The sequence below is a fragment of the Balaenoptera borealis genome (genome assembly GCF_965194805.1).
Source record: "Balaenoptera borealis genome assembly, chromosome: 2".
Lineage (NCBI taxonomy): Eukaryota > Metazoa > Chordata > Mammalia > Artiodactyla > Balaenopteridae > Balaenoptera > Balaenoptera borealis.
The window spans coordinates 139,740,155-139,884,333 of NC_138867.1; positions in this window are offsets into that span (position 1 = coordinate 139,740,155).

Genomic DNA, 144,179 nt, shown 5'->3' on the forward strand with positions numbered 1-144,179 from the left:
TGAGAAAGCAAAAGGCACATATCCTATCATATCACTTTTAAGAGTTACTTAAAAATTGATACCAATGAAGATATTTCCACAGAGAAAGGCAATCACAGATTCATTAAAAAACTTATGGTTCACCAAATAGAAAGGGATGAGGATTGGATACATTGCCACATTGGGGTTAAGAGAGATATACAAACCATGTGAAATATATAACCACCAAAGACGTACGGAAGACCAGGAGAAGACTACTCAACATTGTGTCATAACCTACATGGGAAAAGGATGCGAGGAAGAATAGATACATGTATATGTGTGAAAGAACCACATCTTGCACACCTAGAACAAAGAAACCATTGTAATCATATTTACTGGGATAAAAAATAAAAAGTAAACTACAAATATGAACAAGAAGTAATGAGACATAAACTTAAAGGGCTTTTCCCTGGCACATTCCATTCTAATTTACAACCTAGAACACCACTTCCATTAAGGCTCTGTTTCCCTAGTAACCAAATATGGTAAAGGGGAAATGCTGCCACCTTGTGGCCGTTTCCTGCAAGAACAGCTTTAAACTCACAGCTAATGGTCACTTCACATTCCCAAGGACTCAGGGCTGTAAAGGACACCTGCCCTAAAAAATTGTGCTGAAGGAGGGAATGGACAAAACAATTCAAAACAGGCAAATGTTTCAAGAAGAGAGTATGAAGAGTTAAGTTTTACTCACGCTCTTTTAAAAAAAAGAAAATGGATAAAAGCTCAACCTCAGGGAGTGTTAGACCCATGCAATCTAATCTACAAAAAGTTTCAACTTACACCAGTCGACTGACCTTGAGCAAAAAGTCTACAAACAATAAATGCTGAAGGGGTTTTAGGGAACTGTGTACCCTCTACCTGCTGGTGAGACGTAAAGGGGTAACAGCCAATAATGAGAACAGAAAGGAGCTGTGTTTAAAAGTAAAAATGGAGGTACCATTCAATCCAGCAGGCGCACCAATGGACCTCTCACTTGAGAAGACAAGAATCGAGAAGACACAGGCCGCAAAAGTTGCAGTGCAGCCTTATTCACAATAGCCAAGACAGTGAAGCAATCAAAATGTCCAACAACCGGTAAATGGATAAAGAAGAAGTGATCCATGTACACAATGGAATAATAGCCATGGAAAACAATGAACCACTGCTCTCTGAGGCACCACAAATGAGTCTGGAGATAATCACAAAACATGAGGTACGTCGGAAAGCAAAAGACCTGTATTCTATGATATCACTTATAGGCGTTATCTAATAACTGACACAAAGGAACATATTTCCACAGAGAAAGACACTCACAGACTTAGAAAACAAACTATGCTCATCTAAAAGGAAAGGTGGGGGGAATGGATAAATTAAGATTAGTGTTACTATACGTATACAAACACATATTATATACATATCTCAAAAAGACCAACCATAGAGCAAGGGAGGTCTGCGGAACCCTCAGTAACATTTTACATGGGAAGAGGATCTGTACTTGAATAGACATATATAATGTACAAACGAACCAGATGGTGTACACCTAGGACAAACAATATTCTAAGCTTTACACCAATTAAAAAAAATTTTAAAACCAAGAAGAAATAATGAGACATAAACTTATGGGGCTTTCTCCATGCACATTCCAATGTAATTTACAAACTAGGAACACGACTTCCAGAAAGGCTCTGCTGCCCTAGTACCCAGATATGGGAATGGAGATATGCTTCCTGCTTGAGGCCACTTCCTACAACAGCAGCTTTAAACCCATTGCTAAAGGTCACTAAATATTCACCAAACTTGCAGTTCGGTAAAAGACACCTGCTTTCTAAAAAAATTCTGGGGTGGAAAATCGACCACAAATTTCAAAAGAGGGCAACCTTCCAAGAACACAATTTCAAGAGTTCTATTGTACTCCCAGTTGTTTCCTTTTTTTTAACAGAAAAGAAAACGGTGGAGAAAAATGATGAGTTTTACGAATTTTCAAAGACATGCAAACCCAAATTACAAAAACCTATCAGCTCACAGCAGCCAGAAGGGCCATTAGCATAAATGCTGCAAACAATAAATGCTGAAGCGATTGTGGAGAAATGCGTACCCTCGATTCTAAGGGGGACGTGGTAAGAGCCACTAATGAAAACACAAAGAAGGTGCTTTGCAAAGGGAAACACGGTGCTACCAGTCAATCAATCGCACCCACTGCTGGGCCTATCACCTGAGAAAATGAGAATCGAAAAGTCACAGCCTGGCAATCCTGCACTCCAACAATATTTACCATAGCCAACACTTGGAAGCAATGAACATGTCCATCAACCGAGGAATGCACAAAGTAGAAGTGGTCCACGTACACAGTGGAAAATTACTCCAATAAAAAATAAAAATTAAATGTAAAAATCCAACAAAAGTAAGGAGACATCAGCTTGTGTGGGTTTGTCCGGGCACACTCCACTCTAATTTATAACCGAGAAACACCACAGGCCGCAAGGGCGTTTCCCTAGTTACCAGGGTGGGGGACATAGAAAGGCTGCCGCCCTCTGGCAGTTACCTGCAAAAGCAGCTTTAAAGCCTGTGCTAATGGTCACTTCATAGGAACAAGTACTGCAGAACTGTAAATGAAACAGGCCCTCAAAATGGCTTGAGGGAGGTAAAGGCCAAAACATTTCAAAATGTGACACATACTTAAAGAGAACACTTTGAAGAACTAAGGGGTAATCACAGCTTGAAAAATAGAAAAGGACATGCCTTAAAGCTCAATTTCAACAGATTATGTGGCACATTCGAATTCAACCACAGAGAGGTATCAGCTCACACTTGTCAGAATAACCATCAGCAAGAAAACTACAAACAATAAATGCTGAAGGTGTTGTGGAGAAATGCATCCCCTCAACATCAAAGGGGACGTAACTTGGAAAGGGCCACGAATGAGAACAGAATGGAGGTGCCTTAAAAAGGTAAACATTGAGCTACCATATGATCCAGCAGGCCCACTCCTCGACGTATAACCTAAGAAGAGAGAATTGGAAAGACACAGGCAGGCAAATCTGCATTGCACACCATTACAATAGCCAAGATATGGAAATAACCAAAAAGTCCAGCAACAGATGGATGGACAAAGAAGAACTCCTCCATGTACAGATGGAATATTCGCTAGTGAAAAAAATGAAACAATGCTATTTGAAGCACCATAGATGAGTCTAGACGTAATCACGCCACGTGTAGTAAGTGAGAAAGCAAAAGGCACATATCCTATCATATCACTTTTAAGAGTTACTTAAAAATTGATACCAATGAAGATATTTCCACAGAGAAAGGCAATCACAGATTCATTAAAAAACTTATGGTTCACCAAATAGAAAGGGATGAGGATTGGATACATTGCCACATTGGGGTTAACAGAGATATACAAACCATGTGAAATATATAACCACCAAAGACGTACGGAAGACCAGGAGAAGACTACTCAACATTGTGTCATAACCTACATGGGAAAAGGATGCGAGGAAGAATAGATACATGTATATGTGTGAAAGAACCACATCTTGCACACCTAGAACAAACAAACCATTGTAATCATATTTACTGGGATAAAAAATAAAAAGTAAACTACAAATATGAACAAGAAGTAATGAGACATAAACTTAAAGGGCTTTTCCCTGGCACATTCCATTCTAATTTACAACCTAGAACACCACTTCCATTAAGGCTCTGTTTCCCTAGTAACCAAATATGGTAAAGGGGAAATGCTGCCACCTTGTGGCCGTTTCCTGCAAGAACAGCTTTAAACTCACAGCTAATGGTCACTTCACATTCCCAAGGACTCAGGGCTGTAAAGGACACCTGCCCTAAAAAATTTTGCTGAAGGAGGGAATGGACAAAACAATTCAAAACAGGCAAATGTTTCAAGAAGAGAGTATGAAGAGTTAAGTTTTACTCACGCTCTTTTAAAAAAAAGGAAAATGGATAAAAGCTCAACCTCAGGGAGTGTTAGACCCATGCAATCTAATCTACAAAAAGTTTCAACTTACACCAGTCGACTGACCTTGAGCAAAAAGTCTACAAACAATAAATGCTGAAGGGGTTTTAGGGAACTGTGTACCCTCTACCTGCTGGTGAGACGTAAAGGGGTAACAGCCAATAATGAGAACAGAAAGGAGCTGTGTTTAAAAGTAAAAATGGAGGTACCATTCAATCCAGCAGGCGCACCAATGGACCTCTCACTTGAGAAGACAAGAATCGAGAAGACACAGGCCGCAAAAGTTGCAGTGCAGCCTTATTCACAATAGCCAAGACAGTGAAGCAATCCAAATGTCCAACAACCGGTAAATGGATAAAGAAGAAGTGGTCCATGTACACAATGGAATAATAGCCATGGAAAACAATGAACCACTGCTCTCTGAGGCACCACAAATGAGTCTGGAGATAATCACAAAACATGAGGTACGCCGGAAAGCAAAAGACCTGTATTCTATGATATCACTTATAGGCGTTATCTAATAACTGACACAAAGGAACATATTTCCACAGAGAAAGACACTCACAGACTTAGAAAACAAACTATGCTCATCTAAAAGGAAAGGTGGGGGGAATGTATAAATTAAGATTAGTGTTACTATACGTATACAAACACATATTATATACATATCTCAAAAAGACCAACCATAGAGGAAGGGAGGTCTGCGGAACCCTCAGTAACATTTTACATGGGAAGAGGATCTGTACTTGAATAGACATATATAATGTACAAACGAACCAGATGGTGTACACCTAGGACAAACAATATTCTAAGCTTTACACCAATTAAAAAAAATTTTAAAACCAAGAAGAAATAATGAGACATAAACTTATGGGGCTTTCTCCATGCACATTCCAATGTAATTTACAAACTAGGAACACGACTTCCAGAAAGGCTCTGCTGCCCTAGTACCCAGATATGGGAATGGAGATATGCTTCCTGCTTGAGGCCACTTCCTACAACAGCAGCTTTAAACCCATTGCTAAAGGTCACTAAATATTCACCAAACTTGCAGTTCGGTAAAAGACACCTGCTTTCTAAAAAAATTCTGGGGTGGAAAATCGATCACAAATTTCAAAAGAGGGCAACCTTCCAAGAACACAATTTCAAGAGTTCTATTGTACTCCCAGTTGTTTCCTTTTTTTTAACAGAAAAGAAAACGGTGGAGAAAAATGATGAGTTTTACGAATTTTCAAAGACATGCAAACCCAAATTACAAAAACCTATCAGCTCACAGCAGCCAGAAGGGCCATTAGCATAAATGCTGCAAACAATAAATGCTGAAGCGATTGTGGAGAAATGCGTACCCTCGATTCTAAGGGGGACGTGGTAAGAGCCACTAATGAAAACACAAAGAAGGTGCTTTGCAAAGGGAAACACGGTGCTACCAGTCAATCAATCGCACCCACTGCTGGGCCTATCACCTGAGAAAATGAGAATCGAAAAGTCACAGCCTGGCAATCCTGCACTCCAACAATATTTACCATAGCCAACACTTGGAAGCAATGAACATGTCCATCAACCGAGGAATGCACAAAGTAGAAGTGGTCCACGTACACAGTGGAAAATTACTCCAATAAAAAATAAAAATTAAATGTAAAAATCCAACAAAAGTAAGGAGACATCAGCTTGTGTGGGTTTGTCCGGGCACACTCCACTCTAATTTATAACCGAGAAACACCACAGGCCGCAAGGGCTTTTCCCTAGTTACCAGGGTGGGGGACATAGAAAGGCTGCCGCCCTCTGGCAGTTACCTGCAAAAGCAGCTTTAAAGCCTGTGCTAATGGTCACTTCATAGGAACAAGTACTGCAGAACTGTAAATGAAACAGGCCCTCAAAATGTCTTGAGGGAGGTAAAGGCCAAAACATTTCAAAATGTGACACATACTTAAAGAGAACACTTTGAAGAACTAAGGGGTAATCACAGCTTGAAAAATAGAAAAGGACATGCCTTAAAGCTCAATTTCAACAGATTATGTGGCACATTCGAATTCAACCACAGAGAGGTATCAGCTCACACTTGTCAGAATAACCATCAGCAAGAAAACTACAAACAATAAATGCTGAAGGTGTTGTGGAGAAATGCATACCCTCAACATCAAAGGGGACGTAACTTGGAAAGGGCCACGAATGAGAACAGAATGGAGGTGCCTTAAAAAGGTAAACATTGAGCTACCATATGATCCAGCAGGCCCACTCCTCGACGTATAACCTAAGAAGAGAGAATTGGAAAGACACAGGCAGGCAAATCTGCATTGCACACCATTACAATAGCCAAGATATGGAAGTAACCAAAAAGTCCAGCAACAGATGGATGGACAAAGAAGAACTCCTCCATGTACAGATGGAATATTCGCTAGTGAAAAAAATGAAACAATGCTATTTGAAGCACCATAGATGAGTCTAGACGTAATCACGCCACGTGTAGTAAGTGAGAAAGCAAAAGGCACATATCCTATCATATCACTTTTAAGAGTTACTTAAAAATTGATACCAATGAAGATATTTCCACAGAGAAAGGCAATCACAGATTCATTAAAAAACTTATGGTTCACCAAATAGAAAGGGATGAGGATTGGATACATTGCCACATTGGGGTTAACAGAGATATACAAACCATGTGAAATATATAACCACCAAAGACGTACGGAAGACCAGGAGAAGACTACTCAACATTGTGTCATAACCTACATGGGAAAAGGATGCGAGGAAGAATAGATACATGTATATGTGTGAAAGAACCACATCTTGCACACCTAGAACAAACAAACCATTGTAATCATATTTACTGGGATAAAAAATAAAAAGTAAACTACAAATATGAACAAGAAGTAATGAGACATAAACTTAAAGGGCTTTTCCCTGGCACATTCCATTCTAATTTACAACCTAGAACACCACTTCCATTAAGGCTCTGTTTCCCTAGTAACCAAATATGGTAAAGGGGAAATGCTGCCACCTTGTGGCCGTTTCCTGCAAGAACAGCTTTAAACTCACAGCTAATGGTCACTTCACATTCCCAAGGACTCAGGGCTGTAAAGGACACCTGCCCTAAAAAATTGTGCTGAAGGAGGGAATGGACAAAACAATTCAAAACAGGCAAATGTTTCAAGAAGAGAGTATGAAGAGTTAAGTTTTACTCACGCTCTTTTAAAAAAAAAGGAAAATGGATAAAAGCTCAACCTCAGGGAGTGTTAGACCCATGCAATCTAATCTACAAAAAGTTTCAACTTACACCAGTCGACTGACCTTGAGCAAAAAGTCTACAAACAATAAATGCTGAAGGGGTTTTAGGGAACTGTGTACCCTCTACCTGCTGGTGAGACGTAAAGGGGTAACAGCCAATAATGAGAACAGAAAGGAGCTGTGTTTAAAAGTAAAAATGGAGGTACCATTCAATCCAGCAGGCGCACCAATGGACCTCTCACTTGAGAAGACAAGAATCGAGAAGACACAGGCCGCAAAAGTTGCAGTGCAGCCTTATTCACAATAGCCAAGACAGTGAAGCAATCAAAATGTCCAACAACCGGTAAATGGATAAAGAAGAAGTGGTCCATGTACACAATGGAATAATAGCCATGGAAAACAATGAACCACTGCTCTCTGAGGCACCACAAATGAGTCTGGAGATAATCACAAAACATGAGGTAAGTCGGAAAGCAAAAGACCTGTATTCTATGATATCACTTATAGGCGTTATCTAATAACTGACACAAAGGAACATATTTCCACAGAGAAAGACACTCACAGACTTAGAAAACAAACTATGCTCATCTAAAAGGAAAGGTGGGGGGAATGGATAAATTAAGATTAGTGTTACTATACGTATACAAACACATATTATATACATATCTCAAAAAGACCAACCATAGAGCAAGGGAGGTCTGCGGAACCCTCAGTAACATTTTACATGGGAAGAGGATCTGTACTTGAATAGACATATATAATGTACAAACGAACCAGATGGTGTACACCTGGGACAAACAATATTCTAAGCTTTACACCAATTAAAAAAAATTTTAAAACCAAGAAGAAATAATGAGACATAAACTTATGGGGCTTTCTCCATGCACATTCCAATGTAATTTACAAACTAGGAACACGACTTCCAGAAAGGCTCTGCTGCCCTAGTACCCAGATATGGGAATGGAGATATGCTTCCTGCTTGAGGCCACTTCCTACAACAGCAGCTTTAAACCCATTGCTAAAGGTCACTAAATATTCACCAAACTTGCAGTTCGGTAAAAGACACCTGCTTTCTAAAAAAATTCTGGGGTGGAAAATCGACCACAAATTTCAAAAGAGGGCAACCTTCCAAGAACACAATTTCAAGAGTTCTATTGTACTCCCAGTTGTTGCCTTTTTTTTAACAGAAAAGAAAACGGTGGAGAAAAATGATGAGTTTTACGAATTTTCAAAGACATGCAAACCCAAATTACAAAAACCTATCAGCTCACAGCAGTCAGAAGGGCCATTAGCATAAATGCTGCAAACAATAAATGCTGAAGCGATTGTGGAGAAATGCGTACCCTCGATTCTAAGGGGGACGTGGTAAGAGCCACTAATGAAAACACAAAGAAGGTGCTTTGCAAAGGGAAACACGGTGCTACCAGTCAATCAATCACACCCACTGCTGGGCCTATCACCTGAGAAAATGAGAATCGAAAAGTCACAGCCTGGCAATCCTGCACTCCAACAATATTTACCATAGCCAACACTTGGAAGCAATGAACATGTCCATCAACCGAGGAATGCACAAAGTAGAAGTGGTCCACGTACACAGTGGAAAATTACTCCAATAAAAAATAAAAATTAAATGTAAAAATCCAACAAAAGTAAGGAGACATCAGCTTGTGTGGGTTTGTCCGGGCACACTCCACTCTAATTTATAACCGAGAAACACCACAGGCCGCAAGGGCTTTTCCCTAGTTACCAGGGTGGGGGACATAGAAAGGCTGCCGCCCTCTGGCAGTTACCTGCAAAAGCAGCTTTAAAGCCTGTGCTAATGGTCACTTCATAGGAACAAGTACTGCAGAACTGTAAATGAAACAGGCCCTCAAAATGGCTTGAGGGAGGTAAAGGCCAAAACATTTCAAAATGTGACACATACTTAAAGAGAACACTTTGAAGAACTAAGGGGTAATCACAGCTTGAAAAATAGAAAAGGACATGCCTTAAAGCTCAATTTCAACAGATTATGTGGCACATTCGAATTCAACCACAGAGAGGTATCAGCTCACACTTGTCAGAATAACCATCAGCAAGAAAACTACAAACAATAAATGCTGAAGGTGTTGTGGAGAAATGCATACCCTCAACATCAAAGGGGACGTAACTTGGAAAGGGCCACGAATGAGAACAGAATGGAGGTGCCTTAAAAAGGTAAACATTGAGCTACCATATGATCCAGCAGGCCCACTCCTCGACGTATAACCTAAGAAGAGAGAATTGGAAAGACACAGGCAGGCAAATCTGCATTGCACACCATTACAATAGCCAAGATATGGAAGTAACCAAAAAGTCCAGCAACAGATGGATGGACAAAGAAGAACTCCTCCATGTACAGATGGAATATTCGCTAGTGAAAAAAATGAAACAATGCTATTTGAAGCACCATAGATGAGTCTAGACGTAATCACGCCACGTGTAGTAAGTGAGAAAGCAAAAGGCACATATCCTATCATATCACTTTTAAGAGTTACTTAAAAATTGATACCAATGAAGATATTTCCACAGAGAAAGGCAATCACAGATTCATTAAAAAACTTATGGTTCACCAAATAGAAAGGGATGAGGATTGGATACATTGCCACATTGGGGTTAACAGAGATATACAAACCATGTGAAATATATAACCACCAAAGACGTACGGAAGACCAGGAGAAGCCTACTCAACATTGTGTCATAACCTACATGGGAAAAGGATGCGAGGAAGAATAGATACATTTATATGTGTGAAAGAACCACATCTTGCACACCTAGAACAAACAAACCATTGTAGTCATATTTACTGGGATAAAAAATAAAAAGTAAACTACAAATATGAACAAGAAGTAATGAGGCATAAACTTAAAGGGCTTTTCCCTGGCACATTCCATTCTAATTTACAACCTAGAACACCACTTCCATTAAGGCTCTGTTTCCCTAGTAACCAAATATGGTAAAGGGGAAATGCTGCCACCTTGTGGCCGTTTCCTGCAAGAACAGCTTTAAACTCACAGCTAATGGTCACTTCACATTTCCAAGGACTCAGGGTTGTAAAGGACACCTGCCCTAAAAAATTGTGCTGAAGGAGGGAATGGACAAAACAATTCAAAACAGGCAAATGTTTCAAGAAGAGAGTATGAAGAGTTAAGTTTTACTCACGCTCTTTTAAAAAAAAGGAAAATGGATAAAAGCTCAACCTCAGGGAGTGTTAGACCCATGCAATCTAATCTACAAAAAGTTTCAACTTACACCAGTCGACTGACCTTGAGCAAAAAGTCTACAAACAATAAATGCTGAAGGGGTTTTAGGGAACTGTGTACCCTCTACCTGCTGGTGAGACGTAAAGGGGTAACAGCCAATAATGAGAACAGAAAGGAGCTGTGTTTAAAAGTAAAAATGGAGGTACCATTCAATCCAGCAGGCGCACCAATGGACCTCTCACTTGAGAAGACAAGAATCGAGAAGACACAGGCCGCAAAAGTTGCAGTGCAGCCTTATTCACAATAGCCAAGACAGTGAAGCAATCAAAATGTCCAACAACCGGTAAATGGATAAAGAAGAAGTGGTCCATGTACACAATGGAATAATAGCCATGGAAAACAATGAACCACTGCTCTCTGAGGCACCACAAATGAGTCTGGAGATAATCACAAAACATGAGGTAAGTCGGAAAGCAAAAGACCTGTATTCTATGATATCACTTATAGGCGTTATCTAATAACTGACACAAAGGAACATATTTCCACAGAGAAAGACACTCACAGACTTAGAAAACAAACTATGCTCATCTAAAAGGAAAGGTGGGGGGAATGGATAAATTAAGATTAGTGTTACTATACGTATACAAACACATATTATATACATATCTCAAAAAGACCAACCATAGAGCAAGGGAGGTCTGCGGAACCCTCAGTAACATTTTACATGGGAAGAGGATCTCTACTTGAATAGACATATATAATGTACAAACGAACCAGATTGTGTACACCTAGGACAAACAATATTCTAAGCTTTACCCCAATTTAAAAAAAATTTAAAACCAAGAAGAAATAATGAGACATAAACTTATGGGGCTTTCTCCATGCACATTCCAATGTAATTTACAAACTAGGAACACGACTTCCAGAAAGGCTCTGCTGCCCTAGTACCCAGATATGGGAATGGAGATATGCTTCCTGCTTGAGGCCACTTCCTACAACAGCAGCTTTAAACCCATTGCTAAAGGTCACTAAATATTCACCAAACTTGCAGTTCGGTAAAAGACACCTGCTTTCTAAAAAAATTCTGGGGTGGAAAATCGACCACAAATTTCAAAAGAGGGCAACCTTCCAAAAACACAATTTCAAGAGTTCTATTGTACTCCCAGTTGTTTCCTTTTTTTTAACAGAAAAGAAAACGGTGGAGAAAAATGATGAGTTTTACGAATTTTCAAAGACATGCAAACCCAAATTACAAAAACCTATCAGCTCACAGCAGCCAGAAGGGCCATTAGCATAAATGCTGCAAACAATAAATGCTGAAGCGATTGTGGAGAAATGCGTACCCTCGATTCTAAGGGGGACGTGGTAAGAGCCACTAATGTAAACACAAAGAAGATGCTTTGCAAAGGGAAACACGGTGCTACCAGTCAATCAATCACACCCACTGCTGGGCCTATCACCTGAGAAAATGAGAATCGAAAAGTCACAGCCTGGCAATCCTGCACTCCAACAATATTTACCATAGCCAACACTTGGAAGCAATGAACATGTCCATCAACCGAGGAATGCACAAAGTAGAAGTGGTCCACGTACACAGTGGAAAATTACTCCAATAAAAAATAAAAATTAAATGTAAAAATCCAACAAAAGTAAGGAGACATCAGCTTGTGTGGGTTTGTCCGGGCACACTCCACTCTAATTTATAACCGAGAAACACCACAGGCCGCAAGGGCTTTTCCCTAGTTACCAGGGTGGGGGACATAGAAAGGCTGCCGCCCTCTGGCAGTTACCTGCAAAAGCAGCTTTAAAGCCTGTGCTAATGGTCACTTCATAGGAACAAGTACTGCAGAACTGTAAATGAAACAGGCCCTCAAAATGGCTTGAGGGAGGTAAAGGCCAAAACATTTCAAAATGTGACACATACTTAAAGAGAACACTTTGAAGAACTAAGGGGTAATCACAGCTTGAAAAATAGAAAAGGACATGCCTTAAAGCTCAATTTCAACAGATTATGTGGCACATTCGAATTCAACCACAGAGAGGTATCAGCTCACACTTGTCAGAATAACCATCAGCAAGAAAACTACAAACAATAAATGCTGAAGGTGTTGTGGAGAAATGCATACCCTCAACATCAAAGGGGACGTAACTTGGAAAGGGCCACGAATGAGAACAGAATGGAGGTGCCTTAAAAAGGTAAACATTGAGCTACCATATGATCCAGCAGGCCCACTCCTCGACGTATAACCTAAGAAGAGAGAATTGGAAAGACACAGGCAGGCAAATCTGCATTGCACACCATTACAATAGCCAAGATATGGAAGTAACCAAAAAGTCCAGCAACAGATGGATGGACAAAGAAGAACTCCTCCATGTACAGATGGAATATTCGCTAGTGAAAAAAATGAAACAATGCTATTTGAAGCACCATAGATGAGTCTAGACGTAATCACGCCACGTGTAGTAAGTGAGAAAGCAAAAGGCACATATCCTATCATATCACTTTTAAGAGTTACTTAAAAATTGATACCAATGAAGATATTTCCACAGAGAAAGGCAATCACAGATTCATTAAAAAACTTATGGTTCACCAAATAGAAAGGGATGAGGATTGGATACATTGCCACATTGGGGTTAACAGAGATATACAAACCATGTGAAATATATAACCACCAAAGACGTACGGAAGACCAGGAGAAGCCTACTCAACATTGTGTCATAACCTACATGGGAAAAGGATGCGAGGAAGAATAGATACATTTATATGTGTGAAAGAACCACATCTTGCACACCTAGAACAAACAAACCATTGTAGTCATATTTACTGGGATAAAAAATAAAAAGTAAACTACAAATATGAACAAGAAGTAATGAGGCATAAACTTAAAGGGCTTTTCCCTGGCACATTCCATTCTAATTTACAACCTAGAACACCACTTCCATTAAGGCTCTGTTTCCCTAGTAACCAAATATGGTAAAGGGGAAATGCTGCCACCTTGTGGCCGTTTCCTGCAAGAACAGCTTTAAACTCACAGCTAATGGTCACTTCACATTTCCAAGGACTCAGGGTTGTAAAGGACACCTGCCCTAAAAAATTGTGCTGAAGGAGGGAATGGACAAAACAATTCAAAACAGGCAAATGTTTCAAGAAGAGAGTATGAAGAGTTAAGTTTTACTCACGCTCTTTTAAAAAAAAAGGAAAATGGATAAAAGCTCAACCTCAGGGAGTGTTAGACCCATGCAATCTAATCTACAAAAAGTTTCAACTTACACCAGTCGACTGACCTTGAGCAAAAAGTCTACAAACAATAAATGCTGAAGGGGTTTTAGGGAACTGTGTACCCTCTACCTGCTGGTGAGACGTAAAGGGGTAACAGCCAATAATGAGAACAGAAAGGAGCTGTGTTTAAAAGTAAAAATGGAGGTACCATTCAATCCAGCAGGCGCACCAATGGACCTCTCACTTGAGAAGACAAGAATCGAGAAGACACAGGCCGCAAAAGTTGCAGTGCAGCCTTATTCACAATAGCCAAGACAGTGAAGCAATCAAAATGTCCAACAACCGGTAAATGGATAAAGAAGAAGTGGTCCATGTACACAATGGAATAATAGCCATGGAAAACAATGAACCACTGCTCTCTGAGGCACCACAAATGAGTCTGGAGATAATCACAAAACATGAGGTAAGTCGGAAAGCAAAAGACCTGTATTCTATGATATCACTTATAGGCGTTATCTAATAACTGACACAAAGGAACATATTTCCACAGAGAAAGACACTCACAGACTTAGAAAACAAACTATGCTCATCTAAAAGGAAAGGTGGGGGGAATGGATAAATTAAGATTAGTGTTACTATACGTATACAAACACATATTATATACATATCTCAAAAAGACCAACCATAGAGCAAGGGAGGTCTGCGGAACCCTCAGTAACATTTTACATGGGAAGAGGATCTCTACTTGAATAGACATATATAATGTACAAACGAACCAGATTGTGTACACCTAGGACAAACAATATTCTAAGCTTTACCCCAATTTAAAAAAAATTTAAAACCAAGAAGAAATAATGAGACATAAACTTATGGGGCTTTCTCCATGCACATTCCAATGTAATTTACAAACTAGGAACACGACTTCCAGAAAGGCTCTGCTGCCCTAGTACCCAGATATGGGAATGGAGATATGCTTCCTGCTTGAGGCCACTTCCTACAACAGCAGCTTTAAACCCATTGCTAAAGGTCACTAAATATTCACCAAACTTGCAGTTCGGTAAAAGACACCTGCTTTCTAAAAAAATTCTGGGGTGGAAAATCGACCACAAATTTCAAAAGAGGGCAACCTTCCAAAAACACAATTTCAAGAGTTCTATTGTACTCCCAGTTGTTTCCTTTTTTTTAACAGAAAAGAAAACGGTGGAGAAAAATGATGAGTTTTACGAATTTTCAAAGACATGCAAACCCAAATTACAAAAACCTATCAGCTCACAGCAGCCAGAAGGGCCATTAGCATAAATGCTGCAAACAATAAATGCTGAAGCGATTGTGGAGAAATGCGTACCCTCGATTCTAAGGGGGACGTGGTAAGAGCCACTAATGTAAACACAAAGAAGATGCTTTGCAAAGGGAAACACGGTGCTACCAGTCAATCAATCACACCCACTGCTGGGCCTATCACCTGAGAAAATGAGAATCGAAAAGTCACAGCCTGGCAATCCTGCACTCCAACAATATTTACCATAGCCAACACTTGGAAGCAATGAACATGTCCATCAACCGAGGAATGCACAAAGTAGAAGTGGTCCACGTACACAGTGGAAAATTACTCCAATAAAAAATAAAAATTAAATGTAAAAATCCAACAAAAGTAAGGAGACATCAGCTTGTGTGGGTTTGTCCGGGCACACTCCACTCTAATTTATAACCGAGAAACACCACAGGCCGCAAGGGCTTTTCCCTAGTTACCAGGGTGGGGGACATAGAAAGGCTGCCGCCCTCTGGCAGTTACCTGCAAAAGCAGCTTTAAAGCCTGTGCTAATGGTCACTTCATAGGAACAAGTACTGCAGAACTGTAAATGAAACAGGCCCTCAAAATGGCTTGAGGGAGGTAAAGGCCAAAACATTTCAAAATGTGACACATACTTAAAGAGAACACTTTGAAGAACTAAGGGGTAATCACAGCTTGAAAAATAGAAAAGGACATGCCTTAAAGCTCAATTTCAACAGATTATGTGGCACATTCGAATTCAACCACAGAGAGGTATCAGCTCACACTTGTCAGAATAACCATCAGCAAGAAAACTACAAACAATAAATGCTGAAGGTGTTGTGGAGAAATGCATACCCTCAACATCAAAGGGGACGTAACTTGGAAAGGGCCACGAATGAGAACAGAATGGAGGTGCCTTAAAAAGGTAAACATTGAGCTACCATATGATCCAGCAGGCCCACTCCTCGACGTATAACCTAAGAAGAGAGAATTGGAAAGACACAGGCAGGCAAATCTGCATTGCACACCATTACAATAGCCAAGATATGGAAGTAACCAAAAAGTCCAGCAACAGATGGATGGACAAAGAAGAACTCCTCCATGTACAGATGGAATATTCGCTAGTGAAAAAAATGAAACAATGCTATTTGAAGCACCATAGATGAGTCTAGACGTAATCACGCCACGTGTAGTAAGTGAGAAAGCAAAAGGCACATATCCTATCATATCACTTTTAAGAGTTACTTAAAAATTGATACCAATGAAGATATTTCCACAGAGAAAGGCAATCACAGATTCATTAAAAAACTTATGGTTCACCAAATAGAAAGGGATGAGGATTGGATACATTGCCACATTGGGGTTAACAGAGATATACAAACCATGTGAAATATATAACCACCAAAGACGTACGGAAGACCAGGAGAAGCCTACTCAACATTGTGTCATAACCTACATGGGAAAAGGATGCGAGGAAGAATAGATACATTTATATGTGTGAAAGAACCACATCTTGCACACCTAGAACAAACAAACCATTGTAGTCATATTTACTGGGATAAAAAATAAAAAGTAAACTACAAATATGAACAAGAAGTAATGAGGCATAAACTTAAAGGGCTTTTCCCTGGCACATTCCATTCTAATTTACAACCTAGAACACCACTTCCATTAAGGCTCTGTTTCCCTAGTAACCAAATATGGTAAAGGGGAAATGCTGCCACCTTGTGGCCGTTTCCTGCAAGAACAGCTTTAAACTCACAGCTAATGGTCACTTCACATTTCCAAGGACTCAGGGTTGTAAAGGACACCTGCCCTAAAAAATTGTGCTGAAGGAGGGAATGGACAAAACAATTCAAAACAGGCAAATGTTTCAAGAAGAGAGTATGAAGAGTTAAGTTTTACTCACGCTCTTTTAAAAAAAAAGGAAAATGGATAAAAGCTCAACCTCAGGGAGTGTTAGACCCATGCAATCTAATCTACAAAAAGTTTCAACTTACACCAGTCGACTGACCTTGAGCAAAAAGTCTACAAACAATAAATGCTGAAGGGGTTTTAGGGAACTGTGTACCCTCTACCTGCTGGTGAGACGTAAAGGGGTAACAGCCAATAATGAGAACAGAAAGGAGCTGTGTTTAAAAGTAAAAATGGAGGTACCATTCAATCCAGCAGGCGCACCAATGGACCTCTCACTTGAGAAGACAAGAATCGAGAAGACACAGGCCGCAAAAGTTGCAGTGCAGCCTTATTCACAATAGCCAAGACAGTGAAGCAATCAAAATGTCCAACAACCGGTAAATGGATAAAGAAGAAGTGGTCCATGTACACAATGGAATAATAGCCATGGAAAACAATGAACCACTGCTCTCTGAGGCACCACAAATGAGTCTGGAGATAATCACAAAACATGAGGTAAGTCGGAAAGCAAAAGACCTGTATTCTATGATATCACTTATAGGCGTTATCTAATAACTGACACAAAGGAACATATTTCCACAGAGAAAGACACTCACAGACTTAGAAAACAAACTATGCTCATCTAAAAGGAAAGGTGGGGGGAATGGATAAATTAAGATTAGTGTTACTATACGTATACAAACACATATTATATACATATCTCAAAAAGACCAACCATAGAGCAAGGGAGGTCTGCGGAACCCTCAGTAACATTTTACATGGGAAGAGGATCTCTACTTGAATAGACATATATAATGTACAAACGAACCAGATTGTGTACACCTAGGACAAACAATATTCTAAGCTTTACCCCAATTTAAAAAAAATTTAAAACCAAGAAGAAATAATGAGACATAAACTTATGGGGCTTTCTCCATGCACATTCCAATGTAATTTACAAACTAGGAACACGACTTCCAGAAAGGCTCTGCTGCCCTAGTACCCAGATATGGGAATGGAGATATGCTTCCTGCTTGAGGCCACTTCCTACAACAGCAGCTTTAAACCCATTGCTAAAGGTCACTAAATATTCACCAAACTTGCAGTTCGGTAAAAGACACCTGCTTTCTAAAAAAATTCTGGGGTGGAAAATCGACCACAAATTTCAAAAGAGGGCAACCTTCCAAAAACACAATTTCAAGAGTTCTATTGTACTCCCAGTTGTTTCCTTTTTTTTAACAGAAAAGAAAACGGTGGAGAAAAATGATGAGTTTTACGAATTTTCAAAGACATGCAAACCCAAATTACAAAAACCTATCAGCTCACAGCAGCCAGAAGGGCCATTAGCATAAATGCTGCAAACAATAAATGCTGAAGCGATTGTGGAGAAATGCGTACCCTCGATTCTAAGGGGGACGTGGTAAGAGCCACTAATGAAAACACAAAGAAGGTGCTTTGCAAAGGGAAACACGGTGCTACCAGTCAATCAATCACACCCACTGCTGGGCCTATCACCTGAGAAAATGAGAATCGAAAAGTCACAGCCTGGCAATCCTGCACTCCAACAATATTTACCATAGCCAACACTTGGAAGCAATGAACATGTCCATCAACCGAGGAATGCACAAAGTAGAAGTGGTCCATGTACACAGTGGAAAATTACTCCAATAAAAAATAAAAATTAAATGTAAAAATCCAACAAAAGTAAGGAGACATCAGCTTGTGTGGGTTTGTCCGGGCACACTCCACTCTAATTTATAACCGAGAAACACCACAGGCCGCAAGGGCTTTTCCCTAGTTACCAGGGTGGGGGACATAGAAAGGCTGCCGCCCTCTGGCAGTTACCTGCAAAAGCAGCTTTAAAGCCTGTGCTAATGGTCACTTCATAGGAACAAGTACTGCAGAACTGTAAATGAAACAGGCCCTCAAAATGTCTTGAGGGAGGTAAAGGCCAAAACATTTCAAAATGTGACACATACTTAAAGAGAACACTTTGAAGAACTAAGGGGGTAATCACAGCTTGAAAAATAGAAAAGGACATGCCTTAAAGCTCAATTTCAACAGATTATGTGGCACATTCGAATTCAACCACAGAGAGGTATCAGCTCACACTTGTCAGAATAACCATCAGCAAGAAAACTACAAACAATAAATGCTGAAGGTGTTGTGGAGAAATGCATACCCTCAACATCAAAGGGGACGTAACTTGGAAAGGGCCACGAATGAGAACAGAATGGAGGTGCCTTAAAAAGGTAAACATTGAGCTACCATATGATCCAGCAGGCCCACTCCTCGACGTATAACCTAAGAAGAGAGAATTGGAAAGACACAGGCAGGCAAATCTGCATTGCACACCATTACAATAGCCAAGATATGGAAGTAACCAAAAAGTCCAGCAACAGATGGATGGACAAAGAAGAACTCCTCCATGTACAGATGGAATATTCGCTAGTGAAAAAAATGAAACAATGCTATTTGAAGCACCATAGATGAGTCTAGACGTAATCACGCCACGTGTAGTAAGTGAGAAAGCAAAAGGCACATATCCTATCATATCACTTTTAAGAGTTACTTAAAAATTGATACCAATGAAGATATTTCCACAGAGAAAGGCAATCACAGATTCATTAAAAAACTTATGGTTCACCAAATAGAAAGGGATGAGGATTGGATACATTGCCACATTGGGGTTAACAGAGATATACAAACCATGTGAAATATATAACCACCAAAGACGTACGGAAGACCAGGAGAAGACTACTCAACATTGTGTCATAACCTACATGGGAAAAGGATGCGAGGAAGAATAGATACATGTATATGTGTGAAAGAACCACATCTTGCACACCTAGAACAAACAAACCATTGTAATCATATTTACTGGGATAAAAAATAAAAAGTAAACTACAAATATGAACAAGAAGTAATGAGACATAAACTTAAAGGGCTTTTCCCTGGCACATTCCATTCTAATTTACAACCTAGAACACCACTTCCATTAAGGCTCTGTTTCCCTAGTAACCAAATATGGTAAAGGGGAAATGCTGCCACCTTGTGGCCGTTTCCTGCAAGAACAGCTTTAAACTCACAGCTAATGGTCACTTCACATTCCCAAGGACTCAGGGCTGTAAAGGACACCTGCCCTAAAAAATTTTGCTGAAGGAGGGAATGGACAAAACAATTCAAAACAGGCAAATGTTTCAAGAAGAGAGTATGAAGAGTTAAGTTTTACTCACGCTCTTTTAAAAAAAAGGAAAATGGATAAAAGCTCAACCTCAGGGAGTGTTAGACCCATGCAATCTAATCTACAAAAAGTTTCAACTTACACCAGTCGACTGACCTTGAGCAAAAAGTCTACAAACAATAAATGCTGAAGGGGTTTTAGGGAACTGTGTACCCTCTACCTGCTGGTGAGACGTAAAGGGGTAACAGCCAATAATGAGAACAGAAAGGAGCTGTGTTTAAAAGTAAAAATGGAGGTACCATTCAATCCAGCAGGCGCACCAATGGACCTCTCACTTGAGAAGACAAGAATCGAGAAGACACAGGCCGCAAAAGTTGCAGTGCAGCCTTATTCACAATAGCCAAGACAGTGAAGCAATCAAAATGTCCAACAACCGGTAAATGGATAAAGAAGAAGTGGTCCATGTACACAATGGAATAATAGCCATGGAAAACAATGAACCACTGCTCTCTGAGGCACCACAAATGAGTCTGGAGATAATCACAAAACATGAGGTAAGTCGGAAAGCAAAAGACCTGTATTCTATGATATCACTTATAGGCGTTATCTAATAACTGACACAAAGGAACATATTTCCACAGAGAAAGACACTCACAGACTTAGAAAACAAACTATGCTCATCTAAAAGGAAAGGTGGGGGGAATGGATAAATTAAGATTAGTGTTACTATACGTATACAAACACATATTATATACATATCTCAAAAAGACCAACCATAGAGCAAGGGAGGTCTGCGGAACCCTCAGTAACATTTTACATGGGAAGAGGATCTGTACTTGAATAGACATATATAATGTACAAACGAACCAGATGGTGTACACCTAGGACAAACAATATTCTAAGCTTTACACCAATTAAAAAAAATTTTAAAACCAAGAAGAAATAATGAGACATAAACTTATGGGGCTTTCTCCATGCACATTCCAATGTAATTTACAAACTAGGAACACGACTTCCAGAAAGGCTCTGCTGCCCTAGTACCCAGATATGGGAATGGAGATATGCTTCCTGCTTGAGGCCACTTCCTACAACAGCAGCTTTAAACCCATTGCTAAAGGTCACTAAATATTCACCAAACTTGCAGTTCGGTAAAAGACACCTGCTTTCTAAAAAAATTCTGGGGTGGAAAATCGACCACAAATTTCAAAAGAGGGCAACCTTCCAAGAACACAATTTCAAGAGTTCTATTGTACTCCCAGTTGTTTCCTTTTTTTTAACAGAAAAGAAAACGGTGGAGAAAAATGATGAGTTTTACGAATTTTCAAAGACATGCAAACCCAAATTACAAAAACCTATCAGCTCACAGCAGCCAGAAGGGCCATTAGCATAAATGCTGCAAACAATAAATGCTGAAGCGATTGTGGAGAAATGCGTACCCTCGATTCTAAGGGGGACGTGGTAAGAGCCACTAATGAAAACACAAAGAAGGTGCTTTGCAAAGGGAAACACGGTGCTACCAGTCAATCAATCGCACCCACTGCTGGGCCTATCACCTGAGAAAATGAGAATCGAAAAGTCACAGCCTGGCAATCCTGCACTCCAACAATATTTACCATAGCCAACACTTGGAAGCAATGAACATGTCCATCAACCGAGGAATGCACAAAGTAGAAGTGGTCCACGTACACAGTGGAAAATTACTCCAATAAAAAATAAAAATTAAATGTAAAAATCCAACAAAAGTAAGGAGACATCAGCTTGTGTGGGTTTGTCCGGGCACACTCCACTCTAATTTATAACCGAGAAACACCACAGGCCGCAAGGGCGTTTCCCTAGTTACCAGGGTGGGGGACATAGAAAGGCTGCCGCCCTCTGGCAGTTACCTGCAAAAGCAGCTTTAAAGCCTGTGCTAATGGTCACTTCATAGGAACAAGTACTGCAGAACTGTAAATGAAACAGGCCCTCAAAATGGCTTGAGGGAGGTAAAGGCCAAAACATTTCAAAATGTGACACATACTTAAAGAGAACACTTTGAAGAACTAAGGGGTAATCACAGCTTGAAAAATAGAAAAGGACATGCCTTAAAGCTCAATTTCAACAGATTATGTGGCACATTCGAATTCAACCACAGAGAGGTATCAGCTCACACTTGTCAGAATAACCATCAGCAAGAAAACTACAAACAATAAATGCTGAAGGTGTTGTGGAGAAATGCATACCCTCAACATCAAAGGGGACGTAACTTGGAAAGGGCCACGAATGAGAACAGAATGGAGGTGCCTTAAAAAGGTAAACATTGAGCTACCATATGATCCAGCAGGCCCACTCCTCGACGTATAACCTAAGAAGAGAGAATTGGAAAGACACAGGCAGGCAAATCTTCATTGCACACCATTACAATAGCCAAGATATGGAAGTAACCAAAAAGTCCAGCAACAGATGGATGGACAAAGAAGAACTCCTCCATGTACAGATGGAATATTCGCTAGTGAAAAAAATGAAACAATGCTATTTGAAGCACCATAGATGAGTCTAGACGTAATCACGCCACGTGTAGTAAGTGAGAAAGCAAAAGGCACATATCCTATCATATCACTTTTAAGAGTTACTTAAAAATTGATACCAATGAAGATATTTCCACAGAGAAAGGCAATCACAGATTCATTAAAAAACTTATGGTTCACCAAATAGAAAGGGATGAGGATTGGATACATTGCCACATTGGGGTTAACAGAGATATACAAACCATGTGAAATATATAACCACCAAAGACGTACGGAAGACCAGGAGAAGACTACTCAACATTGTGTCATAACCTACATGGGAAAAGGATGCGAGGAAGAATAGATACATGTATATGTGTGAAAGAACCACATCTTGCACACCTAGAACAAACAAACCATTGTAATCATATTTACTGGGATAAAAAATAAAAAGTAAACTACAAATATGAACAAGAAGTAATGAGACATAAACTTAAAGGGCTTTTCCCTGGCACATTCCATTCTAATTTACAACCTAGAACACCACTTCCATTAAGGCTCTGTTTCCCTAGTAACCAAATATGGTAAAGGGGAAATGCTGCCACCTTGTGGCCGTTTCCTGCAAGAACAGCTTTAAACTCACAGCTAATGGTCACTTCACATTCCCAAGGACTCAGGGCTGTAAAGGACACCTGCCCTAAAAAATTTTGCTGAAGGAGGGAATGGACAAAACAATTCAAAACAGGCAAATGTTTCAAGAAGAGAGTATGAAGAGTTAAGTTTTACTCACGCTCTTTTAAAAAAAAGGAAAATGGATAAAAGCTCAACCTCAGGGAGTGTTAGACCCATGCAATCTAATCTACAAAAAGTTTCAACTTACACCAGTCGACTGACCTTGAGCAAAAAGTCTACAAACAATAAATGCTGAAGGGGTTTTAGGGAACTGTGTACCCTCTACCTGCTGGTGAGACGTAAAGGGGTAACAGCCAATAATGAGAACAGAAAGGAGCTGTGTTTAAAAGTAAAAATGGAGGTACCATTCAATCCAGCAGGCGCACCAATGGACCTCTCACTTGAGAAGACAAGAATCGAGAAGACACAGGCCGCAAAAGTTGCAGTGCAGCCTTATTCACAATAGCCAAGACAGTGAAGCAATCAAAATGTCCAACAACCGGTAAATGGATAAAGAAGAAGTGGTCCATGTACACAATGGAATAATAGCCATGGAAAACAATGAACCACTGCTCTCTGAGGCACCACAAATGAGTCTGGAGATAATCACAAAACATGAGGTAAGTCGGAAAGCAAAAGACCTGTATTCTATGATATCACTTATAGGCGTTATCTAATAACTGACACAAAGGAACATATTTCCACAGAGAAAGACACTCACAGACTTAGAAAACAAACTATGCTCATCTAAAAGGAAAGGTGGGGGGAATGGATAAATTAAGATTAGTGTTACTATACGTATACAAACACATATTATATACATATCTCAAAAAGACCAACCATAGAGCAAGGGAGGTCTGCGGAACCCTCAGTAACATTTTACATGGGAAGAGGATCTGTACTTGAATAGACATATATAATGTACAAACGAACCAGATGGTGTACACCTAGGACAAACAATATTCTAAGCTTTACACCAATTAAAAAAAATTTTAAAACCAAGAAGAAATAATGAGACATAAACTTATGGGGCTTTCTCCATGCACATTCCAATGTAATTTACAAACTAGGAACACGACTTCCAGAAAGGCTCTGCTGCCCTAGTACCCAGATATGGGAATGGAGATATGCTTCCTGCTTGAGGCCACTTCCTACAACAGCAGCTTTAAACCCATTGCTAAAGGTCACTAAATATTCACCAAACTTGCAGTTCGGTAAAAGACACCTGCTTTCTAAAAAAATTCTGGGGTGGAAAATCGACCACAAATTTCAAAAGAGGGCAACCTTCCAAGAACACAATTTCAAGAGTTCTATTGTACTCCCAGTTGTTTCCTTTTTTTTAACAGAAAAGAAAACGGTGGAGAAAAATGATGAGTTTTACGAATTTTCAAAGACATGCAAACCCAAATTACAAAAACCTATCAGCTCACAGCAGCCAGAAGGGCCATTAGCATAAATGCTGCAAACAATAAATGCTGAAGCGATTGTGGAGAAATGCGTACCCTCGATTCTAAGGGGGACGTGGTAAGAGCCACTAATGAAAACACAAAGAAGGTGCTTTGCAAAGGGAAACACGGTGCTACCAGTCAATCAATCGCACCCACTGCTGGGCCTATCACCTGAGAAAATGAGAATCGAAAAGTCACAGCCTGGCAATCCTGCACTCCAACAATATTTACCATAGCCAACACTTGGAAGCAATGAACATGTCCATCAACCGAGGAATGCACAAAGTAGAAGTGGTCCACGTACACAGTGGAAAATTACTCCAATAAAAAATAAAAATTAAATGTAAAAATCCAACAAAAGTAAGGAGACATCAGCTTGTGTGGGTTTGTCCGGGCACACTCCACTCTAATTTATAACCGAGAAACACCACAGGCCGCAAGGGCGTTTCCCTAGTTACCAGGGTGGGGGACATAGAAAGGCTGCCGCCCTCTGGCAGTTACCTGCAAAAGCAGCTTTAAAGCCTGTGCTAATGGTCACTTCATAGGAACAAGTACTGCAGAACTGTAAATGAAACAGGCCCTCAAAATGGCTTGAGGGAGGTAAAGGCCAAAACATTTCAAAATGTGACACATACTTAAAGAGAACACTTTGAAGAACTAAGGGGTAATCACAGCTTGAAAAATAGAAAAGGACATGCCTTAAAGCTCAATTTCAACAGATTATGTGGCACATTCGAATTCAACCACAGAGAGGTATCAGCTCACACTTGTCAGAATAACCATCAGCAAGAAAACTACAAACAATAAATGCTGAAGGTGTTGTGGAGAAATGCATACCCTCAACATCAAAGGGGACGTAACTTGGAAAGGGCCACGAATGAGAACAGAATGGAGGTGCCTTAAAAAGGTAAACATTGAGCTACCATATGATCCAGCAGGCCCACTCCTCGACGTATAACCTAAGAAGAGAGAATTGGAAAGACACAGGCAGGCAAATCTGCATTGCACACCATTACAATAGCCAAGATATGGAAGTAACCAAAAAGTCCAGCAACAGATGGATGGACAAAGAAGAACTCCTCCATGTACAGATGGAATATTCGCTAGTGAAAAAAATGAAACAATGCTATTTGAAGCACCATAGATGAGTCTAGACGTAATCACGCCACGTGTAGTAAGTGAGAAAGCAAAAGGCACATATCCTATCATATCACTTTTAAGAGTTACTTAAAAATTGATACCAATGAAGATATTTCCACAGAGAAAGGCAATCACAGATTCATTAAAAAACTTATGGTTCACCAAATAGAAAGGGATGAGGATTGGATACATTGCCACATTGGGGTTAACAGAGATATACAAACCATGTGAAATATATAACCACCAAAGACGTACGGAAGACCAGGAGAAGACTACTCAACATTGTGTCATAACCTACATGGGAAAAGGATGCGAGGAAGAATAGATACATGTATATGTGTGAAAGAACCACATCTTGCACACCTAGAACAAACAAACCATTGTAATCATATTTACTGGGATAAAAAATAAAAAGTAAACTACAAATATGAACAAGAAGTAATGAGACATAAACTTAAAGGGCTTTTCCCTGGCACATTCCATTCTAATTTACAACCTAGAACACCACTTCCATTAAGGCTCTGTTTCCCTAGTAACCAAATATGGTAAAGGGGAAATGCTGCCACCTTGTGGCCGTTTCCTGCAAGAACAGCTTTAAACTCACAGCTAATGGTCACTTCACATTCCCAAGGACTCAGGGCTGTAAAGGACACCTGCCCTAAAAAATTTTGCTGAAGGAGGGAATGGACAAAACAATTCAAAACAGGCAAATGTTTCAAGAAGAGAGTATGAAGAGTTAAGTTTTACTCACGCTCTTTTAAAAAAAAGGAAAATGGATAAAAGCTCAACCTCAGGGAGTGTTAGACCCATGCAATCTAATCTACAAAAAGTTTCAACTTACACCAGTCGACTGACCTTGAGCAAAAAGTCTACAAACAATAAATGCTGAAGGGGTTTTAGGGAACTGTGTACCCTCTACCTGCTGGTGAGACGTAAAGGGGTAACAGCCAATAATGAGAACAGAAAGGAGCTGTGTTTAAAAGTAAAAATGGAGGTACCATTCAATCCAGCAGGCGCACCAATGGACCTCTCACTTGAGAAGACAAGAATCGAGAAGACACAGGCCGCAAAAGTTGCAGTGCAGCCTTATTCACAATAGCCAAGACAGTGAAGCAATCAAAATGTCCAACAACCGGTAAATGGATAAAGAAGAAGTGGTCCATGTACACAATGGAATAATAGCCATGGAAAACAATGAACCACTGCTCTCTGAGGCACCACAAATGAGTCTGGAGATAATCACAAAACATGAGGTAAGTCGGAAAGCAAAAGACCTGTATTCTATGATATCACTTATAGGCGTTATCTAATAACTGACACAAAGGAACATATTTCCACAGAGAAAGACACTCACAGACTTAGAAAACAAACTATGCTCATCTAAAAGGAAAGGTGGGGGGAATGTATAAATTAAGATTAGTGTTACTATACGTATACAAACACATATTATATACATATCTCAAAAAGACCAACCATAGAGCAAGGGAGGTCTGCGGAACCCTCAGTAACATTTTACATGGGAAGAGGATCTGTACTTGAATAGACATATATAATGTACAAACGAACCAGATGGTGTACACCTAGGACAAACAATATTCTAAGCTTTACACCAATTAAAAAAAATTTTAAAACCAAGAAGAAATAATGAGACATAAACTTATGGGGCTTTCTCCATGCACATTCCAATGTAATTTACAAACTAGGAACACGACTTCCAGAAAGGCTCTGCTGCCCTAGTACCCAGATATGGGAATGGAGATATGCTTCCTGCTTGAGGCCACTTCCTACAACAGCAGCTTTAAACCCATTGCTAAAGGTCACTAAATATTCACCAAACTTGCAGTTCGGTAAAAGACACCTGCTTTCTAAAAAAATTCTGGGGTGGAAAATCGACCACAAATTTCAAAAGAGGGCAACCTTCCAAGAACACAATTTCAAGAGTTCTATTGTACTCCCAGTTGTTTCCTTTTTTTTAACAGAAAAGAAAACGGTGGAGAAAAATGATGAGTTTTACGAATTTTCAAAGACATGCAAACCCAAATTACAAAAACCTATCAGCTCACAGCAGCCAGAAGGGCCATTAGCATAAATGCTGCAAACAATAAATGCTGAAGCGATTGTGGAGAAATGCGTACCCTCGATTCTAAGGGGGACGTGGTAAGAGCCACTAATGAAAACACAAAGAAGGTGCTTTGCAAAGGGAAACACGGTGCTACCAGTCAATCAATCGCACCCACTGCTGGGCCTATCACCTGAGAAAATGAGAATCGAAAAGTCACAGCCTGGCAATCCTGCACTCCAACAATATTTACCATAGCCAACACTTGGAAGCAATGAACATGTCCATCAACCGAGGAATGCACAAAGTAGAAGTGGTCCACGTACACAGTGGAAAATTACTCCAATAAAAAATAAAAATTAAATGTAAAAATCCAACAAAAGTAAGGAGACATCAGCTTGTGTGGGTTTGTCCGGGCACACTCCACTCTAATTTATAACCGAGAAACACCACAGGCCGCAAGGGCGTTTCCCTAGTTACCAGGGTGGGGGACATAGAAAGGCTGCCGCCCTCTGGCAGTTACCTGCAAAAGCAGCTTTAAAGCCTGTGCTAATGGTCACTTCATAGGAACAAGTACTGCAGAACTGTAAATGAAACAGGCCCTCAAAATGGCTTGAGGGAGGTAAAGGCCAAAACATTTCAAAATGTGACACATACTTAAAGAGAACACTTTGAAGAACTAAGGGGTAATCACAGCTTGAAAAATAGAAAAGGACATGCCTTAAAGCTCAATTTCAACAGATTATGTGGCACATTCGAATTCAACCACAGAGAGGTATCAGCTCACACTTGTCAGAATAACCATCAGCAAGAAAACTACAAACAATAAATGCTGAAGGTGTTGTGGAGAAATGCATACCCTCAACATCAAAGGGGACGTAACTTGGAAAGGGCCACGAATGAGAACAGAATGGAGGTGCCTTAAAAAGGTAAACATTGAGCTACCATATGATCCAGCAGGCCCACTCCTCGACGTATAACCTAAGAAGAGAGAATTGGAAAGACACAGGCAGGCAAATCTGCATTGCACACCATTACAATAGCCAAGATATGGAAATAACCAAAAAGTCCAGCAACAGATGGATGGACAAAGAAGAACTCCTCCATGTACAGATGGAATATTCGCTAGTGAAAAAAATGAAACAATGCTATTTGAAGCACCATAGATGAGTCTAGACGTAATCACGCCACGTGTAGTAAGTGAGAAAGCAAAAGGCACATATCCTATCATATCACTTTTAAGAGTTACTTAAAAATTGATACCAATGAAGATATTTCCACAGAGAAAGGCAATCACAGATTCATTAAAAAACTTATGGTTCACCAAATAGAAAGGGATGAGGATTGGATACATTGCCACATTGGGGTTAACAGAGATATACAAACCATGTGAAATATATAACCACCAAAGACGTACGGAAGACCAGGAGAAGACTACTCAACATTGTGTCATAACCTACATGGGAAAAGGATGCGAGGAAGAATAGATACATGTATATGTGTGAAAGAACCACATCTTGCACACCTAGAACAAACAAACCATTGTAATCATATTTACTGGGATAAAAAATAAAAAGTAAACTACAAATATGAACAAGAAGTAATGAGACATAAACTTAAAGGGCTTTTCCCTGGCACATTCCATTCTAATTTACAACCTAGAACACCACTTCCATTAAGGCTCTGTTTCCCTAGTAACCAAATATGGTAAAGGGGAAATGCTGCCACCTTGTGGCCGTTTCCTGCAAGAACAGCTTTAAACTCACAGCTAATGGTCACTTAACATTTCCAAGGACTCAGGGCTGTAAAGGACACCTGCCCTAAAAAATTGTGCTGAAGGAGGGAATGGACAAAACAATTCAAAACAGGCAAATGTTTCAAGAAGAGAGTATGAAGAGTTAAGTTTTACTCACGCTCTTTTAAAAAAAAGGAAAATGGATAAAAGCTCAACCTCAGGGAGTGTTAGACCCATGCAATCTAATCTACAAAAAGTTTCAACTTACACCAGTCGACTGACCTTGAGCAAAAAGTCTACAAACAATAAATGCTGAAGGGGTTTTAAGGAACTGTGTACCCTCTACCTGCTGGTGAGACGTAAAGGGGTAACAGCCAATAATGAGAACAGAAAGGAGCTGTGTTTAAAAGTAAAAATGGAGGTACCATTCAATCCAGCAGGCGCACCAATGGACCTCTCACTTGAGAAGACAAGAATCGAGAAGACACAGGCCGCAAAAGTTGCAGTGCAGCCTTATTCACAATAGCCAAGACAGTGAAGCAATCAAAATGTCCAACAACCGGTAAATGGATAAAGAAGAAGTGGTCCATGTACACAATGGAATAATAGCCATGGAAAACAATGAACCACTGCTCTCTGAGGCACCACAAATGAGTCTGGAGATAATCACAAAACATGAGGTAAGTCGGAAAGCAAAAGACCTGTATTCTATGATATCACTTATAGGCGTTATCTAATAACTGACACAAAGGAACATATTTCCACAGAGAAAGACACTCACAGACTTAGAAAACAAACTATGCTCATCTAAAAGGAAAGGTGGGGGGAATGGATAAATTAAGATTAGTGTTACTATACGTATACAAACACATATTATATACATATCTCAAAAAGACCAACCATATAGCAAGGGAGGTCTGCGGAACCCTCAGTAACATTTTACATGGGAAGAGGATCTGTACTTGAATAGACATATATAATGTACAAACGAACCAGATGGTGTACACCTAGGACAAACAATATTCTAAGCTTTACACCAATTAAAAAAAATTTTAAAACCAAGAAGAAATAATGAGACATAAACTTATGGGGCTTTCTCCATGCACATTCCAATGTAATTTACAAACTAGGAACACGACTTCCAGAAAGGCTCTGCTGCCCTAGTACCCAGATATGGGAATGGAGATATGCTTCCTGCTTGAGGCCACTTCCTACAACAGCAGCTTTAAACCCATTGCTAAAGGTCACTAAATATTCACCAAACTTGCAGTTCGGTAAAAGACACCTGCTTTCTAAAAAAATTCTGGGGTGGAAAATCGACCACAAATTTCAAAAGAGGGCAACCTTCCAAGAACACAATTTCAAGAGTTCTATTGTACTCCCAGTTGTTTCCTTTTTTTTAACAGAAAAGAAAACGGTGGAGAAAAATGATGAGTTTTACGAATTTTCAAAGACATGCAAACCCAAATTACAAAAACCTATCAGCTCACAGCAGCCAGAAGGGCCATTAGCATAAATGCTGCAAACAATAAATGCTGAAGCGATTGTGGAGAAATGCGTACCCTCGATTCTAAGGGGGACGTGGTAAGAGCCACTAATGAAAACACAAAGAAGGTGCTTTGCAAAGGGAAACACGGTGCTACCAGTCAATCAATCGCACCCACTGCTGGGCCTATCACCTGAGAAAATGAGAATCGAAAAGTCACAGCCTGGCAATCCTGCACTCCAACAATATTTACCATAGCCAACACTTGGAAGCAATGAACATGTCCATCAACCGAGGAATGCACAAAGTAGAAGTGGTCCACGTACACAGTGGAAAATTACTCCAATAAAAAATAAAAATTAAATGTAAAAATCCAACAAAAGTAAGGAGACATCAGCTTGTGTGGGTTTGTCCGGGCACACTCCACTCTAATTTATAACCGAGAAACACCACAGGCCGCAAGGGCGTTTCCCTAGTTACCAGGGTGGGGGACATAGAAAGGCTGCCGCCCTCTGGCAGTTACCTGCAAAAGCAGCTTTAAAGCCTGTGCTAATGGTCACTTCATAGGAACAAGTACTGCAGAACTGTAAATGAAACAGGCCCTCAAAATGGCTTGAGGGAGGTAAAGGCCAAAACATTTCAAAATGTGACACATACTTAAAGAGAACACTTTGAAGAACTAAGGGGTAATCACAGCTTGAAAAATAGAAAAGGACATGCCTTAAAGCTCAATTTCAACAGATTATGTGGCACATTCGAATTCAACCACAGAGAGGTATCAGCTCACACTTGTCAGAATAACCATCAGCAAGAAAACTACAAACAATAAATGCTGAAGGTGTTGTGGAGAAATGCATACCCTCAACATCAAAGGGGACGTAACTTGGAAAGGGCCACGAATGAGAACAGAATGGAGGTGCCTTAAAAAGGTAAACATTGAGCTACCATATGATCCAGCAGGCCCACTCCTCGACGTATAACCTAAGAAGAGAGAATTGGAAAGACACAGGCAGGCAAATCTGCATTGCACACCATTACAATAGCCAAGATATGGAAATAACCAAAAAGTCCACCAACAGATGGATGGACAAAGAAGAACTCCTCCATGTACAGATGGAATATTCGCTAGTGAAAAAAATGAAACAATGCTATTTGAAGCACCATAGATGAGTCTAGACGTAATCACGCCACGTGTAGTAAGTGAGAAAGCAAAAGGCACATATCCTATCATATCACTTTTAAGAGTTACTTAAAAATTGATACCAATGAAGATATTTCCACAGAGAAAGGCAATCACAGATTCATTAAAAAACTTATGGTTCACCAAATAGAAAGGGATGAGGATTGGATACATTGCCACATTGGGGTTAACAGAGATATACAAACCATGTGAAATATATAACCACCAAAGACGTACGGAAGACCAGGAGAAGACTACTCAACATTGTGTCATAACCTACATGGGAAAAGGATGCGAGGAAGAATAGATACATGTATATGTGTGAAAGAACCACATCTTGCACACCTAGAACAAACAAACCATTGTAATCATATTTACTGGGATAAAAAATAAAAAGTAAACTACAAATATGAACAAGAAGTAATGAGACATAAACTTAAAGGGCTTTTCCCTGGCACATTCCATTCTAATTTACAACCTAGAACACCACTTCCATTAAGGCTCTGTTTCCCTAGTAACCAAATATGGTAAAGGGGAAATGCTGCCACCTTGTGGCCGTTTCCTGCAAGAACAGCTTTAAACTCACAGCTAATGGTCACTTAACATTTCCAAGGACTCAGGGCTGTAAAGGACACCTGCCCTAAAAAATTGTGCTGAAGGAGGGAATGGACAAAACAATTCAAAACAGGCAAATGTTTCAAGAAGAGAGTATGAAGAGTTAAGTTTTACTCACGCTCTTTTAAAAAAAAGGAAAATGGATAAAAGCTCAACCTCAGGGAGTGTTAGACCTATGCAATCTAATCTACAAAAAGTTTCAACTTACACCAGTCGACTGACCTTGAGCAAAAAGTCTACAAACAATAAATGCTGAAGGGGTTTTAAGGAACTGTGTACCCTCTACCTGCTGGTGAGACGTAAAGGGGTAACAGCCAATAATGAGAACAGAAAGGAGCTGTGTTTAAAAGTAAAAATGGAGGTACCATTCAATCCAGCAGGCGCACCAATGGACCTCTCACTTGAGAAGACAAGAATCGAGAAGACACAGGCCGCAAAAGTTGCAGTGCAGCCTTATTCACAATAGCCAAGACAGTGAAGCAATCAAAATGTCCAACAACCGGTAAATGGATAAAGAAGAAGTGGTCCATGTACACAATGGAATAATAGCCATGGAAAACAATGAACCACTGCTCTCTGAGGCACCACAAATGAGTCTGGAGATAATCACAAAACATGAGGTAAGTCGGAAAGCAAAAGACCTGTATTCTATGATATCACTTATAGGCGTTATCTAATAACTGACACAAAGGAACATATTTCCACAGAGAAAGACACTCACAGACTTAGAAAACAAACTATGCTCATCTAAAAGGAAAGGTGGGGGGAATGGATAAATTAAGATTAGTGTTACTATACGTATACAAACACATATTATATACATATCTCAAAAAGACCAACCATATAGCAAGGGAGGTCTGCGGAACCCTCAGTAACATTTTACATGGGAAGAGGATCTGTACTTGAATAGACATATATAATGTACAAACGAACCAGATGGTGTACACCTAGGACAAACAATATTCTAAGCTTTACACCAATTAAAAAAAATTTTAAAACCAAGAAGAAATAATGAGACATAAACTTATGGGGCTTTCTCCATGCACATTCCAATGTAATTTACAAACTAGGAACACGACTTCCAGAAAGGCTCTGCTGCCCTAGTACCCAGATATGGGAATGGAGATATGCTTCCTGCTTGAGGCCACTTCCTACAACAGCAGCTTTAAACCCATTGCTAAAGGTCACTAAATATTCACCAAACTTGCAGTTCGGTAAAAGACACCTGCTTTCTAAAAAAATTCTGGGGTGGAAAATCGACCACAAATTTCAAAAGAGGGCAACCTTCCAAGAACACAATTTCAAGAGTTCTATTGTACTCCCAGTTGTTTCCTTTTTTTTAACAGAAAAGAAAACGGTGGAGAAAAATGATGAGTTTTACGAATTTTCAAAGACATGCAAACCCAAATTACAAAAACCTATCAGCTCACAGCAGCCAGAAGGGCCATTAGCATAAATGCTGCAAACAATAAATGCTGAAGCGATTGTGGAGAAATGCGTACCCTCGATTCTAAGGGGGACGTGGTAAGAGCCACTAATGAAAACACAAAGAAGGTGCTTTGCAAAGGGAAACACGGTGCTACCAGTCAATCAATCGCACCCACTGCTGGGCCTATCACCTGAGAAAATGAGAATCGAAAAGTCACAGCCTGGCAATCCTGCACTCCAACAATATTTACCATAGCCAACACTTGGAAGCAATGAACATGTCCATCAACCGAGGAATGCACAAAGTAGAAGTGGTCCACGTACACAGTGGAAAATTACTCCAATAAAAAATAAAAATTAAATGTAAAAATCCAACAAAAGTAAGGAGACATCAGCTTGTGTGGGTTTGTCCGGGCACACTCCACTCTAATTTATAACCGAGAAACACCACAGGCCGCAAGGGCGTTTCCCTAGTTACCAGGGTGGGGGACATAGAAAGGCTGCCGCCCTCTGGCAGTTACCTGCAAAAGCAGCTTTAAAGCCTGTGCTAATGGTCACTTCATAGGAACAAGTACTGCAGAACTGTAAATGAAACAGGCCCTCAAAATGGCTTGAGGGAGGTAAAGGCCAAAACATTTCAAAATGTGACACATACTTAAAGAGAACACTTTGAAGAACTAAGGGGTAATCACAGCTTGAAAAATAGAAAAGGACATGCCTTAAAGCTCAATTTCAACAGATTATGTGGCACATTCGAATTCAACCACAGAGAGGTATCAGCTCACACTTGTCAGAATAACCATCAGCAAGAAAACTACAAACAATAAATGCTGAAGGTGTTGTGGAGAAATGCATACCCTCAACATCAAAGGGGACGTAACTTGGAAAGGGCCACGAATGAGAACAGAATGGAGGTGCCTTAAAAAGGTAAACATTGAGCTACCATATGATCCAGCAGGCCCACTCCTCGACGTATAACCTAAGAAGAGAGAATTGGAAAGACACAGGCAGGCAAATCTGCATTGCACACCATTACAATAGCCAAGATATGGAAGTAACCAAAAAGTCCAGCAACAGATGGATGGACAAAGAAGAACTCCTCCATGTACAGATGGAATATTCGCTAGTGAAAAAAATGGAACAATGCTATTTGAAGCACCATAGATGAGTCTAGACGTAATCACGCCACGTGTAGTAAGTGAGAAAGCAAAAGGCACATATCCTATCATATCACTTTTAAGAGTTACTTAAAAATTGATACCAATGAAGATATTTCCACAGAGAAAGGCAATCACAGATTCATTAAAAAACTTATGGTTCACCAAATAGAAAGGGATGAGGATTGGATACATTGCCACATTGGGGTTAACAGAGATATACAAACCATGTGAAATATATAACCACCAAAGACGTACGGAAGACCAGGAGAAGACTACTCAACATTGTGTCATAACCTACATGGGAAAAGGATGCGAGGAAGAATAGATACATGTATATGTGTGAAAGAACCACATCTTGCACACCTAGAACAAAGAAACCATTGTAATCATATTTACTGGGATAAAAAATAAAAAGTAAACTACAAATATGAACAAGAAGTAATGAGACATAAACTTAAAGGGCTTTTCCCTGGCACATTCCATTCTAATTTACAACCTAGAACACCACTTCCATTAAGGCTCTGTTTCCCTAGTAACCAAATATGGTAAAGGGGAAATGCTGCCACCTTGTGGCCGTTTCCTGCAAGAACAGCTTTAAACTCACAGCTAATGGTCACTTCACATTCCCAAGGACTCAGGGCTGTAAAGGACACCTGCCCTAAAAAATTGTGCTGAAGGAGGGAATGGACAAAACAATTCAAAACAGGCAAATGTTTCAAGAAGAGAGTATGAAGAGTTAAGTTTTACTCACGCTCTTTTAAAAAAAAGAAAATGGATAAAAGCTCAACCTCAGGGAGTGTTAGACCCATGCAATCTAATCTACAAAAAGTTTCAACTTACACCAGTCGACTGACCTTGAGCAAAAAGTCTACAAACAATAAATGCTGAAGGGGTTTTAGGGAACTGTGTACCCTCTACCTGCTGGTGAGACGTAAAGGGGTAACAGCCAATAATGAGAACAGAAAGGAGCTGTGTTTAAAAGTAAAAATGGAGGTACCATTCAATCCAGCAGGCGCACCAATGGACCTCTCACTTGAGAAGACAAGAATCGAGAAGACACAGGCCGCAAAAGTTGCAGTGCAGCCTTATTCACAATAGCCAAGACAGTGAAGCAATCAAAATGTCCAACAACCGGTAAATGGATAAAGAAGAAGTGATCCATGTACACAATGGAATAATAGCCATGGAAAACAATGAACCACTGCTCTCTGAGGCACCACAAATGAGTCTGGAGATAATCACAAAACATGAGGTACGTCGGAAAGCAAAAGACCTGTATTCTATGATATCACTTATAGGCGTTATCTAATAACTGACACAAAGGAACATATTTCCACAGAGAAAGACACTCACAGACTTAGAAAACAAACTATGCTCATCTAAAAGGAAAGGTGGGGGGAATGGATAAATTAAGATTAGTGTTACTATACGTATACAAACACATATTATATACATATCTCAAAAAGACCAACCATAGAGCAAGGGAGGTCTGCGGAACCCTCAGTAACATTTTACATGGGAAGAGGATCTGTACTTGAATAGACATATATAATGTACAAACGAACCAGATGGTGTACACCTAGGACAAACAATATTCTAAGCTTTACACCAATTAAAAAAAATTTTAAAACCAAGAAGAAATAATGAGACATAAACTTATGGGGCTTTCTCCATGCACATTCCAATGTAATTTACAAACTAGGAACACGACTTCCAGAAAGGCTCTGCTGCCCTAGTACCCAGATATGGGAATGGAGATATGCTTCCTGCTTGAGGCCACTTCCTACAACAGCAGCTTTAAACCCATTGCTAAAGGTCACTAAATATTCACCAAACTTGCAGTTCGGTAAAAGACACCTGCTTTCTAAAAAAATTCTGGGGTGGAAAATCGACCACAAATTTCAAAAGAGGGCAACCTTCCAAGAACACAATTTCAAGAGTTCTATTGTACTCCCAGTTGTTTCCTTTTTTTTAACAGAAAAGAAAACGGTGGAGAAAAATGATGAGTTTTACGAATTTTCAAAGACATGCAAACCCAAATTACAAAAACCTATCAGCTCACAGCAGCCAGAAGGGCCATTAGCATAAATGCTGCAAACAATAAATGCTGAAGCGATTGTGGAGAAATGCGTACCCTCGATTCTAAGGGGGACGTGGTAAGAGCCACTAATGAAAACACAAAGAAGGTGCTTTGCAAAGGGAAACACGGTGCTACCAGTCAATCAATCGCACCCACTGCTGGGCCTATCACCTGAGAAAATGAGAATCGAAAAGTCACAGCCTGGCAATCCTGCACTCCAACAATATTTACCATAGCCAACACTTGGAAGCAATGAACATGTCCATCAACCGAGGAATGCACAAAGTAGAAGTGGTCCACGTACACAGTGGAAAATTACTCCAATAAAAAATAAAAATTAAATGTAAAAATCCAACAAAAGTAAGGAGACATCAGCTTGTGTGGGTTTGTCCGGGCACACTCCACTCTAATTTATAACCGAGAAACACCACAGGCCGCAAGGGCGTTTCCCTAGTTACCAGGGTGGGGGACATAGAAAGGCTGCCGCCCTCTGGCAGTTACCTGCAAAAGCAGCTTTAAAGCCTGTGCTAATGGTCACTTCATAGGAACAAGTACTGCAGAACTGTAAATGAAACAGGCCCTCAAAATGGCTTGAGGGAGGTAAAGGCCAAAACATTTCAAAATGTGACACATACTTAAAGAGAACACTTTGAAGAACTAAGGGGTAATCACAGCTTGAAAAATAGAAAAGGACATGCCTTAAAGCTCAATTTCAACAGATTATGTGGCACATTCGAATTCAACCACAGAGAGGTATCAGCTCACACTTGTCAGAATAACCATCAGCAAGAAAACTACAAACAATAAATGCTGAAGGTGTTGTGGAGAAATGCATCCCCTCAACATCAAAGGGGACGTAACTTGGAAAGGGCCACGAATGAGAACAGAATGGAGGTGCCTTAAAAAGGTAAACATTGAGCTACCATATGATCCAGCAGGCCCACTCCTCGACGTATAACCTAAGAAGAGAGAATTGGAAAGACACAGGCAGGCAAATCTGCATTGCACACCATTACAATAGCCAAGATATGGAAGTAACCAAAAAGTCCAGCAACAGATGGATGGACAAAGAAGAACTCCTCCATGTACAGATGGAATATTCGCTAGTGAAAAAAATGAAACAATGCTATTTGAAGCACCATAGATGAGTCTAGACGTAATCACGCCACGTGTAGTAAGTGAGAAAGCAAAAGGCACATATCCTATCATATCACTTTTAAGAGTTACTTAAAAATTGATACCAATGAAGATATTTCCACAGAGAAAGGCAATCACAGATTCATTAAAAAACTTATGGTTCACCAAATAGAAAGGGATGAGGATTGGATACATTGCCACATTGGGGTTAACAGAGATATACAAACCATGTGAAATATATAACCACCAAAGACGTACGGAAGACCAGGAGAAGACTACTCAACATTGTGTCATAACCTACATGGGAAAAGGATGCGAGGAAGAATAGATACATGTATATGTGTGAAAGAACCACATCTTGCACACCTAGAACAAAGAAACCATTGTAATCATATTTACTGGGATAAAAAATAAAAAGTAAACTACAAATATGAACAAGAAGTAATGAGACATAAACTTAAAGGGCTTTTCCCTGGCACATTCCATTCTAATTTACAACCTAGAACACCACTTCCATTAAGGCTCTGTTTCCCTAGTAACCAAATATGGTAAAGGGGAAATGCTGCCACCTTGTGGCCGTTTCCTGCAAGAACAGCTTTAAACTCACAGCTAATGGTCACTTCACATTCCCAAGGACTCAGGGCTGTAAAGGACACCTGCCCTAAAAAATTTTGCTGAAGGAGGGAATGGACAAAACAATTCAAAACAGGCAAATGTTTCAAGAAGAGAGTATGAAGAGTTAAGTTTTACTCACGCTCTTTTAAAAAAAAGGAAAATGGATAAAAGCTCAACCTCAGGGAGTGTTAGACCCATGCAATCTAATCTACAAAAAGTTTCAACTTACACCAGTCGACTGACCTTGAGCAAAAAGTCTACAAACAATAAATGCTGAAGGGGTTTTAGGGAACTGTGTACCCTCTACCTGCTGGTGAGACGTAAAGGGGTAACAGCCAATAATGAGAACAGAAAGGAGCTGTGTTTAAAAGTAAAAATGGAGGTACCATTCAATCCAGCAGGCGCACCAATGGACCTCTCACTTGAGAAGACAACAATCGAGAAGACACAGGCCGCAAAAGTTGCAGTGCAGCCTTATTCACAATAGCCAAGACAGTGAAGCAATCAAAATGTCCAACAACCGGTAAATGGATAAAGAAGAAGTGGTCCATGTACACAATGGAATAATAGCCATGGAAAACAATGAACCACTGCTCTCTGAGGCACCACAAATGAGTCTGGAGATAATCACAAAACATGAGGTACGTCGGAAAGCAAAAGACCTGTATTCTATGATATCACTTATAGGCGTTATCTAATAACTGACACAAAGGAACATATTTCCACAGAGAAAGACACTCACAGACTTAGAAAACAAACTATGCTCATCTAAAAGGAAAGGTGGGGGGAATGTATAAATTAAGATTAGTGTTACTATACGTATACAAACACATATTATATACATATCTCAAAAAGACCAACCATAGAGCAAGGGAGGTCTGCGGAACCCTCAGTAACATTTTACATGGGAAGAGGATCTGTACTTGAATAGACATATATAATGTACAAACGAACCAGATGGTGTACACCTAGGACAAACAATATTCTAAGCTTTACCCCAATTAAAAAAAATTTTAAAACCAAGAAGAAATAATGAGACATAAACTTATGGGGCTTTCTCCATGCACATTCCAATGTAATTTACAAACTAGGAACACGACTTCCAGAAAGGCTCTGCTGCCCTAGTACCCAGATATGGGAATGGAGATATGCTTCCTGCTTGAGGCCACTTCCTACAACAGCAGCTTTAAACCCATTGCTAAAGGTCACTAAATATTCACCAAACTTGCAGTTCGGTAAAAGACACCTGCTTTCTAAAAAAATTCTGGGGTGGAAAATCGACCACAAATTTCAAAAGAGGGCAACCTTCCAAGAACACAATTTCAAGAGTTCTATTGTACTCCCAGTTGTTTCCTTTTTTTTAACAGAAAAGAAAACGGTGGAGAAAAATGATGAGTTTTACGAATTTTCAAAGACATGCAAACCCAAATTACAAAAACCTATCAGCTCACAGCAGCCAGAAGGGCCATTAGCATAAATGCTGCAAACAATAAATGCTGAAGCGATTGTGGAGAAATGCGTACCCTCGATTCTAAGGGGGACGTGGTAAGAGCCACTAACGAAAACACAAAGAAGGTGCTTTGCAAAGGGAAACACGGTGCTACCAGTCAATCAATCGCACCCACTGCTGGGCCTATCACCTGAGAAAATGAGAATCGAAAAGTCACAGCCTGGCAATCCTGCACTCCAACAATATTTACCATAGCCAACACTTGGAAGCAATGAACATGTCCATCAACCGAGGAATGCACAAAGTAGAAGTGGTCCACGTACACAGTGGAAAATTACTCCAATAAAAAATAAAAATTAAATGTAAAAATCCAACAAAAGTAAGGAGACATCAGCTTGTGTGGGTTTGTCCGGGCACACTCCACTCTAATTTATAACCGAGAAACACCACAGGCCGCAAGGGCGTTTCCCTAGTTACCAGGGTGGGGGACATAGAAAGGCTGCCGCCCTCTGGCAGTTACCTGCAAAAGCAGCTTTAAAGCCTGTGCTAATGGTCACTTCATAGGAACAAGTACTGCAGAACTGTAAATGAAACAGGCCCTCAAAATGGCTTGAGGGAGGTAAAGGCCAAAACATTTCAAAATGTGACACATACTTAAAGAGAACACTTTGAAGAACTAAGGGGTAATCACAGCTTGAAAAATAGAAAAGGACATGCCTTAAAGCTCAATTTCAACAGATTATGTGGCACATTCGAATTCAACCACAGAGAGGTATCAGCTCACACTTGTCAGAATAACCATCAGCAAGAAAACTACAAACAATAAATGCTGAAGGTGTTGTGGAGAAATGCATACCCTCAACATCAAAGGGGACGTAACTTGGAAAGGGCCACGAAAGAGAACAGAATGGAGGTGCCTTAAAAAGGTAAACATTGAGCTACCATATGATCCAGCAGGCCCACTCCTCGACGTATAACCTAAGAAGAGAGAATTGGAAAGACACAGGCAGGCAAATCTGCATTGCACACCATTACAATAGCCAAGATATGGAAGTAACCAAAAAGTCCAGCAACAGATGGATGGACAAAGAAGAACTCCTCCATGTACAGATGGAATATTCGCTAGTGAAAAAAATGAAACAATGCTATTTGAAGCACCATAGATGAGTCTAGACGTAATCACGCCACGTGTAGTAAGTGAGAAAGCAAAAGGCACATATCCTATCATATCACTTTTAAGAGTTACTTAAAAATTGATACCAATGAAGATATTTCCACAGAGAAAGGCAATCACAGATTCATTAAAAAACTTATGGTTCACCAAATAGAAAGGGATGAGGATTGGATACATTGCCACATTGGGGTTAACAGAGATATACAAACCATGTGAAATATATAACCACCAAAGACGTACGGAAGACCAGGAGAAGACTACTCAACATTGTGTCATAACCTACATGGGAAAAGGATGCGAGGAAGAATAGATACATGTATATGTGTGAAAGAACCACATCTTGCACACCTAGAACAAACAAACCATTGTAATCATATTTACTGGGATAAAAAATAAAAAGTAAACTACAAATATGAACAAGAAGTAATGAGACATAAACTTAAAGGGCTTTTCCCTGGCACATTCCATTCTAATTTACAACCTAGAACACCACTTCCATTAAGGCTCTGTTTCCCTAGTAACCAAATATGGTAAAGGGGAAATGCTGCCACCTTGTGGCCGTTTCCTGCAAGAACAGCTTTAAACTCACAGCTAATGGTCACTTCACATTCCCAAGGACTCAGGGCTGTAAAGGACACCTGCCCTAAAAAATTGTGCTGAAGGAGGGAATGGACAAAACAATTCAAAACAGGCAAATGTTTCAAGAAGAGAGTATGAAGAGTTAAGTTTTACTCACGCTCTTTTAAAAAAAAGGAAAATGGATAAAAGCTCAACCTCAGGGAGTGTTAGACCTATGCAATCTAATCTACAAAAAGTTTCAACTTACACCAGTCGACTGACCTTGAGCAAAAAGTCTACAAACAATAAATGCTGAAGGGGTTTTAGGGAACTGTGTACCCTCTACCTGCTGGTGAGACGTAAAGGGGTAACAGCCAATAATGAGAACAGAAAGGAGCTGTGTTTAAAAGTAAAAATGGAGGTACCATTCAATCCAGCAGGCGCACCAATGGACCTCTCACTTGAGAAGACAAGAATCGAGAAGACACAGGCCGCAAAAGTTGCAGTGCAGCCTTATTCACAATAGCCAAGACAGTGAAGCAATCAAAATGTCCAACAACCGGTAAATGGATAAAGAAGAAGTGGTCCATGTACACAATGGAATAATAGCCATGGAAAACAATGAACCACTGCTCTCTGAGGCACCACAAATGAGTCTGGAGATAATCACAAAACATGAGGTAAGTCGGAAAGCAAAAGACCTGTATTCTATGATATCACTTATAGGCGTTATCTAATAACTGACACAAAGGAACATATTTCCACAGAGAAAGACACTCACAGACTTAGAAAACAAACTATGCTCATCTAAAAGGAAAGGTGGGGGGAATGTATAAATTAAGATTAGTGTTACTATACGTATACAAACACATATTATATACATATCTCAAAAAGACCAACCATAGAGCAAGGGAGGTCTGCGGAACCCTCAGTAACATTTTACATGGGAAGAGGATCTGTACTTGAATAGACATATATAATGTACAAACGAACCAGATGGTGTACACCTAGGACAAACAATATTCTAAGCTTTACCCCAATTTAAAAAAAATTTAAAACCAAGAAGAAATAATGAGACATAAACTTATGGGGCTTTCTCCATGCACATTCCAATGTAATTTACAAACTAGGAACACGACTTCCAGAAAGGCTCTGCTGCCCTAGTACCCAGATATGGGAATGGAGATATGCTTCCTGCTTGAGGCCACTTCCTACAACAGCAGCTTTAAACCCATTGCTAAAGGTCACTAAATATTCACCAAACTTGCAGTTCGGTAAAAGACACCTGCTTTCTAAAAAAATTCTGGGGTGGAAAATCGACCACAAATTTCAAAAGAGGGCAACCTTCCAAGAACACAATTTCAAGAGTTCTATTGTACTCCCAGTTGTTTCCTTTTTTTTAACAGAAAAGAAAACGGTGGAGAAAAATGATGAGTTTTACGAATTTTCAAAGACATGCAAACCCAAATTACAAAAACCTATCAGCTCACAGCAGCCAGAAGGGCCATTAGCATAAATGCTGCAAACAATAAATGCTGAAGCGATTGTGGAGAAATGCGTACCCTCGATTCTAAGGGGGACGTGGTAAGAGCCACTAATGAAAACACAAAGAAGGTGCTTTGCAAAGGGAAACACGGTGCTACCAGTCAATCAATCACACCCACTGCTGGGCCTATCACCTGAGAAAATGAGAATCGAAAAGTCACAGCCTGGCAATCCTGCACTCCAACAATATTTACCATAGCCAACACTTGGAAGCAATGAACATGTCCATCAACCGAGGAATGCACAAAGTAGAAGTGGTCCACGTACACAGTGGAAAATTACTCCAATAAAAAATAAAAATTAAATGTAAAAATCCAACAAAAGTAAGGAGACATCAGCTTGTGTGGGTTTGTCCGGGCACACTCCACTCTAATTTATAACCGAGAAACACCACAGGCCGCAAGGGCTTTTCCCTAGTTACCAGGGTGGGGGACATAGAAAGGCTGCCGCCCTCTGGCAGTTACCTGCAAAAGCAGCTTTAAAGCCTGTGCTAATGGTCACTTCATAGGAACAAGTACTGCAGAACTGTAAATGAAACAGGCCCTCAAAATGTCTTGAGGGAGGTAAAGGCCAAAACATTTCAAAATGTGACACATACTTAAAGAGAACACTTTGAAGAACTAAGGGGTAATCACAGCTTGAAAAATAGAAAAGGACATGCCTTAAAGCTCAATTTCAACAGATTAAGTGGCACATTCGAATTCAACCACAGAGAGGTATCAGCTCACACTTGTCAGAATAACCATCAGCAAGAAAACTACAAACAATAAATGCTGAAGGTGTTGTGGAGAAATGCATACCCTCAACATCAAAGGGGACGTAACTTGGAAAGGGCCACGAATGAGAACAGAATGGAGGTGCCTTAAAAAGGTAAACATTGAGCTACCATATGATCCAGCAGGCCCACTCCTCGACGTATAACCTAAGAAGAGAGAATTGGAAAGACACAGGCAGGCAAATCTGCATTGCACACCATTACAATAGCCAAGATATGGAAGTAACCAAAAAGTCCACCAACAGATGGATGGACAAAGAAGAACTCCTCCATGTACAGATGGAATATTCGCTAGTGAAAAAAATGAAACAATGCTATTTGAAGCACCATAGATGAGTCTAGACGTAATCACACCACGTGTAGTAAGTGAGAAAGCAAAAGGCACATATCCTATCATATCACTTTTAAGAGTTACTTAAAAATTGATACCAATGAAGATATTTCCACAGAGAAAGGCAATCACAGATTCATTAAAAAACTTATGGTTCACCAAATAGAAAGGGATGAGGATTGGATACATTGCCACATTGGGGTTAACAGAGATATACAAACCATGTGAAATATATAACCACCAAAGACGTACGGAAGACCAGGAGAAGCCTACTCAACATTGTGTCATAACCTACATGGGAAAAGGATGCGAGGAAGAATAGATACATGTATATGTGTGAAAGAACCACATCTTGCACACCTAGAACAAACAAACCATTGTAATCATATTTACTGGGATAAAAAATAAAAAGTAAACTACAAATATGAACAAGAAGTAATGAGACATAAACTTAAAGGGCTTTTCCCTGGCACATTCCATTCTAATTTACAACCTAGAACACCACTTCCATTAAGGCTCTGTTTCCCTAGTAACCAAATATGGTAAAGGGGAAATGCTGCCACCTTGTGGCCGTTTCCTGCAAGAACAGCTTTAAACTCACAGCTAATGGTCACTTCACATTTCCAAGGACTCAGGGCTGTAAAGGACACCTGCCCTAAAAAATTGTGCTGAAGGAGGGAATGGACAAAACAATTCAAAACAGGCAAATGTTTCAAGAAGAGAGTATGAAGAGTTAAGTTTTACTCACGCTCTTTTAAAAAAAAGGAAAATGGATAAAAGCTCAACCTCAGGGAGTGTTAGACCCATGCAATCTAATCTACAAAAAGTTTCAACTTACACCAGTCGACTGACCTTGAGCAAAAAGTCTACAAACAATAAATGCTGAAGGGGTTTTAGGGAACTGTGTACCCTCTACCTGCTGGTGAGACGTAAAGGGGTAACAGCCAATAATGAGAACAGAAAGGAGCTGTGTTTAAAAGTAAAAATGGAGGTACCATTCAATCCAGCAGGCGCACCAATGGACCTCTCACTTGAGAAGACAAGAATCGAGAAGACACAGGCCGCAAAAGTTGCAGTGCAGCCTTATTCACAATAGCCAAGACAGTGAAGCAATCAAAATGTCCAACAACCGGTAAATGGATAAAGAAGAAGTGGTCCATGTACACAATGGAATAATAGCCATGGAAAACAATGAACCACTGCTCTCTGAGGCACCACAAATGAGTCTGGAGATAATCACAAAACATGAGGTAAGTCGGAAAGCAAAAGACCTGTATTCTATGATATCACTTATAGGCGTTATCTAATAACTGACACAAAGGAACATATTTCCACAGAGAAAGACACTCACAGACTTAGAAAACAAACTATGCTCATCTAAAAGGAAAGGTGGGGGGAATGGATAAATTAAGATTAGTGTTACTATACGTATACAAACACATATTATATACATATCTCAAAAAGACCAACCATATAGCAAGGGAGGTCTGCGGAACCCTCAGTAACATTTTACATGGGAAGAGGATCTGTACTTGAATAGACATATATAATGTACAAACGAACCAGATGGTGTACACCTAGGACAAACAATATTCTAAGCTTTACCCCAATTTAAAAAAATTTTAAAACCAAGAAGAAATAATGAGACATAAACTTATGGGGCTTTCTCCATGCACATTCCAATGTAATTTACAAACTAGGAACACGACTTCCAGAAAGGCTCTGCTGCCCTAGTACCCAGATATGGGAATGGAGATATGCTTCCTGCTTGAGGCCACTTCCTACAACAGCAGCTTTAAACCCATTGCTAAAGGTCACTAAATATTCACCAAACTTGCAGTTCGGTAAAAGACACCTGCTTTCTAAAAAAATTCTGGGGTGGAAAATCGACCACAAATTTCAAAAGAGGGCAACCTTCCAAGAACACAATTTCAAGAGTTCTATTGTACTCCCAGTTGTTTCCTTTTTTTTAACAGAAAAGAAAACGGTGGAGAAAAATGATGAGTTTTACGAATTTTCAAAGACATGCAAACCCAAATTACAAAAACCTATCAGCTCACAGCAGCCAGAAGGGCCATTAGCATAAATGCTGCAAACAATAAATGCTGAAGCGATTGTGGAGAAATGCGTACCCTCGATTCTAAGGGGGACGTGGTAAGAGCCACTAATGAAAACACAAAGAAGGTGCTTTGCAAAGGGAAACACGGTGCTACCAGTCAATCAATCACACCCACTGCTGGGCCTATCACCTGAGAAAATGAGAATCGAAAAGTCACAGCCTGGCAATCCTGCACTCCAACAATATTTACCATAGCCAACACTTGGAAGCAATGAACATGTCCATCAACCGAGGAATGCACAAAGTAGAAGTGGTCCACGTACACAGTGGAAAATTACTCCAATAAAAAATAAAAATTAAATGTAAAAATCCAACAAAAGTAAGGAGACATCAGCTTGTGTGGGTTTGTCCGGGCACACTCCACTCTAATTTATAACCGAGAAACACCACAGGCCGCAAGGGCGTTTCCCTAGTTACCAGGGTGGGGGACATAGAAAGGCTGCCGCCCTCTGGCAGTTACCTGCAAAAGCAGCTTTAAAGCCTGTGCTAATGGTCACTTCATAGGAACAAGTACTGCAGAACTGTAAATGAAACAGGCCCTCAAAATGGCTTGAGGGAGGTAAAGGCCAAAACATTTCAAAATGTGACACATACTTAAAGAGAACACTTTGAAGAACTAAGGGGTAATCACAGCTTGAAAAATAGAAAAGGACATGCCTTAAAGCTCAATTTCAACAGATTATGTGGCACATTCGAATTCAACCACAGAGAGGTATCAGCTCACACTTGTCAGAATAACCATCAGCAAGAAAACTACAAACAATAAATGCTGAAGGTGTTGTGGAGAAATGCATCCCCTCAACATCAAAGGGGACGTAACTTGGAAAGGGCCACGAATGAGAACAGAATGGAGGTGCCTTAAAAAGGTAAACATTGAGCTACCATATGATCCAGCAGGCCCACTCCTCGACGTATAACCTAAGAAGAGAGAATTGGAAAGACACAGGCAGGCAAATCTGCATTGCACACCATTACAATAGCCAAGATATGGAAATAACCAAAAAGTCCACCAACAGATGGATGGACAAAGAAGAACTCCTCCATGTACAGATGGAATATTCGCTAGTGAAAAAAATGAAACAATGCTATTTGAAGCACCATAGATGAGTCTAGACGTAATCACGCCACGTGTAGTAAGTGAGAAAGCAAAAGGCACATATCCTATCATATCACTTTTAAGAGTTACTTAAAAATTGATACCAATGAAGATATTTCCACAGAGAAAGGCAATCACAGATTCATTAAAAAACTTATGGTTCACCAAATAGAAAGGGATGAGGATTGGATACATTGCCACATTGGGGTTAACAGAGATATACAAACCATGTGAAATATATAACCACCAAAGACGTACGGAAGACCAGGAGAAGACTACTCAACATTGTGTCATAACCTACATGGGAAAAGGATGCGAGGAAGAATAGATACATGTATATGTGTGAAAGAACCACATCTTGCACACCTAGAACAAACAAACCATTGTAATCATATTTACTGGGATAAAAAATAAAAAGTAAACTACAAATATGAACAAGAAGTAATGAGACATAAACTTAAAGGGCTTTTCCCTGGCACATTCCATTCTAATTTACAACCTAGAACACCACTTCCATTAAGGCTCTGTTTCCCTAGTAACCAAATATGGTAAAGGGGAAATGCTGCCACCTTGTGGCCGTTTCCTGCAAGAACAGCTTTAAACTCACAGCTAATTGTCACTTCACATTCCCAAGGACTCAGGGCTGTAAAGGACACCTGCCCTAAAAAATTGTGCTGAAGGAGGGAATGGACAAAACAATTCAAAACAGGCAAATGTTTCAAGAAGAGAGTATGAAGAGTTAAGTTTTACTCACGCTCTTTTAAAAAAAAAGGAAAATGGATAAAAGCTCAACCTCAGGGAGTGTTAGACCCATGCAATCTAATCTACAAAAAGTTTCAACTTACACCAGTCGACTGACCTTGAGCAAAAAGTCTACAAACAATAAATGCTGAAGGGGTTTTAGGGAACTGTGTACCCTCTACCTGCTGGTGAGACGTAAAGGGGTAACAGCCAATAATGAGAACAGAAAGGAGCTGTGTTTAAAACTAAAAATGGAGGTACCATTCAATCCAGCAGGCGCACCAATGGACCTCTCACTTGAGAAGACAAGAATCGAGAAGACACAGGCCGCAAAAGTTGCAGTGCAGCCTTATTCACAATAGCCAAGACAGTGAAGCAATCAAAATGTCCAACAACCGGTAAATGGATAAAGAAGAAGTGGTCCATGTACACAATGGAATAATAGCCATGGAAAACAATGAACCACTGCTCTCTGAGGCACCACAAATGAGTCTGGAGATAATCACAAAACATGAGGTAAGTCGGAAAGCAAAAGACCTGTATTCTATGATATCACTTATAGGCGTTATCTAATAACTGACACAAAGGAACATATTTCCACAGAGAAAGACACTCACAGACTTAGAAAACAAACTATGCTCATCTAAAAGGAAAGGTGGGGGGAATGGATAAATTAAGATTAGTGTTACTATACGTATACAAACACATATTATATACATATCTCAAAAAGACCAACCATATAGCAAGGGAGGTCTGCGGAACCCTCAGTAACATTTTACATGGGAAGAGGATCTGTACTTGAATAGACATATATAATGTACAAACGAACCAGATGGTGTACACCTAGGACAAACAATATTCTAAGCTTTACCCCAATTAAAAAAAATTTTAAAACCAAGAAGAAATAATGAGACATAAACTTATGGGGCTTTCTCCATGCACATTCCAATGTAATTTACAAACTAGGAACACGACTTCCAGAAAGGCTCTGCTGCCCTAGTACCCAGATATGGGAATGGAGATATGCTTCCTGCTTGAGGCCACTTCCTACAACAGCAGCTTTAAACCCATTGCTAAAGGTCACTAAATATTCACCAAACTTGCAGTTCGGTAAAAGACACCTGCTTTCTAAAAAAATTCTGGGGTGGAAAATCGACCACAAATTTCAAAAGAGGGCAACCTTCCAAGAACACAATTTCAAGAGTTCTATTGTACTCCCAGTTGTTTCCTTTTTTTTAACAGAAAAGAAAACGGTGGAGAAAAATGATGAGTTTTACGAATTTTCAAAGACATGCAAACCCAAATTACAAAAACCTATCAGCTCACAGCAGCCAGAAGGGCCATTAGCATAAATGCTGCAAACAATAAATGCTGAAGCGATTGTGGAGAAATGCGTACCCTCGATTCTAAGGGGGACGTGGTAAGAGCCACTAATGAAAACACAAAGAAGGTGCTTTGCAAAGGGAAACACGGTGCTACCAGTCAATCAATCACACCCACTGCTGGGCCTATCACCTGAGAAAATGAGAATCGAAAAGTCACAGCCTGGCAATCCTGCACTCCAACAATATTTACCATAGCCAACACTTGGAAGCAATGAACATGTCCATCAACCGAGGAATGCACAAAGTAGAAGTGGTCCACGTACACAGTGGAAAATTACTCCAATAAAAAGTAAAAATTAAATGTAAAAATCCAACAAAAGTAAGGAGACATCAGCTTGTGTGGGTTTGTCCGGGCACACTCCACTCTAATTTATAACCGAGAAACACCACAGGCCGCAAGGGCTTTTCCCTAGTTACCAGGGTGGGGGACATAGAAAGGCTGCCGCCCTCTGGCAGTTACCTGCAAAAGCAGCTTTAAAGCCTGTGCTAATGGTCACTTCATAGGAACAAGTACTGCAGAACTGTAAATGAAACAGGCCCTCAAAATGGCTTGAGGGAGGTAAAGGCCAAAACATTTCAAAATGTGACACATACTTAAAGAGAACACTTTGAAGAACTAAGGGGTAATCACAGCTTGAAAAATAGAAAAGGACATGCCTTAAAGCTCAATTTCAACAGATTATGTGGCACATTCGAATTCAACCACAGAGAGGTATCAGCTCACACTTGTCAGAATAACCATCAGCAAGAAAACTACAAACAATAAATGCTGAAGGTGTTGTGGAGAAATGCATACCCTCAACATCAAAGGGGACGTAACTTGGAAAGGGCCACGAATGAGAACAGAATGGAGGTGCCTTAAAAAGGTAAACATTGAGCTACCATATGATCCAGCAGGCCCACTCCTCGACGTATAACCTAAGAAGAGAGAATTGGAAAGACACAGGCAGGCAAATCTGCATTGCACACCATTACAATAGCCAAGATATGGAAGTAACCAAAAAGTCCACCAACAGATGGATGGACAAAGAAGAACTCCTCCATGTACAGATGGAATATTCGCTAGTGAAAAAAATGAAACAATGCTATTTGAAGCACCATAGATGAGTCTAGACGTAATCACACCACGTGTAGTAAGTGAGAAAGCAAAAGGCACATATCCTATCATATCACTTTTAAGAGTTACTTAAAAATTGATACCAATGAAGATATTTCCACAGAGAAAGGCAATCACAGATTCATTAAAAAACTTATGGTTCACCAAATAGAAAGGGATGAGGATTGGATACATTGCCACATTGGGGTTAACAGAGATATACAAACCATGTGAAATATATAACCACCAAAGACGTACGGAAGACCAGGAGAAGCCTACTCAACATTGTGTCATAACCTACATGGGAAAAGGATGCGAGGAAGAATAGATACATGTATATGTGTGAAAGAACCACATCTTGCACACCTAGAACAAACAAACCATTGTAATCATATTTACTGGGATAAAAAATAAAAAGTAAACTACAAATATGAACAAGAAGTAATGAGACATAAACTTAAAGGGCTTTTCCCTGGCACATTCCATTCTAATTTACAACCTAGAACACCACTTCCATTAAGGCTCTGTTTCCCTAGTAACCAAATATGGTAAAGGGGAAATGCTGCCACCTTGTGGCCGTTTCCTGCAAGAACAGCTTTAAACTCACAGCTAATGGTCACTTCACATTTCCAAGGACTCAGGGCTGTAAAGGACACCTGCCCTAAAAAATTGTGCTGAAGGAGGGAATGGACAAAACAATTCAAAACAGGCAAATGTTTCAAGAAGAGAGTATGAAGAGTTAAGTTTTACTCACGCTCTTTTAAAAAAAAGGAAAATGGATAAAAGCTCAACCTCAGGGAGTGTTAGACCCATGCAATCTAATCTACAAAAAGTTTCAACTTACACCAGTCGACTGACCATGAGCAAAAAGTCTACAAACAATAAATGCTGAAGGGGTTTTAGGGAACTGTGTACCCTCTACCTGCTGGTGAGACGTAAAGGGGTAACAGCCAATAATGAGAACAGAAAGGAGCTGTGTTTAAAAGTAAAAATGGAGGTACCATTCAATCCAGCAGGCGCACCAATGGACCTCTCACTTGAGAAGACAAGAATCGAGAAGACACAGGCCGCAAAAGTTGCAGTGCAGCCTTATTCACAATAGCCAAGACAGTGAAGCAATCAAAATGTCCAACAACCGGTAAATGGATAAAGAAGAAGTGGTCCATGTACACAATGGAATAATAGCCATGGAAAACAATGAACCACTGCTCTCTGAGGCACCACAAATGAGTCTGGAGATAATCACAAAACATGAGGTACGTCGGAAAGCAAAAGACCTGTATTCTATGATATCACTTATAGGCGTTATCTAATAACTGACACAAAGGAACATATTTCCACAGAGAAAGACACTCACAGACTTAGAAAACAAACTATGCTCATCTAAAAGGAAAGGTGGGGGGAATGGATAAATTAAGATTAGTGTTACTATACGTATACAAACACATATTATATACATATCTCAAAAAGACCAACCATATAGCAAGGGAGGTCTGCGGAACCCTCAGTAACATTTTACATGGGAAGAGGATCTGTACTTGAATAGACATATATAATGTACAAACGAACCAGATGGTGTACACCTAGGACAAACAATATTCTAAGCTTTACCCCAATTTAAAAAAAATTTAAAACCAAGAAGAAATAATGAGACATAAACTTATGGGGCTTTCTCCATGCACATTCCAATGTAATTTACAAACTAGGAACACGACTTCCAGAAAGGCTCTGCTGCCCTAGTACCCAGATATGGGAATGGAGATATGCTTCCTGCTTGAGGCCACTTCCTACAACAGCAGCTTTAAACCCATTGCTAAAGGTCACTAAATATTCACCAAACTTGCAGTTTCGGTAAAAGACACCTGCTTTCTAAAAAAATTCTGGGGTGGAAAATCGACCACAAATTTCAAAAGAGGGCAACCTTCCAAGAACACAATTTCAAGAGTTCTATTGTACTCCCAGTTGTTTCCTTTTTTTTAACAGAAAAGAAAACGGTGGAGAAAAATGATGAGTTTTACGAATTTTCAAAGACATGCAAACCCAAATTACAAAAACCTATCAGCTCACAGCAGCCAGAAGGGCCATTAGCATAAATGCTGCAAACAATAAATGCTGAAGCGATTGTGGAGAAATGCGTACCCTCGATTCTAAGGGGGACGTGGTAAGAGCCACTAATGTAAACACAAAGAAGGTGCTTTGCAAAGGGAAACACGGTGCTACCAGTCAATCAATCACACCCACTGCTGGGCCTATCACCTGAGAAAATGAGAATCGAAAAGTCACAGCCTGGCAATCCTGCACTCCAACAATATTTACCATAGCCAACACTTGGAAGCAATGAACATGTCCATCAACCGAGGAATGCACAAAGTAGAAGTGGTCCACGTACACAGTGGAAAATTACTCCAATAAAAAATAAAAATTAAATGTAAAAATCCAACAAAAGTAAGGAGACATCAGCTTGTGTGGGTTTGTCCGGGCACACTCCACTCTAATTTATAACCGAGAAACACCACAGGCCGCAAGGGCGTTTCCCTAGTTACCAGGGTGGGGGACATAGAAAGGCTGCCGCCCTCTGGCAGTTACCTGCAAAAGCAGCTTTAAAGCCTGTGCTAATGGTCACTTCATAGGAACAAGTACTGCAGAACTGTAAATGAAACAGGCCCTCAAAATGTCTTGAGGGAGGTAAAGGCCAAAACATTTCAAAATGTGACACATACTTAAAGAGAACACTTTGAAGAACTAAGGGGTAATCACAGCTTGAAAAATAGAAAAGGACATGCCTTAAAGCTCAATTTCAACAGATTATGTGGCACATTCGAATTCAACCACAGAGAGGTATCAGCTCACACTTGTCAGAATAACCATCAGCAAGAAAACTACAAACAATAAATGCTGAAGGTGTTGTGGAGAAATGCATACCCTCAACATCAAAGGGGACGTAACTTGGAAAGGGCCACGAATGAGAACAGAATGGAGGTGCCTTAAAAAGGTAAACATTGAGCTACCATATGATCCAGCAGGCCCACTCCTCGACGTATAACCTAAGAAGAGAGAATTGGAAAGACACAGGCAGGCAAATCTGCATTGCACACCATTACAATAGCCAAGATATGGAAATAACCAAAAAGTCCACCAACAGATGGATGGACAAAGAAGAACTCCTCCATGTACAGATGGAATATTCGCTAGTGAAAAAAATGAAACAATGCTATTTGAAGCACCATAGATGAGTCTAGACGTAATCACGCCACGTGTAGTAAGTGAGAAAGCAAAAGGCACATATCCTATCATATCACTTTTAAGAGTTACTTAAAAATTGATACCAATGAAGATATTTCCACAGAGAAAGGCAATCACAGATTCATTAAAAAACTTATGGTTCACCAAATAGAAAGGGATGAGGATTGGATACATTGCCACATTGGGGTTAACAGAGATATACAAACCATGTGAAATATATAACCACCAAAGACGTACGGAAGACCAGGAGAAGCCTACTCAACATTGTGTCATAACCTACATGGGAAAAGGATGCGAGGAAGAATAGATACATGTATATGTGTGAAAGAACCACATCTTGCACACCTAGAACAAACAAACCATTGTAATCATATTTACTGGGATAAAAAAATTAAAAGTAAACTACAAATATGAACAAGAAGTAATGAGACATAAACTTAAAAGGGCTTTTCCCTGGCACATTCCATTCTAATTTACAACCTAGAACACCACTTCCATTAAGGCTCTGTTTCCCTAGTAACCAAATATGGTAAAGGGGAAATGCTGCCACCTTGTGGCCGTTTCCTGCAAGAACAGCTTTAAACTCACAGCTAATGGTCACTTCACATTCCCAAGGACTCAGGGCTGTAAAGGACACCTGCCCTAAAAAATTGTGCTGAAGGAGGGAATGGACAAAACAATTCAAAACAGGCAAATGTTTCAAGAAGCGAGTATGAAGAGTTAAGTTTTACTCACGCTCTTTTAAAAAAAAGGAAAATGGATAAAAGCTCAACCTCAGGGAGTGTTAGACCCATGCAATCTAATCTACAAAAAGTTTCAACTTACACCAGTCGACTGACCTTGAGCAAAAAGTCTACAAACAATAAATGCTGAAGGGGTTTTAGGGAACTGTGTACCCTCTACCTGCTGGTGAGACGTAAAGGGGTAACAGCCAATAATGAGAACAGAAAGGAGCTGTGTTTAAAAGTAAAAATGGAGGTACCATTCAATCCAGCAGGCGCACCAATGGACCTCTCACTTGAGAAGACAAGAATCGAGAAGACACAGGCCGCAAAAGTTGCAGTGCAGCCTTATTCACAATAGCCAAGACAGTGAAGCAATCAAAATGTCCAACAACCGGTAAATGGATAAAGAAGAAGTGGTCCATGTACACAATGGAATAATAGCCATGGAAAACAATGAACCACTGCTCTCTGAGGCACCACAAATGAGTCTGGAGATAATCACAAAACATGAGGTACGTCGGAAAGCAAAAGACCTGTATTCTATGATATCACTTATAGGCGTTATCTAATAACTGACACAAAGGAACATATTTCCACAGAGAAAGACACTCACAGACTTAGAAAACAAACTATGCTCATCTAAAAGGAAAGGTGGGGGGAATGGATAAATTAAGATTAGTGTTACTATACGTATACAAACACATATTATATACATATCTCAAAAAGACCAACCATATAGCAAGGGAGGTCTGCGGAACCCTCAGTAACATTTTACATGGGAAGAGGATCTGTACTTGAATAGACATATATAATGTACAAACGAACCAGATGGTGTACACCTAGGACAAACAATATTCTAAGCTTTACCCCAATTTAAAAAAAATTTAAAACCAAGAAGAAATAATGAGACATAAACTTATGGGGCTTTCTCCATGCACATTCCAATGTAATTTACAAACTAGGAACACGACTTCCAGAAAGGCTCTGCTGCCCTAGTACCCAGATATGGGAATGGAGATAAGCTTCCTGCTTGAGGCCACTTCCTACAACAGCAGCTTTAAACCCATTGCTAAAGGTCACTAAATATTCACCAAACTTGCAGTTCGGTAAAAGACACCTGCTTTCTAAAAAAATTCTGCGGTGGAAAATCGACCACAAATTTCAAAAGAGGGCAACCTTCCAAGAACACAATTTCAAGAGTTCTATTGTACTCCCAGTTGTTTCCTTTTTTTTAACAGAAAAGAAAACGGTGGAGAAAAATGATGAGTTTTACGAATTTTCAAAGACATGCAAACCCAAATTACAAAAACCTATCAGCTCACAGCAGCCAGAAGGGCCATTAGCATAAATGCTGCAAACAATAAATGCTGAAGCGATTGTGGAGAAATGCGTACCCTCGATTCTAAGGGGGACGTGGTAAGAGCCACTAATGAAAACACAAAGAAGGTGCTTTGCAAAGGGAAACACGGTGCTACCAGTCAATCAATCACACCCACTGCTGGGCCTATCACCTGAGAAAATGAGAATCGAAAAGTCACAGCCTGGCAATCCTGCACTCCAACAATATTTACCATAGCCAACACTTGGAAGCAATGAACATGTCCATCAACCGAGGAATGCACAAAGTAGAAGTGGTCCACGTACACAGTGGAAAATTACTCCAATAAAAAATAAAAATTAAATGTAAAAATCCAACAAAAGTAAGGAGACATCAGCTTGTGTGGGTTTGTCCGGGCACACTCCACTCTAATTTATAACCGAGAAACACCACAGGCCGCAAGGGCTTTTCCCTAGTTACCAGGGTGGGGGACATAGAAAGGCTGCCGCCCTCTGGCAGTTACCTGCAAAAGCAGCTTTAAAGCCTGTGCTAATGGTCACTTCATAGGAACAAGTACTGCAGAACTGTAAATGAAACAGGCCCTCAAAATGTCTTGAGGGAGGTAAAGGCCAAAACATTTCAAAATGTGACACATACTTAAAGAGAACACTTTGAAGAACTAAGGGGTAATCACAGCTTGAAAAATAGAAAAGGACATGCCTTAAAGCTCAATTTCAACAGATTATGTGGCACATTCGAATTCAACCACAGAGAGGTATCAGCTCACACTTGTCAGAATAACCATCAGCAAGAAAACTACAAACAATAAATGCTGAAGGTGTTGTGGAGAAATGCATACCCTCAACATCAAAGGGGACGTAACTTGGAAAGGGCCACGAATGAGAACAGAATGGAGGTGCCTTAAAAAGGTAAACATTGAGCTACCATATGATCCAGCAGGCCCACTCCTCGACGTATAACCTAAGAAGAGAGAATTGGAAAGACACAGGCAGGCAAATCTGCATTGCACACCATTACAATAGCCAAGATATGGAAGTAACCAAAAAGTCCAGCAACAGATGGATGGACAAAGAAGAACTCCTCCATGTACAGATGGAATATTCGCTAGTGAAAAAAATGAAACAATGCTATTTGCAGCACCATAGATGAGTCTAGACGTAATCACGCCACGTGTAGTAAGTGAGAAAGCAAAAGGCACATATCCTATCATATCACTTTTAAGAGTTACTTAAAAATTGATACCAATGAAGATATTTCCACAGAGAAAGGCAATCACAGATTCATTAAAAAACTTATGGTTCACCAAATAGAAAGGGATGAGGATTGGATACATTGCCACATTGGGGTTAACAGAGATATACAAACCATGTGAAATATATAACCACCAAAGACGTACGGAAGACCAGGAGAAGCCTACTCAACATTGTGTCATAACCTACATGGGAAAAGGATGCGAGGAAGAATAGATACATGTATATGTGTGAAAGAACCACATCTTGCACAAATAGAACAAACAAACCATTGTAATCATATTTACTGGGATAAAAAATAAAAAGTAAATTACAAATATGAACAAGAAGTAATGAGACATAAACTTAAAGGGCTTTTCCCTGGCACATTCCATTCTAATTTACAACCTAGAACACCACTTCCATTAAGGCTCTGTTTCCCTAGTAACCAAATATGGTAAAGGGGAAATGCTGCCACCTTGTGGCCGTTTCCTGCAAGAACAGCTTTAAACTCACAGCTAATGGTCACTTCACATTCCCAAGGACTCAGGGCTGTAAAGGACACCTGCCCTAAAAAATTGTGCTGAAGGAGGGAATGGACAAAACAATTCAAAACAGGCAAATGTTTCAAGAAGAGAGTATGAAGAGTTAAGTTTTACTCACGCTCTTTTAAAAAAAAGGAAAATGGATAAAAGCTCAACCTCAGGGAGTGTTAGACCCATGCAATCTAATCTACAAAAAGTTTCAACTTACACCAGTCGACTGACCATGAGCAAAAAGTCTACAAACAATAAATGCTGAAGGGGTTTTAGGGAACTGTGTACCCTCTACCTGCTGGTGAGACGTAAAGGGGTAACAGCCAATAATGAGAACAGAAAGGAGCTGTGTTTAAAAGTAAAAATGGAGGTACCATTCAATCCAGCAGGCGCACCAATGGACCTCTCACTTGAGAAGACAAGAATCGAGAAGACACAGGCCGCAAAAGTTGCAGTGCAGCCTTATTCACAATAGCCAAGACAGTGAAGCAATCAAAATGTCCAACAACCGGTAAATGGATAAAGAAGAAGTGGTCCATGTACACAATGGAATAATAGCCATGGAAAACAATGAACCACTGCTCTCTGAGGCACCACAAATGAGTCTGGAGATAATCACAAAACATGAGGTACGTCGGAAAGCAAAAGACCTGTATTCTATGATATCACTTATAGGCGTTATCTAATAACTGACACAAAGGAACATATTTCCACAGAGAAAGACACTCACAGACTTAGAAAACAAACTATGCTCATCTAAAAGGAAAGGTGGGGGGAATGGATAAATTAAGATTAGTGTTACTATACGTATACAAACACATATTATATACATATCTCAAAAAGACCAACCATATAGCAAGGGAGGTCTGCGGAACCCTCAGTAACATTTTACATGGGAAGAGGATCTGTACTTGAATAGACATATATAATGTACAAACGAACCAGATGGTGTACACCTAGGACAAACAATATTCTAAGCTTTACCCCAATTTAAAAAAAATTTAAAACCAAGAAGAAATAATGAGACATAAACTTATGGGGCTTTCTCCATGCACATTCCAATGTAATTTACAAACTAGGAACACGACTTCCAGAAAGGCTCTGCTGCCCTAGTACCCAGATATGGGAATGGAGATATGCTTCCTGCTTGAGGCCACTTCCTACAACAGCAGCTTTAAACCCATTGCTAAAGGTCACTAAATATTCACCAAACTTGCAGTTCGGTAAAAGACACCTGCTTTCTAAAAAAATTCTGGGGTGGAAAATCGACCACAAATTTCAAAAGAGGGCAACCTTCCAAGAACACAATTTCAAGAGTTCTATTGTACTCCCAGTTGTTTCCTTTTTTTTAACAGAAAAGAAAACGGTGGAGAAAAATGATGAGTTTTACGAATTTTCAAAGACATGCAAACCCAAATTACAAAAACCTATCAGCTCACAGCAGCCAGAAGGGCCATTAGCATAAATGCTGCAAACAATAAATGCTGAAGCGATTGTGGAGAAATGCGTACCCTCGATTCTAAGGGGGACGTGGTAAGAGCCACTAATGTAAACACAAAGAAGGTGCTTTGCAAAGGGAAACACGGTGCTACCAGTCAATCAATCACACCCACTGCTGGGCCTATCACCTGAGAAAATGAGAATCGAAAAGTCACAGCCTGGCAATCCTGCACTCCAACAATATTTACCATAGCCAACACTTGGAAGCAATGAACATGTCCATCAACCGAGGAATGCACAAAGTAGAAGTGGTCCACGTACACAGTGGAAAATTACTCCAATAAAAAATAAAAATTAAATGTAAAAATCCAACAAAAGTAAGGAGACATCAGCTTGTGTGGGTTTGTCCGGGCACACTCCACTCTAATTTATAACCGAGAAACACCACAGGCCGCAAGGGCGTTTCCCTAGTTACCAGGGTGGGGGACATAGAAAGGCTGCCGCCCTCTGGCAGTTACCTGCAAAAGCAGCTTTAAAGCCTGTGCTAATGGTCACTTCATAGGAACAAGTACTGCAGAACTGTAAATGAAACAGGCCCTCAAAATGTCTTGAGGGAGGTAAAGGCCAAAACATTTCAAAATGTGACACATACTTAAAGAGAACACTTTGAAGAACTAAGGGGTAATCACAGCTTGAAAAATAGAAAAGGACATGCCTTAAAGCTCAATTTCAACAGATTATGTGGCACATTCGAATTCAACCACAGAGAGGTATCAGCTCACACTTGTCAGAATAACCATCAGCAAGAAAACTACAAACAATAAATGCTGAAGGTGTTGTGGAGAAATGCATACCCTCAACATCAAAGGGGACGTAACTTGGAAAGGGCCACGAATGAGAACAGAATGGAGGTGCCTTAAAAAGGTAAACATTGAGCTACCATATGATCCAGCAGGCCCACTCCTCGACGTATAACCTAAGAAGAGAGAATTGGAAAGACACAGGCAGGCAAATCTGCATTGCACACCATTACAATAGCCAACATATGGAAGTAACCAAAAAGTCCAGCAACAGATGGATGGACAAAGAAGAACTCCTCCATGTACAGATGGAATATTCGCTAGTGAAAAAAATGAAACAATGCTATTTGCAGCACCATAGATGAGTCTAGACGTAATCACGCCACGTGTAGTAAGTGAGAAAGCAAAAGGCACATATCCTATCATATCACTTTTAAGAGTTACTTAAAAATTGATACCAATGAAGATATTTCCACAGAGAAAGGCAATCACAGATTCATTAAAAAACTTATGGTTCACCAAATAGAAAGGGATGAGGATTGGATACATTGCCACATTGGGGTTAACAGAGATATACAAACCATGTGAAATATATAACCACCAAAGACGTACGGAAGACCAGGAGAAGCCTACTCAACATTGTGTCATAACCTACATGGGAAAAGGATGCGAGGAAGAATAGATACATGTATATGTGTGAAAGAACCACATCTTGCACAAATAGAACAAACAAACCATTGTAATCATATTTACTGGGATAAAAAATAAAAAGTAAATTACAAATATGAACAAGAAGTAATGAGACATAAACTTAAAGGGCTTTTCCCTGGCACATTCCATTCTAATTTACAACCTAGAACACCACTTCCATTAAGGCTCTGTTTCCCTAGTAACCAAATATGGTAAAGGGGAAATGCTGCCACCTTGTGGCCGTTTCCTGCAAGAACAGCTTTAAACTCACAGCTAATGGTCACTTCACATTCCCAAGGACTCAGGGCTGTAAAGGACACCTGCCCTAAAAAATTGTGCTGAAGGAGGGAATGGACAAAACAATTCAAAACAGGCAAATGTTTCAAGAAGAGAGTATGAAGAGTTAAGTTTTACTCACGCTCTTTTAAAAAAAAGGAAAATGGATAAAAGCTCAACCTCAGGGAGTGTTAGACCCATGCAATCTAATCTACAAAAAGTTTCAACTTACACCAGTCGACTGACCATGAGCAAAAAGTCTACAAACAATAAATGCTGAAGGGGTTTTAGGGAACTGTGTACCCTCTACCTGCTGGTGAGACGTAAAGGGGTAACAGCCAATAATGAGAACAGAAAGGAGCTGTGTTTAAAAGTAAAAATGGAGGTACCATTCAATCCAGCAGGCGCACCAATGGACCTCTCACTTGAGAAGACAAGAATCGAGAAGACACAGGCCGCAAAAGTTGCAGTGCAGCCTTATTCACAATAGCCAAGACAGTGAAGCAATCAAAATGTCCAACAACCGGTAAATGGATAAAGAAGAAGTGGTCCATGTACACAATGGAATAATAGCCATGGAAAACAATGAACCACTGCTCTCTGAGGCACCACAAATGAGTCTGGAGATAATCACAAAACATGAGGTACGTCGGAAAGCAAAAGACCTGTATTCTATGATATCACTTATAGGCGTTATCTAATAACTGACACAAAGGAACATATTTCCACAGAGAAAGACACTCACAGACTTAGAAAACAAACTATGCTCATCTAAAAGGAAAGGTGGGGGGAATGGATAAATTAAGATTAGTGTTACTATACGTATACCAACACATATTATATACATATCTCAAAAAGACCAACCATATAGCAAGGGAGGTCTGCGGAACCCTCAGTAACATTTTACATGGGAAGAGGATCTGTACTTGAATAGACATATATAATGTACAAACGAACCAGATGGTGTACACCTAGGACAAACAATATTCTAAGCTTTACCCCAATTTAAAAAAAATTTAAAACCAAGAAGAAATAATGAGACATAAACTTATGGGGCTTTCTCCATGCACATTCCAATGTAATTTACAAACTAGGAACACGACTTCCAGAAAGGCTCTGCTGCCCTAGTACCCAGATATGGGAATGGAGATATGCTTCCTGCTTGAGGCCACTTCCTACAACAGCAGCTTTAAACCCATTGCTAAAGGTCACTAAATATTCACCAAACTTGCAGTTCGGTAAAAGACACCTGCTTTCTAAAAAAATTCTGGGGTGGAAAATCGACCACAAATTTCAAAAGAGGGCAACCTTCCAAGAACACAATTTCAAGAGTTCTATTGTACTCCCAGTTGTTTCCTTTTTTTTAACAGAAAAGAAAACGGTGGAGAAAAATGATGAGTTTTACGAATTTTCAAAGACATGCAAACCCAAATTACAAAAACCTATCAGCTCACAGCAGCCAGAAGGGCCATTAGCATAAATGCTGCAAACAATAAATGCTGAAGCGATTGTGGAGAAATGCGTACCCTCGATTCTAAGGGGGACGTGGTAAGAGCCACTAATGTAAACACAAAGAAGGTGCTTTGCAAAGGGAAACACGGTGCTACCAGTCAATCAATCACACCCACTGCTGGGCCTATCACCTGAGAAAATGAGAATCGAAAAGTCACAGCCTGGCAATCCTGCACTCCAACAATATTTACCATAGCCAACACTTGGAAGCAATGAACATGTCCATCAACCGAGGAATGCACAAAGTAGAAGTGGTCCACGTACACAGTGGAAAATTACTCCAATAAAAAATAAAAATTAAATGTAAAAATCCAACAAAAGTAAGGAGACATCAGCTTGTGTGGGTTTGTCCGGGCACACTCCACTCTAATTTATAACCGAGAAACACCACAGGCCGCAAGGGCGTTTCCCTAGTTACCAGGGTGGGGGACATAGAAAGGCTGCCGCCCTCTGGCAGTTACCTGCAAAAGCAGCTTTAAAGCCTGTGCTAATGGTCACTTCATAGGAACAAGTACTGCAGAACTGTAAATGAAACAGGCCCTCAAAATGTCTTGAGGGAGGTAAAGGCCAAAACATTTCAAAATGTGACACATACTTAAAGAGAACACTTTGAAGAACTAAGGGGTAATCACAGCTTGAAAAATAGAAAAGGACATGCCTTAAAGCTCAATTTCAACAGATTATGTGGCACATTCGAATTCAACCACAGAGAGGTATCAGCTCACACTTGTCAGAATAACCATCAGCAAGAAAACTACAAACAATAAATGCTGAAGGTGTTGTGGAGAAATGCATACCCTCAACATCAAAGGGGACGTAACTTGGAAAGGGCCACGAATGAGAACAGAATGGAGGTGCCTTAAAAAGGTAAACATTGAGCTACCATATGATCCAGCAGGCCCACTCCTCGACGTATAACCTAAGAAGAGAGAATTGGAAAGACACAGGCAGGCAAATCTGCATTGCACACCATTACAATAGCCAAGATATGGAAATAACCAAAAAGTCCACCAACAGATGGATGGACAAAGAAGAACTCCTCCATGTACAGATGGAATATTCGCTAGTGAAAAAAATGAAACAATGCTATTTGAAGCACCATAGATGAGTCTAGACGTAATCACGCCACGTGTAGTAAGTGAGAAAGCAAAAGGCACATATCCTATCATATCACTTTTAAGAGTTACTTAAAAATTGATACCAATGAAGATATTTCCACAGAGAAAGGCAATCACAGATTCATTAAAAAACTTATGGTTCACCAAATAGAAAGGGATGAGGATTGGATACATTGCCACATTGGGGTTAACAGAGATATACAAACCATGTGAAATATATAACCACCAAAGACGTACGGAAGACCAGGAGAAGCCTACTCAACATTGTGTCATAACCTACATGGGAAAAGGATGCGAGGAAGAATAGATACATGTATATGTGTGAAAGAACCACATCTTGCACAAATAGAACAAACAAACCATTGTAATCATATTTACTGGGATAAAAAATAAAAAGTAAACTACAAATATGAACAAGAAGTAATGAGACATAAACTTAAAGGGCTTTTCCCTGGCACATTCCATTCTAATTTACAACCTAGAACACCACTTCCATTAAGGCTCTGTTTCCCTAGTAACCAAATATGGTAAAGGGGAAATGCTGCCACCTTGTGGCCGTTTCCTGCAAGAACAGCTTTAAACTCACAGCTAATGGTCACTTCACATTCCCAAGGACTCAGGGCTGTAAAGGACACCTGCCCTAAAAAATTGTGCTGAAGGAGGGAATGGACAAAACAATTCAAAACAGGCAAATGTTTCAAGAAGAGAGTATGAAGAGTTAAGTTTTACTCACGCTCTTTTAAAAAAAAGGAAAATGGATAAAAGCTCAACCTCAGGGAGTGTTAGACCCATGCAATCTAATCTACAAAAAGTTTCAACTTACACCAGTCGACTGACCTTGAGCAAAAAGTCTACAAACAATAAATGCTGAAGGGGTTTTAGGGAACTGTGTACCCTCTACCTGCTGGTGAGACGTAAAGGGGTAACAGCCAATAATGAGAACAGAAAGGAGCTGTGTTTAAAAGTAAAAATGGAGGTACCATTCAATCCAGCAGGCGCACCAATGGACCTCTCACTTGAGAAGACAAGAATCGAGAAGACACAGGCCGCAAAAGTTGCAGTGCAGCCTTATTCACAATAGCCAAGACAGTGAAGCAATCAAAATGTCCAACAACCGGTAAATGGATAAAGAAGAAGTGGTCCATGTACACAATGGAATAATAGCCATGGAAAACAATGAACCACTGCTCTCTGAGGCACCACAAATGAGTCTGGAGATAATCACAAAACATGAGGTACGTCGGAAAGCAAAAGACCTGTATTCTATGATATCACTTATAGGCGTTATCTAATAACTGACACAAAGGAACATATTTCCACAGAGAAAGACACTCACAGACTTAGAAAACAAACTATGCTCATCTAAAAGGAAAGGTGGGGGGAATGGATAAATTAAGATTAGTGTTACTATACGTATACAAACACATATTATATACATATCTCAAAGAGACCAACCATATAGCAAGGGAGGTCTGCGGAACCCTCAGTAACATTTTACATGGGAAGAGGATCTGTACTTGAATAGACATATATAATGTACAAACGAACCAGATGGTGTACACCTAGGACAAACAATATTCTAAGCTTTACCCCAATTTAAAAAAAATTTAAAACCAAGAAGAAATAATGAGACATAAACTTATGGGGCTTTCTCCATGCACATTCCAATGTAATTTACAAACTAGGAACACGACTTCCAGAAAGGCTCTGCTGCCCTAGTACCCAGATATGGGAATGGAGATAAGCTTCCTGCTTGAGGCCACTTCCTACAACAGCAGCTTTAAACCCATTGCTAAAGGTCACTAAATATTCACCAAACTTGCAGTTCGGTAAAAGACACCTGCTTTCTAAACAAATTCTGGGGTGGAAAATCGACCAAAAATTTCAAAAGAGGGCAACCTTCCAAGAACACAATTTCAAGAGTTCTATTGTACTCCCAATTGTTTCCTTTTTTTTTAACAGAAAAGAAAACGGTGGAGAAAAATGATGAGTTTTACGAATTTTCAAAGACATGCAAACCCAAATTACAAAAACCTATCAGCTCACAGCAGCCAGAAGGGCCATTAGCATAAATGCTGCAAACAATAAATGCTGAAGCGATTGTGGAGAAATGCGTACCCTCGATTCTAAGGGGGACGTGGTAAGAGCCACTAATGAAAACACAAAGAAGGTGCTTTGCAAAGGGAAACACGGTGCTACCAGTCAATCAATCACACCCACTGCTGGGCCTATCACCTGAGAAAATGAGAATCGAAAAGTCACAGCCTGGCAATCCTGCACTCCAACAATATTTACCATAGCCAACACTTGGAAGCAATGAAAATGTCCATCAACCGATTAATGCACAAAGTAGAAGTGGTCCACGTACACAGTGGAAAATTACTCCAATAAAAAATAAAAATTAAATGTAAAAATCCAACAAAAGTAAGGAGACATCAGCTTGTGTGGGTTTGTCCGGGCACACTCCACTCTAATTTATAACCGAGAAACACCACAGGCCGCAAGGGCTTTTCCCTAGTTACCAGGGTGGGGGACATAGAAAGGCTGCCGCCCTCTGGCAGTTACCTGCAAAAGCAGCTTTAAAGCCTGTGCTAATGGTCACTTCATAGGAACAAGTACTGCAGAACTGTAAATGAAACAGGCCCTCAAAATGGCTTGAGGGAGGTAAAGGCCAAAACATTTCAAAATGTGACACATACTTAAAGAGAACACTTTGAAGAACTAAGGGGTAATCACAGCTTGAAAAATAGAAAAGGACATGCCTTAAAGCTCAATTTCAACAGATTATGTGGCACATTCGAATTCAACCACAGAGAGGTATCAGCTCACACTTGTCAGAATAACCATCAGCAAGAAAACTACAAACAATAAATGCTGAAGGTGTTGTGGAGAAATGCATACCCTCAACATCAAAGGGGACGTAACTTGGAAAGGGCCACGAATGAGAACAGAATGGAGGTGCCTTAAAAAGGTAAACATTGAGCTACCATATGATCCAGCAGGCCCACTCCTCGACGTATAACCTAAGAAGAGAGAATTGGAAAGACACAGGCAGGCAAATCTGCACTGCACACCATTACAATAGCCAACATATGGAAGTAACCAAAAAGTCCACCAACAGATGGATGGACAAAGAAGAACTCCTCCATGTACAGATGGAATATTCGCTAGTGAAAAAAATGAAACAATGCTATTTGCAGCACCATAGATGAGTCTAGACGTAATCACGCCACGTGTAGTAAGTGAGAAAGCAAAAGACACATATCCTATCATATCACTTTTAAGAGTTACTTAAAAATTGATACCAATGAAGATATTTCCACAGAGAAAGGCAATCACAGATTCATTAAAAAACTTATGGTTCACCAAATAGAAAGGGATGAGGATTGGATACATTGCCACATTGGGGTTAACAGAGATATACAAACCATGTGAAATATATAACCACCAAAGACGTACGGAAGACCAGGAGAAGACTACTCAACATTGTGTCATAACCTACATGGGAAAAGGATGCGAGGAAGAATAGATACATGTATATGTGTGAAAGAACCACATCTTGCACACCTAGAACAAACAAACCATTGTAATCATATTTACTGGGATAAAAAATAAAAAGTAAACTACAAATATGAACAAGAAGTAATGAGACATAAACTTAAAGGGCTTTTCCCTGGCACATTCCATTCTAATTTACAACCTACAACACCACTTCCATTAAGGCTCTGTTTCCCTAGTAACCAAATATGGTAAAGGGGAAATGCTGCCACCTTGTGGCCGTTTCCTGCAAGAACAGCTTTAAACTCACAGCTAATGGTCACTTCACATTCCCAAGGACTCAGGGCTGTAAAGGACACCTGCCCTAAAAAATTGTGCTGAAGGAGGGAATGGACAAAACAATTCAAAACAGGCAAATGTTTCAAGAAGCGAGTATGAAGAGTTAAGTTTTACTCACGCTCTTTTAAAAAAAAGGAAAATGGATAAAAGCTCAACCTCAGGGAGTGTTAGACCCATGCAATCTAATCTACAAAAAGTTTCAACTTACACCAGTCGACTGACCTTGAGCAAAAAGTCTACAAACAATAAATGCTGAAGGGGTTTTAGGGAACTGTGTACCCTCTACCTGCTGGTGAGACGTAAAGGGGTAACAGCCAATAATGAGAACAGAAAGGAGCTGTGTTTAAAAGTAAAAATGGAGGTACCATTCAATCCAGCAGGCGCACCAATGGACCTCTCACTTGAGAAGACAAGAATCGAGAAGACACAGGCCGCAAAAGTTGCAGTGCAGCCTTATTCACAATAGCCAAGACAGTGAAGCAATCAAAATGTCCAACAACCGGTAAATGGATAAAGAAGAAGTGGTCCATGTACACAATGGAATAATAGCCATGGAAAACAATGAACCACTGCTCTCTGAGGCACCACAAATGAGTCTGGAGATAATCACAAAACATGAGGTACGTCGGAAAGCAAAAGACCTGTATTCTATGATATCACTTATAGGCGTTATCTAATAACTGACACAAAGGAACATATTTCCACAGAGAAAGACACTCACAGACTTAGAAAACAAACTATGCTCATCTAAAAGGAAAGGTGGGGGGAATGGATAAATTAAGATTAGTGTTACTATACGTATACAAACACATATTATATACATATCTCAAAGAGACCAACCATATAGCAAGGGAGGTCTGCGGAACCCTCAGTAACATTTTACATGGGAAGAGGATCTGTACTTGAATAGACATATATAATGTACAAACGAACCAGATGGTGTACACCTAGGACAAACAATATTCTAAGCTTTACCCCAATTTAAAAAAAATTTAAAACCAAGAAGAAATAATGAGACATAAACTTATGGGGCTTTCTCCATGCACATTCCAATGTAATTTACAAACTAGGAACACGACTTCCAGAAAGGCTCTGCTGCCCTAGTACCCAGATATGGGAATGGAGATAAGCTTCCTGCTTGAGGCCACTTCCTACAACAGCAGCTTTAAACCCATTGCTAAAGGTCACTAAATATTCACCAAACTTGCAGTTCGGTAAAAGACACCTGCTTTCTAAACAAATTCTGGGGTGGAAAATCGACCAAAAATTTCAAAAGAGGGCAACCTTCCAAGAACACAATTTCAAGAGTTCTATTGTACTCCCAATTGTTTCCTTTTTTTTTAACAGAAAAGAAAACGGTGGAGAAAAATGATGAGTTTTACGAATTTTCAAAGACATGCAAACCCAAATTACAAAAACCTATCAGCTCACAGCAGCCAGAAGGGCCATTAGCATAAATGCTGCAAACAATAAATGCTGAAGCGATTGTGGAGAAATGCGTACCCTCGATTCTAAGGGGGACGTGGTAAGAGCCACTAATGAAAACACAAAGAAGGTGCTTTGCAAAGGGAAACACGGTGCTACCAGTCAATCAATCACACCCACTGCTGGGCCTATCACCTGAGAAAATGAGAATCGAAAAGTCACAGCCTGGCAATCCTGCACTCCAACAATATTTACCATAGCCAACACTTGGAAGCAATGAAAATGTCCATCAACCGATTAATGCACAAAGTAGAAGTGGTCCACGTACACAGTGGAAAATTACTCCAATAAAAAATAAAAATTAAATGTAAAAATCCAACAAAAGTAAGGAGACATCAGCTTGTGTGGGTTTGTCCGGGCACACTCCACTCTAATTTATAACCGAGAAACACCACAGGCCGCAAGGGCTTTTCCCTAGTTACCAGGGTGGGGGACATAGAAAGGCTGCCGCCCTCTGGCAGTTACCTGCAAAAGCAGCTTTAAAGCCTGTGCTAATGGTCACTTCATAGGAACAAGTACTGCAGAACTGTAAATGAAACAGGCCCTCAAAATGGCTTGAGGGAGGTAAAGGCCAAAACATTTCAAAATGTGACACATACTTAAAGAGAACACTTTGAAGAACTAAGGGGTAATCACAGCTTGAAAAATAGAAAAGGACATGCCTTAAAGCTCAATTTCAACAGATTATGTGGCACATTCGAATTCAACCACAGAGAGGTATCAGCTCACACTTGTCAGAATAACCATCAGCAAGAAAACTACAAACAATAAATGCTGAAGGTGTTGTGGAGAAATGCATACCCTCAACATCAAAGGGGACGTAACTTGGAAAGGGCCACGAATGAGAACAGAATGGAGGTGCCTTAAAAAGGTAAACATTGAGCTACCATATGATCCAGCAGGCCCACTCCTCGACGTATAACCTAAGAAGAGAGAATTGGAAAGACACAGGCAGGCAAATCTGCACTGCACACCATTACAATAGCCAACATATGGAAGTAACCAAAAAGTCCACCAACAGATGGATGGACAAAGAAGAACTCCTCCATGTACAGATGGAATATTCGCTAGTGAAAAAAATGAAACAATGCTATTTGCAGCACCATAGATGAGTCTAGACGTAATCACGCCACGTGTAGTAAGTGAGAAAGCAAAAGACACATATCCTATCATATCACTTTTAAGAGTTACTTAAAAATTGATACCAATGAAGATATTTCCACAGAGAAAGGCAATCACAGATTCATTAAAAAACTTATGGTTCACCAAATAGAAAGGGATGAGGATTGGATACATTGCCACATTGGGGTTAACAGAGATATACAAACCATGTGAAATATATAACCACCAAAGACGTACGGAAGACCAGGAGAAGACTACTCAACATTGTGTCATAACCTACATGGGAAAAGGATGCGAGGAAGAATAGATACATGTATATGTGTGAAAGAACCACATCTTGCACACCTAGAACAAACAAACCATTGTAATCATATTTACTGGGATAAAAAATAAAAAGTAAACTACAAATATGAACAAGAAGTAATGAGACATAAACTTAAAGGGCTTTTCCCTGGCACATTCCATTCTAATTTACAACCTACAACACCACTTCCATTAAGGCTCTGTTTCCCTAGTAACCAAATATGGTAAAGGGGAAATGCTGCCACCTTGTGGCCGTTTCCTGCAAGAACAGCTTTAAACTCACAGCTAATGGTCACTTCACATTCCCAAGGACTCAGGGCTGTAAAGGACACCTGCCCTAAAAAATTGTGCTGAAGGAGGGAATGGACAAAACAATTCAAAACAGGCAAATGTTTCAAGAAGAGAGTATGAAGAGTTAAGTTTTACTCACGCTCTTTTAAAAAAAAGGAAAATGGATAAAAGCTCAACCTCAGGGAGTGTTAGACCCATGCAATCTAATCTACAAAAAGTTTCAACTTACACCAGTCGACTGACCTTGAGCAAAAAGTCTACAAACAATAAATGCTGAAGGGGTTTTAGGGAACTGTGTACCCTCTACCTGCTGGTGAGACGTAAAGGGGTAACAGCCAATAATGAGAACAGAAAGGAGCTGTGTTTAAAAGTAAAAATGGAGGTACCATTCAATCCAGCAGGCGCACCAATGGACCTCTCACTTGAGAAGACAAGAATCGAGAAGACACAGGCCGCAAAAGTTGCAGTGCAGCCTTATTCACAATAGCCAAGACAGTGAAGCAATCAAAATGTCCAACAACCGGTAAATGGATAAAGAAGAAGTGGTCCATGTACACAATGGAATAATAGCCATGGAAAACAATGAACCACTGCTCTCTGAGGCACCACAAATGAGTCTGGAGATAATCACAAAACATGAGGTACGTCGGAAAGCAAAAGACCTGTATTCTATGATATCACTTATAGGCGTTATCTAATAACTGACACAAAGGAACATATTTCCACAGAGAAAGACACTCACAGACTTAGAAAACAAACTATGCTCATCTAAAAGGAAAGGTGGGGGGAATGGATAAATTAAGATTAGTGTTACTATACGTATACAAACACATATTATATACATATCTCAAAAAGACCAACCATATAGCAAGGGAGGTCTGCGGAACCCTCAGTAACATTTTACATGGGAAGAGGATCTGTACTTGAATAGACATATATAATGTACAAACGAACCAGATGGTGTACACCTAGGACAAACAATATTCTAAGCTTTACCCCAATTTAAAAAAAATTTAAAACCAAGAAGAAATAATGAGACATAAACTTATGGGGCTTTCTCCATGCACATTCCAATGTAATTTACAAACTAGGAACACGACTTCCAGAAAGGCTCTGCTGCCCTAGTACCCAGATATGGGAATGGAGATAAGCTTCCTGCTTGAGGCCACTTCCTACAACAGCAGCTTTAAACCCATTGCTAAAGGTCACTAAATATTCACCAAACTTGCAGTTCGGTAAAAGACACCTGCTTTCTAAACAAATTCTGGGGTGGAAAATCGACCAAAAATTTCAAAAGAGGGCAACCTTCCAAGAACACAATTTCAAGAGTTCTATTGTACTCCCAATTGTTTCCTTTTTTTTTAACAGAAAAGAAAACGGTGGAGAAAAATGATGAGTTTTACGAATTTTCAAAGACATGCAAACCCAAATTACAAAAACCTATCAGCTCACAGCAGCCAGAAGGGCCATTAGCATAAATGCTGCAAACAATAAATGCTGAAGCGATTGTGGAGAAATGCGTACCCTCGATTCTAAGGGGGACGTGGTAAGAGCCACTAATGAAAACACAAAGAAGGTGCTTTGCAAAGGGAAACACGGTGCTACCAGTCAATCAATCACACCCACTGCTGGGCCTATCACCTGAGAAAATGAGAATCGAAAAGTCACAGCCTGGCAATCCTGCACTCCAACAATATTTACCATAGCCAACACTTGGAAGCAATGAAAATGTCCATCAACCGATTAATGCACAAAGTAGAAGTGGTCCACGTACACAGTGGAAAATTACTCCAATAAAAAATAAAAATTAAATGTAAAAATCCAACAAAAGTAAGGAGACATCAGCTTGTGTGGGTTTGTCCGGGCACACTCCACTCTAATTTATAACCGAGAAACACCACAGGCCGCAAGGGCTTTTCCCTAGTTACCAGGGTGGGGGACATAGAAAGGCTGCCGCCCTCTGGCAGTTACCTGCAAAAGCAGCTTTAAAGCCTGTGCTAATGGTCACTTCATAGGAACAAGTACTGCAGAACTGTAAATGAAACAGGCCCTCAAAATGGCTTGAGGGAGGTAAAGGCCAAAACATTTCAAAATGTGACACATACTTAAAGAGAACACTTTGAAGAACTAAGGGGTAATCACAGCTTGAAAAATAGAAAAGGACATGCCTTAAAGCTCAATTTCAACAGATTATGTGGCACATTCGAATTCAACCACAGAGAGGTATCAGCTCACACTTGTCAGAATAACCATCAGCAAGAAAACTACAAACAATAAATGCTGAAGGTGTTGTGGAGAAATGCATACCCTCAACATCAAAGGGGACGTAACTTGGAAAGGGCCACGAATGAGAACAGAATGGAGGTGCCTTAAAAAGGTAAACATTGAGCTACCATATGATCCAGCAGGCCCACTCCTCGACGTATAACCTAAGAAGAGAGAATTGGAAAGACACAGGCAGGCAAATCTGCACTGCACACCATTACAATAGCCAACATATGGAAGTAACCAAAAAGTCCACCAACAGATGGATGGACAAAGAAGAACTCCTCCATGTACAGATGGAATATTCGCTAGTGAAAAAAATGAAACAATGCTATTTGCAGCACCATAGATGAGTCTAGACGTAATCACGCCACGTGTAGTAAGTGAGAAAGCAAAAGACACATATCCTATCATATCACTTTTAAGAGTTACTTAAAAATTGATACCAATGAAGATATTTCCACAGAGAAAGGCAATCACAGATTCATTAAAAAACTTATGGTTCACCAAATAGAAAGGGATGAGGATTGGATACATTGCCACATTGGGGTTAACAGAGATATACAAACCATGTGAAATATATAACCACCAAAGACGTACGGAAGACCAGGAGAAGACTACTCAACATTGTGTCATAACCTACATGGGAAAAGGATGCGAGGAAGAATAGATACATGTATATGTGTGAAAGAACCACATCTTGCACACCTAGAACAAACAAACCATTGTAATCATATTTACTGGGATAAAAAAATTAAAAGTAAACTACAAATATGAACAAGAAGTAATGAGACATAAACTTAAAAGGGCTTTTCCCTGGCACATTCCATTCTAATTTACAACCTAGAACACCACTTCCATTAAGGCTCTGTTTCCCTAGTAACCAAATATGGTAAAGGGGAAATGCTGCCACCTTGTGGCCGTTTCCTGCAAGAACAGCTTTAAACTCACAGCTAATGGTCACTTCACATTCCCAAGGACTCAGGGCTGTAAAGGACACCTGCCCTAAAAAATTGTGCTGAAGGAGGGAATGGACAAAACAATTCAAAACAGGCAAATGTTTCAAGAAGCGAGTATGAAGAGTTAAGTTTTACTCACGCTCTTTTAAAAAAAAGGAAAATGGATAAAAGCTCAACCTCAGGGAGTGTTAGACCCATGCAATCTAATCTACAAAAAGTTTCAACTTACACCAGTCGACTGACCTTGAGCAAAAAGTCTACAAACAATAAATGCTGAAGGGGTTTTAGGGAACTGTGTACCCTCTACCTGCTGGTGAGACGTAAAGGGGTAACAGCCAATAATGAGAACAGAAAGGAGCTGTGTTTAAAAGTAAAAATGGAGGTACCATTCAATCCAGCAGGCGCACCAATGGACCTCTCACTTGAGAAGACAAGAATCGAGAAGACACAGGCCGCAAAAGTTGCAGTGCAGCCTTATTCACAATAGCCAAGACAGTGAAGCAATCAAAATGTCCAACAACCGGTAAATGGATAAAGAAGAAGTGGTCCATGTACACAATGGAATAATAGCCATGGAAAACAATGAACCACTGCTCTCTGAGGCACCACAAATGAGTCTGGAGATAATCACAAAACATGAGGTACGTCGGAAAGCAAAAGACCTGTATTCTATGATATCACTTATAGGCGTTATCTAATAACTGACACAAAGGAACATATTTCCACAGAGAAAGACACTCACAGACTTAGAAAACAAACTATGCTCATCTAAAAGGAAAGGTGGGGGGAATGGATAAATTAAGATTAGTGTTACTATACGTATACAAACACATATTATATACATATCTCAAAAAGACCAACCATATAGCAAGGGAGGTCTGCGGAACCCTCAGTAACATTTTACATGGGAAGAGGATCTGTACTTGAATAGACATATATAATGTACAAACGAACCAGATTGTGTACACCTAGGACAAACAATATTCTAAGCTTTACCCCAATTTAAAAAAAATTTAAAACCAAGAAGAAATAATGAGACATAAACTTATGGGGCTTTCTCCATGCACATTCCAATGTAATTTACAAACTAGGAACACGACTTCCAGAAAGGCTCTGCTGCCCTAGTACCCAGATATGGGAATGGAGATAAGCTTCCTGCTTGAGGCCACTTCCTACAACAGCAGCTTTAAACCCATTGCTAAAGGTCACTAAATATTCACCAAACTTGCAGTTCGGTAAAAGACACCTGCTTTCTAAACAAATTCTGGGGTGGAAAATCGACCAAAAATTTCAAAAGAGGGCAACCTTCCAAGAACACAATTTCAAGAGTTCTATTGTACTCCCAATTGTTTCCTTTTTTTTTAACAGAAAAGAAAACGGTGGAGAAAAATGATGAGTTTTACGAATTTTCAAAGACATGCAAACCCAAATTACAAAAACCTATCAGCTCACAGCAGCCAGAAGGGCCATTAGCATAAATGCTGCAAACAATAAATGCTGAAGCGATTGTGGAGAAATGCGTACCCTCGATTCTAAGGGGGACGTGGTAAGAGCCACTAATGAAAACACAAAGAAGGTGCTTTGCAAAGGGAAACACGGTGCTACCAGTCAATCAATCACACCCACTGCTGGGCCTATCACCTGAGAAAATGAGAATCGAAAAGTCACAGCCTGGCAATCCTGCACTCCAACAATATTTACCATAGCCAACACTTGGAAGCAATGAAAATGTCCATCAACCGATTAATGCACAAAGTAGAAGTGGTCCACGTACACAGTGGAAAATTACTCCAATAAAAAATAAAAATTAAATGTAAAAATCCAACAAAAGTAAGGAGACATCAGCTTGTGTGGGTTTGTCCGGGCACACTCCACTCTAATTTATAACCGAGAAACACCACAGGCCGCAAGGGCTTTTCCCTAGTTACCAGGGTGGGGGACATAGAAAGGCTGCCGCCCTCTGGCAGTTACCTGCAAAAGCAGCTTTAAAGCCTGTGCTAATGGTCACTTCATAGGAACAAGTACTGCAGAACTGTAAATGAAACAGGCCCTCAAAATGGCTTGAGGGAGGTAAAGGCCAAAACATTTCAAAATGTGACACATACTTAAAGAGAACACTTTGAAGAACTAAGGGGTAATCACAGCTTGAAAAATAGAAAAGGACATGCCTTAAAGCTCAATTTCAACAGATTATGTGGCACATTCGAATTCAACCACAGAGAGGTATCAGCTCACACTTGTCAGAATAACCATCAGCAAGAAAACTACAAACAATAAATGCTGAAGGTGTTGTGGAGAAATGCATACCCTCAACATCAAAGGGGACGTAACTTGGAAAGGGCCACGAATGAGAACAGAATGGAGGTGCCTTAAAAAGGTAAACATTGAGCTACCATATGATCCAGCAGGCCCACTCCTCGACGTATAACCTAAGAAGAGAGAATTGGAAAGACACAGGCAGGCAAATCTGCATTGCACACCATTACAATAGCCAAGATATGGAAGTAACCAAAAAGTCCAGCAACAGATGGATGGACAAAGAAGAACTCCTCCATGTACAGATGGAATATTCGCTAGTGAAAAAAATGAAACAATGCTATTTGCAGCACCATAGATGAGTCTAGACGTAATCACGCCACGTGTAGTAAGTGAGAAAGCAAAAGACACATATCCTATCATATCACTTTTAAGAGTTACTTAAAAATTGATACCAATGAAGATATTTCCACAGAGAAAGGCAATCACAGATTCATTAAAAAACTTATGGTTCACCAAATAGAAAGGGATGAGGATTGGATACATTGCCACATTGGGGTTAACAGAGATATACAAACCATGTGAAATATATAACCACCAAAGACGTACGGAAGACCAGGAGAAGACTACTCAACATTGTGTCATAACCTACATGGGAAAAGGATGCGAGGAAGAATAGATACATGTATATGTGTGAAAGAACCACATCTTGCACACCTAGAACAAACAAACCATTGTAATCATATTTACTGGGATAAAAAATAAAAAGTAAACTACAAATATGAACAAGAAGTAATGAGACATAAACTTAAAGGGCTTTTCCCTGGCACATTCCATTCTAATTTACAACCTACAACACCACTTCCATTAAGGCTCTGTTTCCCTAGTAACCAAATATGGTAAAGGGGAAATGCTGCCACCTTGTGGCCGTTTCCTGCAAGAACAGCTTTAAACTCACAGCTAATGGTCACTTCACATTCCCAAGGACTCAGGGCTGTAAAGGACACCTGCCCTAAAAAATTGTGCTGAAGGAGGGAATGGACAAAACAATTCAAAACAGGCAAATGTTTCAAGAAGAGAGTATGAAGAGTTAAGTTTTACTCACGCTCTTTTAAAAAAAAGGAAAATGGATAAAAGCTCAACCTCAGGGAGTGTTAGACCCATGCAATCTAATCTACAAAAAGTTTCAACTTACACCAGTCGACTGACCTTGAGCAAAAAGTCTACAAACAATAAATGCTGAAGGGGTTTTAGGGAACTGTGTACCCTCTACCTGCTGGTGAGACGTAAAGGGGTAACAGCCAATAATGAGAACAGAAAGGAGCTGTGTTTAAAAGTAAAAATGGAGGTACCATTCAATCCAGCAGGCGCACCAATGGACCTCTCACTTGAGAAGACAAGAATCGAGAAGACACAGGCCGCAAAAGTTGCAGTGCAGCCTTATTCACAATAGCCAAGACAGTGAAGCAATCAAAATGTCCAACAACCGGTAAATGGATAAAGAAGAAGTGGTCCATGTACACAATGGAATAATAGCCATGGAAAACAATGAACCACTGCTCTCTGAGGCACCACAAATGAGTCTGGAGATAATCACAAAACATGAGGTACGTCGGAAAGCAAAAGACCTGTATTCTATGATATCACTTATAGGCGTTATCTAATAACTGACACAAAGGAACATATTTCCACAGAGAAAGACACTCACAGACTTAGAAAACAAACTATGCTCATCTAAAAGGAAAGGTGGGGGGAATGGATAAATTAAGATTAGTGTTACTATACGTATACAAACACATATTATATACATATCTCAAAAAGACCAACCATATAGCAAGGGAGGTCTGCGGAACCCTCAGTAACATTTTACATGGGAAGAGGATCTGTACTTGAATAGACATATATAATGTACAAACGAACCAGATTGTGTACACCTAGGACAAACAATATTCTAAGCTTTACCCCAATTTAAAAAAAATTTAAAACCAAGAAGAAATAATGAGACATAAACTTATGGGGCTTTCTCCATGCACATTCCAATGTAATTTACAAACTAGGAACACGACTTCCAGAAAGGCTCTGCTGCCCTAGTACCCAGATATGGGAATGGAGATAAGCTTCCTGCTTGAGGCCACTTCCTACAACAGCAGCTTTAAACCCATTGCTAAAGGTCACTAAATATTCACCAAACTTGCAGTTCGGTAAAAGACACCTGCTTTCTAAACAAATTCTGGGGTGGAAAATCGACCAAAAATTTCAAAAGAGGGCAACCTTCCAAGAACACAATTTCAAGAGTTCTATTGTACTCCCAATTGTTTCCTTTTTTTTTAACAGAAAAGAAAACGGTGGAGAAAAATGATGAGTTTTACGAATTTTCAAAGACATGCAAACCCAAATTACAAAAACCTATCAGCTCACAGCAGCCAGAAGGGCCATTAGCATAAATGCTGCAAACAATAAATGCTGAAGCGATTGTGGAGAAATGCGTACCCTCGATTCTAAGGGGGACGTGGTAAGAGCCACTAATGAAAACACAAAGAAGGTGCTTTGCAAAGGGAAACACGGTGCTACCAGTCAATCAATCACACCCACTGCTGGGCCTATCACCTGAGAAAATGAGAATCGAAAAGTCACAGCCTGGCAATCCTGCACTCCAACAATATTTACCATAGCCAACACTTGGAAGCAATGAAAATGTCCATCAACCGATTAATGCACAAAGTAGAAGTGGTCCACGTACACAGTGGAAAATTACTCCAATAAAAAATAAAAATTAAATGTAAAAATCCAACAAAAGTAAGGAGACATCAGCTTGTGTGGGTTTGTCCGGGCACACTCCACTCTAATTTATAACCGAGAAACACCACAGGCCGCAAGGGCTTTTCCCTAGTTACCAGGGTGGGGGACATAGAAAGGCTGCCGCCCTCTGGCAGTTACCTGCAAAAGCAGCTTTAAAGCCTGTGCTAATGGTCACTTCATAGGAACAAGTACTGCAGAACTGTAAATGAAACAGGCCCTCAAAATGGCTTGAGGGAGGTAAAGGCCAAAACATTTCAAAATGTGACACATACTTAAAGAGAACACTTTGAAGAACTAAGGGGTAATCACAGCTTGAAAAATAGAAAAGGACATGCCTTAAAGCTCAATTTCAACAGATTATGTGGCACATTCGAATTCAACCACAGAGAGGTATCAGCTCACACTTGTCAGAATAACCATCAGCAAGAAAACTACAAACAATAAATGCTGAAGGTGTTGTGGAGAAATGCATACCCTCAACATCAAAGGGGACGTAACTTGGAAAGGGCCACGAATGAGAACAGAATGGAGGTGCCTTAAAAAGGTAAACATTGAGCTACCATATGATCCAGCAGGCCCACTCCTCGACGTATAACCTAAGAAGAGAGAATTGGAAAGACACAGGCAGGCAAATCTGCACTGCACACCATTACAATAGCCAACATATGGAAGTAACCAAAAAGTCCACCAACAGATGGATGGACAAAGAAGAACTCCTCCATGTACAGATGGAATATTCGCTAGTGAAAAAAATGAAACAATGCTATTTGCAGCACCATAGATGAGTCTAGACGTAATCACGCCACGTGTAGTAAGTGAGAAAGCAAAAGACACATATCCTATCATATCACTTTTAAGAGTTACTTAAAAATTGATACCAATGAAGATATTTCCACAGAGAAAGGCAATCACAGATTCATTAAAAAACTTATGGTTCACCAAATAGAAAGGGATGAGGATTGGATACATTGCCACATTGGGGTTAACAGAGATATACAAACCATGTGAAATATATAACCACCAAAGACGTACGGAAGACCAGGAGAAGACTACTCAACATTGTGTCATAACCTACATGGGAAAAGGATGCGAGGAAGAATAGATACATGTATATGTGTGAAAGAACCACATCTTGCACACCTAGAACAAACAAACCATTGTAATCATATTTACTGGGATAAAAAAATTAAAAGTAAACTACAAATATGAACAAGAAGTAATGAGACATAAACTTAAAGGGCTTTTCCCTGGCACATTCCATTCTAATTTACAACCTACAACACCACTTCCATTAAGGCTCTGTTTCCCTAGTAACCAAATATGGTAAAGGGGAAATGCTGCCACCTTGTGGCCGTTTCCTGCAAGAACAGCTTTAAACTCACAGCTAATGGTCACTTCACATTCCCAAGGACTCAGGGCTGTAAAGGACACCTGCCCTAAAAAATTGTGCTGAAGGAGGGAATGGACAAAACAATTCAAAACAGTCAAATGTTTCAAGAAGCGAGTATGAAGAGTTAAGTTTTACTCACGCTCTTTTAAAAAAAAGGAAAATGGATAAAAGCTCAACCTCAGGGAGTGTTAGACCCATGCAATCTAATCTACAAAAAGTTTCAACTTACACCAGTCGACTGACCATGAGCAAAAAGTCTACAAACAATAAATGCTGAAGGGGTTTTAGGGAACTGTGTACCCTCTACCTGCTGGTGAGACGTAAAGGGGTAACAGCCAATAATGAGAACAGAAAGGAGCTGTGTTTAAAAGTAAAAATGGAGGTACCATTCAATCCAGCAGGCGCACCAATGGACCTCTCACTTGAGAAGACAAGAATCGAGAAGACACAGGCCGCAAAAGTTGCAGTGCAGCCTTATTCACAATAGCCAAGACAGTGAAGCAATCAAAATGTCCAACAACCGGTAAATGGATAAAGAAGAAGTGGTCCATGTACACAATGGAATAATAGCCATGGAAAACAATGAACCACTGCTCTCTGAGGCACCACAAATGAGTCTGGAGATAATCACAAAACATGAGGTACGTCGGAAAGCAAAAGACCTGTATTCTATGATATCACTTATAGGCGTTATCTAATAACTGACACAAAGGAACATATTTCCACAGAGAAAGACACTCACAGACTTAGAAAACAAACTATGCTCATCTAAAAGGAAAGGTGGGGGGAATGGATAAATTAAGATTAGTGTTACTATACGTATACAAACACATATTATATACATATCTCAAAAAGACCAACCATATAGCAAGGGAGGTCTGCGGAACCCTCAGTAACATTTTACATGGGAAGAGGATCTGTACTTGAATAGACATATATAATGTACAAACGAACCAGATTGTGTACACCTAGGACAAACAATATTCTAAGCTTTACCCCAATTTAAAAAAAATTTAAAACCAAGAAGAAATAATGAGACATAAACTTATGGGGCTTTCTCCATGCACATTCCAATGTAATTTACAAACTAGGAACACGACTTCCAGAAAGGCTCTGCTGCCCTAGTACCCAGATATGGGAATGGAGATAAGCTTCCTGCTTGAGGCCACTTCCTACAACAGCAGCTTTAAACCCATTGCTAAAGGTCACTAAATATTCACCAAACTTGCAGTTCGGTAAAAGACACCTGCTTTCTAAAAAAATTCTGGGGTGGAAAATCGACCAAAAATTTCAAAAGAGGGCAACCTTCCAAGAACACAATTTCAAGAGTTCTATTGTACTCCCAATTGTTTCCTTTTTTTTAACAGAAAAGAAAACGGTGGAGAAAAATGATGAGTTTTACGAATTTTCAAAGACATGCAAACCCAAATTACAAAAACCTATCAGCTCACAGCAGCCAGAAGGGCCATTAGCATAAATGCTGCAAACAATAAATGCTGAAGCGATTGTGGAGAAATGCGTACCCTCGATTCTAAGGGGGACGTGGTAAGAGCCACTAATGAAAACACAAAGAAGGTGCTTTGCAAAGGGAAACACGGTGCTACCAGTCAATCAATCACACCCACTGCTGGGCCTATCACCTGAGAAAATGAGAATCGAAAAGTCACAGCCTGGCAATCCTGCACTCCAACAATATTTACCATAGCCAACACTTGGAAGCAATGAAAATGTCCATCAACCGAGAATGCACAAAGTAGAAGTGGTCCACGTACACAGTGAAAAATTACTCCAATAAAAAGTAAAAATTAAATGTAAAAATCCAACAAAAGTAAGGAGACATCAGCTTGTGTGGGTTTGTCCAGGCACACTCCACTCTAATTTATAACCGAGAAACACCACAGGCCGCAAGGGCGTTTCCCTAGTTACCAGGGTGGGGGACATAGAAAGGCTGCCGCCCTCTGGCAGTTACCTGCAAAAGCAGCTTTAAAGCCTGTGCTAATGGTCACTTCATAGGAACAAGTACTGCAGAACTGTAAATGAAACAGGCCCTCAAAATGGCTTGAGGGAGGTAAAGGCCAAAACATTTCAAAATGTGACACATACTTAAAGAGAACACTTTGAAGAACTAAGGGGTAATCACAGCTTGAAAAATAGAAAAGGACATGCCTTAAAGCTCAATTTCAACAGATTATGTGGCACATTCGAATTCAACCACAGAGAGGTATCAGCTCACACTTGTCAGAATAACCATCAGCAAGAAAACTACAAACAATAAATGCTGAAGGTGTTGTGGAGAAATGCATACCCTCAACATCAAAGGGGACGTAACTTGGAAAGGGCCACGAATGAGAACAGAATGGAGGTGCCTTAAAAAGGTAAACATTGAGCTACCATATGATCCAGCAGGCCCACTCCTCGACGTATAACCTAAGAAGAGAGAATTGGAAAGACACAGGCAGGCAAATCTGCACTGCACACCATTACAATAGCCAACATATGGAAGTAACCAAAAAGTCCACCAACAGATGGATGGACAAAGAAGAACTCCTCCATGTACAGATGGAATATTCGCTAGTGAAAAAAATGAAACAATGCTATTTGCAGCACCATAGATGAGTCTAGACGTAATCACGCCACGTGTAGTAAGTGAGAAAGCAAAAGACACATATCCTATCATATCACTTTTAAGAGTTACTTAAAAATTGATACCAATGAAGATATTTCCACAGAGAAAGGCAATCACAGATTCATTAAAAAACTTATGGTTCACCAAATAGAAAGGGATGAGGATTGGATACATTGCCACATTGGGGTTAACAGAGATATACAAACCATGTGAAATATATAACCACCAAAGACGTATGGAAGACCAGGAGAAGACTACTCAACATTGTGTCATAACCTACATGGGAAAAGGATGCGAGGAAGAATAGATACATGTATATGTGTGAAAGAACCACATCTTGCACACCTAGAACAAACAAACCATTGTAATCATATTTACTGGGATAAAAAAATTAAAAGTAAACTACAAATATGAACAAGAAGTAATGAGACATAAACTTAAAGGGCTTTTCCCTGGCACATTCCATTCTAATTTACAACCTACAACACCACTTCCATTAAGGCTCTGTTTCCCTAGTAACCAAATATGGTAAAGGGGAAATGCTGCCACCTTGTGGCCGTTTCCTGCAAGAACAGCTTTAAACTCACAGCTAATGGTCACTTCACATTCCCAAGGACTCAGGGCTGTAAAGGACACCTGCCCTAAAAAATTGTGCTGAAGGAGGGAATGGACAAAACAATTCAAAACAGGCAAATGTTTCAAGAAGAGAGTAGGAAGAGTTAAGTTTTACTCACGCTCTTTTAAAAAAAAGGAAAATGGATAAAAGCTCAACCTCAGGGAGTGTTAGACCCATGCAATCTAATCTACAAAAAGTTTCAACTTACACCAGTCGACTGACCTTGAGCAAAAAGTCTACAAACAATAAATGCTGAAGGGGTTTTAGGGAACTGTGTACCCTCTACCTGCTGGTGAGACGTAAAGGGGTAACAGCCAATAATGAGAACAGAAAGGAGCTGTGTTTAAAAGTAAAAATGGAGGTACCATTCAATCCAGCAGGCGCACCAATGGACCTCTCACTTGAGAAGACAAGAATCGAGAAGACACAGGCCGCAAAAGTTGCAGTGCAGCCTTATTCACAATAGCCAAGACAGTGAAGCAATCAAAATGTCCAACAACCGGTAAATGGATAAAGAAGAAGTGGTCCATGTACACAATGGAATAATAGCCATGGAAAACAATGAACCACTGCTCTCTGAGGCACCACAAATGAGTCTGGAGATAATCACAAAACATGAGGTACGTCGGAAAGCAAAAGACCTGTATTCTATGATATCACTTATAGGCGTTATCTAATAACTGACACAAAGGAACATATTTCCACAGAGAAAGACACTCACAGACTTAGAAAACAAACTATGCTCATCTAAAAGGAAAGGTGGGGGGAATGGATAAATTAAGATTAGTGTTACTATACGTATACAAACACATATTATATACATATCTCAAAAAGACCAACCATATAGCAAGGGAGGTCTGCGGAACCCTCAGTAACATTTTACATGGGAAGAGGATCTGTACTTGAATAGACATATATAATGTACAAACGAACCAGATTGTGTACACCTAGGACAAACAATATTCTAAGCTTTACCCCAATTTAAAAAAAATTTAAAACCAAGAAGAAATAATGAGACATAAACTTATGGGGCTTTCTCCATGCACATTCCAATGTAATTTACAAACTAGGAACACGACTTCCAGAAAGGCTCTGCTGCCCTAGTACCCAGATATGGGAATGGAGATAAGCTTCCTGCTTGAGGCCACTTCCTACAACAGCAGCTTTAAACCCATTGCTAAAGGTCACTAAATATTCACCAAACTTGCAGTTCGGTAAAAGACACCTGCTTTCTAAACAAATTCTGGGGTGGAAAATCGACCAAAAATTTCAAAAGAGGGCAACCTTCCAAGAACACAATTTCAAGAGTTCTATTGTACTCCCAATTGTTTCCTTTTTTTTTAACAGAAAAGAAAACGGTGGAGAAAAATGATGAGTTTTACGAATTTTCAAAGACATGCAAACCCAAATTACAAAAACCTATCAGCTCACAGCAGCCAGAAGGGCCATTAGCATAAATGCTGCAAACAATAAATGCTGAAGCGATTGTGGAGAAATGCGTACCCTCGATTCTAAGGGGGACGTGGTAAGAGCCACTAATGAAAACACAAAGAAGGTGCTTTGCAAAGGGAAACACGGTGCTACCAGTCAATCAATCACACCCACTGCTGGGCCTATCACCTGAGAAAATGAGAATCGAAAAGTCACAGCCTGGCAATCCTGCACTCCAACAATATTTACCATAGCCAACACTTGGAAGCAATGAAAATGTCCATCAACCGATTAATGCACAAAGTAGAAGTGGTCCACGTACACAGTGGAAAATTACTCCAATAAAAAATAAAAATTAAATGTAAAAATCCAACAAAAGTAAGGAGACATCAGCTTGTGTGGGTTTGTCCGGGCACACTCCACTCTAATTTATAACCGAGAAACACCACAGGCCGCAAGGGCTTTTCCCTAGTTACCAGGGTGGGGGACATAGAAAGGCTGCCGCCCTCTGGCAGTTACCTGCAAAAGCAGCTTTAAAGCCTGTGCTAATGGTCACTTCATAGGAACAAGTACTGCAGAACTGTAAATGAAACAGGCCCTCAAAATGGCTTGAGGGAGGTAAAGGCCAAAACATTTCAAAATGTGACACATACTTAAAGAGAACACTTTGAAGAACTAAGGGGTAATCACAGCTTGAAAAATAGAAAAGGACATGCCTTAAAGCTCAATTTCAACAGATTATGTGGCACATTCGAATTCAACCACAGAGAGGTATCAGCTCACACTTGTCAGAATAACCATCAGCAAGAAAACTACAAACAATAAATGCTGAAGGTGTTGTGGAGAAATGCATACCCTCAACATCAAAGGGGACGTAACTTGGAAAGGGCCACGAATGAGAACAGAATGGAGGTGCCTTAAAAAGGTAAACATTGAGCTACCATATGATCCAGCAGGCCCACTCCTCGACGTATAACCTAAGAAGAGAGAATTGGAAAGACACAGGCAGGCAAATCTGCATTGCACACCATTACAATAGCCAAGATATGGAAGTAACCAAAAAGTCCAGCAACAGATGGATGGACAAAGAAGAACTCCTCCATGTACAGATGGAATATTCGCTAGTGAAAAAAATGAAACAATGCTATTTGCAGCACCATAGATGAGTCTAGACGTAATCACGCCACGTGTAGTAAGTGAGAAAGCAAAAGACACATATCCTATCATATCACTTTTAAGAGTTACTTAAAAATTGATACCAATGAAGATATTTCCACAGAGAAAGGCAATCACAGATTCATTAAAAAACTTATGGTTCACCAAATAGAAAGGGATGAGGATTGGATACATTGCCACATTGGGGTTAACAGAGATATACAAACCATGTGAAATATATAACCACCAAAGACGTACGGAAGACCAGGAGAAGACTACTCAACATTGTGTCATAACCTACATGGGAAAAGGATGCGAGGAAGAATAGATACATGTATATGTGTGAAAGAACCACATCTTGCACACCTAGAACAAACAAACCATTGTAATCATATTTACTGGGATAAAAAAATTAAAAGTAAACTACAAATATGAACAAGAAGTAATGAGACATAAACTTAAAGGGCTTTTCCCTGGCACATTCCATTCTAATTTACAACCTAGAACACCACTTCCATTAAGGCTCTGTTTCCCTAGTAACCAAATATGGTAAAGGGGAAATGCTGCCACCTTGTGGCCGTTTCCTGCAAGAACAGCTTTAAACTCACAGCTAATGGTCACTTCACATTCCCAAGGACTCAGGGCTGTAAAGGACACCTGCCCTAAAAAATTGTGCTGAAGGAGGGAATGGACAAAACAATTCAAAACAGGCAAATGTTTCAAGAAGAGAGTATGAAGAGTTAAGTTTTACTCACGCTCTTTTAAAAAAAAGGAAAATGGATAAAAGCTCAACCTCAGGGAGTGTTAGACCCATGCAATCTAATCTACAAAAAGTTTCAACTTACACCAGTCGACTGACCTTGAGCAAAAAGTCTACAAACAATAAATGCTGAAGGGGTTTTAGGGAACTGTGTACCCTCTACCTGCTGGTGAGACGTAAAGGGGTAACAGCCAATAATGAGAACAGAAAGGAGCTGTGTTTAAAAGTAAAAATGGAGGTACCATTCAATCCAGCAGGCGCACCAATGGACCTCTCACTTGAGAAGACAAGAATCGAGAAGACACAGGCCGCAAAAGTTGCAGTGCAGCCTTATTCACAATAGCCAAGACAGTGAAGCAATCAAAATGTCCAACAACCGGTAAATGGATAAAGAAGAAGTGGTCCATGTACACAATGGAATAATAGCCATGGAAAACAATGAACCACTGCTCTCTGAGGCACCACAAATGAGTCTGGAGATAATCACAAAACATGAGGTACGTCGGAAAGCAAAAGACCTGTATTCTATGATATCACTTATAGGCGTTATCTAATAACTGACACAAAGGAACATATTTCCACAGAGAAAGACACTCACAGACTTAGAAAACAAACTATGCTCATCTAAAAGGAAAGGTGGGGGGAATGGATAAATTAAGATTAGTGTTACTATACGTATACAAACACATATTATATACATATCTCAAAAAGACCAACCATATAGCAAGGGAGGTCTGCGGAACCCTCAGTAACATTTTACATGGGAAGAGGATCTGTACTTGAATAGACATATATAATGTACAAACGAACCAGATTGTGTACACCTAGGACAAACAATATTCTAAGCTTTACCCCAATTTAAAAAAAATTTAAAACCAAGAAGAAATAATGAGACATAAACTTATGGGGCTTTCTCCATGCACATTCCAATGTAATTTACAAACTAGGAACACGACTTCCAGAAAGGCTCTGCTGCCCTAGTACCCAGATATGGGAATGGAGATAAGCTTCCTGCTTGAGGCCACTTCCTACAACAGCAGCTTTAAACCCATTGCTAAAGGTCACTAAATATTCACCAAACTTGCAGTTCGGTAAAAGACACCTGCTTTCTAAAAAAATTCTGGGGTGGAAAATCGACCAAAAATTTCAAAAGAGGGCAACCTTCCAAGAACACAATTTCAAGAGTTCTATTGTACTCCCAATTGTTTCCTTTTTTTTAACAGAAAAGAAAACGGTGGAGAAAAATGATGAGTTTTACGAATTTTCAAAGACATGCAAACCCAAATTACAAAAACCTATCAGCTCACAGCAGCCAGAAGGGCCATTAGCATAAATGCTGCAAACAATAAATGCTGAAGCGATTGTGGAGAAATGCGTACCCTCGATTCTAAGGGGGACGTGGTAAGAGCCACTAATGAAAACACAAAGAAGGTGCTTTGCAAAGGGAAACACGGTGCTACCAGTCAATCAATCACACCCACTGCTGGGCCTATCACCTGAGAAAATGAGAATCGAAAAGTCACAGCCTGGCAATCCTGCACTCCAACAATATTTACCATAGCCAACACTTGGAAGCAATGAAAATGTCCATCAACCGAGAATGCACAAAGTAGAAGTGGTCCACGTACACAGTGAAAAATTACTCCAATAAAAAGTAAAAATTAAATGTAAAAATCCAACAAAAGTAAGGAGACATCAGCTTGTGTGGGTTTGTCCAGGCACACTCCACTCTAATTTATAACCGAGAAACACCACAGGCCGCAAGGGCGTTTCCCTAGTTACCAGGGTGGGGGACATAGAAAGGCTGCCGCCCTCTGGCAGTTACCTGCAAAAGCAGCTTTAAAGCCTGTGCTAATGGTCACTTCATAGGAACAAGTACTGCAGAACTGTAAATGAAACAGGCCCTCAAAATGTCTTGAGGGAGGTAAAGGCCAAAACATTTCAAAATGTGACACATACTTAAAGAGAACACTTTGAAGAACTAAGGGGTAATCACAGCTTGAAAAATAGAAAAGGACATGCCTTAAAGCTCAATTTCAACAGATTATGTGGCACATTCGAATTCAACCACAGAGAGGTATCAGCTCACACTTGTCAGAATAACCATCAGCAAGAAAACTACAAACAATAAATGCTGAAGGTGTTGTGGAGAAATGCATACCCTCAACATCAAAGGGGACGTAACTTGGAAAGGGCCACGAATGAGAACAGAATGGAGGTGCCTTAAAAAGGTAAACATTGAGCTACCATATGATCCAGCAGGCCCACTCCTCGACGTATAACCTAAGAAGAGAGAATTGGAAAGACACAGGCAGGCAAATCTGCACTGCACACCATTACAATAGCCAACATATGGAAGTAACCAAAAAGTCCACCAACAGATGGATGGACAAAGAAGAACTCCTCCATGTACAGATGGAATATTCGCTAGTGAAAAAAATGAAACAATGCTATTTGCAGCACCATAGATGAGTCTAGACGTAATCACGCCACGTGTAGTAAGTGAGAAAGCAAAAGGCACATATCCTATCATATCACTTTTAAGAGTTACTTAAAAATTGATACCAATGAAGATATTTCCACAGAGAAAGGCAATCACAGATTCATTAAAAAACTTATGGTTCACCAAATAGAAAGGGATGAGGATTGGATACATTGCCACATTGGGGTTAACAGAGATATACAAACCATGTGAAATATATAACCACCAAAGACGTACGGAAGACCAGGAGAAGACTACTCAACATTGTGTCATAACCTACATGGGAAAAGGATGCGAGGAAGAATAGATACATGTATATGTGTGAAAGAACCACATCTTGCACACCTAGAACAAACAAACCATTGTAATCATATTTACTGGGATAAAAAAATTAAAAGTAAACTACAAATATGAACAAGAAGTAATGAGACATAAACTTAAAAGGGCTTTTCCCTGGCACATTCCATTCTAATTTACAACCTACAACACCACTTCCATTAAGGCTCTGTTTCCCTAGTAACCAAATATGGTAAAGGGGAAATGCTGCCACCTTGTGGCCGTTTCCTGCAAGAACAGCTTTAAACTCACAGCTAATGGTCACTTCACATTCCCAAGGACTCAGGGCTGTAAAGGACACCTGCCCTAAAAAATTGTGCTGAAGGAGGGAATGGACAAAACAATTCAAAACAGGCAAATGTTTCAAGAAGAGAGTAGGAAGAGTTAAGTTTTACTCACGCTCTTTTAAAAAAAAGGAAAATGGATAAAAGCTCAACCTCAGGGAGTGTTAGACCCATGCAATCTAATCTACAAAAAGTTTCAACTTACACCAGTCGACTGACCTTGAGCAAAAAGTCTACAAACAATAAATGCTGAAGGGGTTTTAGGGAACTGTGTACCCTCTACCTGCTGGTGAGACGTAAAGGGGTAACAGCCAATAATGAGAACAGAAAGGAGCTGTGTTTAAAAGTAAAAATGGAGGTACCATTCAATCCAGCAGGCGCACCAATGGACCTCTCACTTGAGAAGACAAGAATCGAGAAGACACAGGCCGCAAAAGTTGCAGTGCAGCCTTATTCACAATAGCCAAGACAGTGAAGCAATCAAAATGTCCAACAACCGGTAAATGGATAAAGAAGAAGTGGTCCATGTACACAATGGAATAATAGCCATGGAAAACAATGAACCACTGCTCTCTGAGGCACCACAAATGAGTCTGGAGATAATCACAAAACATGAGGTACGTCGGAAAGCAAAAGACCTGTATTCTATGATATCACTTATAGGCGTTATCTAATAACTGACACAAAGGAACATATTTCCACAGAGAAAGACACTCACAGACTTAGAAAACAAACTATGCTCATCTAAAAGGAAAGGTGGGGGGAATGGATAAATTAAGATTAGTGTTACTATACGTATACAAACACATATTATATACATATCTCAAAAAGACCAACCATATAGCAAGGGAGGTCTGCGGAACCCTCAGTAACATTTTACATGGGAAGAGGATCTGTACTTGAATAGACATATATAATGTACAAACGAACCAGATTGTGTACACCTAGGACAAACAATATTCTAAGCTTTACCCCAATTTAAAAAAAATTTAAAACCAAGAAGAAATAATGAGACATAAACTTATGGGGCTTTCTCCATGCACATTCCAATGTAATTTACAAACTAGGAACACGACTTCCAGAAAGGCTCTGCTGCCCTAGTACCCAGATATGGGAATGGAGATAAGCTTCCTGCTTGAGGCCACTTCCTACAACAGCAGCTTTAAACCCATTGCTAAAGGTCACTAAATATTCACCAAACTTGCAGTTCGGTAAAAGACACCTGCTTTCTAAACAAATTCTGGGGTGGAAAATCGACCAAAAATTTCAAAAGAGGGCAACCTTCCAAGAACACAATTTCAAGAGTTCTATTGTACTCCCAATTGTTTCCTTTTTTTTTAACAGAAAAGAAAACGGTGGAGAAAAATGATGAGTTTTACGAATTTTCAAAGACATGCAAACCCAAATTACAAAAACCTATCAGCTCACAGCAGCCAGAAGGGCCATTAGCATAAATGCTGCAAACAATAAATGCTGAAGCGATTGTGGAGAAATGCGTACCCTCGATTCTAAGGGGGACGTGGTAAGAGCCACTAATGAAAACACAAAGAAGGTGCTTTGCAAAGGGAAACACGGTGCTACCAGTCAATCAATCACACCCACTGCTGGGCCTATCACCTGAGAAAATGAGAATCGAAAAGTCACAGCCTGGCAATCCTGCACTCCAACAATATTTACCATAGCCAACACTTGGAAGCAATGAAAATGTCCATCAACCGATTAATGCACAAAGTAGAAGTGGTCCACGTACACAGTGGAAAATTACTCCAATAAAAAATAAAAATTAAATGTAAAAATCCAACAAAAGTAAGGAGACATCAGCTTGTGTGGGTTTGTCCGGGCACACTCCACTCTAATTTATAACCGAGAAACACCACAGGCCGCAAGGGCTTTTCCCTAGTTACCAGGGTGGGGGACATAGAAAGGCTGCCGCCCTCTGGCAGTTACCTGCAAAAGCAGCTTTAAAGCCTGTGCTAATGGTCACTTCATAGGAACAAGTACTGCAGAACTGTAAATGAAACAGGCCCTCAAAATGGCTTGAGGGAGGTAAAGGCCAAAACATTTCAAAATGTGACACATACTTAAAGAGAACACTTTGAAGAACTAAGGGGTAATCACAGCTTGAAAAATAGAAAAGGACATGCCTTAAAGCTCAATTTCAACAGATTATGTGGCACATTCGAATTCAACCACAGAGAGGTATCAGCTCACACTTGTCAGAATAACCATCAGCAAGAAAACTACAAACAATAAATGCTGAAGGTGTTGTGGAGAAATGCATACCCTCAACATCAAAGGGGACGTAACTTGGAAAGGGCCACGAATGAGAACAGAATGGAGGTGCCTTAAAAAGGTAAACATTGAGCTACCATATGATCCAGCAGGCCCACTCCTCGACGTATAACCTAAGAAGAGAGAATTGGAAAGACACAGGCAGGCAAATCTGCATTGCACACCATTACAATAGCCAAGATATGGAAGTAACCAAAAAGTCCAGCAACAGATGGATGGACAAAGAAGAACTCCTCCATGTACAGATGGAATATTCGCTAGTGAAAAAAATGAAACAATGCTATTTGCAGCACCATAGATGAGTCTAGACGTAATCACGCCACGTGTAGTAAGTGAGAAAGCAAAAGACACATATCCTATCATATCACTTTTAAGAGTTACTTAAAAATTGATACCAATGAAGATATTTCCACAGAGAAAGGCAATCACAGATTCATTAAAAAACTTATGGTTCACCAAATAGAAAGGGATGAGGATTGGATACATTGCCACATTGGGGTTAACAGAGATATACAAACCATGTGAAATATATAACCACCAAAGACGTACGGAAGACCAGGAGAAGACTACTCAACATTGTGTCATAACCTACATGGGAAAAGGATGCGAGGAAGAATAGATACATGTATATGTGTGAAAGAACCACATCTTGCACACCTAGAACAAACAAACCATTGTAATCATATTTACTGGGATAAAAAATAAAAAGTAAACTACAAATATGAACAAGAAGTAATGAGACATAAACTTAAAGGGCTTTTCCCTGGCACATTCCATTCTAATTTACAACCTAGAACACCACTTCCATTAAGGCTCTGTTTCCCTAGTAACCAAATATGGTAAAGGGGAAATGCTGCCACCTTGTGGCCGTTTCCTGCAAGAACAGCTTTAAACTCACAGCTAATGGTCACTTCACATTCCCAAGGACTCAGGGCTGTAAAGGACACCTGCCCTAAAAAATTGTGCTGAAGGAGGGAATGGACAAAACAATTCAAAACAGGCAAATGTTTCAAGAAGAGAGTATGAAGAGTTAAGTTTTACTCACGCTCTTTTAAAAAAAAGGAAAATGGATAAAAGCTCAACCTCAGGGAGTGTTAGACCCATGCAATCTAATCTACAAAAAGTTTCAACTTACACCAGTCGACTGACCTTGAGCAAAAAGTCTACAAACAATAAATGCTGAAGGGGTTTTAGGGAACTGTGTACCCTCTACCTGCTGGTGAGACGTAAAGGGGTAACAGCCAATAATGAGAACAGAAAGGAGCTGTGTTTAAAAGTAAAAATGGAGGTACCATTCAATCCAGCAGGCGCACCAATGGACCTCTCACTTGAGAAGACAAGAATCGAGAAGACACAGGCCGCAAAAGTTGCAGTGCAGCCTTATTCACAATAGCCAAGACAGTGAAGCAATCAAAATGTCCAACAACCGGTAAATGGATAAAGAAGAAGTGGTCCATGTACACAATGGAATAATAGCCATGGAAAACAATGAACCACTGCTCTCTGAGGCACCACAAATGAGTCTGGAGATAATCACAAAACATGAGGTACGTCGGAAAGCAAAAGACCTGTATTCTATGATATCACTTATAGGCGTTATCTAATAACTGACACAAAGGAACATATTTCCACAGAGAAAGACACTCACAGACTTAGAAAACAAACTATGCTCATCTAAAAGGAAAGGTGGGGGGAATGGATAAATTAAGATTAGTGTTACTATACGTATACAAACACATATTATATACATATCTCAAAAAGACCAACCATATAGCAAGGGAGGTCTGCGGAACCCTCAGTAACATTTTACATGGGAAGAGGATCTGTACTTGAATAGACATATATAATGTACAAACGAACCAGATTGTGTACACCTAGGACAAACAATATTCTAAGCTTTACCCCAATTTAAAAAAAATTTAAAACCAAGAAGAAATAATGAGACATAAACTTATGGGGCTTTCTCCATGCACATTCCAATGTAATTTACAAACTAGGAACACGACTTCCAGAAAGGCTCTGCTGCCCTAGTACCCAGATATGGGAATGGAGATAAGCTTCCTGCTTGAGGCCACTTCCTACAACAGCAGCTTTAAACCCATTGCTAAAGGTCACTAAATATTCACCAAACTTGCAGTTCGGTAAAAGACACCTGCTTTCTAAACAAATTCTGGGGTGGAAAATCGACCAAAAATTTCAAAAGAGGGCAACCTTCCAAGAACACAATTTCAAGAGTTCTATTGTACTCCCAATTGTTTCCTTTTTTTTTAACAGAAAAGAAAACGGTGGAGAAAAATGATGAGTTTTACGAATTTTCAAAGACATGCAAACCCAAATTACAAAAACCTATCAGCTCACAGCAGCCAGAAGGGCCATTAGCATAAATGCTGCAAACAATAAATGCTGAAGCGATTGTGGAGAAATGCGTACCCTCGATTCTAAGGGGGACGTGGTAAGAGCCACTAATGAAAACACAAAGAAGGTGCTTTGCAAAGGGAAACACGGTGCTACCAGTCAATCAATCACACCCACTGCTGGGCCTATCACCTGAGAAAATGAGAATCGAAAAGTCACAGCCTGGCAATCCTGCACTCCAACAATATTTACCATAGCCAACACTTGGAAGCAATGAAAATGTCCATCAACCGATTAATGCACAAAGTAGAAGTGGTCCACGTACACAGTGGAAAATTACTCCAATAAAAAATAAAAATTAAATGTAAAAATCCAACAAAAGTAAGGAGACATCAGCTTGTGTGGGTTTGTCCGGGCACACTCCACTCTAATTTATAACCGAGAAACACCACAGGCCGCAAGGGCTTTTCCCTAGTTACCAGGGTGGGGGACATAGAAAGGCTGCCGCCCTCTGGCAGTTACCTGCAAAAGCAGCTTTAAAGCCTGTGCTAATGGTCACTTCATAGGAACAAGTACTGCAGAACTGTAAATGAAACAGGCCCTCAAAATGGCTTGAGGGAGGTAAAGGCCAAAACATTTCAAAATGTGACACATACTTAAAGAGAACACTTTGAAGAACTAAGGGGTAATCACAGCTTGAAAAATAGAAAAGGACATGCCTTAAAGCTCAATTTCAACAGATTATGTGGCACATTCGAATTCAACCACAGAGAGGTATCAGCTCACACTTGTCAGAATAACCATCAGCAAGAAAACTACAAACAATAAATGCTGAAGGTGTTGTGGAGAAATGCATACCCTCAACATCAAAGGGGACGTAACTTGGAAAGGGCCACGAATGAGAACAGAATGGAGGTGCCTTAAAAAGGTAAACATTGAGCTACCATATGATCCAGCAGGCCCACTCCTCGACGTATAACCTAAGAAGAGAGAATTGGAAAGACACAGGCAGGCAAATCTGCACTGCACACCATTACAATAGCCAACATATGGAAGTAACCAAAAAGTCCACCAACAGATGGATGGACAAAGAAGAACTCCTCCATGTACAGATGGAATATTCGCTAGTGAAAAAAATGAAACAATGCTATTTGCAGCACCATAGATGAGTCTAGACGTAATCACGCCACGTGTAGTAAGTGAGAAAGCAAAAGGCACATATCCTATCATATCACTTTTAAGAGTTACTTAAAAATTGATACCAATGAAGATATTTCCACAGAGAAAGGCAATCACAGATTCATTAAAAAACTTATGGTTCACCAAATAGAAAGGGATGAGGATTGGATACATTGCCACATTGGGGTTAACAGAGATATACAAACCATGTGAAATATATAACCACCAAAGACGTACGGAAGACCAGGAGAAGACTACTCAACATTGTGTCATAACCTACATGGGAAAAGGATGCGAGGAAGAATAGATACATGTATATGTGTGAAAGAACCACATCTTGCACACCTAGAACAAACAAACCATTGTAATCATATTTACTGGGATAAAAAAATTAAAAGTAAACTACAAATATGAACAAGAAGTAATGAGACATAAACTTAAAGGGCTTTTCCCTGGCACATTCCATTCTAATTTACAACCTAGAACACCACTTCCATTAAGGCTCTGTTTCCCTAGTAACCAAATATGGTAAAGGGGAAATGCTGCCACCTTGTGGCCGTTTCCTGCAAGAACAGCTTTAAACTCACAGCTAATGGTCACTTCACATTCCCAAGGACTCAGGGCTGTAAAGGACACCTGCCCTAAAAAATTGTGCTGAAGGAGGGAATGGACAAAACAATTCAAAACAGGCAAATGTTTCAAGAAGAGAGTATGAAGAGTTAAGTTTTACTCACGCTCTTTTAAAAAAAAGGAAAATGGATAAAAGCTCAACCTCAGGGAGTGTTAGACCCATGCAATCTAATCTACAAAAAGTTTCAACTTACACCAGTCGACTGACCTTGAGCAAAAAGTCTACAAACAATAAATGCTGAAGGGGTTTTAGGGAACTGTGTACCCTCTACCTGCTGGTGAGACGTAAAGGGGTAACAGCCAATAATGAGAACAGAAAGGAGCTGTGTTTAAAAGTAAAAATGGAGGTACCATTCAATCCAGCAGGCGCACCAATGGACCTCTCACTTGAGAAGACAAGAATCGAGAAGACACAGGCCGCAAAAGTTGCAGTGCAGCCTTATTCACAATAGCCAAGACAGTGAAGCAATCAAAATGTCCAACAACCGGTAAATGGATAAAGAAGAAGTGGTCCATGTACACAATGGAATAATAGCCATGGAAAACAATGAACCACTGCTCTCTGAGGCACCACAAATGAGTCTGGAGATAATCACAAAACATGAGGTACGTCGGAAAGCAAAAGACCTGTATTCTATGATATCACTTATAGGCGTTATCTAATAACTGACACAAAGGAACATATTTCCACAGAGAAAGACACTCACAGACTTAGAAAACAAACTATGCTCATCTAAAAGGAAAGGTGGGGGGAATGGATAAATTAAGATTAGTGTTACTATACGTATACAAACACATATTATATACATATCTCAAAAAGACCAACCATATAGCAAGGGAGGTCTGCGGAACCCTCAGTAACATTTTACATGGGAAGAGGATCTGTACTTGAATAGACATATATAATGTACAAACGAACCAGATTGTGTACACCTAGGACAAACAATATTCTAAGCTTTACCCCAATTTAAAAAAAATTTAAAACCAAGAAGAAATAATGAGACATAAACTTATGGGGCTTTCTCCATGCACATTCCAATGTAATTTACAAACTAGGAACACGACTTCCAGAAAGGCTCTGCTGCCCTAGTACCCAGATATGGGAATGGAGATAAGCTTCCTGCTTGAGGCCACTTCCTACAACAGCAGCTTTAAACCCATTGCTAAAGGTCACTAAATATTCACCAAACTTGCAGTTCGGTAAAAGACACCTGCTTTCTAAACAAATTCTGGGGTGGAAAATCGACCAAAAATTTCAAAAGAGGGCAACCTTCCAAGAACACAATTTCAAGAGTTCTATTGTACTCCCAATTGTTTCCTTTTTTTTAACAGAAAAGAAAACGGTGGAGAAAAATGATGAGTTTTACGAATTTTCAAAGACATGCAAACCCAAATTACAAAAACCTATCAGCTCACAGCAGCCAGAAGGGCCATTAGCATAAATGCTGCAAACAATAAATGCTGAAGCGATTGTGGAGAAATGCGTACCCTCGATTCTAAGGGGGACGTGGTAAGAGCCACTAATGAAAACACAAAGAAGGTGCTTTGCAAAGGGAAACACGGTGCTACCAGTCAATCAATCACACCCACTGCTGGGCCTATCACCTGAGAAAATGAGAATCGAAAAGTCACAGCCTGGCAATCCTGCACTCCAACAATATTTACCATAGCCAACACTTGGAAGCAATGAAAATGTCCATCAACCGAGAATGCACAAAGTAGAAGTGGTCCACGTACACAGTGAAAAATTACTCCAATAAAAAGTAAAAATTAAATGTAAAAATCCAACAAAAGTAAGGAGACATCAGCTTGTGTGGGTTTGTCCAGGCACACTCCACTCTAATTTATAACCGAGAAACACCACAGGCCGCAAGGGCGTTTCCCTAGTTACCAGGGTGGGGGACATAGAAAGGCTGCCGCCCTCTGGCAGTTACCTGCAAAAGCAGCTTTAAAGCCTGTGCTAATGGTCACTTCATAGGAACAAGTACTGCAGAACTGTAAATGAAACAGGCCCTCAAAATGGCTTGAGGGAGGTAAAGGCCAAAACATTTCAAAATGTGACACATACTTAAAGAGAACACTTTGAAGAACTAAGGGGTAATCACAGCTTGAAAAATAGAAAAGGACATGCCTTAAAGCTCAATTTCAACAGATTATGTGGCACATTCGAATTCAACCACAGAGAGGTATCAGCTCACACTTGTCAGAATAACCATCAGCAAGAAAACTACAAACAATAAATGCTGAAGGTGTTGTGGAGAAATGCATACCCTCAACATCAAAGGGGACGTAACTTGGAAAGGGCCACGAATGAGAACAGAATGGAGGTGCCTTAAAAAGGTAAACATTGAGCTACCATATGATCCAGCAGGCCCACTCCTCGACGTATAACCTAAGAAGAGAGAATTGGAAAGACACAGGCAGGCAAATCTGCATTGCACACCATTACAATAGCCAAGATATGGAAGTAACCAAAAAGTCCAGCAACAGATGGATGGACAAAGAAGAACTCCTCCATGTACAGATGGAATATTCGCTAGTGAAAAAAATGAAACAATGCTATTTGCAGCACCATAGATGAGTCTAGACGTAATCACGCCACGTGTAGTAAGTGAGAAAGCAAAAGACACATATCCTATCATATCACTTTTAAGAGTTACTTAAAAATTGATACCAATGAAGATATTTCCACAGAGAAAGGCAATCACAGATTCATTAAAAAACTTATGGTTCACCAAATAGAAAGGGATGAGGATTGGATACATTGCCACATTGGGGTTAACAGAGATATACAAACCATGTGAAATATATAACCACCAAAGACGTACGGAAGACCAGGAGAAGACTACTCAACATTGTGTCATAACCTACATGGGAAAAGGATGCGAGGAAGAATAGATACATGTATATGTGTGAAAGAACCACATCTTGCACACCTAGAACAAACAAACCATTGTAATCATATTTACTGGGATAAAAAAATTAAAAGTAAACTACAAATATGAACAAGAAGTAATGAGACATAAACTTAAAGGGCTTTTCCCTGGCACATTCCATTCTAATTTACAACCTAGAACACCACTTCCATTAAGGCTCTGTTTCCCTAGTAACCAAATATGGTAAAGGGGAAATGCTGCCACCTTGTGGCCGTTTCCTGCAAGAACAGCTTTAAACTCACAGCTAATGGTCACTTCACATTCCCAAGGACTCAGGGCTGTAAAGGACACCTGCCCTAAAAAATTGTGCTGAAGGAGGGAATGGACAAAACAATTCAAAACAGGCAAATGTTTCAAGAAGAGAGTATGAAGAGTTAAGTTTTACTCACGCTCTTTTAAAAAAAAGGAAAATGGATAAAAGCTCAACCTCAGGGAGTGTTAGACCCATGCAATCTAATCTACAAAAAGTTTCAACTTACACCAGTCGACTGACCTTGAGCAAAAAGTCTACAAACAATAAATGCTGAAGGGGTTTTAGGGAACTGTGTACCCTCTACCTGCTGGTGAGACGTAAAGGGGTAACAGCCAATAATGAGAACAGAAAGGAGCTGTGTTTAAAAGTAAAAATGGAGGTACCATTCAATCCAGCAGGCGCACCAATGGACCTCTCACTTGAGAAGACAAGAATCGAGAAGACACAGGCCGCAAAAGTTGCAGTGCAGCCTTATTCACAATAGCCAAGACAGTGAAGCAATCAAAATGTCCAACAACCGGTAAATGGATAAAGAAGAAGTGGTCCATGTACACAATGGAATAATAGCCATGGAAAACAATGAACCACTGCTCTCTGAGGCACCACAAATGAGTCTGGAGATAATCACAAAACATGAGGTACGTCGGAAAGCAAAAGACCTGTATTCTATGATATCACTTATAGGCGTTATCTAATAACTGACACAAAGGAACATATTTCCACAGAGAAAGACACTCACAGACTTAGAAAACAAACTATGCTCATCTAAAAGGAAAGGTGGGGGGAATGGATAAATTAAGATTAGTGTTACTATACGTATACAAACACATATTATATACATATCTCAAAAAGACCAACCATATAGCAAGGGAGGTCTGCGGAACCCTCAGTAACATTTTACATGGGAAGAGGATCTGTACTTGAATAGACATATATAATGTACAAACGAACCAGATTGTGTACACCTAGGACAAACAATATTCTAAGCTTTACCCCAATTTAAAAAAAATTTAAAACCAAGAAGAAATAATGAGACATAAACTTATGGGGCTTTCTCCATGCACATTCCAATGTAATTTACAAACTAGGAACACGACTTCCAGAAAGGCTCTGCTGCCCTAGTACCCAGATATGGGAATGGAGATAAGCTTCCTGCTTGAGGCCACTTCCTACAACAGCAGCTTTAAACCCATTGCTAAAGGTCACTAAATATTCACCAAACTTGCAGTTCGGTAAAAGACACCTGCTTTCTAAAAAAATTCTGGGGTGGAAAATCGACCAAAAATTTCAAAAGAGGGCAACCTTCCAAGAACACAATTTCAAGAGTTCTATTGTACTCCCAATTGTTTCCTTTTTTTTAACAGAAAAGAAAACGGTGGAGAAAAATGATGAGTTTTACGAATTTTCAAAGACATGCAAACCCAAATTACAAAAACCTATCAGCTCACAGCAGCCAGAAGGGCCATTAGCATAAATGCTGCAAACAATAAATGCTGAAGCGATTGTGGAGAAATGCGTACCCTCGATTCTAAGGGGGACGTGGTAAGAGCCACTAATGAAAACACAAAGAAGGTGCTTTGCAAAGGGAAACACGGTGCTACCAGTCAATCAATCACACCCACTGCTGGGCCTATCACCTGAGAAAATGAGAATCGAAAAGTCACAGCCTGGCAATCCTGCACTCCAACAATATTTACCATAGCCAACACTTGGAAGCAATGAAAATGTCCATCAACCGAGAATGCACAAAGTAGAAGTGGTCCACGTACACAGTGAAAAATTACTCCAATAAAAAGTAAAAATTAAATGTAAAAATCCAACAAAAGTAAGGAGACATCAGCTTGTGTGGGTTTGTCCAGGCACACTCCACTCTAATTTATAACCGAGAAACACCACAGGCCGCAAGGGCGTTTCCCTAGTTACCAGGGTGGGGGACATAGAAAGGCTGCCGCCCTCTGGCAGTTACCTGCAAAAGCAGCTTTAAAGCCTGTGCTAATGGTCACTTCATAGGAACAAGTACTGCAGAACTGTAAATGAAACAGGCCCTCAAAATGGCTTGAGGGAGGTAAAGGCCAAAACATTTCAAAATGTGACACATACTTAAAGAGAACACTTTGAAGAACTAAGGGGTAATCACAGCTTGAAAAATAGAAAAGGACATGCCTTAAAGCTCAATTTCAACAGATTATGTGGCACATTCGAATTCAACCACAGAGAGGTATCAGCTCACACTTGTCAGAATAACCATCAGCAAGAAAACTACAAACAATAAATGCTGAAGGTGTTGTGGAGAAATGCATACCCTCAACATCAAAGGGGACGTAACTTGGAAAGGGCCACGAATGAGAACAGAATGGAGGTGCCTTAAAAAGGTAAACATTGAGCTACCATATGATCCAGCAGGCCCACTCCTCGACGTATAACCTAAGAAGAGAGAATTGGAAAGACACAGGCAGGCAAATCTGCACTGCACACCATTACAATAGCCAACATATGGAAGTAACCAAAAAGTCCACCAACAGATGGATGGACAAAGAAGAACTCCTCCATGTACAGATGGAATATTCGCTAGTGAAAAAAATGAAACAATGCTATTTGCAGCACCATAGATGAGTCTAGACGTAATCACGCCACGTGTAGTAAGTGAGAAAGCAAAAGACACATATCCTATCATATCACTTTTAAGAGTTACTTAAAAATTGATACCAATGAAGATATTTCCACAGAGAAAGGCAATCACAGATTCATTAAAAAACTTATGGTTCACCAAATAGAAAGGGATGAGGATTGGATACATTGCCACATTGGGGTTAACAGAGATATACAAACCATGTGAAATATATAACCACCAAAGACGTACGGAAGACCAGGAGAAGACTACTCAACATTGTGTCATAACCTACATGGGAAAAGGATGCGAGGAAGAATAGATACATGTATATGTGTGAAAGAACCACATCTTGCACACCTAGAACAAACAAACCATTGTAATCATATTTACTGGGATAAAAAAATTAAAAGTAAACTACAAATATGAACAAGAAGTAATGAGACATAAACTTAAAAGGGCTTTTCCCTGGCACATTCCATTCTAATTTACAACCTACAACACCACTTCCATTAAGGCTCTGTTTCCCTAGTAACCAAATATGGTAAAGGGGAAATGCTGCCACCTTGTGGCCGTTTCCTGCAAGAACAGCTTTAAACTCACAGCTAATGGTCACTTCACATTCCCAAGGACTCAGGGCTGTAAAGGACACCTGCCCTAAAAAATTGTGCTGAAGGAGGGAATGGACAAAACAATTCAAAACAGGCAAATGTTTCAAGAAGAGAGTAGGAAGAGTTAAGTTTTACTCACGCTCTTTTAAAAAAAAGGAAAATGGATAAAAGCTCAACCTCAGGGAGTGTTAGACCCATGCAATCTAATCTACAAAAAGTTTCAACTTACACCAGTCGACTGACCTTGAGCAAAAAGTCTACAAACAATAAATGCTGAAGGGGTTTTAGGGAACTGTGTACCCTCTACCTGCTGGTGAGACGTAAAGGGGTAACAGCCAATAATGAGAACAGAAAGGAGCTGTGTTTAAAAGTAAAAATGGAGGTACCATTCAATCCAGCAGGCGCACCAATGGACCTCTCACTTGAGAAGACAAGAATCGAGAAGACACAGGCCGCAAAAGTTGCAGTGCAGCCTTATTCACAATAGCCAAGACAGTGAAGCAATCAAAATGTCCAACAACCGGTAAATGGATAAAGAAGAAGTGGTCCATGTACACAATGGAATAATAGCCATGGAAAACAATGAACCACTGCTCTCTGAGGCACCACAAATGAGTCTGGAGATAATCACAAAACATGAGGTACGTCGGAAAGCAAAAGACCTGTATTCTATGATATCACTTATAGGCGTTATCTAATAACTGACACAAAGGAACATATTTCCACAGAGAAAGACACTCACAGACTTAGAAAACAAACTATGCTCATCTAAAAGGAAAGGTGGGGGGAATGGATAAATTAAGATTAGTGTTACTATACGTATACAAACACATATTATATACATATCTCAAAAAGACCAACCATATAGCAAGGGAGGTCTGCGGAACCCTCAGTAACATTTTACATGGGAAGAGGATCTGTACTTGAATAGACATATATAATGTACAAACGAACCAGATTGTGTACACCTAGGACAAACAATATTCTAAGCTTTACCCCAATTTAAAAAAAATTTAAAACCAAGAAGAAATAATGAGACATAAACTTATGGGGCTTTCTCCATGCACATTCCAATGTAATTTACAAACTAGGAACACGACTTCCAGAAAGGCTCTGCTGCCCTAGTACCCAGATATGGGAATGGAGATAAGCTTCCTGCTTGAGGCCACTTCCTACAACAGCAGCTTTAAACCCATTGCTAAAGGTCACTAAATATTCACCAAACTTGCAGTTCGGTAAAAGACACCTGCTTTCTAAACAAATTCTGGGGTGGAAAATCGACCACAAATTTCAAAAGAGGGCAACCTTCCAAGAACACAATTTCAAGAGTTCTATTGTACTCCCAATTGTTTCCTTTTTTTTTAACAGAAAAGAAAACGGTGGAGAAAAATGATGAGTTTTACGAATTTTCAAAGACATGCAAACCCAAATTACAAAAACCTATCAGCTCACAGCAGCCAGAAGGGCCATTAGCATAAATGCTGCAAACAATAAATGCTGAAGCGATTGTGGAGAAATGCGTACCCTCGATTCTAAGGGGGACGTGGTAAGAGCCACTAATGAAAACACAAAGAAGGTGCTTTGCAAAGGGAAACACGGTGCTACCAGTCAATCAATCACACCCACTGCTGGGCCTATCACCTGAGAAAATGAGAATCGAAAAGTCACAGCCTGGCAATCCTGCACTCCAACAATATTTACCATAGCCAACACTTGGAAGCAATGAAAATGTCCATCAACCGATTAATGCACAAAGTAGAAGTGGTCCACGTACACAGTGGAAAATTACTCCAATAAAAAATAAAAATTAAATGTAAAAATCCAACAAAAGTAAGGAGACATCAGCTTGTGTGGGTTTGTCCGGGCACACTCCACTCTAATTTATAACCGAGAAACACCACAGGCCGCAAGGGCTTTTCCCTAGTTACCAGGGTGGGGGACATAGAAAGGCTGCCGCCCTCTGGCAGTTACCTGCAAAAGCAGCTTTAAAGCCTGTGCTAATGGTCACTTCATAGGAACAAGTACTGCAGAACTGTAAATGAAACAGGCCCTCAAAATGGCTTGAGGGAGGTAAAGGCCAAAACATTTCAAAATGTGACACATACTTAAAGAGAACACTTTGAAGAACTAAGGGGTAATCACAGCTTGAAAAATAGAAAAGGACATGCCTTAAAGCTCAATTTCAACAGATTATGTGGCACATTCGAATTCAACCACAGAGAGGTATCAGCTCACACTTGTCAGAATAACCATCAGCAAGAAAACTACAAACAATAAATGCTGAAGGTGTTGTGGAGAAATGCATACCCTCAACATCAAAGGGGACGTAACTTGGAAAGGGCCACGAATGAGAACAGAATGGAGGTGCCTTAAAAAGGTAAACATTGAGCTACCATATGATCCAGCAGGCCCACTCCTCGACGTATAACCTAAGAAGAGAGAATTGGAAAGACACAGGCAGGCAAATCTGCATTGCACACCATTACAATAGCCAAGATATGGAAGTAACCAAAAAGTCCAGCAACAGATGGATGGACAAAGAAGAACTCCTCCATGTACAGATGGAATATTCGCTAGTGAAAAAAATGAAACAATGCTATTTGCAGCACCATAGATGAGTCTAGACGTAATCACGCCACGTGTAGTAAGTGAGAAAGCAAAAGACACATATCCTATCATATCACTTTTAAGAGTTACTTAAAAATTGATACCAATGAAGATATTTCCACAGAGAAAGGCAATCACAGATTCATTAAAAAACTTATGGTTCACCAAATAGAAAGGGATGAGGATTGGATACATTGCCACATTGGGGTTAACAGAGATATACAAACCATGTGAAATATATAACCACCAAAGACGTACGGAAGACCAGGAGAAGACTACTCAACATTGTGTCATAACCTACATGGGAAAAGGATGCGAGGAAGAATAGATACATGTATATGTGTGAAAGAACCACATCTTGCACACCTAGAACAAACAAACCATTGTAATCATATTTACTGGGATAAAAAATAAAAAGTAAACTACAAATATGAACAAGAAGTAATGAGACATAAACTTAAAGGGCTTTTCCCTGGCACATTCCATTCTAATTTACAACCTACAACACCACTTCCATTAAGGCTCTGTTTCCCTAGTAACCAAATATGGTAAAGGGGAAATGCTGCCACCTTGTGGCCGTTTCCTGCAAGAACAGCTTTAAACTCACAGCTAATGGTCACTTCACATTCCCAAGGACTCAGGGCTGTAAAGGACACCTGCCCTAAAAAATTGTGCTGAAGGAGGGAATGGACAAAACAATTCAAAACAGGCAAATGTTTCAAGAAGAGAGTATGAAGAGTTAAGTTTTACTCACGCTCTTTTAAAAAAAAGGAAAATGGATAAAAGCTCAACCTCAGGGAGTGTTAGACCCATGCAATCTAATCTACAAAAAGTTTCAACTTACACCAGTCGACTGACCTTGAGCAAAAAGTCTACAAACAATAAATGCTGAAGGGGTTTTAGGGAACTGTGTACCCTCTACCTGCTGGTGAGACGTAAAGGGGTAACAGCCAATAATGAGAACAGAAAGGAGCTGTGTTTAAAAGTAAAAATGGAGGTACCATTCAATCCAGCAGGCGCACCAATGGACCTCTCACTTGAGAAGACAAGAATCGAGAAGACACAGGCCGCAAAAGTTGCAGTGCAGCCTTATTCACAATAGCCAAGACAGTGAAGCAATCAAAATGTCCAACAACCGGTAAATGGATAAAGAAGAAGTGGTCCATGTACACAATGGAATAATAGCCATGGAAAACAATGAACCACTGCTCTCTGAGGCACCACAAATGAGTCTGGAGATAATCACAAAACATGAGGTACGTCGGAAAGCAAAAGACCTGTATTCTATGATATCACTTATAGGCGTTATCTAATAACTGACACAAAGGAACATATTTCCACAGAGAAAGACACTCACAGACTTAGAAAACAAACTATGCTCATCTAAAAGGAAAGGTGGGGGGAATGGATAAATTAAGATTAGTGTTACTATACGTATACAAACACATATTATATACATATCTCAAAAAGACCAACCATATAGCAAGGGAGGTCTGCGGAACCCTCAGTAACATTTTACATGGGAAGAGGATCTGTACTTGAATAGACATATATAATGTACAAACGAACCAGATTGTGTACACCTAGGACAAACAATATTCTAAGCTTTACCCCAATTTAAAAAAAATTTAAAACCAAGAAGAAATAATGAGACATAAACTTATGGGGCTTTCTCCATGCACATTCCAATGTAATTTACAAACTAGGAACACGACTTCCAGAAAGGCTCTGCTGCCCTAGTACCCAGATATGGGAATGGAGATAAGCTTCCTGCTTGAGGCCACTTCCTACAACAGCAGCTTTAAACCCATTGCTAAAGGTCACTAAATATTCACCAAACTTGCAGTTCGGTAAAAGACACCTGCTTTCTAAACAAATTCTGGGGTGGAAAATCGACCAAAAATTTCAAAAGAGGGCAACCTTCCAAGAACACAATTTCAAGAGTTCTATTGTACTCCCAATTGTTTCCTTTTTTTTTAACAGAAAAGAAAACGGTGGAGAAAAATGATGAGTTTTACGAATTTTCAAAGACATGCAAACCCAAATTACAAAAACCTATCAGCTCACAGCAGCCAGAAGGGCCATTAGCATAAATGCTGCAAACAATAAATGCTGAAGCGATTGTGGAGAAATGCGTACCCTCGATTCTAAGGGGGACGTGGTAAGAGCCACTAATGAAAACACAAAGAAGGTGCTTTGCAAAGGGAAACACGGTGCTACCAGTCAATCAATCACACCCACTGCTGGGCCTATCACCTGAGAAAATGAGAATCGAAAAGTCACAGCCTGGCAATCCTGCACTCCAACAATATTTACCATAGCCAACACTTGGAAGCAATGAAAATGTCCATCAACCGATTAATGCACAAAGTAGAAGTGGTCCACGTACACAGTGGAAAATTACTCCAATAAAAAATAAAAATTAAATGTAAAAATCCAACAAAAGTAAGGAGACATCAGCTTGTGTGGGTTTGTCCGGGCACACTCCACTCTAATTTATAACCGAGAAACACCACAGGCCGCAAGGGCTTTTCCCTAGTTACCAGGGTGGGGGACATAGAAAGGCTGCCGCCCTCTGGCAGTTACCTGCAAAAGCAGCTTTAAAGCCTGTGCTAATGGTCACTTCATAGGAACAAGTACTGCAGAACTGTAAATGAAACAGGCCCTCAAAATGGCTTGAGGGAGGTAAAGGCCAAAACATTTCAAAATGTGACACATACTTAAAGAGAACACTTTGAAGAACTAAGGGGTAATCACAGCTTGAAAAATAGAAAAGGACATGCCTTAAAGCTCAATTTCAACAGATTATGTGGCACATTCGAATTCAACCACAGAGAGGTATCAGCTCACACTTGTCAGAATAACCATCAGCAAGAAAACTACAAACAATAAATGCTGAAGGTGTTGTGGAGAAATGCATACCCTCAACATCAAAGGGGACGTAACTTGGAAAGGGCCACGAATGAGAACAGAATGGAGGTGCCTTAAAAAGGTAAACATTGAGCTACCATATGATCCAGCAGGCCCACTCCTCGACGTATAACCTAAGAAGAGAGAATTGGAAAGACACAGGCAGGCAAATCTGCACTGCACACCATTACAATAGCCAACATATGGAAGTAACCAAAAAGTCCACCAACAGATGGATGGACAAAGAAGAACTCCTCCATGTACAGATGGAATATTCGCTAGTGAAAAAAATGAAACAATGCTATTTGCAGCACCATAGATGAGTCTAGACGTAATCACGCCACGTGTAGTAAGTGAGAAAGCAAAAGGCACATATCCTATCATATCACTTTTAAGAGTTACTTAAAAATTGATACCAATGAAGATATTTCCACAGAGAAAGGCAATCACAGATTCATTAAAAAACTTATGGTTCACCAAATAGAAAGGGATGAGGATTGGATACATTGCCACATTGGGGTTAACAGAGATATACAAACCATGTGAAATATATAACCACCAAAGACGTACGGAAGACCAGGAGAAGACTACTCAACATTGTGTCATAACCTACATGGGAAAAGGATGCGAGGAAGAATAGATACATGTATATGTGTGAAAGAACCACATCTTGCACACCTAGAACAAACAAACCATTGTAATCATATTTACTGGGATAAAAAAATTAAAAGTAAACTACAAATATGAACAAGAAGTAATGAGACATAAACTTAAAGGGCTTTTCCCTGGCACATTCCATTCTAATTTACAACCTAGAACACCACTTCCATTAAGGCTCTGTTTCCCTAGTAACCAAATATGGTAAAGGGGAAATGCTGCCACCTTGTGGCCGTTTCCTGCAAGAACAGCTTTAAACTCACAGCTAATGGTCACTTCACATTCCCAAGGACTCAGGGCTGTAAAGGACACCTGCCCTAAAAAATTGTGCTGAAGGAGGGAATGGACAAAACAATTCAAAACAGGCAAATGTTTCAAGAAGAGAGTATGAAGAGTTAAGTTTTACTCACGCTCTTTTAAAAAAAAGGAAAATGGATAAAAGCTCAACCTCAGGGAGTGTTAGACCCATGCAATCTAATCTACAAAAAGTTTCAACTTACACCAGTCGACTGACCTTGAGCAAAAAGTCTACAAACAATAAATGCTGAAGGGGTTTTAGGGAACTGTGTACCCTCTACCTGCTGGTGAGACGTAAAGGGGTAACAGCCAATAATGAGAACAGAAAGGAGCTGTGTTTAAAAGTAAAAATGGAGGTACCATTCAATCCAGCAGGCGCACCAATGGACCTCTCACTTGAGAAGACAAGAATCGAGAAGACACAGGCCGCAAAAGTTGCAGTGCAGCCTTATTCACAATAGCCAAGACAGTGAAGCAATCAAAATGTCCAACAACCGGTAAATGGATAAAGAAGAAGTGGTCCATGTACACAATGGAATAATAGCCATGGAAAACAATGAACCACTGCTCTCTGAGGCACCACAAATGAGTCTGGAGATAATCACAAAACATGAGGTACGTCGGAAAGCAAAAGACCTGTATTCTATGATATCACTTATAGGCGTTATCTAATAACTGACACAAAGGAACATATTTCCACAGAGAAAGACACTCACAGACTTAGAAAACAAACTATGCTCATCTAAAAGGAAAGGTGGGGGGAATGGATAAATTAAGATTAGTGTTACTATACGTATACAAACACATATTATATACATATCTCAAAAAGACCAACCATATAGCAAGGGAGGTCTGCGGAACCCTCAGTAACATTTTACATGGGAAGAGGATCTGTACTTGAATAGACATATATAATGTACAAACGAACCAGATTGTGTACACCTAGGACAAACAATATTCTAAGCTTTACCCCAATTTAAAAAAAATTTAAAACCAAGAAGAAATAATGAGACATAAACTTATGGGGCTTTCTCCATGCACATTCCAATGTAATTTACAAACTAGGAACACGACTTCCAGAAAGGCTCTGCTGCCCTAGTACCCAGATATGGGAATGGAGATAAGCTTCCTGCTTGAGGCCACTTCCTACAACAGCAGCTTTAAACCCATTGCTAAAGGTCACTAAATATTCACCAAACTTGCAGTTCGGTAAAAGACACCTGCTTTCTAAACAAATTCTGGGGTGGAAAATCGACCAAAAATTTCAAAAGAGGGCAACCTTCCAAGAACACAATTTCAAGAGTTCTATTGTACTCCCAATTGTTTCCTTTTTTTTAACAGAAAAGAAAACGGTGGAGAAAAATGATGAGTTTTACGAATTTTCAAAGACATGCAAACCCAAATTACAAAAACCTATCAGCTCACAGCAGCCAGAAGGGCCATTAGCATAAATGCTGCAAACAATAAATGCTGAAGCGATTGTGGAGAAATGCGTACCCTCGATTCTAAGGGGGACGTGGTAAGAGCCACTAATGAAAACACAAAGAAGGTGCTTTGCAAAGGGAAACACGGTGCTACCAGTCAATCAATCACACCCACTGCTGGGCCTATCACCTGAGAAAATGAGAATCGAAAAGTCACAGCCTGGCAATCCTGCACTCCAACAATATTTACCATAGCCAACACTTGGAAGCAATGAAAATGTCCATCAACCGAGAATGCACAAAGTAGAAGTGGTCCACGTACACAGTGAAAAATTACTCCAATAAAAAGTAAAAATTAAATGTAAAAATCCAACAAAAGTAAGGAGACATCAGCTTGTGTGGGTTTGTCCAGGCACACTCCACTCTAATTTATAACCGAGAAACACCACAGGCCGCAAGGGCGTTTCCCTAGTTACCAGGGTGGGGGACATAGAAAGGCTGCCGCCCTCTGGCAGTTACCTGCAAAAGCAGCTTTAAAGCCTGTGCTAATGGTCACTTCATAGGAACAAGTACTGCAGAACTGTAAATGAAACAGGCCCTCAAAATGTCTTGAGGGAGGTAAAGGCCAAAACATTTCAAAATGTGACACATACTTAAAGAGAACACTTTGAAGAACTAAGGGGTAATCACAGCTTGAAAAATAGAAAAGGACATGCCTTAAAGCTCAATTTCAACAGATTATGTGGCACATTCGAATTCAACCACAGAGAGGTATCAGCTCACACTTGTCAGAATAACCATCAGCAAGAAAACTACAAACAATAAATGCTGAAGGTGTTGTGGAGAAATGCATACCCTCAACATCAAAGGGGACGTAACTTGGAAAGGGCCACGAATGAGAACAGAATGGAGGTGCCTTAAAAAGGTAAACATTGAGCTACCATATGATCCAGCAGGCCCACTCCTCGACGTATAACCTAAGAAGAGAGAATTGGAAAGACACAGGCAGGCAAATCTGCACTGCACACCATTACAATAGCCAACATATGGAAGTAACCAAAAAGTCCACCAACAGATGGATGGACAAAGAAGAACTCCTCCATGTACAGATGGAATATTCGCTAGTGAAAAAAATGAAACAATGCTATTTGCAGCACCATAGATGAGTCTAGACGTAATCACGCCACGTGTAGTAAGTGAGAAAGCAAAAGACACATATCCTATCATATCACTTTTAAGAGTTACTTAAAAATTGATACCAATGAAGATATTTCCACAGAGAAAGGCAATCACAGATTCATTAAAAAACTTATGGTTCACCAAATAGAAAGGGATGAGGATTGGATACATTGCCACATTGGGGTTAACAGAGATATACAAACCATGTGAAATATATAACCACCAAAGACGTATGGAAGACCAGGAGAAGACTACTCAACATTGTGTCATAACCTACATGGGAAAAGGATGCGAGGAAGAATAGATACATGTATATGTGTGAAAGAACCACATCTTGCACACCTAGAACAAACAAACCATTGTAATCATATTTACTGGGATAAAAAAATTAAAAGTAAACTACAAATATGAACAAGAAGTAATGAGACATAAACTTAAAGGGCTTTTCCCTGGCACATTCCATTCTAATTTACAACCTACAACACCACTTCCATTAAGGCTCTGTTTCCCTAGTAACCAAATATGGTAAAGGGGAAATGCTGCCACCTTGTGGCCGTTTCCTGCAAGAACAGCTTTAAACTCACAGCTAATGGTCACTTCACATTCCCAAGGACTCAGGGCTGTAAAGGACACCTGCCCTAAAAAATTGTGCTGAAGGAGGGAATGGACAAAACAATTCAAAACAGGCAAATGTTTCAAGAAGCGAGTATGAAGAGTTAAGTTTTACTCACGCTCTTTTAAAAAAAAGGAAAATGGATAAAAGCTCAACCTCAGGGAGTGTTAGACCCATGCAATCTAATCTACAAAAAGTTTCAACTTACACCAGTCGACTGACCATGAGCAAAAAGTCTACAAACAATAAATGCTGAAGGGGTTTTAGGGAACTGTGTACCCTCTACCTGCTGGTGAGACGTAAAGGGGTAACAGCCAATAATGAGAACAGAAAGGAGCTGTGTTTAAAAGTAAAAATGGAGGTACCATTCAATCCAGCAGGCGCACCAATGGACCTCTCACTTGAGAAGACAAGAATCGAGAAGACACAGGCCGCAAAAGTTGCAGTGCAGCCTTATTCACAATAGCCAAGACAGTGAAGCAATCAAAATGTCCAACAACCGGTAAATGGATAAAGAAGAAGTGGTCCATGTACACAATGGAATAATAGCCATGGAAAACAATGAACCACTGCTCTCTGAGGCACCACAAATGAGTCTGGAGATAATCACAAAACATGAGGTACGTCGGAAAGCAAAAGACCTGTATTCTATGATATCACTTATAGGCGTTATCTAATAACTGACACAAAGGAACATATTTCCACAGAGAAAGACACTCACAGACTTAGAAAACAAACTATGCTCATCTAAAAGGAAAGGTGGGGGGAATGGATAAATTAAGATTAGTGTTACTATACGTATACAAACACATATTATATACATATCTCAAAAAGACCAACCATATAGCAAGGGAGGTCTGCGGAACCCTCAGTAACATTTTACATGGGAAGAGGATCTGTACTTGAATAGACATATATAATGTACAAACGAACCAGATTGTGTACACCTAGGACAAACAATATTCTAAGCTTTACCCCAATTTAAAAAAAATTTAAAACCAAGAAGAAATAATGAGACATAAACTTATGGGGCTTTCTCCATGCACATTCCAATGTAATTTACAAACTAGGAACACGACTTCCAGAAAGGCTCTGCTGCCCTAGTACCCAGATATGGGAATGGAGATAAGCTTCCTGCTTGAGGCCACTTCCTACAACAGCAGCTTTAAACCCATTGCTAAAGGTCACTAAATATTCACCAAACTTGCAGTTCGGTAAAAGACACCTGCTTTCTAAACAAATTCTGGGGTGGAAAATCGACCAAAAATTTCAAAAGAGGGCAACCTTCCAAGAACACAATTTCAAGAGTTCTATTGTACTCCCAATTGTTTCCTTTTTTTTAACAGAAAAGAAAACGGTGGAGAAAAATGATGAGTTTTACGAATTTTCAAAGACATGCAAACCCAAATTACAAAAACCTATCAGCTCACAGCAGCCAGAAGGGCCATTAGCATAAATGCTGCAAACAATAAATGCTGAAGCGATTGTGGAGAAATGCGTACCCTCGATTCTAAGGGGGACGTGGTAAGAGCCACTAATGAAAACACAAAGAAGGTGCTTTGCAAAGGGAAACACGGTGCTACCAGTCAATCAATCACACCCACTGCTGGGCCTATCACCTGAGAAAATGAGAATCGAAAAGTCACAGCCTGGCAATCCTGCACTCCAACAATATTTACCATAGCCAACACTTGGAAGCAATGAAAATGTCCATCAACCGATTAATGCACAAAGTAGAAGTGGTCCACGTACACAGTGGAAAATTACTCCAATAAAAAATAAAAATTAAATGTAAAAATCCAACAAAAGTAAGGAGACATCAGCTTGTGTGGGTTTGTCCGGGCACACTCCACTCTAATTTATAACCGAGAAACACCACAGGCCGCAAGGGCTTTTCCCTAGTTACCAGGGTGGGGGACATAGAAAGGCTGCCGCCCTCTGGCAGTTACCTGCAAAAGCAGCTTTAAAGCCTGTGCTAATGGTCACTTCATAGGAACAAGTACTGCAGAACTGTAAATGAAACAGGCCCTCAAAATGGCTTGAGGGAGGTAAAGGCCAAAACATTTCAAAATGTGACACATACTTAAAGAGAACACTTTGAAGAACTAAGGGGTAATCACAGCTTGAAAAATAGAAAAGGACATGCCTTAAAGCTCAATTTCAACAGATTATGTGGCACATTCGAATTCAACCACAGAGAGGTATCAGCTCACACTTGTCAGAATAACCATCAGCAAGAAAACTACAAACAATAAATGCTGAAGGTGTTGTGGAGAAATGCATACCCTCAACATCAAAGGGGACGTAACTTGGAAAGGGCCACGAATGAGAACAGAATGGAGGTGCCTTAAAAAGGTAAACATTGAGCTACCATATGATCCAGCAGGCCCACTCCTCGACGTATAACCTAAGAAGAGAGAATTGGAAAGACACAGGCAGGCAAATCTGCACTGCACACCATTACAATAGCCAACATATGGAAGTAACCAAAAAGTCCACCAACAGATGGATGGACAAAGAAGAACTCCTCCATGTACAGATGGAATATTCGCTAGTGAAAAAAATGAAACAATGCTATTTGCAGCACCATAGATGAGTCTAGACGTAATCACGCCACGTGTAGTAAGTGAGAAAGCAAAAGACACATATCCTATCATATCACTTTTAAGAGTTACTTAAAAATTGATACCAATGAAGATATTTCCACAGAGAAAGGCAATCACAGATTCATTAAAAAACTTATGGTTCACCAAATAGAAAGGGATGAGGATTGGATACATTGCCACATTGGGGTTAACAGAGATATACAAACCATGTGAAATATATAACCACCAAAGACGTACGGAAGACCAGGAGAAGACTACTCAACATTGTGTCATAACCTACATGGGAAAAGGATGCGAGGAAGAATAGATACATGTATATGTGTGAAAGAACCACATCTTGCACACCTAGAACAAACAAACCATTGTAATCATATTTACTGGGATAAAAAAATTAAAAGTAAACTACAAATATGAACAAGAAGTAATGAGACATAAACTTAAAGGGCTTTTCCCTGGCACATTCCATTCTAATTTACAACCTAGAACACCACTTCCATTAAGGCTCTGTTTCCCTAGTAACCAAATATGGTAAAGGGGAAATGCTGCCACCTTGTGGCCGTTTCCTGCAAGAACAGCTTTAAACTCACAGCTAATGGTCACTTCACATTCCCAAGGACTCAGGGCTGTAAAGGACACCTGCCCTAAAAAATTGTGCTGAAGGAGGGAATGGACAAAACAATTCAAAACAGGCAAATGTTTCAAGAAGAGAGTATGAAGAGTTAAGTTTTACTCACGCTCTTTTAAAAAAAAGGAAAATGGATAAAAGCTCAACCTCAGGGAGTGTTAGACCCATGCAATCTAATCTACAAAAAGTTTCAACTTACACCAGTCGACTGACCTTGAGCAAAAAGTCTACAAACAATAAATGCTGAAGGGGTTTTAGGGAACTGTGTACCCTCTACCTGCTGGTGAGACGTAAAGGGGTAACAGCCAATAATGAGAACAGAAAGGAGCTGTGTTTAAAAGTAAAAATGGAGGTACCATTCAATCCAGCAGGCGCACCAATGGACCTCTCACTTGAGAAGACAAGAATCGAGAAGACACAGGCCGCAAAAGTTGCAGTGCAGCCTTATTCACAATAGCCAAGACAGTGAAGCAATCAAAATGTCCAACAACCGGTAAATGGATAAAGAAGAAGTGGTCCATGTACACAATGGAATAATAGCCATGGAAAACAATGAACCACTGCTCTCTGAGGCACCACAAATGAGTCTGGAGATAATCACAAAACATGAGGTACGTCGGAAAGCAAAAGACCTGTATTCTATGATATCACTTATAGGCGTTATCTAATAACTGACACAAAGGAACATATTTCCACAGAGAAAGACACTCACAGACTTAGAAAACAAACTATGCTCATCTAAAAGGAAAGGTGGGGGGAATGGATAAATTAAGATTAGTGTTACTATACGTATACAAACACATATTATATACATATCTCAAAAAGACCAACCATATAGCAAGGGAGGTCTGCGGAACCCTCAGTAACATTTTACATGGGAAGAGGATCTGTACTTGAATAGACATATATAATGTACAAACGAACCAGATTGTGTACACCTAGGACAAACAATATTCTAAGCTTTACCCCAATTTAAAAAAAATTTAAAACCAAGAAGAAATAATGAGACATAAACTTATGGGGCTTTCTCCATGCACATTCCAATGTAATTTACAAACTAGGAACACGACTTCCAGAAAGGCTCTGCTGCCCTAGTACCCAGATATGGGAATGGAGATAAGCTTCCTGCTTGAGGCCACTTCCTACAACAGCAGCTTTAAACCCATTGCTAAAGGTCACTAAATATTCACCAAACTTGCAGTTCGGTAAAAGACACCTGCTTTCTAAACAAATTCTGGGGTGGAAAATCGACCAAAAATTTCAAAAGAGGGCAACCTTCCAAGAACACAATTTCAAGAGTTCTATTGTACTCCCAATTGTTTCCTTTTTTTTAACAGAAAAGAAAACGGTGGAGAAAAATGATGAGTTTTACGAATTTTCAAAGACATGCAAACCCAAATTACAAAAACCTATCAGCTCACAGCAGCCAGAAGGGCCATTAGCATAAATGCTGCAAACAATAAATGCTGAAGCGATTGTGGAGAAATGCGTACCCTCGATTCTAAGGGGGACGTGGTAAGAGCCACTAATGAAAACACAAAGAAGGTGCTTTGCAAAGGGAAACACGGTGCTACCAGTCAATCAATCACACCCACTGCTGGGCCTATCACCTGAGAAAATGAGAATCGAAAAGTCACAGCCTGGCAATCCTGCACTCCAACAATATTTACCATAGCCAACACTTGGAAGCAATGAAAATGTCCATCAACCGAGAATGCACAAAGTAGAAGTGGTCCACGTACACAGTGAAAAATTACTCCAATAAAAAGTAAAAATTAAATGTAAAAATCCAACAAAAGTAAGGAGACATCAGCTTGTGTGGGTTTGTCCAGGCACACTCCACTCTAATTTATAACCGAGAAACACCACAGGCCGCAAGGGCGTTTCCCTAGTTACCAGGGTGGGGGACATAGAAAGGCTGCCGCCCTCTGGCAGTTACCTGCAAAAGCAGCTTTAAAGCCTGTGCTAATGGTCACTTCATAGGAACAAGTACTGCAGAACTGTAAATGAAACAGGCCCTCAAAATGTCTTGAGGGAGGTAAAGGCCAAAACATTTCAAAATGTGACACATACTTAAAGAGAACACTTTGAAGAACTAAGGGGTAATCACAGCTTGAAAAATAGAAAAGGACATGCCTTAAAGCTCAATTTCAACAGATTATGTGGCACATTCGAATTCAACCACAGAGAGGTATCAGCTCACACTTGTCAGAATAACCATCAGCAAGAAAACTACAAACAATAAATGCTGAAGGTGTTGTGGAGAAATGCATACCCTCAACATCAAAGGGGACGTAACTTGGAAAGGGCCACGAATGAGAACAGAATGGAGGTGCCTTAAAAAGGTAAACATTGAGCTACCATATGATCCAGCAGGCCCACTCCTCGACGTATAACCTAAGAAGAGAGAATTGGAAAGACACAGGCAGGCAAATCTGCACTGCACACCATTACAATAGCCAACATATGGAAGTAACCAAAAAGTCCACCAACAGATGGATGGACAAAGAAGAACTCCTCCATGTACAGATGGAATATTCGCTAGTGAAAAAAATGAAACAATGCTATTTGCAGCACCATAGATGAGTCTAGACGTAATCACGCCACGTGTAGTAAGTGAGAAAGCAAAAGACACATATCCTATCATATCACTTTTAAGAGTTACTTAAAAATTGATACCAATGAAGATATTTCCACAGAGAAAGGCAATCACAGATTCATTAAAAAACTTATGGTTCACCAAATAGAAAGGGATGAGGATTGGATACATTGCCACATTGGGGTTAACAGAGATATACAAACCATGTGAAATATATAACCACCAAAGACGTATGGAAGACCAGGAGAAGACTACTCAACATTGTGTCATAACCTACATGGGAAAAGGATGCGAGGAAGAATAGATACATGTATATGTGTGAAAGAACCACATCTTGCACACCTAGAACAAACAAACCATTGTAATCATATTTACTGGGATAAAAAAATTAAAAGTAAACTACAAATATGAACAAGAAGTAATGAGACATAAACTTAAAGGGCTTTTCCCTGGCACATTCCATTCTAATTTACAACCTACAACACCACTTCCATTAAGGCTCTGTTTCCCTAGTAACCAAATATGGTAAAGGGGAAATGCTGCCACCTTGTGGCCGTTTCCTGCAAGAACAGCTTTAAACTCACAGCTAATGGTCACTTCACATTCCCAAGGACTCAGGGCTGTAAAGGACACCTGCCCTAAAAAATTGTGCTGAAGGAGGGAATGGACAAAACAATTCAAAACAGGCAAATGTTTCAAGAAGCGAGTATGAAGAGTTAAGTTTTACTCACGCTCTTTTAAAAAAAAGGAAAATGGATAAAAGCTCAACCTCAGGGAGTGTTAGACCCATGCAATCTAATCTACAAAAAGTTTCAACTTACACCAGTCGACTGACCATGAGCAAAAAGTCTACAAACAATAAATGCTGAAGGGGTTTTAGGGAACTGTGTACCCTCTACCTGCTGGTGAGACGTAAAGGGGTAACAGCCAATAATGAGAACAGAAAGGAGCTGTGTTTAAAAGTAAAAATGGAGGTACCATTCAATCCAGCAGGCGCACCAATGGACCTCTCACTTGAGAAGACAAGAATCGAGAAGACACAGGCCGCAAAAGTTGCAGTGCAGCCTTATTCACAATAGCCAAGACAGTGAAGCAATCAAAATGTCCAACAACCGGTAAATGGATAAAGAAGAAGTGGTCCATGTACACAATGGAATAATAGCCATGGAAAACAATGAACCACTGCTCTCTGAGGCACCACAAATGAGTCTGGAGATAATCACAAAACATGAGGTACGTCGGAAAGCAAAAGACCTGTATTCTATGATATCACTTATAGGCGTTATCTAATAACTGACACAAAGGAACATATTTCCACAGAGAAAGACACTCACAGACTTAGAAAACAAACTATGCTCATCTAAAAGGAAAGGTGGGGGGAATGGATAAATTAAGATTAGTGTTACTATACGTATACAAACACATATTATATACATATCTCAAAAAGACCAACCATATAGCAAGGGAGGTCTGCGGAACCCTCAGTAACATTTTACATGGGAAGAGGATCTGTACTTGAATAGACATATATAATGTACAAACGAACCAGATGGTGTACACCTAGGACAAACAATATTCTAAGCTTTACCCCAATTTAAAAAAAATTTAAAACCAAGAAGAAATAATGAGACATAAACTTATGGGGCTTTCTCCATGCACATTCCAATGTAATTTACAAACTAGGAACACGACTTCCAGAAAGGCTCTGCTGCCCTAGTACCCAGATATGGGAATGGAGATAAGCTTCCTGCTTGAGGCCACTTCCTACAACAGCAGCTTTAAACCCATTGCTAAAGGTCACTAAATATTCACCAAACTTGCAGTTCGGTAAAAGACACCTGCTTTCTAAACAAATTCTGGGGTGGAAAATCGACCAAAAATTTCAAAAGAGGGCAACCTTCCAAGAACACAATTTCAAGAGTTCTATTGTACTCCCAATTGTTTCCTTTTTTTTAACAGAAAAGAAAACGGTGGAGAAAAATGATGAGTTTTACGAATTTTCAAAGACATGCAAACCCAAATTACAAAAACCTATCAGCTCACAGCAGCCAGAAGGGCCATTAGCATAAATGCTGCAAACAATAAATGCTGAAGCGATTGTGGAGAAATGCGTACCCTCGATTCTAAGGGGGACGTGGTAAGAGCCACTAATGAAAACACAAAGAAGGTGCTTTGCAAAGGGAAACACGGTGCTACCAGTCAATCAATCACACCCACTGCTGGGCCTATCACCTGAGAAAATGAGAATCGAAAAGTCACAGCCTGGCAATCCTGCACTCCAACAATATTTACCATAGCCAACACTTGGAAGCAATGAAAATGTCCATCAACCGATTAATGCACAAAGTAGAAGTGGTCCACGTACACAGTGGAAAATTACTCCAATAAAAAATAAAAATTAAATGTAAAAATCCAACAAAAGTAAGGAGACATCAGCTTGTGTGGGTTTGTCCGGGCACACTCCACTCTAATTTATAACCGAGAAACACCACAGGCCGCAAGGGCTTTTCCCTAGTTACCAGGGTGGGGGACATAGAAAGGCTGCCGCCCTCTGGCAGTTACCTGCAAAAGCAGCTTTAAAGCCTGTGCTAATGGTCACTTCATAGGAACAAGTACTGCAGAACTGTAAATGAAACAGGCCCTCAAAATGGCTTGAGGGAGGTAAAGGCCAAAACATTTCAAAATGTGACACATACTTAAAGAGAACACTTTGAAGAACTAAGGGGTAATCACAGCTTGAAAAATAGAAAAGGACATGCCTTAAAGCTCAATTTCAACAGATTATGTGGCACATTCGAATTCAACCACAGAGAGGTATCAGCTCACACTTGTCAGAATAACCATCAGCAAGAAAACTACAAACAATAAATGCTGAAGGTGTTGTGGAGAAATGCATACCCTCAACATCAAAGGGGACGTAACTTGGAAAGGGCCACGAATGAGAACAGAATGGAGGTGCCTTAAAAAGGTAAACATTGAGCTACCATATGATCCAGCAGGCCCACTCCTCGACGTATAACCTAAGAAGAGAGAATTGGAAAGACACAGGCAGGCAAATCTGCATTGCACACCATTACAATAGCCAAGATATGGAAGTAACCAAAAAGTCCAGCAACAGATGGATGGACAAAGAAGAACTCCTCCATGTACAGATGGAATATTCGCTAGTGAAAAAAATGAAACAATGCTATTTGAAGCACCATAGATGAGTCTAGACGTAATCACGCCACGTGTAGTAAGTGAGAAAGCAAAAGGCACATATCCTATCATATCACTTTTAAGAGTTACTTAAAAATTGATACCAATGAAGATATTTCCACAGAGAAAGGCAATCACAGATTCATTAAAAAACTTATGGTTCACCAAATAGAAAGGGATGAGGATTGGATACATTGCCACATTGGGGTTAACAGAGATATACAAACCATGTGAAATATATAACCACCAAAGACGTACGGAAGACCAGGAGAAGACTACTCAACATTGTGTCATAACCTACATGGGAAAAGGATGCGAGGAAGAATAGATACATGTATATGTGTGAAAGAACCACATCTTGCACACCTAGAACAAACAAACCATTGTAATCATATTTACTGGGATAAAAAATAAAAAGTAAACTACAAATATGAACAAGAAGTAATGAGACATAAACTTAAAGGGCTTTTCCCTGGCACATTCCATTCTAATTTACAACCTAGAACACCACTTCCATTAAGGCTCTGTTTCCCTAGTAACCAAATATGGTAAAGGGGAAATGCTGCCACCTTGTGGCCGTTTCCTGCAAGAACAGCTTTAAACTCACAGCTAATGGTCACTTCACATTCCCAAGGACTCAGGGCTGTAAAGGACACCTGCCCTAAAAAATTGTGCTGAAGGAGGGAATGGACAAAACAATTCAAAACAGTCAAATGTTTCAAGAAGCGAGTATGAAGAGTTAAGTTTTACTCACGCTCTTTTAAAAAAAAGGAAAATGGATAAAAGCTCAACCTCAGGGAGTGTTAGACCCATGCAATCTAATCTACAAAAAGTTTCAACTTACACCAGTCGACTGACCATGAGCAAAAAGTCTACAAACAATAAATGCTGAAGGGGTTTTAGGGAACTGTGTACCCTCTACCTGCTGGTGAGACGTAAAGGGGTAACAGCCAATAATGAGAACAGAAAGGAGCTGTGTTTAAAAGTAAAAATGGAGGTACCATTCAATCCAGCAGGCGCACCAATGGACCTCTCACTTGAGAAGACAAGAATCGAGAAGACACAGGCCGCAAAAGTTGCAGTGCAGCCTTATTCACAATAGCCAAGACAGTGAAGCAATCAAAATGTCCAACAACCGGTAAATGGATAAAGAAGAAGTGGTCCATGTACACAATGGAATAATAGCCATGGAAAACAATGAACCACTGCTCTCTGAGGCACCACAAATGAGTCTGGAGATAATCACAAAACATGAGGTACGTCGGAAAGCAAAAGACCTGTATTCTATGATATCACTTATAGGCGTTATCTAATAACTGACACAAAGGAACATATTTCCACAGAGAAAGACACTCACAGACTTAGAAAACAAACTATGCTCATCTAAAAGGAAAGGTGGGGGGAATGGATAAATTAAGATTAGTGTTACTATACGTATACAAACACATATTATATACATATCTCAAAAAGACCAACCATATAGCAAGGGAGGTCTGCGGAACCCTCAGTAACATTTTACATGGGAAGAGGATCTGTACTTGAATAGACATATATAATGTACAAACGAACCAGATTGTGTACACCTAGGACAAACAATATTCTAAGCTTTACCCCAATTTAAAAAAAATTTAAAACCAAGAAGAAATAATGAGACATAAACTTATGGGGCTTTCTCCATGCACATTCCAATGTAATTTACAAACTAGGAACACGACTTCCAGAAAGGCTCTGCTGCCCTAGTACCCAGATATGGGAATGGAGATAAGCTTCCTGCTTGAGGCCACTTCCTACAACAGCAGCTTTAAACCCATTGCTAAAGGTCACTAAATATTCACCAAACTTGCAGTTCGGTAAAAGACACCTGCTTTCTAAACAAATTCTGGGGTGGAAAATCGACCAAAAATTTCAAAAGAGGGCAACCTTCCAAGAACACAATTTCAAGAGTTCTATTGTACTCCCAATTGTTTCCTTTTTTTTAACAGAAAAGAAAACGGTGGAGAAAAATGATGAGTTTTACGAATTTTCAAAGACATGCAAACCCAAATTACAAAAACCTATCAGCTCACAGCAGCCAGAAGGGCCATTAGCATAAATGCTGCAAACAATAAATGCTGAAGCGATTGTGGAGAAATGCGTACCCTCGATTCTAAGGGGGACGTGGTAAGAGCCACTAATGAAAACACAAAGAAGGTGCTTTGCAAAGGGAAACACGGTGCTACCACTCAATCAATCACACCCACTGCTGGGCCTATCACCTGAGAAAATGAGAATCGAAAAGTCACAGCCTGGCAATCCTGCACTCCAACAATATTTACCATAGCCAACACTTGGAAGCAATGAAAATGTCCATCAACCGATTAATGCACAAAGTAGAAGTGGTCCACGTACACAGTGGAAAATTACTCCAATAAAAAATAAAAATTAAATGTAAAAATCCAACAAAAGTAAGGAGACATCAGCTTGTGTGGGTTTGTCCGGGCACACTCCACTCTAATTTATAACCGAGAAACACCACAGGCCGCAAGGGCTTTTCCCTAGTTACCAGGGTGGGGGACATAGAAAGGCTGCCGCCCTCTGGCAGTTACCTGCAAAAGCAGCTTTAAAGCCTGTGCTAATGGTCACTTCATAGGAACAAGTACTGCAGAACTGTAAATGAAACAGGCCCTCAAAATGGCTTGAGGGAGGTAAAGGCCAAAACATTTCAAAATGTGACACATACTTAAAGAGAACACTTTGAAGAACTAAGGGGTAATCACAGCTTGAAAAATAGAAAAGGACATGCCTTAAAGCTCAATTTCAACAGATTATGTGGCACATTCGAATTCAACCACAGAGAGGTATCAGCTCACACTTGTCAGAATAACCATCAGCAAGAAAACTACAAACAATAAATGCTGAAGGTGTTGTGGAGAAATGCATACCCTCAACATCAAAGGGGACGTAACTTGGAAAGGGCCACGAATGAGAACAGAATGGAGGTGCCTTAAAAAGGTAAACATTGAGCTACCATATGATCCAGCAGGCCCACTCCTCGACGTATAACCTAAGAAGAGAGAATTGGAAAGACACAGGCAGGCAAATCTGCATTGCACACCATTACAATAGCCAAGATATGGAAGTAACCAAAAAGTCCAGCAACAGATGGATGGACAAAGAAGAACTCCTCCATGTACAGATGGAATATTCGCTAGTGAAAAAAATGAAACAATGCTATTTGAAGCACCATAGATGAGTCTAGACGTAATCACACCACGTGTAGTAAGTGAGAAAGCAAAAGGCACATATCCTATCATATCACTTTTAAGAGTTACTTAAAAATTGATACCAATGAAGATATTTCCACAGAGAAAGGCAATCACAGATTCATTAAAAAACTTATGGTTCACCAAATAGAAAGGGATGAGGATTGGATACATTGCCACATTGGGGTTAACAGAGATATACAAACCATGTGAAATATATAACCACCAAAGACGTACGGAAGACCAGGAGAAGACTACTCAACATTGTGTCATAACCTACATGGGAAAAGGATGCGAGGAAGAATAGATACATGTATATGTGTGAAAGAACCACATCTTGCACACCTAGAACAAACAAACCATTGTAATCATATTTACTGGGATAAAAAATAAAAAGTAAACTACAAATATGAACAAGAAGTAATGAGACATAAACTTAAAGGGCTTTTCCCTGGCACATTCCATTCTAATTTACAACCTAGAACACCACTTCCATTAAGGCTCTGTTTCCCTAGTAACCAAATATGGTAAAGGGGAAATGCTGCCACCTTGTGGCCGTTTCCTGCAAGAACAGCTTTAAACTCACAGCTAATGGTCACTTCACATTCCCAAGGACTCAGGGCTGTAAAGGACACCTGCCCTAAAAAATTGTGCTGAAGGAGGGAATGGACAAAACAATTCAAAACAGGCAAATGTTTCAAGAAGAGAGTATGAAGAGTTAAGTTTTACTCACGCTCTTTTAAAAAAAAGGAAAATGGATAAAAGCTCAACCTCAGGGAGTGTTAGACCCATGCAATCTAATCTACAAAAAGTTTCAACTTACACCAGTCGACTGACCTTGAGCAAAAAGTCTACAAACAATAAATGCTGAAGGGGTTTTAGGGAACTGTGTACCCTCTACCTGCTGGTGAGACGTAAAGGGGTAACAGCCAATAATGAGAACAGAAAGGAGCTGTGTTTAAAAGTAAAAATGGAGGTACCATTCAATCCAGCAGGCGCACCAATGGACCTCTCACTTGAGAAGACAAGAATCGAGAAGACACAGGCCGCAAAAGTTGCAGTGCAGCCTTATTCACAATAGCCAAGACAGTGAAGCAATCAAAATGTCCAACAACCGGTAAATGGATAAAGAAGAAGTGGTCCATGTACACAATGGAATAATAGCCATGGAAAACAATGAACCACTGCTCTCTGAGGCACCACAAATGAGTCTGGAGATAATCACAAAACATGAGGTACGTCGGAAAGCAAAAGACCTGTATTCTATGATATCACTTATAGGCGTTATCTAATAACTGACACAAAGGAACATATTTCCACAGAGAAAGACACTCACAGACTTAGAAAACAAACTATGCTCATCTAAAAGGAAAGGTGGGGGGAATGGATAAATTAAGATTAGTGTTACTATACGTATACAAACACATATTATATACATATCTCAAAAAGACCAACCATATAGCAAGGGAGGTCTGCGGAACCCTCAGTAACATTTTACATGGGAAGAGGATCTGTACTTGAATAGACATATATAATGTACAAACGAACCAGATTGTGTACACCTAGGACAAACAATATTCTAAGCTTTACCCCAATTTAAAAAAAATTTAAAACCAAGAAGAAATAATGAGACATAAACTTATGGGGCTTTCTCCATGCACATTCCAATGTAATTTACAAACTAGGAACACGACTTCCAGAAAGGCTCTGCTGCCCTAGTACCCAGATATGGGAATGGAGATAAGCTTCCTGCTTGAGGCCACTTCCTACAACAGCAGCTTTAAACCCATTGCTAAAGGTCACTAAATATTCACCAAACTTGCAGTTCGGTAAAAGACACCTGCTTTCTAAAAAAATTCTGGGGTGGAAAATCGACCAAAAATTTCAAAAGAGGGCAACCTTCCAAGAACACAATTTCAAGAGTTCTATTGTACTCCCAATTGTTTCCTTTTTTTAACAGAAAAGAAAACGGTGGAGAAAAATGATGAGTTTTACGAATTTTCAAAGACATGGAAACCCAAATTACAAAAACCTATCAGCTCACAGCAGCCAGAAGGGCCATTAGCATAAATGCTGCAAACAATAAATGCTGAAGCGATTGTGGAGAAATGCGTACCCTCGATTCTAAGGGGGACGTGGTAAGAGCCACTAATGAAAACACAAAGAAGGTGCTTTGCAAAGGGAAACACGGTGCTACCAGTCAATCAATCACACCCACTGCTGGGCCTATCACCTGAGAAAATGAGAATCGAAAAGTCACAGCCTGGCAATCCTGCACTCCAACAATATTTACCATAGCCAACACTTGGAAGCAATGAAAATGTCCATCAACCGAGAATGCACAAAGTAGAAGTGGTCCACGTACACAGTGAAAAATTACTCCAATAAAAAGTAAAAATTAAATGTAAAAATCCAACAAAAGTAAGGAGACATCAGCTTGTGTGGGTTTGTCCAGGCACACTCCACTCTAATTTATAACCGAGAAACACCACAGGCCGCAAGGGCGTTTCCCTAGTTACCAGGGTGGGGGACATAGAAAGGCTGCCGCCCTCTGGCAGTTACCTGCAAAAGCAGCTTTAAAGCCTGTGCTAATGGTCACTTCATAGGAACAAGTACTGCAGAACTGTAAATGAAACAGGCCCTCAAAATGGCTTGAGGGAGGTAAAGGCCAAAACATTTCAAAATGTGACACATACTTAAAGAGAACACTTTGAAGAACTAAGGGGTAATCACAGCTTGAAAAATAGAAAAGGACATGCCTTAAAGCTCAATTTCAACAGATTATGTGGCACATTCGAATTCAACCACAGAGAGGTATCAGCTCACACTTGTCAGAATAACCATCAGCAAGAAAACTACAAACAATAAATGCTGAAGGTGTTGTGGAGAAATGCATACCCTCAACATCAAAGGGGACGTAACTTGGAAAGGGCCACGAATGAGAACAGAATGGAGGTGCCTTAAAAAGGTAAACATTGAGCTACCATATGATCCAGCAGGCCCACTCCTCGACGTATAACCTAAGAAGAGAGAATTGGAAAGACACAGGCAGGCAAATCTGCACTGCACACCATTACAATAGCCAACATATGGAAGTAACCAAAAAGTCCACCAACAGATGGATGGACAAAGAAGAACTCCTCCATGTACAGATGGAATATTCGCTAGTGAAAAAAATGAAACAATGCTATTTGCAGCACCATAGATGAGTCTAGACGTAATCACGCCACGTGTAGTAAGTGAGAAAGCAAAAGACACATATCCTATCATATCACTTTTAAGAGTTACTTAAAAATTGATACCAATGAAGATATTTCCACAGAGAAAGGCAATCACAGATTCATTAAAAAACTTATGGTTCACCAAATAGAAAGGGATGAGGATTGGATACATTGCCACATTGGGGTTAACAGAGATATACAAACCATGTGAAATATATAACCACCAAAGACGTACGGAAGACCAGGAGAAGACTACTCAACATTGTGTCATAACCTACATGGGAAAAGGATGCGAGGAAGAATAGATACATGTATATGTGTGAAAGAACCACATCTTGCACACCTAGAACAAACAAACCATTGTAATCATATTTACTGGGATAAAAAAATTAAAAGTAAACTACAAATATGAACAAGAAGTAATGAGACATAAACTTAAAGGGCTTTTCCCTGGCACATTCCATTCTAATTTACAACCTACAACACCACTTCCATTAAGGCTCTGTTTCCCTAGTAACCAAATATGGTAAAGGGGAAATGCTGCCACCTTGTGGCCGTTTCCTGCAAGAACAGCTTTAAACTCACAGCTAATGGTCACTTCACATTCCCAAGGACTCAGGGCTGTAAAGGACACCTGCCCTAAAAAATTGTGCTGAAGGAGGGAATGGACAAAACAATTCAAAACAGGCAAATGTTTCAAGAAGAGAGTATGAAGAGTTAAGTTTTACTCACGCTCTTTTAAAAAAAAGGAAAATGGATAAAAGCTCAACCTCAGGGAGTGTTAGACCCATGCAATCTAATCTACAAAAAGTTTCAACTTACACCAGTCGACTGACCTTGAGCAAAAAGTCTACAAACAATAAATGCTGAAGGGGTTTTAGGGAACTGTGTACCCTCTACCTGCTGGTGAGACGTAAAGGGGTAACAGCCAATAATGAGAACAGAAAGGAGCTGTGTTTAAAAGTAAAAATGGAGGTACCATTCAATCCAGCAGGCGCACCAATGGACCTCTCACTTGAGAAGACAAGAATCGAGAAGACACAGGCCGCAAAAGTTGCAGTGCAGCCTTATTCACAATAGCCAAGACAGTGAAGCAATCAAAATGTCCAACAACCGGTAAATGGATAAAGAAGAAGTGGTCCATGTACACAATGGAATAATAGCCATGGAAAACAATGAACCACTGCTCTCTGAGGCACCACAAATGAGTCTGGAGATAATCACAAAACATGAGGTACGTCGGAAAGCAAAAGACCTGTATTCTATGATATCACTTATAGGCGTTATCTAATAACTGACACAAAGGAACATATTTCCACAGAGAAAGACACTCACAGACTTAGAAAACAAACTATGCTCATCTAAAAGGAAAGGTGGGGGGAATGGATAAATTAAGATTAGTGTTACTATACGTATACAAACACATATTATATACATATCTCAAAAAGACCAACCATATAGCAAGGGAGGTCTGCGGAACCCTCAGTAACATTTTACATGGGAAGAGGATCTGTACTTGAATAGACATATATAATGTACAAACGAACCAGATTGTGTACACCTAGGACAAACAATATTCTAAGCTTTACCCCAATTTAAAAAAAATTTAAAACCAAGAAGAAATAATGAGACATAAACTTATGGGGCTTTCTCCATGCACATTCCAATGTAATTTACAAACTAGGAACACGACTTCCAGAAAGGCTCTGCTGCCCTAGTACCCAGATATGGGAATGGAGATAAGCTTCCTGCTTGAGGCCACTTCCTACAACAGCAGCTTTAAACCCATTGCTAAAGGTCACTAAATATTCACCAAACTTGCAGTTCGGTAAAAGACACCTGCTTTCTAAAAAAATTCTGGGGTGGAAAATCGACCAAAAATTTCAAAAGAGGGCAACCTTCCAAGAACACAATTTCAAGAGTTCTATTGTACTCCCAATTGTTTCCTTTTTTTAACAGAAAAGAAAACGGTGGAGAAAAATGATGAGTTTTACGAATTTTCAAAGACATGGAAACCCAAATTACAAAAACCTATCAGCTCACAGCAGCCAGAAGGGCCATTAGCATAAATGCTGCAAACAATAAATGCTGAAGCGATTGTGGAGAAATGCGTACCCTCGATTCTAAGGGGGACGTGGTAAGAGCCACTAATGAAAACACAAAGAAGGTGCTTTGCAAAGGGAAACACGGTGCTACCAGTCAATCAATCACACCCACTGCTGGGCCTATCACCTGAGAAAATGAGAATCGAAAAGTCACAGCCTGGCAATCCTGCACTCCAACAATATTTACCATAGCCAACACTTGGAAGCAATGAAAATGTCCATCAACCGAGAATGCACAAAGTAGAAGTGGTCCACGTACACAGTGAAAAATTACTCCAATAAAAAGTAAAAATTAAATGTAAAAATCCAACAAAAGTAAGGAGACATCAGCTTGTGTGGGTTTGTCCAGGCACACTCCACTCTAATTTATAACCGAGAAACACCACAGGCCGCAAGGGCGTTTCCCTAGTTACCAGGGTGGGGGACATAGAAAGGCTGCCGCCCTCTGGCAGTTACCTGCAAAAGCAGCTTTAAAGCCTGTGCTAATGGTCACTTCATAGGAACAAGTACTGCAGAACTGTAAATGAAACAGGCCCTCAAAATGGCTTGAGGGAGGTAAAGGCCAAAACATTTCAAAATGTGACACATACTTAAAGAGAACACTTTGAAGAACTAAGGGGTAATCACAGCTTGAAAAATAGAAAAGGACATGCCTTAAAGCTCAATTTCAACAGATTATGTGGCACATTCGAATTCAACCACAGAGAGGTATCAGCTCACACTTGTCAGAATAACCATCAGCAAGAAAACTACAAACAATAAATGCTGAAGGTGTTGTGGAGAAATGCATACCCTCAACATCAAAGGGGACGTAACTTGGAAAGGGCCACGAATGAGAACAGAATGGAGGTGCCTTAAAAAGGTAAACATTGAGCTACCATATGATCCAGCAGGCCCACTCCTCGACGTATAACCTAAGAAGAGAGAATTGGAAAGACACAGGCAGGCAAATCTGCACTGCACACCATTACAATAGCCAACATATGGAAGTAACCAAAAAGTCCACCAACAGATGGATGGACAAAGAAGAACTCCTCCATGTACAGATGGAATATTCGCTAGTGAAAAAAATGAAACAATGCTATTTGCAGCACCATAGATGAGTCTAGACGTAATCACGCCACGTGTAGTAAGTGAGAAAGCAAAAGACACATATCCTATCATATCACTTTTAAGAGTTACTTAAAAATTGATACCAATGAAGATATTTCCACAGAGAAAGGCAATCACAGATTCATTAAAAAACTTATGGTTCACCAAATAGAAAGGGATGAGGATTGGATACATTGCCACATTGGGGTTAACAGAGATATACAAACCATGTGAAATATATAACCACCAAAGACGTACGGAAGACCAGGAGAAGACTACTCAACATTGTGTCATAACCTACATGGGAAAAGGATGCGAGGAAGAATAGATACATGTATATGTGTGAAAGAACCACATCTTGCACACCTAGAACAAACAAACCATTGTAATCATATTTACTGGGATAAAAAAATTAAAAGTAAACTACAAATATGAACAAGAAGTAATGAGACATAAACTTAAAGGGCTTTTCCCTGGCACATTCCATTCTAATTTACAACCTACAACACCACTTCCATTAAGGCTCTGTTTCCCTAGTAACCAAATATGGTAAAGGGGAAATGCTGCCACCTTGTGGCCGTTTCCTGCAAGAACAGCTTTAAACTCACAGCTAATGGTCACTTCACATTCCCAAGGACTCAGGGCTGTAAAGGACACCTGCCCTAAAAAATTGTGCTGAAGGAGGGAATGGACAAAACAATTCAAAACAGGCAAATGTTTCAAGAAGAGAGTATGAAGAGTTAAGTTTTACTCACGCTCTTTTAAAAAAAAGGAAAATGGATAAAAGCTCAACCTCAGGGAGTGTTAGACCCATGCAATCTAATCTACAAAAAGTTTCAACTTACACCAGTCGACTGACCTTGAGCAAAAAGTCTACAAACAATAAATGCTGAAGGGGTTTTAGGGAACTGTGTACCCTCTACCTGCTGGTGAGACGTAAAGGGGTAACAGCCAATAATGAGAACAGAAAGGAGCTGTGTTTAAAAGTAAAAATGGAGGTACCATTCAATCCAGCAGGCGCACCAATGGACCTCTCACTTGAGAAGACAAGAATCGAGAAGACACAGGCCGCAAAAGTTGCAGTGCAGCCTTATTCACAATAGCCAAGACAGTGAAGCAATCAAAATGTCCAACAACCGGTAAATGGATAAAGAAGAAGTGGTCCATGTACACAATGGAATAATAGCCATGGAAAACAATGAACCACTGCTCTCTGAGGCACCACAAATGAGTCTGGAGATAATCACAAAACATGAGGTACGTCGGAAAGCAAAAGACCTGTATTCTATGATATCACTTATAGGCGTTATCTAATAACTGACACAAAGGAACATATTTCCACAGAGAAAGACACTCACAGACTTAGAAAACAAACTATGCTCATCTAAAAGGAAAGGTGGGGGGAATGGATAAATTAAGATTAGTGTTACTATACGTATACAAACACATATTATATACATATCTCAAAAAGACCAACCATATAGCAAGGGAGGTCTGCGGAACCCTCAGTAACATTTTACATGGGAAGAGGATCTGTACTTGAATAGACATATATAATGTACAAACGAACCAGATGGTGTACACCTAGGACAAACAATATTCTAAGCTTTACCCCAATTTAAAAAAAATTTAAAACCAAGAAGAAATAATGAGACATAAACTTATGGGGCTTTCTCCATGCACATTCCAATGTAATTTACAAACTAGGAACACGACTTCCAGAAAGGCTCTGCTGCCCTAGTACCCAGATATGGGAATGGAGATAAGCTTCCTGCTTGAGGCCACTTCCTACAACAGCAGCTTTAAACCCATTGCTAAAGGTCACTAAATATTCACCAAACTTGCAGTTCGGTAAAAGACACCTGCTTTCTAAAAAAATTCTGGGGTGGAAAATCGACCACAAATTTCAAAAGAGGGCAACCTTCCAAGAACACAATTTCAAGAGTTCTATTGTACTCCCAATTGTTTCCTTTTTTTTTAACAGAAAAGAAAACGGTGGAGAAAAATGATGAGTTTTACGAATTTTCAAAGACATGCAAACCCAAATTACAAAAACCTATCAGCTCACAGCAGCCAGAAGGGCCATTAGCATAAATGCTGCAAACAATAAATGCTGAAGCGATTGTGGAGAAATGCGTACCCTCGATTCTAAGGGGGACGTGGTAAGAGCCACTAATGAAAACACAAAGAAGGTGCTTTGCAAAGGGAAACACGGTGCTACCAGTCAATCAATCACACCCACTGCTGGGCCTATCACCTGAGAAAATGAGAATCGAAAAGTCACAGCCTGGCAATCCTGCACTCCAACAATATTTACCATAGCCAACACTTGGAAGCAATGAAAATGTCCATCAACCGATTAATGCACAAAGTAGAAGTGGTCCACGTACACAGTGGAAAATTACTCCAATAAAAAATAAAAATTAAATGTAAAAATCCAACAAAAGTAAGGAGACATCAGCTTGTGTGGGTTTGTCCGGGCACACTCCACTCTAATTTTAACCGAGAAACACCACAGGCCACAAGGGCTTTTCCCTAGTTACCAGGGTGGGGGACATAGAAAGGCTGCCGCCCTCTGGCAGTTACCTGCAAAAGCAGCTTTAAAGCCTGTGCTAATGGTCACTTCATAGGAACAAGTACTGCAGAACTGTAAATGAAACAGGCCCTCAAAATGGCTTGAGGGAGGTAAAGGCCAAAACATTTCAAAATGTGACACATACTTAAAGAGAACACTTTGAAGAACTAAGGGGTAATCACAGCTTGAAAAATAGAAAAGGACATGCCTTAAAGCTCAATTTCAACAGATTATGTGGCACATTCGAATTCAACCACAGAGAGGTATCAGCTCACACTTGTCAGAATAACCATCAGCAAGAAAACTACAAACAATAAATGCTGAAGGTGTTGTGGAGAAATGCATACCCTCAACATCAAAGGGGACGTAACTTGGAAAGGGCCACGAATGAGAACAGAATGGAGGTGCCTTAAAAAGGTAAACATTGAGCTACCATATGATCCAGCAGGCCCACTCCTCGACGTATAACCTAAGAAGAGAGAATTGGAAAGACACAGGCAGGCAAATCTGCATTGCACACCATTACAATAGCCAAGATATGGAAGTAACCAAAAAGTCCACCAACAGATGGATAGACAAAGAAGAACTCCTCCATGTACAGATGGAATATTCGCTAGTGAAAAAAATGAAACAATGCTATTTGCAGCACCATAGATGAGTCTAGACGTAATCACGCCACGTGTAGTAAGTGAGAAAGCAAAAGGCACATATCCTATCATATCACTTTTAAGAGTTACTTAAAAATTGATACCAATGAAGATATTTCCACAGAGAAAGGCAATCACAGATTCATTAAAAAACTTATGGTTCACCAAATAGAAAGGGATGAGGATTGGATACATTGCCACATTGGGGTTAACAGAGATATACAAACCATGTGAAATATATAACCACCAAAGACGTACGGAAGACCAGGAGAAGACTACTCAACATTGTGTCATAACCTACATGGGAAAAGGATGCGAGGAAGAATAGATACATGTATATGTGTGAAAGAACCACATCTTGCACACCTAGAACAAACAAACCATTGTAATCATATTTACTGGGATAAAAAATAAAAAGTAAACTACAAATATGAACAAGAAGTAATGAGACATAAACTTAAAGGGCTTTTCCCTGGCACATTCCATTCTAATTTACAACCTACAACACCACTTCCATTAAGGCTCTGTTTCCCTAGTAACCAAATATGGTAAAGGGGAAATGCTGCCACCTTGTGGCCGTTTCCTGCAAGAACAGCTTTAAACTCACAGCTAATGGTCACTTCACATTCCCAAGGACTCAGGGCTGTAAAGGACACCTGCCCTAAAAAATTGTGCTGAAGGAGGGAATGGACAAAACAATTCAAAACAGGCAAATGTTTCAAGAAGAGAGTATGAAGAGTTAAGTTTTACTCACGCTCTTTTAAAAAAAAGGAAAATGGATAAAAGCTCAACCTCAGGGAGTGTTAGACCCATGCAATCTAATCTACAAAAAGTTTCAACTTACACCAGTCGACTGACCTTGAGCAAAAAGTCTACAAACAATAAATGCTGAAGGGGTTTTAGGGAACTGTGTACCCTCTACCTGCTGGTGAGACGTAAAGGGGTAACAGCCAATAATGAGAACAGAAAGGAGCTGTGTTTAAAAGTAAAAATGGAGGTACCATTCAATCCAGCAGGCGCACCAATGGACCTCTCACTTGAGAAGACAAGAATCGAGAAGACACAGGCCGCAAAAGTTGCAGTGCAGCCTTATTCACAATAGCCAAGACAGTGAAGCAATCAAAATGTCCAACAACCGGTAAATGGATAAAGAAGAAGTGGTCCATGTACACAATGGAATAATAGCCATGGAAAACAATGAACCACTGCTCTCTGAGGCACCACAAATGAGTCTGGAGATAATCACAAAACATGAGGTACGTCGGAAAGCAAAAGACCTGTATTCTATGATATCACTTATAGGCGTTATCTAATAACTGACACAAAGGAACATATTTCCACAGAGAAAGACACTCACAGACTTAGAAAACAAACTATGCTCATCTAAAAGGAAAGGTGGGGGGAATGGATAAATTAAGATTAGTGTTACTATACGTATACAAACACATATTATATACATATCTCAAAAAGACCAACCATATAGCAAGGGAGGTCTGCGGAACCCTCAGTAACATTTTACATGGGAAGAGGATCTGTACTTGAATAGACATATATAATGTACAAACGAACCAGATGGTGTACACCTAGGACAAACAATATTCTAAGCTTTACCCCAATTTAAAAAAAATTTAAAACCAAGAAGAAATAATGAGACATAAACTTATGGGGCTTTCTCCATGCACATTCCAATGTAATTTACAAACTAGGAACACGACTTCCAGAAAGGCTCTGCTGCCCTAGTACCCAGATATGGGAATGGAGATAAGCTTCCTGCTTGAGGCCACTTCCTACAACAGCAGCTTTAAACCCATTGCTAAAGGTCACTAAATATTCACCAAACTTGCAGTTCGGTAAAAGACACCTGCTTTCTAAACAAATTCTGGGGTGGAAAATCGACCACAAATTTCAAAAGAGGGCAACCTTCCAAGAACACAATTTCAAGAGTTCTATTGTACTCCCAATTGTTTCCTTTTTTTTAACAGAAAAGAAAACGGTGGAGAAAAATGATGAGTTTTACGAATTTTCAAAGACATGCAAACCCAAATTACAAAAACCTATCAGCTCACAGCAGCCAGAAGGGCCATTAGCATAAATGCTGCAAACAATAAATGCTGAAGCGATTGTGGAGAAATGCGTACCCTCGATTCTAAGGGGGACGTGGTAAGAGCCACTAATGAAAACACAAAGAAGGTGCTTTGCAAAGGGAAACACGGTGCTACCAGTCAATCAATCACACCCACTGCTGGGCCTATCACCTGAGAAAATGAGAATCGAAAAGTCACAGCCTGGCAATCCTGCACTCCAACAATATTTACCATAGCCAACACTTGGAAGCAATGAAAATGTCCATCAACCGAGAATGCACAAAGTAGAAGTGGTCCACGTACACAGTGAAAAATTACTCCAATAAAAAGTAAAAATTAAATGTAAAAATCCAACAAAAGTAAGGAGACATCAGCTTGTGTGGGTTTGTCCAGGCACACTCCACTCTAATTTATAACCGAGAAACACCACAGGCCGCAAGGGCGTTTCCCTAGTTACCAGGGTGGGGGACATAGAAAGGCTGCCGCCCTCTGGCAGTTACCTGCAAAAGCAGCTTTAAAGCCTGTGCTAATGGTCACTTCATAGGAACAAGTACTGCAGAACTGTAAATGAAACAGGCCCTCAAAATGGCTTGAGGGAGGTAAAGGCCAAAACATTTCAAAATGTGACACATACTTAAAGAGAACACTTTGAAGAACTAAGGGGTAATCACAGCTTGAAAAATAGAAAAGGACATGCCTTAAAGCTCAATTTCAACAGATTATGTGGCACATTCGAATTCAACCACAGAGAGGTATCAGCTCACACTTGTCAGAATAACCATCAGCAAGAAAACTACAAACAATAAATGCTGAAGGTGTTGTGGAGAAATGCATACCCTCAACATCAAAGGGGACGTAACTTGGAAAGGGCCACGAATGAGAACAGAATGGAGGTGCCTTAAAAAGGTAAACATTGAGCTACCATATGATCCAGCAGGCCCACTCCTCGACGTATAACCTAAGAAGAGAGAATTGGAAAGACACAGGCAGGCAAATCTGCACTGCACACCATTACAATAGCCAACATATGGAAGTAACCAAAAAGTCCACCAACAGATGGATGGACAAAGAAGAACTCCTCCATGTACAGATGGAATATTCGCTAGTGAAAAAAATGAAACAATGCTATTTGCAGCACCATAGATGAGTCTAGACGTAATCACGCCACGTGTAGTAAGTGAGAAAGCAAAAGACACATATCCTATCATATCACTTTTAAGAGTTACTTAAAAATTGATACCAATGAAGATATTTCCACAGAGAAAGGCAATCACAGATTCATTAAAAAACTTATGATTCACCAAATAGAAAGGGATGAGGATTGGATACATTGCCACATTGGGGTTAACAGAGATATACAAACCATGTGAAATATATAACCACCAAAGACGTACGGAAGACCAGGAGAAGACTACTCAACATTGTGTCATAACCTACATGGGAAAAGGATGCGAGGAAGAATAGATACATGTATATGTGTGAAAGAACCACATCTTGCACACCTAGAACAAACAAACCATTGTAATCATATTTACTGGGATAAAAAATAAAAAGTAAACTACAAATATGAACAAGAAGTAATGAGACATAAACTTAAAGGGCTTTTCCCTGGCACATTCCATTCTAATTTACAACCTACAACACCACTTCCATTAAGGCTCTGTTTCCCTAGTAACCAAATATGGTAAAGGGGAAATGCTGCCACCTTGTGGCCGTTTCCTGCAAGAACAGCTTTAAACTCACAGCTAATGGTCACTTCACATTCCCAAGGACTCAGGGCTGTAAAGGACACCTGCCCTAAAAAATTGTGCTGAAGGAGGGAATGGACAAAACAATTCAAAACAGGCAAATGTTTCAAGAAGAGAGTATGAAGAGTTAAGTTTTACTCACGCTCTTTTAAAAAAAAGGAAAATGGATAAAAGCTCAACCTCAGGGAGTGTTAGACCCATGCAATCTAATCTACAAAAAGTTTCAACTTACACCAGTCGACTGACCTTGAGCAAAAAGTCTACAAACAATAAATGCTGAAGGGGTTTTAGGGAACTGTGTACCCTCTACCTGCTGGTGAGACGTAAAGGGGTAACAGCCAATAATGAGAACAGAAAGGAGCTGTGTTTAAAAGTAAAAATGGAGGTACCATTCAATCCAGCAGGCGCACCAATGGACCTCTCACTTGAGAAGACAAGAATCGAGAAGACACAGGCCGCAAAAGTTGCAGTGCAGCCTTATTCACAATAGCCAAGACAGTGAAGCAATCAAAATGTCCAACAACCGGTAAATGGATAAAGAAGAAGTGGTCCATGTACACAATGGAATAATAGCCATGGAAAACAATGAACCACTGCTCTCTGAGGCACCACAAATGAGTCTGGAGATAATCACAAAACATGAGGTACGTCGGAAAGCAAAAGACCTGTATTCTATGATATCACTTATAGGCGTTATCTAATAACTGACACAAAGGAACATATTTCCACAGAGAAAGACACTCACAGACTTAGAAAACAAACTATGCTCATCTAAAAGGAAAGGTGGGGGGAATGGATAAATTAAGATTAGTGTTACTATACGTATACAAACACATATTATATACATATCTCAAAAAGACCAACCATATAGCAAGGGAGGTCTGCGGAACCCTCAGTAACATTTTACATGGGAAGAGGATCTGTACTTGAATAGACATATATAATGTACAAACGAACCAGATGGTGTACACCTAGGACAAACAATATTCTAAGCTTTACCCCAATTTAAAAAAAATTTAAAACCAAGAAGAAATAATGAGACATAAACTTATGGGGCTTTCTCCATGCACATTCCAATGTAATTTACAAACTAGGAACACGACTTCCAGAAAGGCTCTGCTGCCCTAGTACCCAGATATGGGAATGGAGATAAGCTTCCTGCTTGAGGCCACTTCCTACAACAGCAGCTTTAAACCCATTGCTAAAGGTCACTAAATATTCACCAAACTTGCAGTTCGGTAAAAGACACCTGCTTTCTAAACAAATTCTGGGGTGGAAAATCGACCAAAAATTTCAAAAGAGGGCAACCTTCCAAGAACACAATTTCAAGAGTTCTATTGTACTCCCAATTGTTTCCTTTTTTTTAACAGAAAAGAAAACGGTGGAGAAAAATGATGAGTTTTACGAATTTTCAAAGACATGCAAACCCAAATTACAAAAACCTATCAGCTCACAGCAGCCAGAAGGGCCATTAGCATAAATACTGCAAACAATAAATGCTGAAGCGATTGTGGAGAAATGCGTACCCTCGATTCTAAGGGGGACGTGGTAAGAGCCACTAATGAAAACACAAAGAAGGTGCTTTGCAAAGGGAAACACGGTGCTACCAGTCAATCAATCACACCCACTGCTGGGCCTATCACCTGAGAAAATGAGAATCGAAAAGTCACAGCCTGGCAATCCTGCACTCCAACAATATTTACCATAGCCAACACTTGGAAGCAATGAAAATGTCCATCAACCGATTAATGCACAAAGTAGAAGTGGTCCACGTACACAGTGGAAAATTACTCCAATAAAAAGTAAAAATTAAATGTAAAAATCCAACAAAAGTAAGGAGACATCAGCTTGTGTGGGTTTGTCCAGGCACACTCCACTCTAATTTATAACCGAGAAACACCACAGGCCGCAAGGGCGTTTCCCTAGTTACCAGGGTGGGGGACATAGAAAGGCTGCCGCCCTCTGGCAGTTACCTGCAAAAGCAGCTTTAAAGCCTGTGCTAATGGTCACTTCATAGGAACAAGTACTGCAGAACTGTAAATGAAACAGGCCCTCAAAATGGCTTGAGGGAGGTAAAGGCCAAAACATTTCAAAATGTGACACATACTTAAAGAGAACACTTTGAAGAACTAAGGGGTAATCACAGCTTGAAAAATAGAAAAGGACATGCCTTAAAGCTCAATTTCAACAGATTATGTGGCACATTCGAATTCAACCACAGAGAGGTATCAGCTCACACTTGTCAGAATAACCATCAGCAAGAAAACTACAAACAATAAATGCTGAAGGTGTTGTGGAGAAATGCATACCCTCAACATCAAAGGGGACGTAACTTGGAAAGGGCCACGAATGAGAACAGAATGGAGGTGCCTTAAAAAGGTAAACATTGAGCTACCATATGATCCAGCAGGCCCACTCCTCGACGTATAACCTAAGAAGAGAGAATTGGAAAGACACAGGCAGGCAAATCTGCACTGCACACCATTACAATAGCCAACATATGGAAGTAACCAAAAAGTCCACCAACAGATGGATGGACAAAGAAGAACTCCTCCATGTACAGATGGAATATTCGCTAGTGAAAAAAATGAAACAATGCTATTTGCAGCACCATAGATGAGTCTAGACGTAATCACGCCACGTGTAGTAAGTGAGAAAGCAAAAGACACATATCCTATCATATCACTTTTAAGAGTTACTTAAAAATTGATACCAATGAAGATATTTCCACAGAGAAAGGCAATCACAGATTCATTAAAAAACTTATGATTCACCAAATAGAAAGGGATGAGGATTGGATACATTGCCACATTGGGGTTAACAGAGATATACAAACCATGTGAAATATATAACCACCAAAGACGTACGGAAGACCAGGAGAAGACTACTCAACATTGTGTCATAACCTACATGGGAAAAGGATGCGAGGAAGAATAGATACATGTATATGTGTGAAAGAACCACATCTTGCACAAATAGAACAAACAAACCATTGTAATCATATTTACTGGGATAAAAAATAAAAAGTAAACTACAAATATGAACAAGAAGTAATGAGACATAAACTTAAAGGGCTTTTCCCTGGCACATTCCATTCTAATTTACAACCTAGAACACCACTTCCATTAAGGCTCTGTTTCCCTAGTAACCAAATATGGTAAAGGGGAAATGCTGCCACCTTGTGGCCGTTTCCTGCAAGAACAGCTTTAAACTCACAGCTAATGGTCACTTCACATTCCCAAGGACTCAGGGCTGTAAAGGACACCTGCCCTAAAAAATTGTGCTGAAGGAGGGAATGGACAAAACAATTCAAAACAGGCAAATATTTCAAGAAGCGAGTATGAAGAGTTAAGTTTTACTCACGCTCTTTTAAAAAAAAGGAAAATGGATAAAAGCTCAACCTCAGGGAGTGTTAGACCCATGCAATCTAATCTACAAAAAGTTTCAACTTACACCAGTCGACTGACCTTGAGCAAAAAGTCTACAAACAATAAATGCTGAAGGGGTTTTAGGGAACTGTGTACCCTCTACCTGCTGGTGAGACGTAAAGGGGTAACAGCCAATAATGAGAACAGAAAGGAGCTGTGTTTAAAAGTAAAAATGGAGGTACCATTCAATCCAGCAGGCGCACCAATGGACCTCTCACTTGAGAAGACAAGAATCGAGAAGACACAGGCCGCAAAAGTTGCAGTGCAGCCTTATTCACAATAGCCAAGACAGTGAAGCAATCAAAATGTCCAACAACTGGTAAATGGATAAAGAAGAAGTGGTCCATGTACACAATGGAATAATAGCCATGGAAAACAATGAACCACTGCTCTCTGAGGCACCACAAATGAGTCTGGAGATAATCACAAAACATGAGGTACGTCGGAAAGCAAAAGACCTGTATTCTATGATATCACTTATAGGCGTTATCTAATAACTGACACAAAGGAACATATTTCCACAGAGAAAGACACTCACAGACTTAGAAAACAAACTATGCTCATCTAAAAGGAAAGGTGGGGGGAATGGATAAATTAAGATTAGTGTTACTATACGTATACAAACACATATTATATACATATCTCAAAAAGACCAACCATATAGCAAGGGAGGTCTGCGGAACCCTCAGTAACATTTTACATGGGAAGAGGATCTGTACTTGAATAGACATATATAATGTACAAACGAACCAGATTGTGTACACCTAGGACAAACAATATTCTAAGCTTTACCCCAATTTAAAAAAAATTTAAAACCAAGAAGAAATAATGAGACATAAACTTATGGGGCTTTCTCCATGCACATTCCAATGTAATTTACAAACTAGGAACACGACTTCCAGAAAGGCTCTGCTGCCCTAGTACCCAGATATGGGAATGGAGATAAGCTTCCTGCTTGAGGCCACTTCCTACAACAGCAGCTTTAAACCCATTGCTAAAGGTCACTAAATATTCACCAAACTTGCAGTTCGGTAAAAGACACCTGCTTTCTAAACAAATTCTGGGGTGGAAAATCGACCAAAAATTTCAAAAGAGGGCAACCTTCCAAGAACACAATTTCAAGAGTTCTATTGTACTCCCAATTGTTTCCTTTTTTTTTAACAGAAAAGAAAACGGTGGAGAAAAATGATGAGTTTTACGAATTTTCAAAGACATGCAAACCCAAATTACAAAAACCTATCAGCTCACAGCAGCCAGAAGGGCCATTAGCATGAATGCTGCAAACAATAAATGCTGAAGCGATTGTGGAGAAATGCGTACCCTCGATTCTAAGGGGGACGTGGTAAGAGCCACTAATGAAAACACAAAGAAGGTGCTTTGCAAAGGGAAACACGGTGCTACCAGTCAATCAATCACACCCACTGCTGGGCCTATCACCTGAGAAAATGAGAATCGAAAAGTCACAGCCTGGCAATCCTGCACTCCAACAATATTTACCATAGCCAACACTTGGAAGCAATGAAAATGTCCATCAACCGAGAATGCACAAAGTAGAAGTGGTCCACGTACACAGTGAAAAATTACTCCAATAAAAAGTAAAAATTAAATGTAAAAATCCAACAAAAGTAAGGAGACATCAGCTTGTGTGGGTTTGTC